At 35.9% G+C, this 126,875-nt stretch overlaps 2 protein-coding genes and 1 long non-coding RNA gene across 11 annotated transcripts; 1 reads left to right on the forward strand and 2 right to left on the reverse strand.

Moving 5' to 3' along the window:
* Positions 1-5,513: 5,513 nt before the first annotated feature.
* On the reverse strand, positions 5,514-51,536 carry MAX (MYC associated factor X). Of its 7 annotated transcripts, XR_012486511.1 has the most exons (6): positions 51,129-51,536; positions 50,358-50,384; positions 42,775-42,882; positions 8,374-8,497; positions 7,790-7,874; positions 5,514-7,165 (listed from the first exon to the last, which is right to left on the reverse strand). XR_012486511.1 is itself a non-coding variant. In XM_074290395.1 (5 exons), the coding sequence occupies exons 1-5, from the start codon at positions 51,162-51,164 to the stop codon at positions 6,978-6,980; spliced, it is 489 nt and encodes a 162-aa protein (XP_074146496.1). In that variant the 5' UTR covers positions 51,165-51,463; the 3' UTR covers positions 5,514-6,977. The 7 variants fall into 7 exon arrangements, 6 of the variants coding, with proteins under 6 accessions (XP_074146496.1, XP_074146497.1, XP_074146498.1 ...); XM_074290395.1 differs by lacking the exon at positions 7,790-7,874 and having other exon boundaries at positions 8,374-8,503; positions 51,129-51,463; XM_074290396.1 differs by lacking the exon at positions 7,790-7,874 and having other exon boundaries at positions 51,129-51,454.
* Positions 51,537-51,762: 226 nt separating this feature from the next.
* On the forward strand, positions 51,763-69,035 carry LOC141556374 (uncharacterized). Of its 2 annotated transcripts, none has more exons than XR_012486514.1 (3): positions 51,763-53,168; positions 54,054-54,150; positions 68,904-69,035. It is a non-coding gene; the product is annotated as an uncharacterized LOC141556374 (long non-coding RNA). The 2 variants fall into 2 exon arrangements; XR_012486512.1 differs by lacking the exon at positions 68,904-69,035 and adding an exon at positions 59,898-60,282.
* A 15,869-nt stretch (positions 69,036-84,904) lies between these two features.
* Positions 84,905-110,391, reverse strand: LOC141556376 (E3 ubiquitin-protein ligase TRIM15-like). 2 transcript variants are annotated; one of them, XM_074290402.1, is made up of 7 exons: positions 110,255-110,391; positions 109,255-109,409; positions 89,424-89,654; positions 88,415-88,437; positions 87,406-87,521; positions 86,657-86,689; positions 84,905-85,590 (listed from the first exon to the last, which is right to left on the reverse strand). In XM_074290402.1, exons 3-7 carry the CDS (start codon positions 89,463-89,465, stop codon positions 85,025-85,027), a joined length of 780 nt encoding a protein of 259 aa, XP_074146503.1. In that variant the 5' UTR covers positions 89,466-89,654; positions 109,255-109,409; positions 110,255-110,391; the 3' UTR covers positions 84,905-85,024. The 2 variants fall into 2 exon arrangements, with proteins under 2 accessions (XP_074146503.1, XP_074146502.1); XM_074290401.1 differs by having other exon boundaries at positions 109,314-109,409; positions 110,255-110,389.
* Between the last annotated feature and the right edge of the window lie 16,484 nt (positions 110,392-126,875).

Consider the following 126,875-nt stretch of genomic DNA (forward strand, 5'->3'; position numbering starts at 1 on the left):
GGAGCTTCTTGCTGTTGAAGGAAAAGTTTTAGAGGCTGTCATTCAATCCTCAATTTTTGCCTTGTCTGTATTAGAAAAAAGCAGTAGTTGAGAGTGTATTCAGTGTAATATTATCTTGCCCAAAGGGGCACTTGATTCCCTATCCCTGAAGTGAATATTCTTTAAAAATAATCTCAGACACAGATCTGACTGTAGTAGCCTGGATCGTAGCTCCTACTGGGTGGAGGCGAAAACAAGCTAGGCTGGTTAGAGTTGGGTCTTCCCCTGCCTTCCTCCGCAGATACCCACTCATCTGTGCTGGGTGAGAGTGTGGGTGCAAGCACAGGCAAGGCCAGTGACTCATCTGCCCTTGGAGGGCTCCGGAGCTCTGTCCCAGAAGCACACCCACCGAGCAGCTTCTGTTCCAGAAGTCAGAGGAGTAAGACAAGAGAAACAAGGGGCACTTTGAAAGAATGGAGAGGCAGTGCAAATGAAAGCCCACAGTTCCTCAGCATCTAATAGTGCTCTGTATATGTTGGCTTTTGTTTTTAAGAGAAGAAATGCCTTCATGGCACGTAAGTCCATTGAAAACAGGTTTAAGTTTAAGACCCTGTACCATCAGTTACTGATAATTTTATAACTACTTAAGAGTGTGTCTCTTATGTTCCTTTCTCCTGGGGACTTAAAGAGAATTTAACCATCATATATATATAGGGGAAGGAGAGGGAGTGAGACAAATGAGATTTATTAGCTCAACTTTTCATAGAAATCCATTTTGAAAAGTTGTCAGAATGCTATAATGACAGTCAAGAGCTGGAAATGAAGCTTCCTAATAAAACCACTTGACCTAGTTATTGGATTTGGAATGAAAAGATTCCCACGATTTTTTCTTAGTATTCTGACTCCACTTTATGTTTGTACAACATGTTTAGCATTTCCAGTGGTCCTCAAACTTTTTAAATAGGGAGCCAGTTCACTGTCCCTCAGACTGTTGGAGGGCCAGACTATAGTAAAAACAAAAATTCACACTCTGTCTCCGCTCCTCAGCCCATCACCCGGCAGGCCGTAAGCAGTCCGCATCTGGCCTGCGCCGTAGTTTGAGAACCCCTGATTTTATCAGTGGTATTTCTATTGTTGTTTTGGGGGAGGCTACTTTCATTCTTCCCAACCTCACAATAGAATACTGAAGTGGGCAAGAAGGAATGGTGTGTCCACAGTAACAAAGCAGTTCAGTGCAAATTTAAGACCTTGGACTCAAGAGCTCCATTTCACTGAGTGTAGTATTTATTGGCTATTTCTCTATCCTGAATGAAGAATGTTGTTAGTTGGTTTGAGCAAAAACTTGAACAACTTCCTTTGCCAGATTATGCTTTCTTATGACTACTCTAGACTATTGTAGTTAAATCTTGGCTAATCAGAATACTAAGGTAAGGGAGCAATGACAAGTAGACCAATAGAAAAAAAGGTGATAGAAAAGAATACTAATTCAACTCTGATTAAGACTAAGTTAGCACTTTTTGTGGCTACATCTAAAACATGAATGAAGTGAAAAAGCATGTGTCTAAGATCACATATGCTGAGGACTGTATTAAATATCAGGGATACACATAGAAAATCAAGACCGTCTCAAGAAAGTTATTTTCTAATTGTGGAAGACAATGCATAAAGGAGAGTTTGAACTTGTTGATACTAAATGGAAATGTCTTAGGCCGATAAAAGCAGAGGTAGAGAATTAGGAATCAGCACTGTTGACAGTGTTCCTGATGGGATCTTGGAAGTGGGGAAATAGGTTGAAGGGGAAGTGTAATATAATCTAAAATATAAGGAGGTTATTCTTCAGAGATTTAGGAGCTTATAATGCTTTGACCATAGGGAAAAGAAAAAGTAATAGTAAGGGATAAAGAATAGGGAAAGAAAATCATCATTTTAGACATGAATTTTTACAGAATAAGTTTTTCAAGAAATCAGGTTTAATGTGTACTAACCCTAGCTACATATTCTTAAAAAGTTTAAACGTATAAAAAAAGCACATTAGTTTATCATTTTAATTGAAAGTTATAGTTAGAAATTTAGTGCATGGTCCACAATGGGTCATAAGTTTTGTTGTTATAAGACAGAAATCTTTGTTCCTTTTGGCATGTACAGCTACTGTTTTCTAGTAAACAAACTTTTTAAGAGCTGTGTTGTCTCTTCATGGTGCAAACATTGCGTTCTTTCTACCAAGAATGCCAACATCTAATTCCCTAAGAAGCTGCATCCTAGTAACCAACTGGAGAGTACCAATTTTCATAGTAAGTGAGAGCCAGTCACATCTGATCCCAACAGTACATTGGCATCCTTGCTCTGCATAAAATCACTTGATACTTCCCCTTTCAGCTAGTATTTCAGAAAGAGATAAAGTTGGAAAAGTCTCCAGATTTCTTTCTCCCTTTATAGGCCTAACTCCCTTGGTGATTTGGTTGCACAGCTAAAGCTTTTTCTTTTCATTATTTCCTCATAAGCAGCATGAAAAAACAGTTCAAGGAATCTATATTTCATTCTTTCACCTCAGAAGTTAAGACTACTCAAAAACAAGGTTAAGCACAATTATATCTCCATTGCTCTCTGAAAGTTCTCCCATCAGCTGAGAGAATGTTTCTGCTACTAGGCTATTACTAGGACTAAGTCATCCTGTAAATAAATCCTGTTGAGTAGTAATGGATCTCAGACTGACACATCAAAGCACCAATGGGGGACACTGTGATAAATTTCAAAAAGGATTCTGCTGGTCATTACAAATTTGATTATTGTCCTAGTAATCTTTTTAATTCCAATGACTTATTACACAGTGTTCACTGCTAAAGATTAGGAAACACTTTACAGTTAAAAAAAATTTAATCTTCACACTCCTCTAAGGAAAATAAAAGACTGGAATGACTCTCCAATTTTAGAGAGTTTGGCCATGTGTTGAATACAGATAAAAAGTAGGTAGAGACTTCAACCTTCTTCATTCTTACTCCAGTTAGGGGTCTATCTCCTTGCATATCTTTCCATAGATTTCTTTCAGCTATTATTTTCCTTAATAGCTACAAGTGGGCAATTTCTGTTATTGCAGTTAATATATAATGAATGTTGTATATCCAGATCATTAAAAACTAGGCCACTTAAAAAATCTGCACTCCCAGAACCATTTATAGTGGGAGAAAATGTCAGGTTCTGCTTACCACTCACCATAGCAGGAAAGAACATGGCAAAAAGCCTCAGAACTCTGCACTGATTATAGTCAAGAAAAAGACAGAGGAGGCTTTTAATAAGGATCCTCAGTGAAGCCATCTGCTCATACTGGACAAGCAAACAAACAAGATGTTAGACTTTGTTAAGAAAATTATCATGAAAAATAATGCAAACAAGCCAAGTATTCTAATGTTATTACATAAAAGTTAAACTATCATCCACCCACTTCATCCTGTGGGAAGATATCCATTTGCTTTCCAGATATACAGAAGAGACTGAAGAGTATTTGGAGGGTATCTTTTTAACTCTGCAGCTGGGGCAGGCTATACTGCTTAATTTATCTCCATTCAGTCAGGCTTCATAGATCATAAACTTGCATGACCCAGTCTTTGACACATGGTTTAAGTGTTTAAATATTCACTGCCATGACATTTTTGCTTTGTTTTCCATTCAGCCTTATTACTATTTGTTCAGCAATCCCAAAGATTTCCTTTTTCATTTGTATTTTCACTTTCCAAGTCCATCTCTCAAAGAACTATACAGCCTAAAAGTTTAAATATTTTCCATGACAGACAACCTTCTATGGTAACTGTTATTTTTCAGTATCACCCAGTCAACCCTTTTTAAGCAAGAAACCTAAATCCCAGCTCAGTGTTAATAGGTTCCACCACTTTTCTTATCTCCAATAAGTCAAATATATGGTTACTAGCTCACCCTCAGCTCTCATACATCTCCTATTCCTCCAATGTGGCTTCTGTTCCAATAAGCCAAGACCTGGAGTGATTCTTGTTCATTTGAATTACTAGCATTGATTTAGTCTGTTAAACTGTTTGCTGTATCCCATTCTTAAATATAGCCACACCAGGATTTTAATTCATCAAATATCCAACTCTGGTTCTTGAGTGACTACTTCTGGAAGCTCTTTATTTCCCTCAGGGTGATTACCCTTTTTTCTTTTTCTTCAAACTTGACCAAATAATCTAACAAATAGAATCTGGAGAGAAAATCAGGAGAGGTTTTTTTCCCTAATTAACATGTTCCTTCACAACTCCCTTTCAGTTGATATAGTACGACTTCTGACAACAAATTCATGATGGTTGAATGAGCATTTCTTACCTTTTTATGCAATCTAAAGAGAAGTTTCTTTTTCTAGACCTAGAAATACCTGGAGCAATAATTTAAATGGGCAACAAATACCAGCCAAGCCTTTTTGTTTCCTAAGTCAGCAGTGATTTATTTGAGCTTGGGCAAATTCTCCCATTGAGCCAGTTTTTTTTTTTTTTTAACCATAAAATGGGGTGACTGGAATAGAACTTTAAGGTCTCTTTGCCAGCTTTAAATCTTATGATCTTACTCTGCGGTTAGATGAGTACAGTTTGGTGCTGGTTTCTTAACGCGGTTATATATGTATGACATCACTGCTGTCATTTCAGCTGCTGGCAAGTATCTGTACTCTCAATGCCTTAAGATCTTCTGGAAGTAGAAAGATACTGGAGAGGCTGGCTCACGATTAAGCTCTAGAAGTAACTTGTATAACTTGTACTTTCTCTGCAATCTTCTCTACAACATTCTTATTAAGCCGTCATCCAGGCTTCAGATTGAGGTAATGGCCCAGTTCACATCTGAATGGTTTTAATGGTTCAGAGTTTCCTTATGTCAATATCCAAAATATCCCTTTATATAATATCCAATATCTAGGGTGAAAAGCAGAATAAGTTGAATTTATCTTGCACATGATTGCCCTTCCAAATACGAAATAACAGCTAAGTTATCATGTCCTTACTAAGATCTCTTCTGCAGGCAAAAAGCAAATCTAGTTTCTTTAATTGATCCTTGTGGAACACGGTGTTACTATCCCTCACTGCTCTTCTGGGATGTGTATCAGCTCATCAACAGTCTTCTAAAATGAGTTCTATAGCACAATCCAGTATTCTGAGCCATCTTCCTTTAGAAAAGGAGACATTTAGGAGGATGGATGCCAAGTAATTTTGTCTGCAGTTCTATGTCATTCCTGATTGCCTCTCAGTGTTGGGTCAAGAAGTAAATTCTGAATGGATTCTTTGTCCAGTGGACAAGTGACAAAATACCTCATCTCAAACATATGACTGCCAACAGCTATCTGTTTAGAACTGGTGCCTAAGTTCAGTCCACAGAACAACAAACAGCATTTTAGCCTATGAATAATTTACTGATCATAGCATTACAACCATAAAGCTATGGAAGCAGATGAAATCTTTAAATATGCATCAGGAGACAGCAGCAAAAAGCTTTTATCCCCCAAACCACCTCGACTTCAAAATGGCAAGAAGACATCATCACACTAAGGATAAAATAAGTTTTTATTTATAGTCTTATAGTAAAGGGGGAAGCCTTAACTTGCAAGACAATTCTTAGGCAGTATGTACAACATACTTTTTATTTCCATGGAATGGAATTAAACATGGACAGAGACTACATAGTACACACTAGAGATCAGCAAACGCCAGAACAGGGTAGGGTAGAGACCACCCTCCCCCCCCCCAAAAAAAAAGAAAAAAAGGAAAAAAAAAAAAAAAAAAAAAAGAGGCTTAACACACAAACCCTTCACAGGAACCTATTGACCATAGCCAGAACCAGGGCCAGGTCATATATGGGAGAGAGGTTCCAAAACAGAAGGGAAAAAGAGAAACAGAAGGGGCCTGAACTAGTCTGTGGTTTTTAGTACCAGGTAAGATGCTCTTGGTATTTATATACAAAATCAGTTGGCTCTATTTCTTAGAAACACACACAAAGGAAGATTTGATCATTACTTTATGAATCTGTCGCTTTGCAATACCGACATCATCAGAATAGGAGAGTCCACTTGGATTCAAATTTCAGTAGCAGGAAATAAATATCAAAACATCATCACTGGCCCTTAATACAAAAAAATGCACTCCTCCCCCCAACCCTAACCCTCCCTTCTCTACTCCCTCTGTCCCTGCCTTCCCTCCCTCCCCCCCCAAAGAAAAATCAATCCCCTGGTGGCTGATATTTCCCTACTGCAGTCTCCAAATACATACCACATGGTGTCATATGACCCTCCTGAATGCCGGCAACTTGGGCAAAAAAAAAAAAAAAAAAAAAAAAAAAAGCTGGCTGAACTTCCCAACTCCATGTAGGGAGAACTGGGAGAAGCAGGAGTGAAATACACCCAAGACACCAGACTGCATAGATGTCTCCACTTACTTTCACCACCACAAACTCTCCACCAACCTAACCCTTCAGCAGGAGTGATAAATAAATTTTTTTTAGAAAAAAAATTTTTTCTTAAAAAAAAAAAAATTCTGGGTAATTCTGATTATTCCAAACAGGTCATCTTCTAAAAGTTGAGCAGTTCACAGATTCACAAAGTCTATCAAATGGGGGGGGGGGGTAGGGAGGGAGAGGAACGGGACGGGGGACAAAGACGTAGGGAAGAGGAAAGGGAGACCTGTGAGCAGAGAAATCACCTGGGCAATGATGCCCACAAGGTGGGAGGAGCTGGCTGGGGAGGTCAGGGGCAGCATGTGCTCAGAGGTGTGTCCGTCTGTCCTCCACAGAAAAAGCTGCCAAGTTGGGATGTTTTGGTTTAAAAATTCATGGTAAGGGAAGAAGGTTGCTGAAGGGAAAAGGCAGAAGATGAAAGCTGCAGTCCAAGAGCTTCTATTTTTTTAAAAAAGAAAAGAAAATAAAGAGTCTTTAAAACAGCTTGAAGGGGTCTAACGATGAACTGGGAGAGGAGACGATGGAGGAGACAGACAGTTCTTATTGCTGGCCTGCTCTGTTTAGCTGGCCTCCATCCGGAGTTTCTTTCTGCTTTGGGGCTCTTCAGGCTCTGACTCGGAGCTGGAATCAGAGCCCCCATCGAAGGCAGAGATGGTGCTGCCCTTGGCATTGGTATAGAGGCTGCTGTCTGAAGAAGAATAGTTGGTCTGCAGTTGGGCACTTGACCTCGCTTTCTCCAGTGCACGGACTGAAAGGCAAGACAAGGACTATGTTAAGCGCTCTACAGGCTAACCACAAGTGATGGCTCAGATTCAAGGTCCTTTGTGGTCTTCCTAAGGGTCTGCTAATCCCCGAGTCTATGGGTGGTTCAGAAGCAGTATTCCCTTCTAGAAGATGTCCCTCCCCTCCCAAACAATTCTAGAGAGAAGGCTTGCAGTGTTATCAGCCCTGTCACAGAAGCACACTGCAAAGACAGGAGTATGGAGCTCCTTGTGGAAACCAGCAATGGAAAGACAAAAGCAGCTGGGATCTCCACCAATGGCAGTCTTGACAGGGATGAGAAAGATTGTATCAGTTCTGATTATATCATCCACAACAGCAGCAAAGGATGACATGAGAGCCAAAAATTTTTTTGGCTAAGCCCCCTACCAGGAAAGACTCTTGTTATGAAAATCTGAGCCCTCAGAAGCATCTCACCACACATGGTGCCTGAGCCCTTTGACAGACCCCTCACATGCAGGCTGTCCAGCTTGGTGCCTCCCCACCAATACCCCCCACTTCCCAGGCCCCAGCTCAGCTTGTCTGAGTCTGGAATGCTAAGAACCCATTTTTTTTTTGATGTTGCATTTTTCTAACCCAAGTGGTTACTTGCATTTCCTTTTACTTGCATCTTCCATGAGGGAGGAAGAGAAGTGAATTCCCCAGGAACAAAGAACTTGATCAGCTCTCGCTTTCCCCTGTGGTTATAGGAAAAGGCGGTTGTGAGCATTTGACAACAGCAGGGACCTGGCCCATTTGCTGCCCTGATTGGACAATTATTTACACTGGAGTGGGCTCACTTGTTAACGAACACTTGTGAGGCTTTGGTACTTACAACATATATTTAAATCCAAGGACCTCAAAGTTGTTAACAGACAGCTGGTGCCTCTGATTGCTGACAGGGCAAATAAGGCACAGATTTGGGAAATGATTGGCTCCAGTTCAGAAAAGACAAAAACTTCTAATCCAGGGTCGAATTCCCTAGTCACCCCTGTCTCCTCACAGTCTTATAGATTTGGATAGGCAACACAAGTTCCTTTCTCAGGCTCTATATCCCAAATATATAGTTCTTTAGATCCAGGTATGAGGCTTATTAAATTTTCCACAACTGGTTTTGATCCCGGCGCAGATGAGATGGCCCTCAGCTAGCCATGGCAAAGGAAGAGGGCCAGCCGCCCCAGTGCCTGAGATGCTCACCTTGCTGCTCCAGTAGAGCGTTCTGCCGCTTGAGGTCATCAATATCCTGCTGGTGTGTGTGGTTTTTCCTTCTCATATACTGGATGTACTCTGTGGCTTTATCTAAGATTTGGGCCCGGGATGCCTGTTGCAATAGTGAGAAAAGCACAGGGGACAAAATAAAGACCTAGTCCATGGTAGTGATGAAACAAAATGTTTTTTATGTAGCAGAAGCAGTGGCTGCAGAGTCATGGAGAGGCTAAAAGTGCAGTTAAATAAAATGAACACAACAATCTGTGGTTCATTTAAGGGTGTCTCTATGTAATGGAGAAGCAATTCCCAAGGTCAGCTATATCCAGGGCTTTTAATGAATGATCATTTAGGATATTTGCTGTTGGAGCCTCGTCACTCTTTAATAAAACTGTGGCTCTCTCCCATAAAAAGGAAGCCAGACCCAGTATAGAGCTATTTGGGCTAAGAAAGCACATAAAATTGTTCTAATAAGTTCTCAGGGCTCAGCCAAATTTTTCAAAGGAAAATATGATTACTTGTATCCAAAATATATAAAATAAGCAATGTTCTTTTTTTTTTTTTTTTTTTTTTTTGGCATTGTGGTTTTTAATCAACATCATATCTAACCTCCCAGCCCCTCCCCCCCAAAAAAATCAATTCTGTGAAAATATAAAGTACCTGAAAAGGTGGTGATGATAATGGTGTGGGTAATGTAATAAATTACAGAACCAAGATTTTTGGGTGATCTGAGCACTGTCTTGCCAGAAGAATTAATTACTAGGCTAATGGTGTTCAATCTGGCTGGGAGGTTTCTTTTAGATTGCAAACATGCAGGAATTCTTCAAAGCTACCTTCTCCCAGGTTGTTTCACAGAATTTAATTTTAAGCTGGTAGCACAGCGTAAAAGCAAAGATCACTGCTCAATGGAGTACTTACTTGTAACAGTGGGAAGGAGGAATACTTCTTAGGACAATGAAATATTCTGGAAATCTAGCAACATAACTAGTTACTAAACATGTCTCAGGTTTTCAAAAACCAAATTTTCTTAGGAAATATTGACAAGGTCAGTTTATAAATCTTCAGGCTGGGTAACAAAAGGAAGTACAGGATATGGTAACCTATATGATGGCTTATAAGGTCCTGCAATTAGATCTGGCTTTCCTGCTTTATACCCCCAAAGCCATTCATTACTGAGTATCAAAAATTGAGAGTGTAATTTAAAGTGCACTTTAAGGCATTTAAAACAATATTAAAATCTTGTTCATTACCTCCTTGAGCACTAAAATTTATTTGGGAGAAACATGTATATGTGCAAATAAAATAGTCTTCCTAAGTTCCATTCCTGCATCACAAACTATCTCCAAATGGAGGTCAAAAACTCCACATTTTCAAAGCAGAATGGATTATTTCCCCTCCCCTTCACCAAACCCTTCTCTTTCCCCTTATTTCTCTATTTCTGGCTATGGGCACTCTTATCACCCAAATTTTTGAACTCCAAACTGACTTACCTCCTTTCCTCTCCCACCTCAAATCCATTCTGCTGCTAAGTCTACTTCCACAACATTTTTCTGATCTTAAGCTCTTCTCCCCATGGTCATGACCCCTTACCCCCAGGCTTCATTCACTATTGCTTAGATTAAAGCAATAAGTCTTCTTGCCTTAAGTCCATCTAAATATATTTTCTTCAAAGCAGTTAAATTGATATTACTAAAGCACAGATTTGACCATATCACCATTTCCTTCCTTAATTAAGAAGCTTTAGTAGCTCCTCTTGTCTCTTTTGTTTGGCACTTAAAACCCTTTATATTCTGGCTTCATCCCATCTTTCCAAGTTTATTATGTATTACTCTCCTTGTATTTTATATTCCAGCTAACCTGGCCTAAGTGACCTACTTCCATTTCTTTCTACACAGGCTGTTCACCATCTTTGGAATAAATCCTTTCCTCTCCTTTTTAAATACCTAATTTTCTTCACAATTCCATTCAAACACCACTTACTACAAAGAAGCCTAACTTGATCTTTTCTAAATTTCTGGGGCTGCCCAATGCCCTCTACTCCCAGAGGTCACTGCTTTGTATTTATTTTGTATCTACTTTTCTGTATACATCTTGTTTCCTTTGAATAGATTAATAGACTGTGCCTGGAAATTCATAGACATTTTAAATAAATGCTTGCTGGGTGAATGAATCATCATACAATATAAGAATAATAATCATATAACTAACATAACTAAATGTACTCCAAGTATCATGCTGAAATTATACAGATGTTCCACTACCATAATGAATGCCTAGCAGACTCCAAATGAAGGAGGAATCCCTTATACATGGTGAAATCCTTTAGATGTTTCTCTTTTTTGCTAACATTGTGCTGCCAAGCCTCCAAAATGAGATATATAATCAAGTAATCAGTTATCTAATTTTTTAACTTTCTGTAACTGCCTCTTATCTCTTGTTGGTTTAAGAAAAGATCTCCAATACATAATAATTCAAAAAAGTTTTTGACCTATCCACATAAGAAAAATCAAGTGGGTAAAAAATGTTGAAAAGACACAAATTTCTCCCTGAAGAGCAATTTTCTTCTCAAGATGTACAGTGTCAATTCATAAAATGCTACTGTTGAGAAAACCAGACAGGACACTGAAAAAGTCCTGAATCAGGAGCCAAGAAAATCCAAGTTTGATTCCAAACACCTTCAGCTGTGTGACCCTGGGCAAAGGCTCTGTCAGCCTATTTCCTCCTTTATAAAACAGAGATGATGACAATAATAGCACCTACCTAAGTTTTTTGGGAGGATCAAAAACGGTAATATTTGCAAAACACTTTGAATTGTTCCTGCCACAAAGTAGTGGCTTAATTCCTTTTCTTGTTTCCAAAGGATCATGGTAAACTTGGATAGCTACAATATACTACCAACCAAGAATTGCATAAAATAAAGTACATAAAGGATGCCATCAGAAAAAAATTTATGACTGTAAAGGAAGGTGGGCTAAAAACATCTTTGGACCTTAAGTTTCCTCACCCATAAAATGAGGGTAATAGAAATTGGAGGTTTCTTTTTTCTATAAATCTATGATCCCCTGATGCTTACTTAACATTAAAAGAACTAGAGGAAAGCCTCCAAAACACTAAGTAGATAGATATATTGTGGAAAATTTATGGAAAGACAAGAATAAAAGTTACACAGGATGAAAGGAAATGGCCCAACTATTATCTACAATAATAGCAGGAGTGCTCACATCAATGAGATAACTAGTCCATTGATGGCAGAAACAATAAAACTACAGAAATTCAGATTACTTCTTTTTCAGTTAATGAGAGAAGACTTCACTGTAGGAGGTGAACAAGAGTTGGATCATTAAAGGCACTAGGATATAACAACAGATAATTGGGAAGTGGGACAAAGAGATAACTGAGGTTCAGGATCCAGCAATGGAATCTCCGAAATTGCCAGTAACTGACCAATCTGGCTGGAGCAGAGAGAAGGTTCATAGTGGGAGAGGGAATAGGGTGAAATAAAAAAAATTTGCTTTGGTCCTGTGCATATAGCTTTTCAGATGTGGCTCTCCAATGTTAAAAGGAAATTTTTGATTAATAAATAATAAAATGAATCAGGGCAGCCAAATGAGTACAGGACTGGATCTGAAGTCAGCAAAGCTCATTTATCCAAATTCAAATCATATCTCAGATAGTTAGTTACTAACTGTGTGACCCTGGGCAAATTATTTAACCCTACTGGCCTCAGTTTCCTCATCTGGAGGAACTGGAGAAGGAAATGGCAAACCATTCCAGGATCTATCCAAATGGAGCCATGAAGAATCAGACATGACTGAAATAACTCAACAGCAACACAAAATTTAAGCTCAGTGAATACAGAATTACACAGAAACAGAGAGGAAAGGACCTCAGAACTCATCCATTCTCTACTAAACTCCAGATGTAATGCTAACCACTTCATGAAGAACATCATTCCATTTCTGGAAAGCTCTAGTTTGTAAGGTTTTTTTCCTAATATTAAGTTGAAATTTGCCTCTCTAGCTTGTACTCATTAACCCAAAGGTCCAGTCTAGTCCCTCTTGCTCATGACATACACTGAGTTATTGGAAGGTAGTTATCATTTTGAATCCTTGTCTCCAAGGCCTCATATAAAATCTTTGTACAGTAGAGATTAACCTCTTTATTATCCTTAATGTGCTTTGCTTTATGTGCTCTTCTACCTTGTTAATGTTCTTTCTAAAATGTGTTATCCCAAACTGCACAAACTTCAGATATATTCTTAGCAAGTAGTTGTCTGGCCATCAGAACTTATCTGTAGCCCAACTTCTAAATAGAAACCCCAACTGCATGTTAACCTGGCTCACTCTTTCTTCACAAACAGCATGTATTACGAATCTGCATAATCTTGGGACAGTATTAAGTCAGAAATTTAGGTTATGAATTAATGCAACTTCTTATTTTGTCAATGGTCCAGACTTGTCTTCCCTGAGTCATGCAGCCCCTTATCCAAATGCCCCATAAGCTCTTATAAGCTATCTACATAATGGCCATCTGTGTGATGTGATGAGCCTCTGGGCCTTGGAAATTCAGATAAAATTCTGCAACCCTCCAAAATAAGGCTAAGTCCACTGGAACAGACTCAATAAATTTATAAGCAGCTAGGTGGCACAGTGGTTGGAGTACAGGTCTTGAAGTTAGCAAAACTCATCTCCCTGGGTTCAAGTCTGCCTCAGACACTTATTAGATGTGTGACCCTTAGTTTTCTCATCTGTCAAATGAGCTGGAGAAAGAAATGAGACAACATTCTAGTATCTCTGTTTTGTGACCTTCAAATAGGTTACAAAGAGTCAGACACAAGTTAAAAACAAATGAACAACAAAACTTTCCCTATTCTTCAGTCAATTATAATGTTATCCCAAAGCATAGAAATAGGAATGGAAATAACAGGTAACACTTTCTGTCTTCACTAATCATTGCCCTAGAGTTCTAGAAAGTGAGGGAAACGATTTTGGCCAAGATAACAACTTGAATGGAGGTGACCAACCTAGCCCCTAAATACCTACAGTTACCTAAAAACCTAAAATAGCAACAAGACTAAATCCTACAATAATTCACTTCTATCCCAGACTGCATAGTCAGTTGGAAGTCCATAAACAATTTTAAAAAGCCTGCTAGAAAGGATAGAGACAGTAAGTAAGATGTAAGCTTCCCAAGCATGGCCAGAGACAGCAAAGGCTTTCATTTCCAAGGCAACAAGAGTGGAAGGTTCCTACAGGAATGCCCCAAGATGGTGAGGACATATTGGATCCTTGGAAGTGTGAATAGTTGTGCTCAGAACTGGACATCCCAAGCTCTAGTGTTATTTATCCTGAGTGTCTTGTACCTAAGAGCCCAGAAGATCCAGCACTTTTTTTTTTAAATTACTATTTTAAAAATTTGCTTTATGAATTATGTTAGGAGAGAAAAATCAGAACCAAAGGGAAAAACTATGGAAGAGAAAAAAAAAAAAAAAAGAAGTGAACATAGCATATACTAATTTACATTCAGGCTCCTTATTTCTTTTTCTGGAAATAGGTGGTTTCTATCTAAAATTTATTGGGATTTCCTTGGATCACTGAACTACTGAAAACCCAAGTCTTTCAGAGTTGATCATTGTATATTCTTCTGTTACTGTGTACAATGTATTTTCAGTTCTGCTTGATTCACTCAGCATCAGTTTGTGGAAGTTGTTCCAGGCCTTTCAAAAACCACCTTGTTCATAATTTTTTATAGAATAATAATAATCCATTACCTTTGTATACCACAATTTATTCAGCCATTCCTCAATTGATAGGCATCTACTCATTCTCCAATTCTTTGCCACCATAAAAAGCTGCTACACACATTTTCTGTACATGTGGATCTTTTCCCCTCCTTTATGATTTCCTTAGTGGCAATGTTGGGTCAAAGGGTATGTACAGCTTTATAGCTCTTTGGGTTATAAAAGATTAAGATGCAGCACTTTAAACCTTAAAGATCCAGGAAGGTCCAAAACCTACCATAGTATGGACACACCCTGGGTTAGTAGAGGAACCCATACAACCCAGGTCAAATTCAAGCACAACTGACTCACTTGACTGGAAGTACAATAGGAACTGCTAATACAAAAGCCCAGTTCAGAAACTAAGGCTAAAAGATCAATCAACAGAGGATACCAGTCACTATAAAGAATTACAGATCCAGAGTGGAACAGAACTATTATCTATCAGTGTTGCATAAGATGAGGATAAGCCATGTTTCTTTTCCTCCTTTCTTCCTGCTACAAGAATTTTCCCCCAAAAAAGGATGACCTACTGATCAGATGTGAGGTGAGGAAGGTTGGTTATCTCTTTCAAAGCTGAGGGTTAGTACCATTGTGTTCTTTTTACATATTCTTGCTGTGTGAAGATAAAGTAGAACTCCTTTTTGTTAATTGTTAAATAACTTACAAGCACTTCATTTACTCCCAAAATGGAACTTGAACTAAGAAAGTGCTGACATTAAGAGTTCCTCTAACAAAGAGACATCCCAAAATCCAATCTAGAAGAACTACATAACAGCAAACAGAAGCAAAGAGAAAAAATGGACTTTCCATAAGAATTCTATAAATACTTAAAAGATACAAAACAAGGTTTTAAAAATGAAATAAAAATTTGAAAAAATGAATTGTAAGGAAAATAAATAGGTTATAACAGAAAATAGAAAATCTCAACCAAGTAATGCCTCCTTGAAAATGAGAGTAGACCAAACAAAAATAATCACTCTGTTAAGACAGGAAATATTTGTACAAAATATAAAGGGTGAAAAAAAAAATAAAATAAAGATTCAGGAAAAGCCTAATCCTGGGTAGTGAAGGTAAATCAGCCCAGGAAGGTGTGGAAACAGGAAAAGGTTTGAAAGAATGAATTGTAAGGAAAATAAATAGCTTAGAAGAGGAAGACATAGGGGCAGAGCCAAGATGGTGGAGAAGATACATGCGAATTTCTAAGCTCCCTTCTTCCCTCAATACCAACTAGTTAAAATAGCTTCAAAAATAACGCTGGACTGATAAAAACAACGCTGGACTGACAAAAACAACAAGGATTAGAAGCACAACTTACCAGCCGAAGAGAATCTGGAATTTCGTCAGAAAAGGTCGGTTCCGAGGGGAGGAAAAAAAAAAGACCAACACAGACAGAGTTGGACTAGGTGCTAGCACACTGTGCCAAATGGGCTGGGGAGAACTCTGGGATCAGAGAAGCCACTGACATAGAGGAATCTGGCAAAGTCTTATAGCTCTACTCCGCTTATAAAACAGCAGATCAGAAGAGAAATCAAAGCCACTTTATAACAAAAAGCCAGAAAATATAATCACCCCAAACAGGAAGTGACCTAACACCTATCTGGGCACAGCTGTGCAGCTGCCTTCTGCTGTCCTGGGCTTTTCCTTGGGGCAGTTAAGAACCTGAACAGCGGGGGACACAGCCTGGGGCAGCCTCTAATGCACATAGTGGGGGGGGGGGGGGGCGCCTCAGCCTGAGGCAGTGAAATTCTCATATTAGCGAAACTCCCATAGCAGGGGAACCTCGGCAACAGGGACTGTGCTTTCCAGGCAGAGACTTCTGGTTTGAGCACAGGGGCTTTTTGTGTCAGCTGCTAATATCCATGGCACCACGGGAGGCTTTGGCTGGGGTTTGTGACGCTTTCACTGTTCAGCCCCTAGCTTCAGGGCAGTCGCTAGGTCACACAGTGGGGGTCCTTCACTGGGCACTCCTTGCAACATAGCCGTGCTAACCACCTCCAAGTCATTTCCAGGGAGGGGGAGGGGAACTCTCTCTCCCAGAGCTCTCTCTTAGCCCAGTCACAGGATTGCTGCATCCTATCCCTGGTCTGGGTGGAAGCCGGAAATTTCTTACCCAAGGGCAGACCCCCACAAAGGTTCTTTTGTTTTTGTTTTTTTTTCCTGAGGCTGGGGTTAAGTGACTTGCCCAAGGTCACACAGCTAGTAAGTGTTAAGTGTCTGAGACCAGATTTGAACTCAGGTCCTCCTGAATTCAGGGCTGGTACTCTATCCACTGTGCCACGTAGCTGCCCCCCCCCGCCCCCACAGAGTTTTAACAATGAGTAAGAAACAGAAGAAAACCATTGACACCTTCTATACAGAGAAAGAGCAGGTATCCAACCCCGAGGAGGCTAACAGCAGACAGTCTCCAGATAACATCCTAAAGGGGAATGATACCTGTCCCCCACCACATAACTCTCTCCTAGAAGAGACTATTAAAAAGTTAAGAGAGTTTGAAGAAAAATGGGGAAAGGAAAGAGAAGCTATGATAGAGAATAACAACGTCCTGAAATTTGAGTTGGAAAAAATAAAGAATTCAAAGGAGGTGCAGGGAAACAAAATTTGTGAACTGGAAAAGGTTAAAAAAAAAAAATCACAGGAAAGTAGGATATCTGAATTGGAAAAGATAAAAAATTCCCAAGTAGGATTTGTGATTTGGAAAAAGAAAATAACTCACTTAAAAAAACAAAAACAAAAACAAAACAAAACAAAACAAAACAAAACAAAAAAACACACACAAAAAAAACCAGTGAAATGGAAAAAAATTCAACAGAACAAAATAATCCATTTAAAAACTCAATTGGTCGCATACAAAAAGAACTAAAAAATGTGAATGAAGAGGACTGAAAAAATAAAAATGAATGATTCATTGAGAAACCAAGAATCAGTCAAACAAAAAAAAAAAAAAAAAAAAAAAAAATGAAATGCTGGAGAATAACGTCAAATATTTACTGGGAAAATCCATAGACCTGGAAAATAGATCTAGGAGAAATAATCTGAGGATCACTGGACTTCCCGAAAATTATGATGAAAAAAAGAGCCTAGATTCTATTTTACAGGAAATCATCAAAGAGAACTGTCCAGAGATAATAGAAACAGAAGGGAAAATAGGCGTTGAAAGAATTCATCGAACACCTTCTGAAAAAGACCCTAAAAAAGAACTCCACAGAACATTGCGACTAAACTGCAGAACTGTCAAACAAAGGAAAAAATATTGCAAGTAGCTAGGAAAAAACAATTCAAATATCAAGGTGCCACAATAAGGGTCACTCAAGATCTGGCTGCCTCCACATTAAAGGATCGAAGGGCCTGGGACCTGATATTCCGAAAGGCAAAAGAACTAGGATTGCAACCAAGAATAAACTACCCAGCTAAGTTTAACATTTTCTTCCATGGAAGAAGAAGGGCATTTAATAAAACAGAGGAATTCCATTTGTTTCTAAGAAAAAAACCAGGCTTGAACAAAAAATCTGATCTACATCCATAAGAATCAAGAGAAGCAGAAAAAGATAAAAAGAACTCTTGAGAACTGTATCTCTGTTGTGGATTTACAGAAAGTCCCCATGGATAATTTGATTTTACTGATTCAACATTAAAAAAAAAGAAAGGGTAGTAGTAAAGGGAAGGGGATAGTATCAGAAAAAGGGAAAGGAGAAATAAAAAGAGGGAAACTACATCCCAGGAAGAAGCATAGAAAATTTACCACATCTGAGGGAATTTAGAAAGGGGGAGAAACATTGTGTGAATCTTACTCTCATCAGAGTAGGCTCAAAGAGTAAATAATTGACATATTTGTTTTTCAGAGAATTCTCTCTCATCTCATTGTAAGGGGGAAGAGGAAAAAGGAAAAGAGGAATAAGGGAAGGGTACAAGAAAGGGGAAGAGATACTAAAAAGGGAGGGCTGCGCTTCACAAGTGGGATCCATAAATTCAATACTGGGGAAGGGGTTCAGGGGGGACAAGGGGAAAAAAAAGCATAATCAGGGGATAATATGATGGCAGGAAATACAGAATTAGTAATTTTAACTATAAATGTGAATGGGATGAACTCTCCCATTAAGCGGAGATGGATAGCAGACTGGATCAAAGTCAGAACCCTACAATATGTTGTTTACAGGAAACACATTTAAAGCAGGGAGATACAGAGTAAAGATAAAAGGTTGGAGAAGAATCTATTATGCTTCAGGTGAAGCCAAAAAAGCAGGGGTAGCCATCCTTATCTCAGATCAAGCAAAAGCAGAAATTGATCTAATTAAAAGAGATAAGGAAGGAAACTATATCCTACTAAAAGGTAGCATAGACAATGAAGCCAGATCAATACTAAACATATATGCACCACGTGGTATAGCATCTAACTTCCTAAAGGAGAAGTTAAGAGAGTTGCAAGAAGAAATAGACAGCAAAACTATAATAGTGGGAGATCTCAACCTTGCACTCTCAGAATTAAAATAAATCAAACCATAAAACAAATAAGAAAGAAATTAAAGAGGTAAATAGAACATTAGAAAAACTAGGTATGATCTTTGGAGAAAACTGAATGGTGACAGAAAGGAGTATACTTTTTTCTCAGCAGTTCATGGAACCTATACAAAAATTGACCATATATTGGGACATCAAGATCTCAAAATTAAATGCAGGAAGGCAGAAATAGTAAATGCCTTCTTCTCAGATCACAATGCAATAAAAACTACATTCAACAAGAAGTTAGGGGTAAATAGACCAAAAAGTATTTGGAAATTAAATAATCTCATCTTAAAGAATGACTGGGTGAAACAGCAAATTATAGAAACAATTAATAATTTCACCCAAGATAATGACAACGTGAGACATCATACCAAAATTTGTGGGATGCAGCTAAAGCGGTAATAAGGGGAAATCTTATATCTTTAGAGGCTTACTTGAATAAAATAGAGAAAGAGAAGATCAATGAATTGGGCCTGCAACTTAAAAAGCTAGAAAAAGACCAAATTAAAAACCCCCAACCAAAAACTAAACTTGAAATTCTAAAATTAAAAGGCAAAATCAATAATATTGAAAGTAAAAAAACTATTGAATCAATAAATAAAACTAAGAATTAGTTTTTTGAAAAAGCCAATAAAACAGATAAACCTTTGGTAAATCTGATCAGAAAAAGGAAAGAGGAAAATCAAATTGTTAGTCTTAAAAATGAAAAGGGGGGATCATTCCACCAATAAAGAGGAAATTAGAGAAATAATGAGTTACTTTGTCCAACTTTATGTCAATAAATTTGATAACTTAAGTGAAATGGATGACTACCTCCAAAAATATAGGCTTCCTAGATTAATAGAGGAGGAGGTAAACTGCTTAAATAGGCCCATTTCAGAAAAAGAAATAGAACAAGCTATAAATCAACTCCCCAGGAAAAAATCCCCAAGACCAGATGGATTTACATGTGAATCTACCAAACATTTAAAGAACAATTAACCCCAAATGTTATATAAACTATTTGAAAAAATAGGGGATGAAGGGGTCCTATCAAACTCCTTTTATGAGACAGACATGGTACTGATACCCTAAACCAGGTAGGTTGAAAACTGAGAAAGAAAACTATAGACCAATCTCCTTAATGAATATTGATGCTAAAATCTTAAATAAGATATTAGCAAAAAGACTTCATAAAATCACCCCCAGGATAATGCAGAAAAAGCATTTGATAAAATACAACATCCATTCCTACTAAAAAACACTTGAGAGTATAGGAATAAATGGACTATTCCTTAAAATAGTCAGAAGCATATATTTAAGACCATCAGAAAGCATAATAAGTAATGGAGATAAACTGGAATCTTTCCCAGTAAGATCAGAAGTGAAATAAAGTTGCCCACTATCACCATTACTATTCAATATTGTATTAGAAATGCTAGCCTGGGCAATAAGAGTCGAGAAAGAGATTAAATGAATAAGAGTAGGTAATGAGGAAATCAAACTGTCACTCTTTGCAGATGATATGATGGTATACTTAGAAAACCCCAGAGATTCTAATAAAAAGTTATTAGAAATAATTCACAACTTTAGCAAAGTTGCTGGATACAAAATAAATCCACATAAATCCTCAGCATTTTTATACACCAACAAAATGCAAAAGCAAGAGATACAAAGAGAAATTCCATTCAAAACAATTGTCAAGAGTATAAAATATTTGGGAATCCACCTACCAAAGAAAAGTCATGAATTACATGAGCAAAATTACAAAACATTTGCCACAAAAATAAAGTCAGATTTAAATAATTAGAAAGACATTCGGTGCTCTTGGATAGGCCGAGTGAATATAATAAAGACGACAATACTCCCCAAACTAATCTATTTATTTAGTGCTATACCAATCAGACTCCCAAGAAACTATTTTAATGACCTAGAAAAAATAACAACAAAATTCATATGGAAGAATAAAAGGTCGAGAATTTCAAGGGAATTAAATGAAAAAAAAAAAGTCAGATGAAAGTGGTCTAGCTGTACCTGATCTAAAGTTATATTATAAAGTAGCAGTCACCCAAACCATTTGGTATTGGTTAAGAAATAAACTAGTGGATCAGTGGAACAGATTATGTACACAGGACAAAATAGGGGACAACTACAGCAATCTAGTGTTTGACAAACCCAAAGATACCAACATTTGGGATAAGAATTCATTATTTGAAAAAAAAAAAAAAAAAACTGTTGGCAAAACTGGAAATTAGTATGGCAGAAATTAGATATGGACCCACACTTAACACCAAATACCAAGATAAGATCAAGATGGGTCCATGATTTAGGCATAAAGAATGAGATCATAAATAGTTTAGAGGAACATAGGATAGATAGTTTACCTCTCAGACTTGTGGAGGAGGCAGGAATTTATGACCAAAAGAGAACTACAGATCATTATTAATCATAAAATAGAGCATTTTGATTACATTAAATTAAAAAGCTTTTGTACAAACAAAACTAATGCAAACAAGATTAGAAGGGAAGTAACAAATTGGGAAAATATTTTTAGTTAAAGGTTCTGATAAAGGCCTCATTTCCAAAATATATAGAGAACTGACACTAATTTATAAGAAATCAAACCTTTTTCCAATTGATAAATGGTCAAAGGATATGAATAGACAATTTTCAGATGATGAAATTGAAACTATTTCCACTCATATGAAAGAAGATATATTCTGATCAATGATGGACAGAAACAGCTACACCCTGAGAAGGAACACTGGAAATTGAATGTAAACTGTTTGCACTACGTAAACTGTTTGCACTACTGTCTTTCTACCCAGGTTACTTATACACCTTCGGAATCCAATTCTGACCGGGCAACAAGAAAAATGGATTTACACACATATATTGTATCTAGGTTATACTGTAACACATTTAATATGTATGGGATTGCTTGTCATCTAGGGGAGGGAGTAGAGGGAGGGAGGGGAAAATTTGGAAAAATGAATACAAGGGATAATGTTGTTAAAAAAAAATTACTCTTGCATATGTACTGTCAAAAAAAATAATAATTATAAAATTAATAAAAAAATAAAAGAGAAAGACATAAACCTTACCCAAATAACAGATTTCCTAAAGACCATACTAGACGAAACATAAATTGACATGGGAACAGCAAGAAGTATCAGAACAAAATCAAAGGAGTGAAAAAAATTGGTAATGAAGATAGCTAAAATTTTAAAAATGTCTGGAAAGTGGGTCAAAATATCATTTAAGAATTGGAGGACTGGAAAAGGAACTGCCCAGAAATGATGGGTGAAAGGGTTGATAAAGCTGGAAACATTACCTGCATTTCCCCCCCCCTCCCCCGAGGCTGGGATTAAGTGACTTGCCCAGGGTCACACAGCTAGGAAGTATTAAGTGTCTGAGGACATATTTGAACTCGGGTCCTCCTGAATTCAAGGCTGATGCTCTATCCACTGCACCACCTAGCTGCCCCCACTACTTGCATTTTTATTTGATTGTGTATGCCATTAACAGAAAAATAATTTTAAAAAACTGTTAATGATACCAAGTTAGCTTCTCCTTTATAAAATACCACCTCTCCAATCTAAATTTGTTAAATATAGTTTGCAAATATGATTGTTTGCAAATGGGACTGCTTCCATCTGAACTATTGGTGCAAAGACCTGTGTTTGTGTGAAGAAAATGGATACTGTGAAATTTTGGAAAGATGCCTATGTTTATCTGGACAATACATATCAAGATGTTCTTCGAAAGATTACTATTTCTCAGATTTGGTGGGTTTGGTTTTAACAAAAGGAAAAAAAGACTCTAATTTTAAGAGAAGTATTTTTCCACTGGGACCAAGTACTCTAATCTGTTTTGGTACTCAACTCAAGTAATGGTAATTTGTCAGGTTACTAGGAAAAAAACATATATTTGTCATAAAGTAGTAAACTTAAAGTACTTGTGTTTTTTGTGGACAGTCTCAAAGTACTCACATTAAATCTGATGACGTACATATAGATTGAAGCATACCTTTATTATTTTATTTTTAATTAAGGGTTTTTTTTTTTGGGGGGGGGTCAATCTAAGTTTTCTTTCACAACATGACTATTATGGAAACTTTTTTATGACTACAATGTATTGCTTGCCTTCTTCCGTGAGGTGTGAGAAAGAAGTGACAGAATTTGAAATCCAAAGTTTTAACCACAACCAAGTTTTTATATATAATTGGAGAAAAATAAAATACCAAACCACTTCACACCTCTCAGATTGGCCAAGATGGGATGTGGGAAAACTAGAATACTAATGAATTGATCCAACTATTCTGGAAATTAATTTGGAAATATGACCAAAGGACTATCAAACTGTGTGTACTTTTTCATCCAGCAGTACCTCTACTGGTTGTGTATCCCAAAGAAATCAAAGAGGGGAAATACTTTTTAGCAGCTGTTTTTGTAGTAGCAAGGAACTGGAAATTGATGGATGTCCATTAGTAAAAATTAACCAAATAAGTTATGTTATATGAATGTAATGGAATATTGTTCTATAAGAAATGATGAGCAGACTTATGTCAGAAAAGCTTGGAAAGACTTACATGACCTGATATGAAGTGAACAGAATCAAGAGAACACTGTACACAGCAACAAGATGATTGTATGATAATCAACTGTGAAGAACTTGGCTCTTTTTGGCAATGAGGTGATTCAGGGCAATTCCCATAGATTTGTGATGAAAATTTTCAAGCCATCTCATTCGCATGAAATTGAATATGGATCAAAGCATATCATTTTCACCTTTTTTGGGGGGGGTAATGGTGTGCATTTGCTCTTTTTCCTTTTTTTCACCTTTTGATCTGATTTTTCTTGAGCAGCATGATGAATGTGGAAATATATTTGGAAGAATTGCAAATATTTAGCCTATAGTGGATTGCTTGTTGTCTAAGTGAAGGGGATGGGGGAAGGAGGGAGAAAAATTTGTAACACAAGATTTTGCAAAAATTAATATTGAAAAGCATCTTTGCATGTATTTAGAAAAAAAAAAGCTATTATTTTAAAAAATGCCAAAAAAATTTAATTTACAAAACACCTTGCACCTAAAAAATAAAATAGGAGTTGAAATTGAAATTTTGAAAATTCACATTAAAACACTAAGATTTGATATAAATATTTTCAACAGTCTAAAATGACAGAACCTGCAAAATGCAAACTACATATCTGATACATTACTTTTTTTTAAATACAAGAAAATAGCTTTTAGTAGCCTACACCTGTGTGTGTGTGTGTGTGTGTGTGTGTGTGTTGAGGCAATTGAGGTTAAATGACTTGTCACAGGGTTACACAGCCAGGATATGGTTAAGCGTCTGAGGTGAGATTTGAACTCAGACCTTCCTGATTCAGGGCTGGCACTCTATTATATCAACCAACTGTCCCCACCTAATCTTTTTACTCTCAGAAGTGAAATGAATTTGTGTGTAGGAAAAAAAAAAGGATTAATGGACTTCTTGAAAACTCATTAGTAATTAAAAAAAAAAAAAAAAAAAGACTGGACACAACTTCAAAAAAATAAAAGTGCCCAGATTTATTAGAACCAGAAGGCAAAGCAAAAATATAAGGAATACACCAATCATCTCTAAAAATAAATTCCGAAAGTAAAAAGTCCTATGAATGTCACCGTTAAATTTCAGAAATTCCAAGACAAAGGAAAAAATAAATATTGCAACCTGTCAGACAGAATCTTATAATATCTTCTGCCTCCTAATATAAACTGGAGAGATATGGGAATATAATATACCAAAGACAAAAGATTAAGACATAACCAAGTATAACATACCTTACAAAATCGAGCATAATCTTACATGGGGGGGAAAAAAGTTATACATGAATTGTAAATTTTTCTGGTAAAAAGCCAAACAGAGTCAAGAAAAACCTAGAAAAGGCATTTTTATCTGTGTAACTTGGAAAAGGCTATCTGATATGTCAGATATCCCAAGGTGTTGAGGGAGCTAAGACACAGGATATGAGTTAGATGACTTCCTTCTGAAGGTTTTAAGAGGGGGGAAAAAAAGGCCAAGTAAAAAGGAGAAAAAAGTGCGGAATTAAATGTTTCTCATAATCAGATGTGTGATGAGTGTGATGATAAGCATGGAAGAATGGTGAAGGGATTGGACATCACCAAAGCTTTTCTCATATCTGAACCAAAGAAAGTAGGGTCATACATATACTTCTGTGACTTTGGTATTTAAAGCATCAAAAAAGGAACTAGGCAGTAGGTAAGAAGATAACAGGAAGGAAACAGTTACAAGCAAAACAAACAAAAAAGGAGAAGGAAAAGGAACTGGAAATTGAAGAGAATGACTATACAAAATGACACAAAAATGATTGGAATAACAAAAGAAATAAATTTTTAAAAAATCTTGGGAAGACTTGAATGAATTGAAACTAAGAATAAAATGAGAACAACTTATAGATTATAAAGAAAAATATTTCTAAGAACTCTCATCAACTCCATCTCCAGAACAGCTATGATAAAGAACATTACTAACTTGACAAGAGATGATGAACACAGTGCAAATATATATATATATATATATAGAGAGAGAGAGAGAGAGAGAGATAGAGATAGATAGATAGACAGATATGGATATAGATATATTTATTTATATATAAAAACAAACATTTTTAGCCAACATGGAAAAGGCTGTATAAAAGAGAATAGGAGGAAGTTTAGAAGGAAACCTAGCTAAGCAGGTCATCTTTGATAAAGTTCTGGATTTTAACAGGAACATGTTGAATCTATTGTGTATTTTTAAAAAGTAGACAGCATGAAATAGACATTAAAAGTTTCATATACAATTCACTTTTTATGTTTTTTATATATAGAAAAGTATTTACTTTGGTATTCAAAATTTAAAAAAACAAAAAATCTTGTTGAATCATTATCAACTTACAGAAATGCAGTCTTCCTTGTATATATGAGGAAAAACTGAGAAAATGTTTTTATGTTGATATAATTCCCAAACTGATCTGGGATAATGGCATTCTATGAAGCAAAGATGATTGACATAAGATGTGAACTACAAATCTGAAGTAAAATAACAAGTCTGCAATGCCTGTTTTGGGCCTTTGTTCCTTTCATGCTGGAAAAATATCCTTCAATGAATCTTGACAGGATATGTAAATTTTTTGGTATGTTTTTATCTTTCATTTCTTTGGCATGGCTTCTGGCTAAAACCACCTATTTTGAGAGCATTTGTCACTAAATGTGGTGGAGGAAAATGGACAGACAGAAAGGATGATTGTGGACAGAAAGGACTGACCACCTCAAAACTAAGAATACATGGCAAAATATATTGGGAATATCTACATTGTTTAGTAAATTATGCTTTTGTTAATATAGCCCAGAAGTTCTAAACTTTTCTTGTGTCATGAATCTCTTTTGGCAGTCTGTTGATGCTTTAGAGACTGATATATAATACTATTAACTCATTTTGAACTTATAGGTCACTAAAATTCCAAATCCCTTTCTCATGAACTGCCACAGAGGCACTTTTGCAGTTGATTCTTTGAAGTCAAAACACAGTACTTTATAGTAAATGAATTAACTTTTTGATTACCTTAAATTAAAAAAAAAAAAAACAAAAAAACAAAAAACAAATCCATGCTGCAGCACTGTGATGAAATGTAATGAACACTCAATTGAGACCTAAATGCTAATCTTAAGATCTGCTTCTACCTAGTTATTTAATAATGAGCAAATTACTTACCTTCTCCAAACCTCAGCAGTATCTACAAGATAAAGGCTGAGTTTGATTTCTTTGGTCTCCTATTCTAAAATTATGTGATTCCTATTATCTGTATTGATAGTTTCCAAAGTGGAGGGCTATGGATGTGTGGGTGATCAATTAACTGGATGGTTTTTCTTCAGATATTTACTCTCATTCCTTAATGTTCTCCCAGACTATATGCTTTCTCCACTATCTATTACAATGTCTCCTCAAACCTACCCCTTTTTTTGTTAGGGACACTATTTTCTTTCCCATCATCGGGTTGTCTAAAATTTCTCACCTTCCTTCACTCCACATATCTAATCAGTTGGCAACTCTTGTTCTTTCTACAACCAGAACATCTTACATTTGTCTCCTTCCCTGTGCTTACAAATATCATCTTAATTCAGGCATTTATTACCTCTCATTGCAACTATGGTAGTCTTCTAATTATGTTTCTCCCCACTCTCCAACTCCAGCACAGCTATCAAAATTATTTTTTATCAAAGTGTAAGTCTGATCTTATTCAGTGGCTTCCTAATAACTTTAGGATCAAATATAATTTCATCTCTATCTCACTCTTTTCAAATTCCTATTGTTAAGTTTTACAATCATTACTTACTATTATAGTACCTGTAATAATTAATAAATTAGAAAATAAGGAGAGGGAGTGGAGATGATCAAAAAAGTTATCTGCAACATAAATGCATATTACCTATCTTTACATAGCACATGTAAAAATTCAAAGGAACATAAATTTGGGAACTAGAAGGGACTTCAGAGATCCATCTAGTCTGACCCCTCCCTCTCCCCCTCAGTTTACAGATAAAGCAATCAAGATCCAGAGAGGTTAAGTACACAATAAGGATTCAAACCCATGAATTTTATCTGTACCTCATAGGCTCCCCTTTCTGATTAATTACCTGGAAAGCAAGACCAAACTCTATTTAGTCTTCTACAGGGTACACAATGTTATGTAGCTGTCAGTTGTGGACATGTGATGATGAACATTTTTCAAAATGGCATTCTTTATTGTAACTCAGTATTTTCTGACAGTGGAACAAAATCATTAAAATCCAAGACCCCAAATGGAAAGCACAATCTTCCTTAGAGACAAAAGAATTTTTAGCAATTTTTGTTGTTTTCCAGTCCTGTCTATCTCTTTATATCCCCATTTGGAGTTCTCTTGTCAAAGACACCAGAGTGATTTGCCATTTTCTGCTCCAAATCATTTTACAAATAAGGAAACTGAGGCAAATGGGGTTAAGTAACTTGCCCAGAGTCACACATATACTAAAGGTCTGCGACCAGATAAAAACTCAGCAAGAATCTCCTGATTCCAGACTATGTGCTATATCCACTGTACTATCTGGCTGCCCCTTTTAGAAAAGAGCTGAATAAAAAGGAAGGAAGAATAAAGAGAGTATAAAGTTACTTTAGTTTTCTTTTCAGGCATGAATCTATATTTTAGTTCAATTCTTTATAAACAAAAGAATAATTCTGGAATCTGGCTTAGGCCCAAGTTTTAAAAAGCCCATAAAATTATTAGCATGACAATCTTTTTTACTGAAACTAGAAGTATATATCATGGTACATATCAGCATCCCACAATATATCAGAAATATATAAGTAAGAAATATCAGCATTAATTAATCCTTGTCTACTCCACCCCTCCTTGAGAGCATCTAAAGAAGGTTCAAATTCAAGAGGATGGGGGAAAAAACAAACAAAAAATCCTGCTATGATTCACTTAACTAAATAGGAAAGTAAAACTTGCCCAACTGCACAAGTATTATGGTCAAAATGGAGAAGGCAAAAGAGGAACCTAGCAAGTATCAGATTCATCTAAAGCTCAATCAGTCTGTTAGAACTATTAATAAAGATCCAGTTCAAAAAAGATTAAAAGCTATGCTGAATAAGAATCTGAATATCAGCTCCTAAATTCTTGTCTATTTATTAAACACCAGTATACTCACATCCAAGACTTCATTGTCTTACATAATTGCAAACCTTCTAGGCCAAAACTGTTGTCACTATCCTGTCTGACCACAAGCTCTTGTCCTTCCACCTCCACTTCTTCAGTACTACTGATCTTTATCATGGTTTCCTCAACCTCTAATCCTGATTATCTCAATCAATCTTCACTCTGATTTCATTTGCAACTCTGGACATGTTGGAATCTATGGCCAGACATAAAGTACTCCGCAATACTTTAAAACTCTTCAAATTAATTTCTACTCCCTAACTGTCAGAAAATCTCATCACCTACTTTCATTTGTGAACTAATAATTGCTGTAGAAAGTGGTAAGTGAAAAGCCTCCACTGACTAGGGACATACCCTAATCACTCTTTTTCTATTTTCAAGTCCAACCCTTCCAACTCTACTACTTTAGAGAAGACTCACAATTCAACTTCAGTGTCCTTGTCTCCTGTTCTCCAAGTCAAAACTGTTTTTACCTATATATTCTTCTTTTGTTCCTTGTCTCAGATAACATGGAAACATTAAATCCTCTGCCATGGCCCTATTATCTCATTTCCTCCAAAATTCATAACTTCAATTCCAAATATGCCCAATCTCAAACCTTTATCCTTTTATCTTTCCTTCTCTTTATTCTCTTCCATTTTGAACTTTACTTTTAAAAAAAATTGGCCACATTTTCTCCCAACCAACTCACTCTTTGATTTATGGCAATAAAACTTTGAATAGCAGCATACTGCCGAAACAGTTCTCTCCAAAGTTCCCAATGTCTAAATCATACTGTATCTATTGGACCTTTTTTCAGTCATCTTCCTTGATCTTTTAGCAGCATGACATTGATGACCATCCTTGACTTCCTTGGCTTCAGAGACACAATTCTCTTGGGTTTTCCTTCTGTCTCTTTAATGGTTTGTCTGTTCGAACCTCATCTTCTTCCCCATGCTGTAGGGTAGGTGTTTCCCAAGGCTGTTCTCAGCCCTTGTTTATTCCCCCTTGCCCAGCTAAATTATCAAGGCTTCAACTCTCACCTAAACACAAAAGTGTAGTTGTATCTCTAGTTATAACTTCTCTCTTTTCCACCTTCATTGTATTTCTCGCATCCTTACTTTCCTTCTATCCTTTTTAAGCCATCACCCTAGTAAAGGCCCTCCTTATGAGAGGCCTAGAATAATGGCATCAAGTTCAAATAGAAACAGGCAGCATACTGATTTAGAAAACAATTACGATTTGTAATATATTTTTATTTATTTTATTAGCTATTTTCCTCCATTACATTCACAATTAGGAGTAGTTCACACCTCTGGTTTAGATTATTTGAAAAATCTAGCAAGTAGTTTTCCAGAATTTAAGGGGCAGAGCCAAGATGGCAGAAAGTAAACAGAACATTGCCTAAATTCCTCCTGGCTTCTCTCACAAGCAACACTAGATCAAGCCTCTAAATGGATTTTTGGAGTGACAGAATCTACTAACATTTGAGTGTAATAATTTTCCAGCTTCAGATATTTTTGGAAGGACTACAGAAAATGTCTGTCTCAATTGGGCAGGGAGAATACAGCTCAGCACAGGTGTAGTGAAGCCCAATGTGGTGAGGCCTGGCAGTGAATCTAGCTGGAGATTCTTAGCCAAAACATAGCAGCATTAGTTATTCTTTCCTAGTTGAGAAGGCAAGATCAGCAAACCAACTGTGCAGACCTCCCATGCAATCACAAAAACCAAATTATAAGTGCTGAACTCCAGCTTAAGAAGCAGGACTTAGCCAGTACGCTCAGTGCAGTGGGGAAGCCTGCAGCATTGGCCCCAGCACAGTCAGTGAGGAGCTCCTTGGCCCTATAGTGGAAGCTCAGGACAATCTCCCCTGTACCCTAATAGCAGACTTCAATCTTTAAAAATGAGCAAAAAAGACCATAGAGAACTGCTATGGAGACAACAACAGAACAAAACCCAGAAGAAGGCAACAAATAAAAAATGTCTGCAGATATAGCTTTAAAGGGAATATGAATTGGTCTCCAGTTTAAAAGGCTCTCTGGGAAGAGTGCAAAAAGAATCTAAAGAGAGAGAGAAAAGAAAAATGGGGAAAAGAAATGAGAGTACTCAAAAGTTATTAAAGTTTGGACGGAAAAGCCAATACCCTAGGAAAAGGAAGCACAAAAACTGAGGGAAGAAAACAACTCCTTAAATAATAAATTTGAAGAAATGGAAAAATACTGAGAAGAAAACTTCTTAAAAAACAGAATTGGCAAAATGGGGGGAAAAAAAATTCCACTAAACAAAATAACTTTTAAAGAAGAATAATTTGCCAAATGCAAAAAATAAAAAAGCTAACTGAAGAAAATAATTCACTAAAAATTACAATTGGACAAATGAAAGTGAATGACTCAATGAGAAATCAAGAATCATTTTTTAAAAATTTAAAAAAAGAAAAGAAAATATAAAATACCTCATTAGAAAAACTGGCCTAGAAAATAGATCTAGGGGAGAATCTAAGAATTACTGAACTACTTGAAAGTTCAAGTAGTTCAAAAGTTCAAAAGTTCAAAAAAAAAACTACTACATGATTTAAAAAAAGACCCTAGACATTATCTTTCATGAAATCATCAAAGAAAACTACCTTGATATCCTAGAACAAGAGAGTAAAATAGTCATTAAAGGAATCTATGGATCATCTCTTAAAGAGACCCCAAAATGAAAACTCCAAAGAAATTAAAGTTAAGAATTAATTAAATAGAATTAAATAAGAAAACAAAATAAAGAATTATATTCCAGAATTATCAGATCAAGGAGAAAATACTGCAAGCAGCCAGAAAGAAACAATTCAAATAACGAGGAACCACAATCAAGATAACCCAAGTTAAGGTAGTTAATAGAATTTTGGAAAAATTAGGTATCATAGAACTTTGGAGAAAATTGAATAGGGATAGAAAGGAAGATACTTTTTCTCAGTGGTACACAGCACATACACAAAAACTGACCTTGTATTGGGGCATACAAATCTCACAATCAAAGGCAGAAAGGCAGAAATAGTAAATGCATCCGTTTCAGATGATAATGCAATAAAAATTATGTTTAATGAAGGACTATGGAAAAATAGAGCAAAAAGTAATTGGAAACGAAATAATCTAACCCTAAAGAATGAATGAGTCAAACAACACATCATAGAAACATCATCCAAGACAATGAAAATAATGACACAATATATCAAAACTTATGGGATGCAGCCAAAGCAGTTTTTAGGGGAAATTTTATATCACTAGATGTTTGCATGAATAAAATAGAGAAAGAAAAGATAAATGTATAGGGCATGCAACTAAAAAGCTAGAAAAAGAATAAATTAAAATCTCTCAATTAAACACCAAATTATAAATTCTGAAAATCAAAGGAGAGATTAGTAAAATTGAAAGAAAACTATTGAATTAAAAAACAAAACTAAGAGTTGGATTTATTAAAAAAAAAAAAAAAAAAAAAAAAAAAAGATAAACTTGCACCCGTTTCTATTAAAAACACTAGTAAGCATAGGGAACAAGTGGAATTTTCCTTAAAATGATAATATCAATCTAAAATCATTAGCAAGCATATGTAATAGAGATAAAGTAGTTTTCCTAATAAGATCAGAGGTGAAATTATCATCACTACTATTCAATATTGTACTAGAAATGTTAGTTTTAGCAATAAGAGAAGAAAAAGAAATTGAAGGAATTAGAGTAGATAATTTCACTCTTTACAGATGATATGATGGTATACTTAGAGAATCAAGTAAAAAGCTACTAGAAACAATAACTTTAGCAAAGTTATTATTAAAATATACCCACATAAATCATCAGCATTTCTATGTTACCAACAAAGTTCAGCAGCAAGACAGAAAGTAGAGATATTTAAAATAAACAGTAGATAAAATAAAATATTTGCAAGTCTACCTGCCAAGACAAAATCGGAAACTATATCAACACAATTACAAAATACTTTTCACACAGGGTTAGCTAGGTGGCGCAGTGGATAGAGCACCAGCCTTGAATTCAGGAGGACCCAAGTTCAAATCTGATCTCGGACATTTAACACTTCCTAGCTGTGTGACCCTGGGCAAGTCACTTAACCCCAGCCTCAAGGGGGGGGGGGAATACTTTTCACATAAATAAAGTTAGATCTAAACAATTAGAAAGATAACAAGTGCTCATGGGTAGGCTGAGCTATTATAATAAAAATTACAATTCTACCTAAATTAATCTACCTATTCAGTGCCATACCAATCAAACTGCCAAGAAATTACTTTATAGAGTTAGAAAAAAAAAAATAACAAAATCCATCTGGATTTTAGTAATCAGTAATTACTATTGATTAGAGAAATGCAAATCAAGATAATTTTGAGGTATTATTGCACACCTCTCAAGGCTATGATGACATTAAAAGATAATGACAAATGTTGGAAAACTAGAACACTAATGCACTGTTGGTGGAGTTATGAACTGATCCAATCTTTGGAGAGCAACTTGGAACTATGTCCAAAGGTCTATCAAATTGCGCATCATTTGATCCAGCAGTATGCCTAATGGATCTGTATTCCAAAGAGATCATAAAAAAGGGAAAAGTATCCACATGTTAAAAAATGTTTGTAGTAGCCCTCTTTATAGTGACAAGGAACTGGAAATTGAGTGGATGCCCATCAGTTGGGGAATGGCTATTATGTTATGGTATGTATATATAAAGGAATATTGTTCTATAAGAAATGATGAGCAGGCTGATGTCAGAAAAGCCTGCAAAAACCTGTATAAACTGATCTGAGTGAAGTGAGCAGAATTAAGAGAACATTGCACACTGTAAGAAGATTATGTGAAGACCTACTGTGATGAATGAACTCTTTCAGGCAGTGAGTGATTCAGGGCAATTCTAAGACTTGAGATAGAGCCATCTGCATTTAGAGAACACTATGGAGACTAAATAGGGATTAAAGCATAGTATTTTCACTTTTTTCCCCCTATTTTTTTTGTTTTGTTGTTTACTTTTTGATCTGATTTTTCTTGTGCAGGATACAAAAATATGTTTGGAAGGATAAAAAAAAGTTAGCAGGCTAAGCCTTCCACAATCAAAAGAAACTAACTTTTTATCCTTTTCTCTCATGCTTTGTCTTTCACAAATCCTATTTTGATCTTCTTAAATTGGTAATAAATTTCTCTTCCCCAGAGACCTCACATATTTTCCGGCAGCTTTTAAAAAAGTGTGTATTATAGCAAAGTGTGTATCACCCCTCTCCACCCCTCATGAATTCCCCTCTCCTGCCCCGGGTTCTATGACAATAGATATTTTACCTCATCTACAATGTATTATCCTTTGCACAGTGATCTGTACAGAACAGGTTATTAATATTTCTTGAAATGAACTGAATGTCTTCTTCCTTGGGAGACCAACTGAACTATGATTCAAGTCAAAAAGAGTAGTAACCTATTTAATAGTACCATAACTTGAACTAATATTTTGGGGCAAGTGATAAATTACTACTCAAAGTAACAAGACTCTAAAACATAATGAAGAGGGTTACTCAAATCAATGGCAATTTTAAAATTTTCCCATAGAAATTTAACTACAAAGAAAACTATGATCCTATTTAAATATAATATAGGTGGTCCAAGGAAATGGTGTCATAATAGGAGAGTAATAGGCAGTAAAATCACTCAACTCAAATTTCTTTACTATAAAACCCACAAAACAAACTAAAGGCCTCAGAGATCTCTTCTACCTTGAAATCAATGAAACTAATGAACTTTTTAACTATGATTCTGTAGCTACAAAGTTTTTATTTTTAATTTGGTTTTCTAAATAGGCTTTCAGCAAACTAATTGCCTTGGCATTCATATTATTCATTATAGATTTTTAAATGTGAACCCTTAATTGAAATAGAGACGGATTTACGTAAATCCAAGTTATAGTGGCATTTCTCATTTAACATCTGAAAATTGATAGTTTGGTTTCTAAGTCCTCTAAATTTGGTTAGTGTAAATGAACTATAGAGACAGCTGGTGGCTCAGCAGTTTAGAATATTAGGTGTAGAGTCAGGAAACCCCGAGTTCAAATCCAGTTTTGTGACCCTAGGCCAAGTCACTTAATCTCTATTTGTCTTTATTTCCTCCACTGTAAAGCAGAAGCTATTATTAGCATCTATCTCACAGAGTTGTCATGAGCATCAAATGTGATAACTATAAAAACAGTTATCACAGTGCTTAGCACATTGTAGGTGTTATATAAGTATCTATTCCCTTCCCCAGAGCTTGGATCATTTCTACGTAGACTAAATTTCTGACCTGAAGAGTTAAGAATCAGATACTCAACCTTAAGTAACCACCTCCAGATATATATATATATATATATATGTATATATATATATATATATATATCTGGGAGGGTACTGAATTTCAAGCTTGGACTAGAGGATATGTGACTGTGCTTTCAGATTCTATTTTGTAAAAAATATTTTGGTCAAATTGGCTTAATCAATATAATATAATACAATACAATACAATATAATGTAATATAATCAATCAATATAACCTGTTATAGAATAGGTGTGTCAGAGGAGGCATAGCTCATATGAAAAGATCTAGAATTCTTAGTCAATTTCAAATGCAAAACCAACTAACAGTAAGATGTGGCAACTATAAAATCTTTTTTTTTCCCCCTGAGGCTGGGGTTAAGTGACTTGCCCAGGGTCACACAGCTAGGAAGTGTTAAGTGTCTGAGACCAGATTTGAACTGGGGTCCTCCTGAATTCAGGGCTGGTGCTGTATCCACTGTGCCACCTAGCTGCCATGCAACTATAAAATCTAATGTGATCTTTACACTATATTAAAAGATGGTTAATGTCCAAGATAATGGAAGTTAGTAGTTCTGTTATACTCTGACTTAGACTAATTTAGTATTCCCAAATCATCTTCTGCTAGCTAAATAAACATCTTGTAGCCAAGAAAGGCACAAGTATCTGTATCTGAGGGGGGCAGAAGTGGTATCCTGCCTTTCATTCAAAGGGCTCAACCCTTTTCCAAAGGCCCTCTTGAAATGGTTTGTGCCTTACATAAAATCTAGGATTCATCATACTATAGATATGGCAGAGATGAAAACTAAACAATTTCACACAAGGATAAGATAAAATCAATGTTACACTCGGGATTGAAAAGACTTAGCTGTGTAACCATGGTCAAATAAAGCTCTAAGCCTCAGTTTCCTCATCTGTAAAAATGAGATGATATCATTCATAGTACCCATTTCACTTGGAAGTTGTGAAGCTCAAATTAGAAATGTTCAAAGTGCTTCATAAACCTTAAAAAACCATAGAAAAATCAATGTTATTCTAAACCAATCAGTACCTATTGTAGAGTACAGCTAACGGATGATGGAATGGTTTCCGTAAGAATTATTCTGCTCTTATTCTCTGAGTTGAAGCCTAGAGTTCAGGGTCATGTGCCTCTGGAACCCTTAGGGAAGGGCCTTATTTCAATCATGTGGATGATCTGATCTGGTTTAATCTTTATAAAGACCTGCCACTTTATTGCAGATATCACATACATTTTTTTTTTTTTTTTTTTTAAGCACGTGGCATATAAACAGTGACAGTCTGATCCAGAAAAATCTTGAAATCTAACTGGAGATACAGGACAGATACGTACTTAAGAACAAAAATATATGTCAAACAGCTAAATGATCAATAGATTTATCATTTGAGAGGATAAGGTAGTTATGAGGCCAGAACAAATTCATATAAGGCAGAATCTTAAACTTTATAAAACCAGAGGAAATGTTTATGTGTGTACATAGAGATATGGATAATACGACATCACAAATACAATGAGATGAACTGTTTGGCCAGAACAACAAGGTTTACATCGAAAAAGGGGGAAGAAAAAAAATATATAAAAATAAGATGTCCAACTATGGAAGGCCTTGAATACCAATCTGATTTTCATGTAATGGTTAGCAAAAAAAAAAAAAAAGTTTTTGAGCAGTGGGCTATCATGCCAGTACAGTATCAAATAGCATTTTGGGTTTATATTTATGTCACAAAATAGGAATGGATAAATATGGACAGAAAAACAAAGCATAAACATTAGTCTGGAAACTATGATAGGTCTAGGCTAATAGCAATGGGAATCGAAAGAAAAGAGCAGAATCAAAGAACATTACAAAAGGACTGAGAAATGATTGAATTATAGTTGTGTAGGGGGATGGATGGAAGTAAGAAAGAAGTCAAAGATGATTCTAAAATCTAGGGTTGAGTGATTATGAGAATGATTACCTAGGGAGTCCTCAAGATGAAGCTAATTTTAAGACTAAATTCAGTTTAAAATATCTCAATGTTTAAAGAGATACAATTGAGGATATCAGGAAGTAATTTAGAGATTCTGTCCTGAAGTTAAGGAAATGGGTCAGAGCTAGAGACATAGGTACAAACAGCACTTTTCATATTCGTTATAATATTTAAAATCCTCAACAATCTGGTGCCAATTGACCTTTCCATGCTGATTACATGTTATTAAAACATCAATTATATTATTATTCCACTTTATATACTTTAACCAAACTGACATTCTAGAATTCTAGAATCTATAGCTTCCTTAAGAATTGACTGTCACTCCTCTTCAAAGAAAAACCCTTCCTGACATACTCTTTAAATTACCTGGTTTTTTTTTTGTTTTTTTTTTTTGGTGTGTGTGTGTGTGTATAGTATATTCCTAATAGAACAAGTTCTTTGAAGGGTAGAATTATTTTGATTTTGTCTTTATTCAGCCCCATTATTTAAAACATACTTAGTAAGCATCTAACAAATGTGTGTTGAACCTAACTGAATTTCATCTCCATAAAAACCCTGACAGATAAACAGTGCAAATATTATCCTTAAGTTAGACTTTAACCTGGTCACCACAAGTCACATGAAAGGGCAATAAGAATTTTAGTGAGGTGAAATGGGCAGGGCTTTGGTTTTGTGTTAATCCAGAACACAATCTTTTTAGTGTCTCATTGAGATACAAGGAAACAATGTAGTTGGATGAAATGTACCAAGTCCATGGTAATCCTTTCCCCTTGGTAGTACTAAACTACTTCTGGAAATGTAGCTAAGTATCACTGAGTTTTTGATTAATCTTGCTTGTCTGAAGCTGAGAGTTTGGTTTGATTAATATTCCTTTCCTTCCCTTTTAAGGAAATCAGGCTTTAATAGAATATAAAAATAAACTAGACACAAAACTATACCACTCATCTGGCACATATGCTACCACAACTGTTATTTATCTTTTTACACATAGACATAAAATATACCTGCATGATATACATACTCATACCCTTCTCGGATTATAAATCCCCTAAAGAATGAAGCCATATGATACCAAAAAACTTTCTAAATGATCCTAGACTTATAAACCTAATGACTCATGTCTTAAATCTTTTTGTCCCCAAACCCCATTACAGACGCCTACTTCCAATAGTATATACTCAAAGGTTTGTTGATGACTATTTAAAATTTTTATTTTTTTTGTTCTTTAAAAATTTAATTGAATTTTATTTTTTTATACCACTCTTCCTTCACTAAAGCCTTTCCTTGTAACAAAAAATAATAGACTATATTTGACACATGTGACACTTCACATCTATAATCCCTAATTCACTACCAAAAGGAGATTTTCATCATCTGTTCCTCTGGACCAAGTCTAAATAATAAGTACAATATTATATACAGCTTCAAGAGTGTTTTTGTGGGAAGCTTGCAGAACTAATAATGTGCCTTTTCTTATCTCAATCTCATAAGAAAGTTGGAATTTGCTTAGCCTGGACAAAGCCCCATATTGCAACATGACTGGAGCCAGGAGTAGTGATACCTGCCTGTCATACCTGACTGACTTTAGGGAAGGCTGACGCTGGTAGATCCTTTGAGTTGGGGAGTTCTGAGCTTCAAAAGAGCTAACGCTGTATTTGCCCTATGTCTATTGCTAAAATCTAGTGTTTGCCCTATGTCTATTGCTATTATAGTGATTCCTTAGGAGAGGAGGACCAGGCTGCTTTAAGAGGAAAAACCAGCCTCCTTTCTAAACAACAACAACAACAACAACAAAAACAGAATAAGGTAAAGCTTCCATATTGGTCAACATTGGTATTAGGTCCATGAATGATTGCTGTACTTCAAGCCCAAACAAGACAAGAAGGCCTAGTCTCTGCTTCTCTTCCCCCCTCCCTCCCCATGGAATAATTAACATAGCAGTATGATGAGAATGAATTTGGGCATGGATAACTGAAGCCTTTATTTGTATGAATGGGATTGTTGAATGTAGCTCTTTAGTTCCATAACCAACCACAATGGCAAAAAGTAGTCCCTTTAAATCCAGGAACTAAGAACTAACTTATGGTATAGCAGAAATTTGCTTCTACTTAAAAGACACATATGACCACTCAGATTCTCACCAAATAAGTAGGATGTATTTTTAATGCTTTCGCCTTATTGCCAATGAACACTAGCATTTTTGAGGCAAATACTATTTCTTTGGTCAGCAACATATCAGAGTAAAATTCCTTAAAGACTAGTTAATATTGAGGGCCAAAATTCATTTGAGTTTGCTTTTATTACTATTGATACTGGATATCTACCCCCAAATTTGCAAGAAATACAATACACATAAACTATAGTGAATAGGACTAAAGAATTAACTTCATATGAAAAAGACTTTGCAAGGGATCAAAACTTATGCTTACTTATGCTTTCCAAGTACAATATGGTCCAAACTAGCTATCAATAGGAATTAATCTTCCAGCAGCCATATAAAACTTCCCAGAATAAAACAGTTGCATATTCATCTTTATTAATGCAGTTATATGGGGCCAGAAAGCTTTTTGAATGACCCCAGACTGTACAAACATAATGACTACCACCTACTAAGTAACTACTAACTACAGGTAGAGTATTTTATCAGTAGCACAAAAATGCCACACAGCCTAGAAAGTATAGAATAATCTTTATCTAACTGAAGATGTCAAGCATATAAAATATAACCATTCAAGTAGTAATTTCCTCAGCAGACATAAGGATCACTTCATTTTTCTTAGGCAAAAAGTGATCATTTTCAATGAGAACAGACACTCTTAAACAGCCCTTGCCCAATTCAATGTTAATATTCATGTTACTAGAAAGAAGTTTAGAGAAAAATTGGGTTGAAGTCCTAAAACTTAATAGTGTTATAATCGGGTAAATGTTTAAATTTAAATCAGGTAAATGTTCAACACTGATAAATGGTTAACAATTGGCTCTATGGTAACTGTATCCATGATATACTTTTAAAGTTTTATCTGCATTACTAACATTTTTCCCATTGATTACTTTAAAATCTAGTAAAAATCAACAAAACAATAAAATAAGCCCTGATTTGTACAATTTGCTGGTTTCGTGAGGTATAAATACAAATAATGAAAATTCAGTTAGAGCTGGGCTCTAGCACAAATATCAAATATATATATATAAGTTACTATTAGTATAATCTTAATTTCATATCAAAGAACCACCTGTAGTTGCTCATACACTGAATGAAATAATTTAGCTGTGATAATCTAACCTAGAAGGAAACTGTCCCAAACTGTCTTCTAATACTAAAAGATGGTGAATCACAAAGCAATTTAAGTGGGAATTATTAAAATTAATTTGCCTCATTAAATCAACTGAACTAGGAATATTCAAAGTTAGGAAAAACTCAAGGACATCTGGCCTAAAACATTGGAGCTTTGTTGCCCGAAGTCTAAATGGAAAAGACCTTTGATTACTGATTTGTCACTATCCAAATTACCACAACCCAGATCAAGAACAAGCTACTTTCCTTTGATTTAAATATGCTTTTTTTAAAAAATTGCATCAAGAGTTTGGAAGCTGGATAAATCTATTTGGATCACTGGATTCACTGCACATAAGGAACAATACTAGAAAAGGAATAATGAAGTACATAACTCTGAATTTGCAATTTTTTTTTTTTTTTAAACCAAGTAAGACTAAAGAGTTGAGTTGCTGGTACCAACTTTCTTTAATCACTTTTGCTGGGAAAATGCTGTTGTTAGATTCAATAACTTCAGAACTAGGATTTCTAGACTAGGTATAATTAATGGCAAATTATTTCAGTCTTCCAGAAACTAGTAGTTACAGAATCAGATTCTTTATATCTAATTTAATATAATAGAGACATTATCCCATATCAGTTTGGGAATTATATCAACATAAAAAATGTTTTCCCAGCTTTTCTTCATATATACAAGGAAGGTTACATTTCTGTAAGTTGATAATGATTCACCAGGATGTTTTGCTTTTTTAAATTATGAATACCAAAGTAAATACTTCTCTATATATAAAAAACATAAAAAGAGAATTGTATATGAAACTTTTAATGTCTATTTCATGATAGATTCAACATGTTACTATTATAATGTGTGTGTGTGTGTGTGTGTGTGTGTGTGTGTGTGTGTGTGTGTGTAAAATGCATACAGAAGGACTAAAGATCAAAATTTTAAAAATGTGTGTGCGTGTGTGTGTGTAAAATGCATATAGGAGGACTAAAGATCAAAATCAAAATCAGGATGATTTTTTTTTATGTATAAAAAATGAGACAAAAAATTTTTTAATCTTCCTTTGTGGCTCTCTATAAGGTTACTAAAATTGTTACCTTTTTTGATATACCAAACTAATGCTAGAAACATTATAAGAATCCTCAGAAGCTCTCTTATATAATACTTTAAAATTTACAAAGTTTAAATTTAAACTTTAAAGTTTACAGATATACAATGGAAAGATGCACAAATCAGCTACTCAGATAGCCCTTTGTACACATGCACTTTGACTGAGAGGGTGGTTCTGTGGCCAGCTGTTCAGATTCTTTGGTCTGTGACTATGCTAAACCTAGAAGTGCTGTTGCTCCAAGATAAATACCCTTACTTTAGAGTCATTAAATGAAGTCTATAATAGGTGAAAACTCTGATTTCACTATAGCAGGTATTCGCATGGCCTATTTATTTATTGTTCTGATAAAGCTAAGCCCTAACCTATGATTTAGTGCTATGAAAGACTGACCACACCTTAGGGCACACTTCCAGCATTTTGACTCACTTTAGTGCCAGTGTGAATGTAAAAAAAAAAAAGTCACATCAGTTTCAAATACATCCGAGCCATTCAAATATAATCTTGACCTTAGCTAAGTGCAAAACATCACCAGACTTCTACACCTAAAGAAAGCTATTCAAATTATTCCTATAAGCAAAGATTTTCTTGAATGCTTATCTTAGGACTTTTGGACCACAAAGATACAAGTCTTCTATGATCACTCACTCTACTGAACAACAGTTCAAAATGAGCCATTTAACTACTTCTATTCTATTTTAAGGATCAAACTATCTGTGAAAACAGATGTACCACCTCAGAATTCCAAGAACTGACCCTTGCCCACAACTTCTTGCTTTGCTTTTAAATATGGAAACAGCTGGTGATTGCCTCTCCAGAGAGATACTAATTTTTGGAAGGCCAATCCAGTTTATGAGGATACATGTTTATGAGTGTCTCTCCACAAAATTTAGCAGACTGTTCACACTCTGGAAACTATGTCTGGGGGAAAAAAAGTTACTAGAATTTAGTTCACAGATGGTTCTGAAAATTTTCATCTGTAAGCATTATTTACTATTTTCTCTGGACAAAGAATGTTCACCAACCAATAGCACAATTGATTTTTGCTGTTTTGGGCCCATAAGTGTGAAAGAAGAGTAAGAATTTGTGTTCATTAATATGTGCAAGTATGTATGTATAAATATACTCAAAGCAAGACAGAGGCTCATTTTATGTAATATTTTTATAATATAATTTTTCTCATTTTGTTTTGGCTATCCATAATTACTGGCATTTAATAAAGAATCACCCAACTGAGTAGTTCATAAACAGGACTATTATTTCTTATATAGTTTGGTAGTGGCAAATGGGAAAAAGTAGGTTAGGGAGTCCATGTGATTTTTGTTTCAAGTGAAGCAAGAATCAAAAAATGTTTAAGAATTATTACTCTGCTTCCCTTCTCAGGGAGATGATGGGAGAGGATGAAGGGAGAGAATTTGAAACTCAAAATTTTAAAAAACAAATGTTAAAAATTGTTTTTACATGTAATTAAAAAATAAAATATATAAAAAAATATTTTAAGTGATAAACAGGGCAACTGTATTATGTTTAAAAGGCACCAAAGACAATAAAATAATAAGAGTTCTTAATATATTTGCACCAAAAAAGGGAGAGGAGAAGAGGGAAAAAGAATTATGATAGGGATTAGATTACCTCTGGATGCTTTCTTTTCCCATGCAGATCAGATTCATTATCTCTGAAAGGGATTAGGGGTAGCCTATTAGCTTTCTCAATAAACTCACCTTCTCTCCTTGGAGTGATGGGACAGAGTCCCGCAAACTGTGAAAGCTATCTTTGATGTGGTCCCTGCGCTTTCGCTCCAGTGCATTATGATGAGCTCGTTTGTCAGCCTGAAAGAGAAAATGAGAAAGAGTACATCAGAACCAACATTCCCAATACATAGCACCAAAGGATCCAGGTTTCATTCCAGAGGTGTATGCAGTCAGTGATGTCCCTGGCAACTGGACTAGGAAGCACTGAATTGAAGGGGATAATTGAGTGGGGAGGAATCTCCAGAATTAGGCCCTGTTAAAGGCAGAAAGAAAGATGAGTAGCAGCAAGGTCTGCGACAGGTACATCCAAGGCAGTTCGACACATCTGGCTCATGCACAAGTAAAAAAGTTATTCATGGAAGCAAAACGTGATTCTCTTGAAACAATTTCTTTCCCCAAACTTCCTGATGTGATACAACAGCCAGTGATCAGTGACAAAATTCCAGGTAGACACATTATTAAAGTGTAATCATCTCCACTAAGGGAAGCTTCCTGTAATATATATGTCCAAGGAAGGAATAAATTACACATACTGTGCTATTTTCTCAAAGAAGTCCAAACAGTGATTCTGTGTTCCCAACATGACAATATCCCCATTTGTGACCCTGGCAGTTTGTACAAAAGAGAACTCTGAGAGAACTCCATATGCATAAATCTGTGACTAGTTGGGAAAATAATACAAAACAAAAAGACAAAGATTCCAACTCTATTTAAACTTCCTAATTCTTAACATCCATGCCAAACATTTCTCCTTCAATCAAGTTTGTGCCAGAGGGACACAGTTCTTAGATGGCAAAGCTTTCCACTTTCACACACTCAAAATAAATCTCCCTTAGTCACCTGTTGAAAACACATTCACTTGGCAGGGCCCAAATATCCACAAACCAGAGTCTCTTTGTCTTTAAAACACTTTAAATCATAAACAAGAACAATCAGCTGAAGAGACATAGAGGCTGTCAATGTGCTAGGCTTCAAAAGGGGAATGGCTTACTATCTCAATTCAAGTGAAAAGGATAAATTAATCTTTATGATACAATGCAAATGCTACTATTGCTTTAAAGTAAGGATTTAAACCACATCTGGGTTATAAAGAGTTATGGGAAAGAGTTTAGACTGAGAAATTACTCCTAGTATACCAATGATGTCATCATTTATATAGCTCTACTTCTGGTGATCTAAAGAATAAATTTATGTGCAAAAGGAAATGGCAAGCAACTTAAACTTACATAGAGAGCATCAAGAACTTTTAAAGTAGGGCTAAACACAGTAATTCAGTTTGGTATTGGAATGATGCACAACACTATTAAGTCCTAAAAGATATAATTTGCTGTAATCAGTAAGCCCTTGTTCTTTACTGTGATGTGAAAACACAATTTTAAACAGGAGATGTAACAGGATTTTAACCACAGTTGACCATTAAACAGAAAGGGGAGACTAGCATAGAGAAGGAAGGCAGCTGTTACAACTTTAGTTACATCCTGATTCCGAAATACAGTATTCTATCTATTCCTCTAACTTAACACATGGTTCCCATCATAATTATGGACAGAGAACTGCCAGAAAACACAACTTTTCTTTTTCCAAGGCATATGACTGAGCAGTTTCTAAAAAAATCATTTACCTTGTTCACCAAGTAATGAGTGCACTATCCTGAACCAAAGCCATACCATAAAACTGAGGAAAACCATTAGATACAACCTTGGTTGCCAAACAAATTTAAGTCAATGAATTCTCATCTATTATTACACCACCTGAATATAGTTTAGTCTGTAACTACTTTCTAATTGTATAAATTAGTGGGATGAAATAATATGTAGCATACAAATTTAAGAATCTAGTTCTGTTCTCTCCCTCTACTACTGCTTATCTTTTTTTTAGGACAAAGCTGCAAAGCTTGGAAGAACACACTAACATCTCATATCTAAAGTGGCCAATATACTGACCATGCAAAATGTTCTCTCCAATGTCCTCTATTCCACTGACATTATTATCTGCAATACATCTCCAATAGGGACCCATCCAGCAGCCCAAGATTTTGCTGCTTTTTAAGCTCTTAACTCTGGGTTCATCCTCTAGATCTCAATGCTATTCAATTCAGAGGGCTGTACACAAAAGCAACTTCATGAAACTACAATTATAATCCATCCTGATCCTCCCTCTCTACTCCTTAGCAAAAGATTTTCCCCTCTTTTTTTTGGGGGGGAGAGGAGGGAGCCTTTCAAATATGTTAGAAATCAAGATGGACCTGGTTTCAGTAGGTCCTAAATTAGTAAGGTGGAGCTAAGCACAATTTAAGACCAAAATCACCCCCACAAAGCACTACTCCCTTCCCATTCACTGAGCCCTGAAAAGACTGAAACGGACAACAAGCCTTTTGGTTGGAGAACTGTAAGTGAACTTGGCTTTCAACCATTAGCAGAAATCTTGGCTTGTCATTTGGGGAGGAAGCCAAGTTTGAGAAGTTGGCTCAACAATGCAGGCAGCACAGTTTGCTGCCTGGTAGAAAGCCTGGGCTGGAGACTGTTGTTCTCAAAGCAGTGGATGGAATTACAAGAACGGTTCCAGGTTCAATTTAACTAGCAGAAGAGAGGAAACAAAAAACAATCCCTGCTGCCATGTCTACCCCTAAGTTGCCACACCTATCAATGGCCAATCTGTGAAGCTCTTAGGGATGAATAAGGCAAGGAAAATGGACTCTACTAACCCTACCTACAATGTTCATCTAGCTTATGCTGGCAACACCCAGAACTAACTAACTAACCCAATTTAAGCTACAACCAAGGCAAATCTGTACTTGAGCTCTCATCTATATTTCTAGCGGCTTTGGAGCATATACAAACCCTTTAGGCTAAGCTGACAATTGTGCTTGGGCACAGATACATTCAATATCAACTCAGGGCATTCTGACAACACTATCCACCATTCATCAGAATAGCCAATTGCCAGGATACTACTGTTCATCAATAATTTGTGCCTTCATATACAGGCATTTCCTTTACTAAGTAGTAAATCTCACTTTGGTTAATGTTTACTGCCAGCATGTAGTAGATAGGCTCTTCCCACAGGCACATACAAAATATGTAAAGGCATTATGCTGTGTACAAAGGAAGTTAAAATAGAATGAGCCTGCTCTGTCCTGAATTGGGAAAGATCTTTTATAATAAGGGTAAAGTGGCAATGAAGGTACCTTTCCAAAATCAGTCACACAAATATCTAGAAGATGACAGGAAAATTCCTAGAGTGGCCAGTAAGCCAGGGAAAAACTTACCAACATGCACCATAGAGATAGCAGCTGCAGATCCTGCCTTTTCTCAAGTAAACTGGATTCATGGTGCCTGCCAAAGTAGCATTCCTTCAGGCCATCCCAGGCTTACAAAAATACTATGGGATACTGAAGAGTGGCCCGCAGATGCTCAACAGGAACTCAGGCACAAAAGAGCTTCCAGCTTTGACTTCTCTGCCAAGGTCTTTATTCTTCCATTCAGTTCTCCTTCCACTGAACTTCCCACAGATGCAGTCAGAATAAAAATCTTCTTCTACAATTTGTTCATCCATCCCTGACACTAACAAGTACATATTAAGTTGTTAAATGTTGAAAAGCAAATGCCACCTTTTTTAGCCAAAGTGCTTAACTTAAAGAAGAATTCATATAGTTTGATGGATTCTGCTTAAAAATGGAGGAAACCTATTATACTATTTCCTTCTAACTTTCTGAGGATACATCATTCAATGTTTTCTGTTAGTCAGCATCCTTTTTCCTGAAAACATCAAGTAGGTAGAAGATAGTACAGAGAAATATCTCATGAGACTGGCTCCAAATACCTAAGGAATTCTGTGGGCATAATTCTTTCAAAACTAATGCAGATATACCTATATCTATACATCACATCCAAAAACAGGGGAATTGATAATTAATTTGCGTGACACAGGGTAGCAATCTACCACAACTCATTGATTTTTAAGAAATTCTGATTTTGAAATTTTGGTATTTTATTACCATAATCATTAAAATAGTTTTTACTTTTTTTTAATCTACATCTCTGATTTTATCCATATACTTATTACACCATTGACATGTGTCACATAGTTAAGTTTGTGTTAGATATGAGTCTTCCTAACTCTCAATCAGCTTTTTTCCTTCATGTTTACTGTTTCTTTCACAAAGCCTTTACTTATGGCCTGGATCTGAGACTTCAGTAGGGCAGAGAATTACCCTTGAGGCAATTTCCCCTAACTATGTATTAGCTATAATTGTTCTGCAACTTACAGCATTAGAGACTCTAGGAAGAGAGGTTAAGTGACTTGCAGAGGGTCACATAGGTAGCATGTAAATAACAGGTGGGGCAACCCACCCTATCCAGATTCCAAGGTTAGTTCTCTATCCTATACCACCCCGTTCCAGATAATAATAATGAATACATCAGGGCTCAAAACTCAAGTGATCCACAAGAAATCATTACTTAGGGAAGTTACAACTGATAAAGTATTCAAAAATTGAGTATTATTCTGAAGCCACTTAAAAGATTCAGTCTGATCAACAGAAAATCCCAACCACCAATGATATAAATGTACCAAAGACGATAGAACAACAAAAAAATTTAATTCAAGTTTCTCACAAGTTTATTTGATGAAATAACTTTTAAACTGAGTCAGAACATCAAGGTTAGAACATACAACTGCCTGAAGCTAACTACTCGTTGAGCAAATTTCCAGCTTTCTTTTGAAGATTACTCCTTGGAGTTGAGGAATAAGACTAACAAAATATGGCATCACATTATACTTCATTTACTAGAGGAAACATATTTTGAACCTAGTGAACTTCTGGCCAGAAACTCTGGATTCCTATCCAAACTGATCAATTAGTCCAACAGTGCAGCCATCTTATAGAAAATCACTTTTAAACAGGATTCTTAACGGCAAGGCACAGCTAATTTGTTAATAGTAATAAAGCTCTATTCAGGAACCAAAGATGTTGGAATTTCAGCATTGTGGCTAATTACTTTGAAAGAGGTAGAGTACCTATCACCTGTGCCATAAAATTAATTCTTGCTACTAAAATAATGTACTTTGCTATTCAAGTTCAAATCTGAAATACAGGATTTGTTCTCCTTCCTTTCTGAATACATTACAATTCTGAAAAGCAAGTATCTTGGAGAGGCTAACACTTCACATCAGAAATGGAATTGCACAAACCTGTTTTAAAACTTCTAGAAGATATGCTGCAGTTGCAGTATGCTGAGCTAGCATGAAGAACAATTTCTTAGAAATAGTCTCAGGTCTCACATACTTGTATTCAAAGCTTAAACCCCTTCCTGCAGAATGCCACCAAAACAGAAAGCATAAAAACATTATGTGCAAAGGAATTTATCTTTTTAAAGTTCACACAATAAATTCTTCCATTACTTTTTAAAGAGTTCAAAGAATTAAAGTAAAAAGACAATCGCATCAGTTGGGATTCTTGCAACATGTTAATTTTTGTCATAGAAAATACTGCTGAAATATTCTCCAAATCATTCTTCTAGGTTACTTACTGACTGTTTTGTTCTAGTCAAGATTATTTTTTCTCCTACCAATTTAAGTCTTTATCTTTTACATGGTTCCCATAGAATATTAAATTCAGTTTCATTTTCTTTAACAATCAGCTTTATTTCCTACTTTGTCAGTCTCTTATGTCTCATGACACAGGATTTTTACACCTGTAAAAAAAACATTTTCTAAGTAATTTTTAAACCGATTACAATAATGATCCAAATTATTCAATATTTTTTTCCTTTTACTTCAAAGCTTGATTTTTCCTTTAGAAGTCAAGGCCTAAAAATGGCTCTTCCATAACTAGAATTTTTTCATTTAGGAAAAAAAAAAATGCCCAGGCCTTGGGTTTTGGAGTACAAATTTGATCATTCACCCTACGAAGAGGAATTTTTGGGATACTGAAAAATATGCTTGTAACACATCTTCTTTTTTTTTCATGCGGTTGTGATCACCTTGTGCAAGATGTTTGAAAATCTCTTCGAGCCAAATTAAAAAGAAAACCCCCTGCCCTTGAAAAAAATCAAAGAGATAAATTATCTAGATACCTTAACACTTAATCATAAACTTTTAGACAAAGTCCTGAGTTTAAATATTAATGTGCAGAAAAATACATTTTAATCATTTTGTGGCCTTTTAAAGTCAATGCATCAACCAAAAAGAGTTTGAAAGAGCTAATTATCTCTCAACAACAATAACAAAAAAAAAACCCAACTGGTTTTTTGCTGAAAGTCCATGACTAATTGTTCCCCCAAAAAGTCCAGAAAAATAGCTCTTCAAGGACTTTCTCCTTTCCTACCTTCATTTGGGGCTACTTTCAGATCACAGAATCAAAGGAAGTCAGGAGAAAAGTGAATTAAGAAAAAAAAATTTTTTGTTTGTTTAAAAAAAGTAGTGTGTTAAAGTGAATATACTATTAAGGAGATTTAAAACAAAAAATCCAAAATAAAGACTTCAAAAGTTAAATGAAATTTTGGCAAAATCTACTCATTAAAATGATGGGATTTTTTTGTTTTATTTTTAAAAAACAAACGACAACTAGAAGCTGTTTTCAGGTCTAATAAAGGAATTACATCCTGGGATTTCTCTTAACATTATTTAAATTCTTTTAAAGTCCCTAGTCTCTGAATCACAGCTTGCTCTGTTATCAAATCTAACTCAGCAAGGTTTTCTCAGTTTAAATTATTATTCTTTACTACTTCCAAATGCAAACTATAAAGAACTTTGTCGTGCTTCACCCCCTTCTTCCCCACTCAATCTCCCTTTGTTTTGTGCCTCCAACAAAATCTGTTCCCCCCATCCCCATTCAAATTCACTAAACACTTCCAGGTTCCCATCAATTTTAGATTCATATCTACATCCACTGAGCCAAGAATTGAGTGCATTAATACAGAAAACCAAAGAAATGATCCAACACATTTTCTGTCTTCCCCTCTCGAGGAAACTATCTACTCCCGATCCTCTCTTCCACATCAACTCCAAAGCTTTTTCTCTTTAGTTTCAAAATCTACTTCAACCCATGGGCCTAAAGCACAATCTGCTACTGTTCCTGTATGTGCAACTTGCGGCTTTAATTTCTGCATTACATTCTTATGTAATACTGCTAGGCTCTTGAAGGAATACAGTGCTCATACTGCTCTCTGTGCCTCCGGAGTAACATATCCTCAGCTGCTCTGCCTTCAAGTATTGACAACGACTCACTTCAGAACTTCTTCCCTTCCTGAATCCAAATAGTAGTTATAGAGCCCTTGATTTGATCCCTCAAGAATCAGATCCTTTCCTAAGGACAAAGCTCCTCCCACTCGCCTAGACTCAATGGAATCTAGCACCTGAGAATCTAGAATGGTTAAGTTTGCAACCCTTCTCCCCACATCTAGAATCCCAGGCGTAGGCCCCCACCTCACCTCCAGCATTTCACAGTGCAGTTTACCATCATAACATTGAAAGTAACAGAACTCTCTCTGACCCCGAAAAGGATTAGAACTGAACGGAAATGAAAATGAAATGGAGAGAAGGAGACGTACCGCAGATTGAAACCTCGGTTGCTCTTCCTGGAATAAGAGAGAGAAAAATAGAAAATATAGAAGTTATTTTTACGCTTCACATTCAAAAATAAGAAAGAAAATGCCGGCGGTGAAGGAAGCAGGGATGGGGAGTAAGCCCGACCCTCCTCCCTTCCCCCCAGCCGGGATCCCAGTGCTGGGCTGGGGGGCGTGTGGGTCTTGTGCGCCGCCCCTTCTTCCGGGATCCAGCCCAGCCAGAGGGGACGCGCTGGGGGGGAAGGGGTCCTCAATGCTCCCGCTCGTCAGCCCATGCCAAGGGCATTCTGGGCACCCCAACCCCCCAGACAGAGAAAGGAAGCGGGACCTTGGACGGGGCGGGGGTGGGGAAGGGTCCTGAACACAGCCCCTTTCGCTAGATATGGACAATGGACTAGGGAGCGTACCCCCATCCCGGCACCGAGGGGTCAGGGAGGGGAGTAGACTGGCCCCGGTGACGCTGCCCTCCCCCGCGGGGTGTGTGAGGAGAGAATTGGGGGGGGGGGGGAGGAAGGGTTCCCCGTGGCCATTTCTCCCTATTCGGACTCCAGAGGCCGCAGTGGCCGGGCGGGTGAGGGAAGTGCCCGGACCGAAGCAGCGACGGCGGACCCGTCTAGGGAGAGGAAGGGCGAGGAGGAAGCGGCCCGGCCTCCGCACGCCTCCCCCGCCCCCCCCACCCCGTCCAGTTCCGTCTCTGGCCCCTGGCTCCGACCCCCAAACAGACACGCACGGGAAGGAAGAAACCCCGGGACTCACGTCGCTCTCCACCTCGATGTCATCGTTATCGCTCATTTCCTACGGCCCAGGGAGCGGCCACTGCAGCGGCGGCTGGGAAAGGGGGAGGGGTAGAGGGGAGGGGGAAGTCAGGGACAACAACAAGCCGGGCCGCACACGCTCGCTCGCTCGCTCCCTCACTCACTCCCTCACTCACTCCCTCACTCACACATACACTCACACACACATACACACATACACACACACACTCACTCACTCACTCACTCACACACACAACAAGGCTAGAACCACCTCCTCACTGCAGCACCGGATCAACGGCGGCACGCACGCCCGGCCCCCCGCCCACGTGACCGGACTCCGCCGCGCAAGGGCCGCTGAGACTTGGAGTCCACTCTCCTTCAATCGCCCAAGGGCTGAAGATCCAGGAAGAACTACAAATCCCGTTAGGCACGACCAACACTCAGAGCCACTCCGGCTTGTTGACGAGAACCAGAGCGCCTGCGTGTCCCGCGAAGGAGGGAGGGAGACGGGAGAGCGTGGCGCCTTCTGGGAGTTGTAGTACTCGGCGTGGTGGGGGAGTGTGGAGAGAGTTGTCAGGAGGTTTTTCTCCCCGGGCAGCCGTAGAGGCTGCTGGGTAGGGAGAGGACACGTGGAGGCTGCTGAAGCTCCGGGAGTGGAGTGGGGTGTCTAGGCACGCACTCTTTGCTGGGCAATAGGCCTGGGGGAGAGGGTGGGGAAGTCTCTCACGCGTACGGCACGGCGCAAGAGCGTCCTAATTATCTTACGTGGATGTGGTTTTATAATTTGCCTTCCCCACTGACTGGCCAAGCACGCTTTTCCGCGGCTACCTCGGGGCTGCAGGGAGGAACTGCACGGAAAGGAAAGCCTTCTTGTCCAGCGGGAGACTCGGTGTATAGTCTCTGGTGTTTTAATGTAGGCAAAAGCTTTGGGCAGCCTAGGTGTGAACTGCGGGCCGGAAGTGTGAATCTTCCAGTCAGTCTCGGAATGTTTTTGGTTTTTTTTCTGGGGTTTCAGGCTGTGCGCATCCTTACGCTTTCTAGTGTGTCAGAGGAAATCCAAAAATGTATCAATCCCTGTGTATCAATGTTTAAAAAAACTATCGGAAGGAAGTTGCCATCTTTAAAATGTTTAGCATATTTAAAGTGACAAATGGCAAAGGAAGGTGAGAAGTGGAAGCTGATAATAGGTTGCTTGGAAAGACCCGGTGCCAACTTGTTCAAGGCCTTTCTTGAATGTATTTGTTGCTAGGCTGCCCCCTTATCCCATCCCCCAGCCCATTATTTTGTAAATGCTTCAGATGCTAAACCCTTTGAATATCCCCGGTGGTATGTAAATTTCTTGAGTTCAGGAAAGACTTAATTTTTTCTTAAACTCCCCAGCAAACCCTAGAACCCAATAGGTGTCCTTGAGGGATCAGAGTTGGAACCCTGAATAGGATACATAATCTGGAACAGGCTTAAATAATAATTAAGTGAATATTTTTTATGAAATTATTTGTAACATGAGAATTAACTTATGGATCATGGTGTAGCGGAAAGAGTGCAGATGATGATTCCTTAAATGAAAAATGGAGGAATTGGACTAGGTAACATCTAGCTCTAAATATATAATACCATGATCTATGTCAGTGGTCCTCAAATTTTTTAAATAGGGGCCAGTTCACTGTCCCTCAGACCGTTGGAGGGCCGGACTATAGTAAAAACAAAAGCTCACACTCTGTCTCCGCCCCTCAGCCCATTTGCCATAACCTGGCAGGCCTCATAAACGTCCTAGCCCGCCAGGGCTGTAGTTTGGGAACCCCTGCTCTGTGGTTTCCAAAGGACTCACTTGAGCCCAGTCTATGATTCCAAATTCAGTACCTTTGCCACCATAATATGATGTGTTTGCCACAATTCAACAAATGTTTTATTAAATCTCTCGTGCGTTCAGTTGCTTTTCAGTCACGTGTAATTCTATGGCCCCATTTGGAGTTTTCTTGCAAAGCTACTGAACTGGTTCATCATTTCTTCCTCCAGCGCATTTTACAGATGATGAATTGAGGTAAATAAGGCTGAGTGACTTCGCCAGAGTAAGTGTCAGACCAGATCTGAGTTTATGAAGATGAGTTTTCTTGACTCCAGGCCAGGTGCCTCTATCCCCTGTGTCACCTAGCTGCCCTGATTAAATATTACCTCCTACAAAAGCTAAGCAGTCCTGACCTTGAAGCTCACATAGTTCTTCCAGATGCAGCTATTTTAATAATAATAGGCAACATTTTCACTTTTATGAGGAAACAGACTGGGAAAGTTTGTGTCTTAACCAGAATCACACAGTCGTACACCAGGCCACTTAGCCTCCCAAATACATAAAGTACTTTTAAATACATGGTTAATCTACCGCCAGTACCCTCTCCCAAGCGGTGATTGTTCTCTCCATTTTATAGCTGACTTCTGCCCAGTTTTCATGTGTATCTAAACCTTTCTCCAAATCTTTCAACACCTTTAAATTTTAGCATTTGGTCTCACCACTAAATAGAAAACTAGAGAAACAAAAATAATTCTGAGCATAAGAACACAACATTATTTGAGGAATGGCAGTCTAAGTAGTCAGAACTAGATATATTTTTAGTTTTTCTTTTTAAATAGTAGTAGAACTTTTGAAATAGGTGGGAAGAGTGAATGGGAATGTAATTTTAGACTAAACCTGGCTTTATCTTAAGGTAGAATGTGAACCTCCCACAAAACACTTCTCTGATGTTTCATTCTGGTGGGAAGTGGTACTGAATTCTCAAAGTTATGCCAATCTAGTGTAAGGTCCAGTCGTATCAATTTGGAAAAGTTTCAGTTACAGGATTGGTGGTTTATTTTATAAAGACTAGATTAGTTTGGACTTTTGGAGAAGCTTGTCACCAAATGGTTGACTTAATATTGATTTTCTTGGCCACAGGAATCCATTAAGCCACTTAACTCATAAAGGAATATTGATCTTCACTAGTAAGAGGAGTACTGCCATGACTGAAATCACAACTCCCAGAAATTTTGAAGTAAGTAAACAATGAATGATAACTGTTATCAATCAAATTTACAAATAATATGTAAATAACACTTTTAAGATTTCAAAAATGCTTCCACATCATGTCATTTGATCCTCAGTCACAACAGCCCTTTGAAATACATTGTGCAAATAATTTTCTCCAGTTTACAGAAGAGGGAACTAAAACTTAGGTTAAATGATTTAGTGTCTCACAGATAATAAGTATCAGAGGCAGAATTTGAGCCTATAACTTTTTTACTTCACATCTTGTTCTCTGCTATACCATACTGCCATTCCAAAGCATGCCAGGCTTCCAGACTGATTATACATTTTGCTGTATACTTATGCTTTGTTATATTTATTTTTGGCCAACAAACCATTATTCATCAGGACAATATCTATACTTTTATAATTGCCTTTTGAACGAGATGGTTCTTCTCTTGTGTCCAAGTGATAAATCACCGATGCCATAATTGATTGACAAAGGCTACCTGTTTCTTTTAAGCCTGTTATGTTTCAAAGGCCTCATGGACAAGGCCAATATGGGATATTATATATTTCCTGAGGTGCTTCATTTCCTCCCAGCTAGAGCTTTTTTATCTGATTTATGGCTCACCTGGTTGATGTGGAATTAACATTCAGGTGCAAATGAGATATATCTCCTCCAGAAACCCAAGAGATTGTTTTCTTAGCACAGTGATATTATGGCATGATTCTTGATAGTGGTGCAGATTCTTATTAATACCTTTTTTGTGAAAACTGGGTTTTGGCATTCATGTCTGAGAATTTTTAGGTCAGCACAAGAGAATAGCTTCAAGTCCTTGTTTGCTCTTTATCTGATTTGAAGTAATTAAAATTATTTATTTGGCTCTTAAGTTAAAAATCATTTGTTTTGTGACAACACTTACCTTGAAAGATTATTATGAGGATCAAATGAGATAAATTTGTAAAACTTATCTTAGTGCCTGGCATATATAAGTACTATATAAATGTTAACTATTATTATTATTAATAATAGCAGTAAGTAGTAATAGTAATAGTAAAAATGTTCTGCACAATGCCAGCTACGTAGTAGGAACTATTTAAATGCTTATTCCCTATTCTTTCTCATTACCTTCATTATACTATGACTTGTTAGCCATTTCCTAACTTATGGGCATCCTCTTAGTTTCTAGTTATTCACTACAGAAAAAATTATTACTACAAATATTTCTGTATATCTTTGATCTTTTAGAGGAATGAGCCTAGTTGTAGAATCACTGAGTCAAAGGATGTGCACAGTTTAAGGATTTTTGGGAATAGTTCCAAAGTGTCTTTTAGAATAGCTGACCAATTATAAAGCTCTACCAACAGCATTTGTGTGCCTTACTTCTCACATCACTTCTAACAATTGTCACTTCCCCTTTTTGTCATCTTTGCCAATCTTCTAAGTATAAATCAGACATCAGAATTATTTTAGTTTGCATTTTTCTTCTTAGAGATTTGTAGCATTTTTTCATATGATTGATGATAGTTTGAATTTCTTCCCTTGAAAACTACCTGATCATAACCAATGGTTATCAATTAGGCAATGGTCCTTGTTTTCATGTATTAGATCAGTTCTTTGAATTTCAACCTTTTATCACAGAAATATTGAAAAGATTTTTTCCTACTCAACTATTTCTCTTCTAATTTTAACTGCGTTGCTTTTGTTTGTAAAAAATCTTTTCAATTTCATGTCATTTGAACTGACCATTTTATGCTCTGTAATATTCCTTGTTTGATCAAAGATTCTTCCCCTGACAATAGTTTAAAAAAGTATTTCCTTTCTTGTTTCTCTATTTTGTTTATGATATGATTTTTCATATTTTGAATCATGTATCCATTTGAAGTTTATTGTGATAAGAGATGTGAGAATATTGGTCTAATCTAAATATCTTAAGCGATTCTAGTTTTTCTAGTAGTTTTTAATTAAAGAGTGAAAACTTTTCTCTGTAGTTCTAGTTTTTGGATTTTTCAAATAGTGTGTTAGTTTCTGAATTATATGTATCTATTTTGTTCCATTAACCGATTTTTCTATTTCTTTCCAACCAGTATCAAATAATTGTGGTGCTTTGCATTATTATTTAAGATCTGGTAATTGGAAGTCTGTTACTTCTTTACATTCCCCTCTCCCTGTTGTTTTCCTTTTCTTTTATTCTTTTAGGTGAATTTTATTATTTTTTTCTGCTTCTATCAAAGCAATATTTTAGTAGCTTTGTGTATATAACGTGGCATGCTTATCCATGAAAAAGTAATGTCTCTCCAACCATGTAGCTCTACTTTTGTTTTTAGCTTTCCCTCCCTCCCTCTTCCTTTTCCCTCCCTCCTTCTCTTTCTCCTTTCTTTCCTGCCTCCCTTTCTCTTTTTCTTCCTTCCTTCCTTCCTTCCTTCCTTCCTTCCTTCCTTCCTTCCTTCCTTCCTTCCTTCCTTCCTTCCTTCCTTCCTTCCTTCCTTCCTTCCTTCCTTCCTTCCTTCCTTCCTTCCTTCCTTCCTTCCTTCCTTCCTTCCTTCCTTCCTTCCTTCCTTCCTTCCTTCCTTCCTTCCTTCCTTCCTTCCTTCTCTCCCCCCTTCCTCCCTTTTCCCCTCCCTCCCTTCTTTCTCTCCTTCCTTCCTTCCTTGTTCAAATCTCACCTCAGATACTTACTAGCTATGTGACCCGGGACAAGTCACTTAATCCTGTATGCCTCAGTTTCCTCATCTCTAAAATGAGTTGGAGCAAAAAATGGGAAACCACTCTAGTATCTTTGCCAAGAAAACCCCAAATAGGGTCACAAAGGTTGGATACAACTGAAAATGACTAAACAATAGCAAATCTCCATTCTATCTGCAAACTAAACCCCACTCTTGTCCCTCCCTATTTCTTTCTCTTTTTCTGTAGTTTCATATTATTTCTACACTAAATTATGTATATACATATATGTGTATATGTTCAATCTGCTTTTGTTCAGATGAAAGTAAGGTTTTCTTTCCCTTTTTTCTATGTTTGTATAATTTCCCACACTAGAATTATATGAGATGATAGTAAATTCTGCCTTTTACCCCCAAGATACTTCTTATTTTCTTTTCCTATTTATTTTAAGATTATCTAAGAAAGAATAAAGTTATCCATAGGCTTTCTGTTTGCCTTTTAAAACTCTATGATTCTTAAAAACATTAGGATTCTGCAGGAACACATTTCTTCATCTCTATATAAAATACATTCAATTTAACATGATAGTAACAAAACTTTTAACTTAATTTTGCTCTTTTAAAAAATATATTTTAAAAAATTTCCTTTCTATTTTTTGCATCACTATCAATAAGCACCAACTCCTCCCTTCAAATAAACATTAAAGTCATATATCCATTGAAACTAGTAAATATTGTTAAGCAAAACAAACATTGACTCTATAAATAAAAGTATGCTCTAAACAAGATAAGTTAGAGTCATACTACTTCATCTATTTAATGAAAGTCATGGCTTGTCACTATACTGATTAGAATATTAAAATCTTTAAAAGTGATTTTCCTTTACATTATTATGATTTCAAATAAGTTGTTTTCCTTTTCCTCTTTACCTTATTATGCATCATTTTATACACCTTTTTCTAGGTTTCTCTGAATTCATCATTTTAGTTTATTTAATTTCTTATGACACACATTTTTAAATTTGCATTATTATGAGCAACCATCTAAAGATATGACTATTTTAATCTACAAATATAATTGAATCTGTATTACACAGCCTTAAAAATGTATATATTAAATTTAACACAACAGTATCAACACTGTTGATCTTTATTCCCTTCTGAACTTCCTTAGATTCTCTTTTACATGCTTTTAAATGTTTTATTGCTTGTTTTTTCTTTTCTGCATCACTCTCAATACTCAAACTTTCCCCTCTTAAGCAAATAATTTCAATACATTGCCCATGCCTGAAAATGAGTATCTCATTTTGTTCCACTAGTCCATTCCTTCTTTGCTGAGTGATGAGACACTATCAACTTTTTGGAGTCATTAGTTATTTCATTGATCAGAGCTCTTAATCCATTCACAGGTGTTTTTATTTACATTCTAAAACAAATTCAAAAAACAAAATAGTCCCTGCCCTGAAGGAGTTAACATTCTATTGGGGGAAAATTACATGTGGGTAGAAAATTAAATATTAAATATTTGAGTTGTTTTATAGACTATATTAATGTTATGTTAATTATTACTTATATTATTTACTGGAGACATCAAGACAGGTGTTTCTCTAGGAAATAGCACTTGACTTGAAGTCAGTGTCACTTGAAGGAAGCCAGAATCCACCAAGAAATACAGGAAAAGAGATTTCGTGTAGCAAGAGAAAAGGATAACATATAGAACCTGCTTATTTCATTGGTGTAATGTTAAAAGATCTGGAGGAATGATCCAGGCACATTGAGTGAACTCTCTGAAGAAGCCATGGATAGAAGTCTCAAGGGGTGTGTGGATGGATTGTGATCGGCTTAATTGAAAGATGGACTGACAACAAAGTCTTCATGCTCAAGTAAATAAAGTTAATCCCCATGATTACTATTTCTTAGAAATAGCTTTTGCATTCTCATTTCTAATACTCTGGTTCAAGCTATCATCTTATACCTTGTCAGCCACTGTTTTCATTTATCTCTTTGCCCTGAATTTTTCTTCCTCCACTCATTCTGCATCATTCCACTAGACTTTCATCACTTTCATCATCCGTGTAATCATTCCTCTGAATATCAATAGGATAAAGTTTATATTCCCTAGCCTGGGATTCAGGACTCTCTAAATCTGGTACCAACTCCCCTTTCCACTCTATTTTCTATTCTTCCTAAAGTATTGCATTCAAGCCAAACAAATTAATTCCTACAAGGAGGTAATGTGCTTTTTTCCTTTCTAATTATATATTTCTCTTCTTCATATAGTCAGTTTCAGCCTATCCTTCAAAGTTCATCTCAAATACCTCTTATTCCATGAAGGTGTCTGCCAAATCTCTTTTCTTGTCTCTCTCTCTCTCTTCATAGCATTCATTTGAATGTCAATTTGTACTTAATGGATTTAAGGATGTTCAGGCCAAGCCCTTCTCAGGGCTCTTTTTCACCTTTGGTGTCCACCTGTCATCTAACTCTCACCTGTGGCTCCAAGAAGCTATAGCATGCACTGCGGCCACACCCTGGTAAAACCATCTCAAATAGGTGAGCTAAGCCAGCTTGAGGGTAACTGACAGGATTCAAACCTGTCAGTGAATAAGGGAGATATCTACCCCAAACATGTGAAAACTTGCCTTTGTGGAATGAGTGGATGTGAACAGTGGTTCCCCTGGTCAATGATTCATGAAGGTGGCAAAAGCAGGCTTTGTGGAGCACTGAGAGCTTGATCAGAAAGTAAAGATCTCAAGGTCACCACTGCATCCTGAGCCATCACTAGCCATCACTTGTCTTGCCACTGGACTTCAATGACTCTACAAGACAAAGTGAGGAATACAACTTTGTGCATCTATGCCTCACTTAAATCCAATTTATGTGCAAGTCCAAAGACATCGCCTATACCATTTTACCATTTTTACCTACCTCAAAGCCTGTAACAACAGGCAAGTGATGAAGGAACAGGTGAAGGGACAATGAGAGTTGTAGTCACAACCCTACACAAAGGCAGCCTCAGACTATAAGGTTATCTTCTCACTAGATTGAAGCAGTGGTGGTATTCAGCAGCCTTGTTGGTGTCTGAGCAACCTTTTTTTTTTTTTTTTTAAAGGACCACACATTCACCTCCTGTTGTGAGGAAGAGGCTAGAAAATGTGCCCTAAAATTTGTCGCTTGAACCAGGAGAACATTATACACTATAACAGCAAGATTATGTGATGGTAAACAGTGATAGACTTGGCTCTACTCAGCAATTTGTGATTCAAGACAATTCCAAAAGACTTGGGATGGAAAATGGCCATTCACATCTAGAGAGGGAACTATGGAGACTGAATGTGGATTGAGGCATAGTATTTTCACCTTTTTTGCTTTTTTGCCTTTTTCATGATTTTTTTTCCCCTTTCAGTCTGAATTTTTTTGTACAACATGACAACTATGAAAATGTGTTTAAAAGGATTGTACAGGTGTAACATATATTGATTGCTTATTATCTTGGGGAGGGGAAAGTCAGGAAGGGAGGGTGAAAAATTTGGAATACAAAATCTTATAAAAATGAATTATTGGAAACTAATTTTATGTTTAATTGGAAAAAATAAAATACTATTTTTTTTTCCCTGAGGCTGGGGTTAAGTGACTTGCCCAGGGTCACTCAGCTAGGAAGTCTTAAGTGTCTGAGACCAGATTTGAACTCAGGTCCTCCTGAATTCAAGGCTGGTACTCTATCCACTGCACCACCTAGCTGCCCCTAAAATACTATTTATGAAAAGAAAATTGTCTGCTCCAAGTTTGGCCTTCTTACTGTGACAGATGAAGATTCTATATTGCAAAACAAACAAAAGAAACGTTCAAAAATTTTTACAAAGATAATTCCACTCACCATTGGTATGGGGAATATGTACACACTTATGGACAGCATGAAATCCAGTAGATCTGAAAGAAGAGACATCTCTTGTTTCAAGAGAATTTCAAACAGTAGCCCCGAGTGAAACAAGACTGGCAAATAAAGGTCAGTTTACCAAAGTTGGAGCTGGATACACATTTTTTCTGGAGTGGAGAGGAGACCCTGAATTTTGCAATCAAAACTAATCTAGTCGGAAAGCTTATATGCCTTCAAAAATGAATGAAAGACCGCCTCTTGACAATGTGGTTGTCACTTGCAGGAAAGTGACACACCATCATCAGTGGATATGTTCCCACCATGACAAATTCAGATGAGATCAAAGAAAAATTTTATGAAGACCTGAAGACCCTCATTATGAGTAGGCCAAAAGAGGACAAGCTTGTAATTATAGGTGACTTTAGACACCTGTGATTATAGGCACAGGCTATCAAGACATGTTGGGGAATCCTTGACAGGAATGGAGTTGAAATGAAAACAACAATAGCAGTGGTCACTTACTACCACAGACTTGTGTGTCTCATGACTTTCTTATCACTAATATTGTCTTCTGTTTACCTAAATGCAATAAAACTTCATGTTTGCACTCTTACAGTAAATTTTGGCATTTAATAGTCTATGTCATTGTAAGAAGAGGCAGAAAGGTTTCATTCCATTTTCAACCTTTGTGCTGGCTGGAGGCTTTGGATTCAGAGGGAGCTAGAGGCTGAAGCTGGAAGAGACAAAGGACTAGCAGCAAGAACTCTCAGGGAATCAAGGAGAGAGGAAGGCCTCCAGAAAACTAGCCGAGCCCCAAGTGAAGGAGATAAGATTTGGAAAGAGACAGTAAAGGACTTTAACTCCTGGCTGCATTTTGAGATTATTGAACTGAACTGAAACTAAGCCTGCCTCCAGAAACTTCCCAAGAAATCTGCTCCAAGAGAATGATTATATTTTAGAGAAACAGAACATCACACAGTGCGATGAAGATATGTAGTACAGACTGCTGGGCTGATCATAGACTTATATTCCCCTAATTAAACATTCACATTCAGTAAAAATGATGGCCCCAAGATAAGACTATCAGAAAACTTAACCGATTCGAGTGAATCTGAATCTGAACAATTCCTTGCTAACTTGGACAGAAAACTGAGCCAACAAATAGTTGGCAATAGTAGAGCAGAAAAGGAGTAGACAACTTTTAGAGATTTGGTATACAACACTACATTTACTCATCTGGGCCAAAACATTTGCAAATATCAAGATTGATTTGACAAAAATAATGGGGAAATTCAGAAACTCTAAATGAAAAATAAGAACTCAATAGCAGGATAGTTCATCTGTCTTTAAAAAGATAGCATTTAATTCCATACAAAGTAAAATGTAAGTGAAGATGTAGGATTCTTAGCTTAGTAAGAAGGTGGATAAAATTCAGTCTTACAGTGTTACTAACAACTCACAGAACTTTTATGATGGCTATTTATGTTCAGAAAGCCTATGGTGCATCTCAACTAGTCAGCACTGATGCAGATCTTATTGCTTAGTGATAAAGGCATGATCCTAGAAACATGAGCTGAACACTTTAAAAGTGTTCTCAACAGATTGTTGCCGATCAACACTGAAGACATTGACCATTTACCTCTAATTAAACTTCCATTTAAAAAAGAGGTTTTGAATGTTATTAGGAGGTTCTTATGTGGCAAAGTATCTGGTGCTCATTCCACTCCAGCAGAGCAGGAGGGAGATGGGACTGGGAATGGAACTTTTCATATGAAAGCTAATTGAAATCTTCTGGGTTATATGGCAAGAGTTCAAAGATGCCTCCATTGTCCATCTCTATAAAGGAAAAGGAAATGATTTGTCCTGTGACAATCACATCTTAGTCATTGCAGACAAGATCCTTGGCAGAGTCCTCTTTAATAAACTAGTTCTTAACCTGGATGGTAATCATCTATCTGAAAACTAGTGTGGTTTTAGAAAAGGCCAAAGAATAGTTGATACAGTGTTTGCTGCCTGAAAACTCTAGAAGAAATGTCAGGAACAGAACATAGATCTGTACACAATGTACATTGATCTGACTAAGGTCTTTGATGCTTTCGATAGGGCTTTGTGGAAGGATTAATGGAAGATCATGGCAAAATTTGGTTGCCCAAATAAGTTTATCAGTATTGTACCTCAATTTCATGATGGCATGCTTTCACAGGTTTTGGATGATGGATAATACTCTCATGCTTTGCCATCCACCAGTGGAGTGAAACAGGGCTGTGTGCTTACTTTTATGCTTTATAACATGATGTTTTTAGAGATATTGTACCATTAGCTACTGTACTGATGGTAAATTGAAAAGACAACAAGCAAAGATTAAATTGGAGGGAGTGGTAGTGCAGGACTTTTTGTTTACAGATTATTATGCACACAGTGCAGCCTCTGGGGCAGCAAAGTATGGATTAATTCTCTAAGGCTTGTGCTAATTCTGACCTAACAAGACCAAGAAAGTACATGTTCTCCACCATCCATATGTGAAACCATCAGTTACAGCAAATGGAGAAATTTTTAATACTGTAAATAAATTCACTTACCACAGTATATTTTCCAGGGATGTATACATAGATGATGAAAATGATGAACATATTGCCAGAGCTAGCTGTGTTTGGGAGACTCTGAAGAAAGTAGGGGAGAAAAGAAATATTAAATTGCGTACCAAGCTGAAGGCCTACAGAGTTGTTGTGCTGACTTCATTGTTGTATATCGGTGAAAGCTGGACAGTTTAACAGCGTCATACCAAGAAATTGAATAGCTTCCATTTGAATCGTCTTAGGAAGATTCTGAAGATAGCCTGGCAAGAGAAGATATTGGACAGTGAGGTTCTTTTTTGAGCTGAACTGCCAAGTCTTCAAAATCTAGTACAAAGAATGCAACTCGGGGTGCAGCTAGGTGGCACAGTGAATAGAGCACCAGCCCTGAAATCAGGAGGACCTGAATTCAAATTTGACTTCAGACACTTAACACTTCCTAGCTGTGTGATCCTAGGCAAGTCACTTAATCCCAATTGCCTCAGCTAAATAAATAAATAAAATAGAATGCAACTCTGACGAACTGGCTATGTTGTTCAAATGCCAAATATACATTTGCCTAAAAGAATACTTTATGGAAAACTCACATAAGGCAAGAGCTTACATTATGATCTTTGTGAAGAACTTTAGAATCAATTGGGAGACATGTGAGACATTAGCACAGAACTGCCCAGCATTGCATGCCCATATCAAAGTAGATGTTGCATAAGCAAAATAGAAGGGCAGTATCTCAAAAGAAACATGAGATATGCACATTTAGAGACATCTCCACTCCAATGTTTGTGCTGGACTTGTGATAAAACTTTATGAGATTTTATTGGTCTGATCAGTCACAGTTAGACATACTGCACCTTGCCCTCAATATAATGATGTCATTTTGGCCATCTTCAAGCTCCAAGGACAACAATCAATCAAATAACATCATTTAACTATATGAGGCACTGAGACAGCTTTTAGGTTAGTTACTGTCATTATTATCATTAAATTCTTACATTTCTAGTTTTTCTTGAGTTTAATCTTTGTTTTCCTTTGAGAACAGGGGCTATAATTAGTATTTGTATTTTCCATGCAGCCCACATCACAATGCCTCAAAAATGGTTTTTTGATTGATTTTGTAATGAAGTCAAGAAAATAACAACTTGCAGACAAGTCACAGATCTTTATTGAGGATTTATGCACCTAAATAGGGCAATAACTTAAAGATTTTGACATTTTTCCAAATATAAATTTGACTCCAAAAGACAATCAGAAATCTTGATAGCTAAGAGAGGGAGATGAGTAGTAGATAACTAAATCCCAATTTCAGTTCTTGTTTTAATACTTAAACATGTGTATATTTTATGCCTATGCTGAAAGTTGTTTTTTTTTTTTTTGTTTTTTTTTTTATATTGGAAGCAGAATGCTATGGGAAACTTGGCAGTTAAAGAAATTGCTCTATGGAAAAACTGACCAAATATTGCACACATACCCCTTTTTCATGGACAAGATTTAAGAATGATAAAAGGAAAGGATCGGGATGCCTATGGATCTAGGGAGCATCAATCTCTTTTGGGGGGGTTTGTTTTTATTTTTATTATGACTTCAGGAAACTATTAGCTTATGACTTTTAAAGAGAAAATGAGAAGCAAAGTTAATTGTAAGGATTAAAATCTGATAGCATCTCATCAAATTACAGCATAAAAAGCATTGGATAGGAAGTCAGGGAAACGGAATTCTCATCCTAACTGTGACATTAGCTCTCAGAACTTAAATCATTACAATTTGCCCTTGTTTTCTCTGTTTCTTTATTAGCAAAAATGGGAATAGCAATATTTCACTTGTTTCACATAAGGATAAGTGAAGTTGAAATAAAATTCTATGTATAAGAATGTTTTTTTTAAAATAAAAAGTCCTATACAAATTTGAGGTAATGATGTTATTGTATTAACATTTATAGCTGTATTACTTAGTGTACAGTATAAGATTTGGTTGGCCATGTATACAGCATAGCAAATATTAAGTTCAGAGGGCTTTGGGAGTGTGGGTGAAATGGGATGGATGGATTTAGAAGATACAGGAAAACATAATGAAAAACCTAGTTAAATTTCTTTCAATTTCCAGAATTTTAAGATCTAGGCAGTTGATTGACTAAATTGTCCCAATAGAACTAGCTGAGAATTGTGTAAGAACTGTAGGACAGTGGTGTCAAATTATAAAAATGGGAGAATTCCTATGGGATGACTGCTGACTCAGAAAACCACACATTAATATTATGTACTAGTATATATTTATTTTGTTAAATATTTCTCAATTACATTTTAATAAGGTTTAGCTGATTGGGGATTGTTGCATGGTGCATTGCTGCTGAAGTATCACATTTAATCCTTTTGTTTTAAGATATTAGACTGCAGTTCCTTGTTCTTCTAGCTGGACATGGAAAATAACTAAAGAGCATATGGAAGGTATTGCAGGCTTTCTGCCAAATAGCAGTGAGTCCACCTATTCCTTTATTCTTTATTACTTCATATAAAAATGTGGTTGTGCTGATGATATCTGAGCCACTTAACTCTGACTGTGACTTCCTTAAAACACAATGAAAGGGGACTTCCTGTTAAGATGGTAACATGAAAAATCCAAGGTCATGATTCCCAGATTCCCTGATGAATATCCCAACAAAGATTTGAAAGGGCACCAGATGAAATAATGATCAATAGTACCAAATGGATACAGGAGTAAGCATCTCCATCAATTATTGACTACTCAAGAAGACAGAAGGCTCCAGGCAATCTGAGCAGGAATAAACTAGAAGGGCCTGAAACCAGCCAAATCTTTGGTAAATGATCTAAAACCAGAAGCATAGCTAGAGTTACAGTGGGAGAAAGAGCCAGCTTCAGTAGATTATTACACATGGAATTGGCCAGAAAGTGCACCCATGAATTGGTGTCCTCCAAGAGGATGAAGTTATTGCTGCTATTAGATCCACAACGGAAGACAGAGTCAGCTCCTGATGTATTTCAGTTCCTGGGAAGTCCATGTTAAGGTAATCTACAGCAACTGGCACAATTCCTGATTTTCCAGCCAAAGCCTGTCAGGGCTAAAACAGGGAATGAATCCAATGCCTTACAGGTAATTGTACAAAGAGATGGGGTCACTAGAAGACATGAATTAAGGCAAAGTCTAGGACAGGGGTTCTCAAACTACGGCCCATGGGCCAGATGCGGCCGCTGAGGATGTTTACACAGCCCACCGGGTTATGGCAAAATCAGCCTGGAAGTGATGTTCGACCTAAACTCACATTAGCAATACACACTTCCGGCACTGGGCTGAGGCGGCAGAGACAATGTGAGGCGCTCCAACAGTCTGAGGGGAGGGACAGCGAACTGGTCCCCTATTTAAAAAGTTTGAGGATCACTGGTCCACTATTTGTTCCCAGCCACCCTACACAGAGCAACTATGATAGCAGAGTCCAGATTGCTGAGGGAACAGTACAAGGAAGATCATCCTGCCTATACCATCTAAGAGCATAGGAGGGGGTAGATTCAAGTCTGTAATCAAAATCCCAATTGATATTTAGACTGGAGAGTAAATAAAAGAAAACTAAATACAACCAAAAACCTCTTCTGGGTGGAGAGAAACCCAGGAGGTATACTAAGAAGAGAAAACAACAGCTACAAATGACTACAAAAAAATGACTTGGGACACAGAGAATCTAGGAATAGATGAAAGAAATGAAATTTTAAAAAATAATTTAAGATATTGAGGAAAAAAATAGTCTAAGCCTTAGAGAATAGAAAACAACTCATGTGGTAGGTTTTTTGAAAAAAAGAATGAAACAAAAGATGCAGATATTCATTGGGGCAATAAGAAACTTTAGAGTAAGATTGAAAGGTTGAAAAATCAGGAGAAAATATGAAATATTTACCATTAAAAATAAGTGAACCAGAAAATAAGTTCAGGAGAGATCACTTAAAATCACTAGACTCCATTTAAATCACAATTAATAGAACAAAAGGTTTGGCAAGTGTCAATGTTGTAAAATTACCCATGCATATATCTGGTAAATAAAAACTATTAAAATATAAAAAAATAAAATAAAATCACAATTAAAAACTGGATGACATATTTTAGGAAAGTACTCTTATTAATTCTATTAATTATTAACACTAGAGGCCACAGAATTCACCTGTCACTTCCTGAAAAAATTCCAAGTTAAAAATATCCAGGAATGGAGCAGCTAGGTAATATAATAGAGCACTGGCTCCACCCTGGAGTCAGGAGGACCTGAATTCAAATCCAGCCTCAGATGCATACTAGCTGTGTGATTCCAGGAATAGTTTACTTCAAAAAAAAAAAAAAAAAAAAAAAAAAAAAGAAAGAAAAACAGCCAAGAATGGTATAGTCAAAATTCATAGTTTTTTTAGTTCAAAGAAGAAATACTATAACCAATCAGAAAAATCTCAAGTACTAAGGAACTACTATCAAGAACTCACAAGATTTTGTTGCAACTAATTTAACACAAAGGAAATACTGGAAGATCATAATCCAAATGGCAAAAGAAAGAGGCCTTACAACTGAGACTATTATCCTGCAAAACAGCATAATTCAATAGGGAAAAAAAAGGAGCCTTTAATAAAATAAAAGACATCAAAGCATTTCTGATGAAAGAGGCAAAAATAGCTCTGTGAAATGCAAATATAGGAGATAAGGGAAGTCTAGAAAGGTAAATGGTAATAAATAATAATTAGCATTGATGTAACACCTACTATGTGATAGGCACTTTACAAATACTATCTCATTTGATCCTCACAATAATGCTAGATGATAGGTTGAAAGAGCTAAATGATGATGAAATGCTTACACTTATACAGTTGTATTTGTACAGCTGTTTTAAGTATAAAGTATGATTTGTAAGTGACATGGATAAAAAAGAGGAGAGCAGGAGAAGGCTGTGCTGATGTCACATTATGGGGAAGGATACCTAAAATCCAGGATTGCTGAGGCTATTCAGTCTTTCAGTTTCTAAGGCTATTAGGCTAAAAATATTGGCTAACTCTCAAACATTCCTAGTCTAGGACTATGGTGTTTGTCAGTTCACAGGGAAAGCTACTTTCCTCATTGTTCTTAAGGTGGAAAAAGAAGCCTTAGTTTACATTTGCCAGTTTAGCTTCTTCCTACCAAGACAATCACACATCACAAATAAAAATGAACGTATTAAGTGAAGCAACAAACGAAAATTGGGGAAGTTCTATATATTAGGATATCAGAGAATATGCAAAGTAAATGAGTTTTTCATCTGGGTCGAAGAAATGGTCTCAGCTTAAATAAGGAGTGAATGATCTCACCTGGGGAGATCCTTTCTCAACAGTCTCTAGAGTTATAAATTCTAGTAGACAGAAAACATGATGAGGCTATTGCTGCTAGGGTTGAGTCCACCATTCAAAAATTTCTGCCTTGGCTGCCTTTTTGTAGTTTATTTCTCTGCTTCTCTTTGGAGTCTCTTTCCCTGAAGTCTGTCTAACAGACTGAAGGAAGTACCTTTTTCTTATACTCGGGGCTTAGCATTTTCTTAGCCAATGAGGAATCCAGTTATTCCTCCACAAAACTACTCCCCAGCCTTTGGCAGAAACAGGATTAAGAGTTCTGAGAAAGAAGGTTCAGAAATCCTTTCAGAATTCTTGCTTTTTTTTAGATTCAAGAGAACATTGTCGAGCAACAAGATTATGTGGTGATCTACTGTGATGGACTTGGCTCTTTTCAACAACGGTGTGATTCAAGGCAATTCTGATAGACTTGTGATGGAAAGAGCCACCACATCCAGAGAGAAAACTATAGAGACTGTGAATTAAAGCATAGTAAACTTTTCTTAGTTGTGGTAGACTTGTTGTTTTTTTTTTCTTTCTTGTGTTTTTTTCCCCTTTTGATTTGATTTTTTTTCTTGCATCGCATGACAAATATGGAAATATGCTTAGAAGAGAATTGCACATGTTTAACCTGTAAGGGGGAGGGGAGAGTAAAGGGGAAGAACAGAGGGAGAAAAATTTGGAACACTAGGTTTTGCAAAGAATATTGAAATCTATTTTTACATGTATTTGGAAAAATAATAAGCTATTATTACAAAAAAGAAATTGTATCTGTAAAGTATTTAGCACAATGCCATGGCTTAGCACATATAAAATGCTGTCTCATATAAAATGCTAAATAAGATTTAGTCATTAAAAAAAAAAAAGAAATTCTTTCTTCAGATGTCACAGAGTAAAGAAAGATAAAGTCTCAGAATTATTTGATTGGTTTTAAGTGGGGGAGAAAGGAAGGAAGAAAGAAATACATTAAGAAACTTAGTATTTCTTATAATTGAGGTAGGTCAAAAGAATAGGGAGGAAGGGATGGAGGGAGCCTAGAATCTAAAGAGCTCCAGTCTTCTGAACAAGACGGACAGTAGTGCAACACAAAAATATGTATGCATAAAAATAGGCACGAACAGGAAGTGAGGGTTTAAGAAGTAAGATAGATTCAAGAGAGTGTCATGCTCTGGGCCTGTCTTAGCCAGTTCCCTGATAGCTTGTCTGAAATGGAAATGAAACATTTGAAACCCATTTGATCATTAAATAATTAAGATTTACTCAGCCATAGCAAGACAAAGAGTTTCAGATAAGAGAAGGGAAGTTTATTTTTTTTTTAAAAAAAGCATTAAGTTGATCATAGTTTTCCAGTGTGGCTCATGCTGGTCTATCCTTTCAAGCCAGAAGCAAGAGCTTCAGACTGTTGTGTCCTGGCTGTTTTATATGCAAGTGACCAGGAAACTATATCTATGGCTTGAGCCTTAAGTCCTCTGAGCCAATTAAATCTTTAGGATGGTTTCTTTAAGGAAAAAATTAGCTTAACTTGCAGAAAGGAGGTGGGAAAAGTGTGTTTACTACTGCCAAAGAGGGAGTAATTAGAGACAAAACAAAATTTAACTTTGAGGGATAAATCATAAAAGGAGGCTTACAAGGAAAAAAGTGTAAGAACTAGTAATTAGGGTAATTTCATTTTAAAAAATGACAATAATATACTAACAGTTTTGAGGATATAACTAACTGAAACAATCAGGAAAATTAATATCTAAATATTTTCATCAACAAAACTGAGGAAGAGCAGATCAATGAAATAATCATCTAATGAAAACAAAACTAGAAATGCAACAAATCCCAAACCCCAAACTTAACACCTAGTAAAAATTGTGAAAGAAAGAAATAAAATAGAAACAAACAAACAAAAAATATTGTTGAATTGATAAATAGAACTAGGTGGGAGGTGTTTATATATATATATATGTACATACTAATAGAAGCCAGCTACTTTGATAAAAATTTGAAAGCATAAAACTGGTCAAAATTAAAATAGAGAATATACAACAGATCAGAGAAAAAAGTATATACCAACATAAATAATTATGCCATTTATATGCCAATAAAACTGAGAAATAAGTGAATACTTAAAGCAATACTTAAAAAAAAAAATTAAAGCAATAAGAATCAGAAAAGCAGCAAAAGTAGGTTTATTTAGAGAACCCTAAAACTACAACTAAAAGTGAATTCAATAATTTGTAACTAATAAAATAGCAGTATTTAAAACAAAACCATACAAAATTATCTGTCTTTATGTGCCAATAAAACACAGAAGGAAAAGATAGAAAAAGGAAATTCCATTCAAGATAACTAAATCTAAATAATTTCTAGAAGTCCAACTATCAGTCTGGTGTTCAGTAAACTCAAATACATCAATTACTAGGTCAAGGACTTTCTATTTGGTGGAATTGTTAAAAAAAAACAAAAACTGGTATTATTAGAAATTAGATTTAGACTGACATCTCCTGCTTTTTACCACAATAAGCTACAAATGGATCCAAGACATATATATAAATAAAATTATAACATAAACAAATTAGTGAAGGGAAAGAGATACTATTAAAATTGAATGGAGTAGACTTCTTTACCAAATAAGGACTAGACATGATCACAAAAGGTAATATGGACAATGTTTATTATCTAAAATGGAAAAGATTTTGCTGAAACAAAATTAATGAATTTATGATTATAAGGGAAACAGTTAAAAGGGAAAAATATTAGTAGTAAATTTCTCTGATAAGGTTTTCAGTAATAAATCAATAAGAATTTATTCAGTACTCATTATGTGCTAAGAATTATGTTGTACATTAAAAATACAAATGTAAAGAATAAAACAATCCCTACTCTCAAAGATCTTACATTCTAGGAGAGACAAGTATATATATATATATATATATATACACATATATATATACACATATATATTTATGTATATGTATATACATTGTATATACATACATATATAGAATAAACATAAAGATTATATATGTATAAATAAACACAAAGTACTTAAATATGAGATTGTTAAGGAAGAAAGGCACTTTTGGGGAAAGGGAAAGTAACGCTTGCTCTATTTCTTATGGGAAAAGAAGGATTCCATGAAACAGAGATGAGAAAGGAATGCATTCAAAGGAGGAAGGACAGCCAATGCAAAGTCACAGAAATGGGAAATGGAGTGCTCTATGTACTGCAGAATGCAAGAAGGGGAGGAGATATAATAAAGCTGGAAAGACAGATTAGGTACAGGTTGTAAAGGGCTTTAAAAGCTTTAAAAGCAGCTTTCATTTTAGAGACAACAGGAGCCACTGGAGTTTATTGAATAGGGGAGTAACAAGGTTAGATCTGACTAATGTATGGAGAATGTATTAAAGTGAAGAGAAGCATGAGTCAGGGAAGCCAATTAGGAAGTCACTGCAATAATTTAGGGGAGAGATGATGAGGGTTTTTTTTTTTATTAATTTTATAATTATAACATTTTTGGACAGTACATATGCATGGGTAATTTTTTACAACATTATCCCTTGTACTCCCTTCTGTTCCAAATTTTTCCCCTCCTTCCCTCCACCAGGCATTCCCGTACATATTAATTATGTTATAGTATATCCTAGGTACAATATATATGTGCAGAACCGAATTTTGTTGTTGTTGTTGTTGTTATTGCAAAGGAAGAATTTGATTCGGAAGATAAAAATAGCCTGGGGAGAAAAACAAAAAAATGCTAACAGTTTACACTCATTTCCCAGTGTTCCTTCTCTGGGTATAGCTGATTCTGTCCAGATGATGAGGGTTTTGATTAAGGTAGTGAGATGTGGAAGTAGAAACAGCAGGATTGGGCATGTGTACAGTTGAGGAAGAGTAAGGGGTTAAGAACACTAAAGTTAAGAACCTAGAAGACTATAAGAATGGTGATGCCCTTGATGAAATAGAGAAATTTGAAAAAGCCATAGATTTGTAATAAAAGATATTGTTTTGAACACATTGAGTTTAAAATGGATATTGAGCTTGAAATGTCCAATAGGCAACTGTTGATGAGGGACTGAAATTCAGGAGAGGGACTAGAAATGGTTCTCTCTTTTAATCTGTCTCTCTTCTTTTCCTGCCTTACCCTTTCTTTCTGTTTATTTTTGTTCTAATTCAGTTATTTTTTCAATTGTGTTTGACCCTTTACCACCCCATTTGGGGTTTTCTTGGTAGAGTTGCCATTTCCTTCTCTAGTTCATTTTATAGATGAGGAAACTGAGGTAAAGAGGATAAAGTGACTTGCCCAGCAATAGACAACTAGTCTATATAACTAGATTTGAACTCAGGAAGATGTTTCCTGACTCCAAGCCTGACACATTATCCACTGTGCCATCTAGCTGACCTTCTCTTTATATACATAAACACATATAACACATATCTATCTATCTATCTATCTATCTATGTGCTTCTCTATTGATCTATATGATACGCTGAGGTATATGATCAGCATAATGATGATAATGAGCTGAGGGACCATAGTTTTTGTAGTTCCAGACATTGCATAATCTTTAATAAAGACCAATTTAATAGTCCATAACTCTTACACCTGTGACCTTAAGATCACATTTTGTCTGTTTTGAATAAATAAAAGCTTTTTCTTTGTCCTCCTTTGAACCACCAAACTATTTACATACAAAAGAGATACTGTCCCAAATTATTTATAAGGTGACACAGGCTCACAGTTTATTTTCCATTTATTTTTCAACCAAATTGTTTACAAGCTACCTGAAAGCTGTTTCTTCATGCACAGGTTTTGCCAATTTTTATTATGTTCTTTTAAAAAATTATATTTTTCTTACTCCTCTCAGGCATCAAACTTCATTTTTGAAAGAAAGTATTTCCTTATTTCCTTTACCAATTGATTTAACTATTTTTCTTTATTAAAAAGTACTTCTTATGCCCATGTCAGCATTATCCTCTTCCATATGAAATGCCAGTTCAACAGACAACACTTTTTATATAACAGAAATTCAGTTTCATATACGGTCCTCTTATATATTATTTGCAAGTCATAATTGAAAAGGAAATTTAAATAAAAAAAGGAAAAAATTGTTGAGAATCAGTGATAGACTGAAAGAGCTATTTCTTCTCCCTGACAGTAAAGAAGCTTTCTTATCACAGCATTCCTAGGGGATATTGGGTAGGGTATTAAGTAATCTTCAACATAATGGAAGACCAGTTTTAGTGAATATGTGCTTGTTGGGGGGCTATTGAGATGAGATGTCTGGAAGAGAGCACTGGGAAATAATGTTCTAAGGATAATAAGTTCAACAGAGTACAAACTTGACTAACAGATTCTGGAAAGTTCTAAAAAAAAACAAAAGAAGCACATAGATAGATAGTTATGTGTATATATGTTTATGTATATAAAGAAAGGGTCAGCTTCTCCTTCTCTATTATCATATGCAATGCATCTTACTTTTCTCATTGATCTCCAACTGTATGGGGAAGAGTTCTACTATTTTTACTCAATTATTTACTAAATGTTTTACTGATTAGTAAAGATATGGAGATTTAGATAAAATGACCTCTTTGCAGTTCTATATTCCTAAATAAAGAGCATCTTATAGAAAATCACAACCAAAAGACAGATAGAGCTTGATTTTCATAAATAACTAGTTCTCTAAAATATTTCTAAGTAGAATTGAGAAGTCTATGAAAACATAAGATAATTGATTAGACAAGTCCATTTCTATTAGGAATCAGAATCTTTAATAGGCAAGAATAGCTTGTGCAAGTACTATAAACAACTCTTTTTAGTTCCCAGGAACATACTTGCTGCTATATTCTGTGCCACCTACCCCCTAGGCTTTTTAAAGACTTATGATGGTATCCTTCTACCTTAACCTTCACTTTAATCTTTAAGGTAGCTGAGTGGCACAGTTGATAGAGCCCTGGACCTGGGAGTCGGGAATACAAAAATCCAACTATGTGATCCTGAGCAGTGGGGAAGAGACCATATGTGCAAAAATGTTTGTAGCAATTCTTTTTGTGGAAGCAAAGAACTGGAAAATGAGTAGATGGTCACCAACTGGGGAGTGCCTGAACAGGTCATGATATATGAAGGTAATGGAATATTGCTCTTTAAAAAATTATGAAGAGGAGGCAGCTAGGTGATGCAGTGGTTAGAGCACCAGCCCTGAAGTCAGAAATACCTGAGTTCAAATCTGGTCTCAGACAATTGACGCTTCCTGGCTGTGTGACTCAATTGCCTTAGCCAAAAAACAAACCAAAAAAAAAAAAAAGGAACAAAATGATTTTAGAAAGGCCTGGAAAGATTTACTGAACTGATTTTGAGTGAAACAAGCAGAATCAGGAATACAGTGTACACTGTAACAAGAATGTGTGATGATCAACTATGAAAATTTAGTTCTCAGTGGTTCCAAAGAAAGCCCAATAAACTTTGGATAGAGAATGCCATCTGCATCCAGAAAAAGAACTATGAATATTGAATATAAATCAATACATGTTATGTTCACTTCTTTTTTCTATTTTTTTCTCTCCCATGGTTTTCCCCTTTTATTCTGATTTTTCTCTCCCAACATGATTCATAAATCAATGTATATTTAAAAAATAAAATGAGATCCTGAGCAAATCATTTTATTATCTGTCTGCCTCACTTATTTCATCTATCTCCCAGGGTTGTTGAGAGGGTAAAATAATATTTTTTAAGTATTTTGTAAACCTTAAAGCAATCTATACATACTAGTTATCATTAAATCATGATTTGTCGGTTACATATCTTTTAAACCCTTTGTGTATGCACATTTGGAAATAGTCATTCACTTATCACCATATGGGAGTAAAGAAGAGGAAAGGAGAAAGAAAGTGGTATAACAGGAAACAATAGAATGAGATCTTTTTGTTCATTGTAACTAAGTGGATATAACAGAACACATGCCAAGTGCCATCTGTTTTTGGCAGGAGGGCACCATTGTGTCATGGTTGCCATCTCAAATCCAACTGCCTTTCCAACTGTCAATATGGATCCTGCTGCCAGAATTCTGAGCTACACTTGGTTAAATAAAAATCTTTAGTTAGCTGTTTTGTGTCCAGCACATTCTGTTCACTCACAGGATAGCTAAAGACACTATAATTTCCAATCCCATACCCCATTCCAACTCCATGTTACTCTACAAGTATTTACTTTTTTTTTTAAGTTTAAAATATTTATTTTGAATTCTTTTCTTTTTTAATTTTGAGTTCCAAATTCTCTCCTTCCCACCCCTTTCCAATACCCATTGAGGAGGCAAGCAATATGATGTCAATTATGTGAAATCATGCAAAACACATTTCCATATTAGCCGTATTAAAACAAAAGCAAGAAAAAAGGTGAGAAAATTATACTTCAATTTGTGTCCAGAATTCATTACTCAGAAGCCAATAACATTTTTTCATCTTGAGTTCTTTGGAATTGTTTTGAATCATTGTATTGATCAGAGTATTCAAGGTCTTTCACAGTTGATCATTATAATATTCCTGTTACTTGGCACAATGATCTGATTCTTCTCACTTCATTTTGCTTCAATGTATAAAGTTCTTGCCATGTTTCATCTCCCTTGTCATGTCTTATAACATATATAAGTACTCCATTCACAATCATATATCACAACTTGTTCAACCATTCCCCAATTGATGAGCATTCCGTCAATCCACTTTTTTGTTACCACAAAAGTGGCAGCTCTTTTTGTAGTGGCAAGAAACTGAAACTGAGCGGATGTCCATCAGTTGGAGAATGGCTGAATGAATTATATGAATATTATGGAATATTATTGTTCTGTAAGAAATGACCAACAGGATGATTTCAGAGAAGCCTGGAGAGACTGACATGAACTGATACTGAGTGAAATGATCAGATCAAGGAGATCATTGTACATGGCAACAACAAAATTATGTGACGATCAATTCTGATGGACTTGGCTCTTTTCAACAATGAGATGATTCAGGCAAGTTCCAATGATCTTATGAAGAAAGCCATCTACATCCAGAGAGAGGAGTGTGGGGACTGAGTGTGGATCACAACATAGTATTTTCACTCTTTTTATTGTTTGCTTGCATTTTATTTTCTTGGTTCTTTTTCCTTTTTGATCTGATTTTTCTTGTGTAGCAAGATAATTGTATAAATCATATATGCATATATTGGATGTAACAGATTTTTACTATGTTTAATATATAATGGATTACTTGTCATCTAGGAGAAGGTATGGAGAGAAAGGGAAAAATTGGAATGCAAGATTTTCCAAAGGCCAGTGTTGAAAAATTATCCATGCATATGTTTTGAAAATAAAAAGCTTTAATAAAAAAGTAGTTACTATAAATATTTTTGTACATATGAGTTCTTTCTCTTTGTTCTCTTTAGGAGACAGATCTAGTAATGGTACTCCCAGGTCAAAGGGTATACACAGTTTTATAACCCTTTGGGCTTAATTCCAAATTGTTTTATGAAATTGTTGGATTAGTTCATTAATCTATCAGTCGTTCATTATCTATGACTATTTTCTGTAGCCACAGACAAGTCATATCTCAAGATCAGTCAGGCAATATATATTACAGATATATTGATCCAGAGGACAAAGAGCATATTTATGTTGATGTTTCCATCAGTTTTGTATTTTGTAATTATGGTTTTCCTAATATTCCTCTAGTTCATTTATAGACCAAATGCTGCACTAACAATAAAAGAAGAATGAGAGAGAAAGAGACATGGCTTTGAAATAGGCATAGAAAATGAAATGTCTGGTTTGGGAACTTGTACAAAGAACACAATGTCCTTTGTCCACTAGACAACTGTCTAAGGAAGTTCCCGTTGTAAGTCAGTTTGCTCCTCTGTGGAGAAGTATCTCTTGGTCAGAAGAACCAGCCAACAATACTTATTGAACAGAAATGATTCACATTTTAAAAACACTTTTTTTTTAGCTGCTATCTTGTGAGGTCATTGATACAACTGTTATTCATATTTTGATGTTGAGAAAGCTAAGGATCAGAGAGAGAGCTGTCTGACTACAGGCTAGGAAGGTGAGACATAGGGAGATGAGGCAGTTTGCCTAGAATTTCAGAGACAAACTTATTAAGTCTGGCATCTCTCAGCTCCAAATCTAAGCTTACTAAATGTATATCTTTTTAATAGATGCTTTAAGGAATTATAAAGGAAACAGGAGATATTCATCCCCAACTCCTCCCCAACTTTCCATTCCCCAATGATGCTAAGGAACTTAACTATCCAGGGTAGTACAAAAAATAAATAAGGCATCTGTATACTTTTGTTGTTGTTCCATCGTTTCTGATTATGTGGGTCCCAGTTTGGGGTTTTCTTGGCAAAGATATTAGAGTGGTTTGCCATTTTCTTCTTCAGCTTGTTTTATTAATGAAGAACTGAGGCAATGGGGTTAAGTGACTTGCCTGGGGTCACACAGCTAATACTGTCTGAGGTCAGATTTGAACTCAGGAGGATGGGTTCTCCTAATTCCAGGCCCAACTTTCTCTCTGCTATAGCACTTAGCTGCCCCTAATTAAAATATAGCCATCTACAACGTCAAGCCATGATTTCCAATTCTGACATCTGAAGTCAGGCAGAGCAAAACTAATCTCTCCTCCCCTTCCACATGACAGCACTTCAAATATTTGAAGGCATTTACTATATATTCCTAAAGTATTGTCCAGGTTAAAAGTCTTCAGTTACTCCAAGAAGAAGGGCAATTAAAGGACTGAGAGTGAATGAACTTTAGGCTCAAGGTTAATCATTTAAATTTGATACAGATAGTTGTCTTCATTTCTATAACAGTGGCTTGTCATATTTATATAGTTCTTGTGTGAATATTGGTGGATAGAGACTAATGTTTAGGCTAGCTTTCTTGGAGATCCTTCAGACAGGACTTGGTCTCAACAGGATAGTCATCACAAGGATAATCAGGAATAGAGTCTAAAGTCTTTATTCTTGAGTGTAGAATCTGAGATAGAGCTAGAGCTCACTCACTCAATCTAAAGTCTTTATTCTGGCCCAGTCTTGATATTAGGGGAGGAGTGTAGGAGGCAGGACAGCCACCAGGAGGCTGGTTAAAGATGGAATGTCTCATTTCCAGTCCTTCTCAGCCCTTAAATACCTTGATATAATTACATCATTACAGCATACTATGTATGTGTGAACTAGAGAATCATTACATTACCATACTAAGTACTAAGTATATATGTGAACTAGAGAACCACCATCTCATCAATTCCACTGAGTTAACACCTTGTTGTAAGTATCCTAGTTTCAAGTGTACTTCTCCAGAGTTCCGCCCTCTACATCTCCCACTTTCTTTTGTTTTAGAACACAGGTGGTCACACCTTCCCTGACTTCTCAGGAAGGGAGATGAAAACCCAAACCAGATATTGTTAGCAGGTTTCCTGCTTACTGCATGTGTCAGAAAATCCAATGATTTCTGCAGGTTTTGAAGTCCTGCAGCAGTCTTAACACTTTTTGATGTTCACTGTCATGCTTTTTCCTTGGCACTTGTAGTCAGAGATGGAACAATCAGATGTTTCTTGGGTGTTCTCCTTTTCTCTCCAATGGGCAAGGCAAATATGGCTTGTTATCACCCATCTGATTCCTTCTCCATCTGTAGAGACACAAGCAAACCCTCTCCCCCAAGCAATTAACTTATCTGATCCCTTGCATTCACCACTTTCTGGATCTCTCCACATCACCTGGAAATTATCTAAAGATAGTGGAGCTGCTCACACTGGACATTGCCCTTCTGGTGGGTTATAAAACCTGTCTGCTGGAGCCAGTGAATCTTTATCAAAAATCAAAGAATAGTATAAAGGGCTAAATTTAAAAGTTCTCTAGGGTTACTCGTGGCTCCCCTTATGTTTTTGGAAGAGTGACGATGTCTCTGTTTCTCCTCTCTACTATTGCCTATCCTTGAGGATTAAAAGGTATGCCAGTGGTGTGTAAAATCTTATACTGTGCACAAAAGTGTGCAGAATGTTTAGAAGGATATGTAGGTCTATTATTTGTTTTTATTGCTTGTGGCACACTCATAATTGCAAAAGCTTGTTTAAGGAATTCAGTGACCACTTGGGCTGTCTCTTTTGCTGCTAGTATTGCAAAAGTAAATCCTGAAAAGGTGTCTATTACAACATGGATAAAAGATAGATGACCAAAAGATTTATAATGGGTCACATCCATTTGCCAAATTTCATTGGGTCTCAAACCATGAAGGCAAACTGCACAGGCTTTTACTATGCACCTAGCTTCCTCTTTTGTTATCCCAAATTGCAAATATAAAGCTTGAGCAGCCTGATGATATTTAGAATGAAATTCTTGGGCTGCCTGAAATAAAGGAGTATTGGCTAACATGGTTAAAAGGCTATCTGCCTTTGAATTTCCAGAAAAAAATGTGGGAAAAATAGTGAAGTCCACAATGAGAATGGACATACAAGATATAAATCTTATCTGGATGCTTTCTCATTTGCTCTTGAAGTTTCTTAAAGAGTTGATATATATTGGAAGTACAAATTTTATTTGGGCTGTGGCAATTCTTTGTACCACACCTACTGAATAGGCCGAATCAGATATTATTATATTTATATCTCCTGGATAATAAGAGCTAGAATGGTTGCATACAGTCTATTCTGCTGAGTGGACTGAAAAGGAGTTCTGACTACTCTCTTTATAGTTAAGTCATGAGAGTATATAGCACAAATGTTATGTTTGGATGCATCTGTAAAGATAGTTGTTCCTTTAAGAGGAACTTTAGAAACCTTCTTCAAAAAATCCATTGCCAATTATGTAATAGCTCTCTTTAATGGAGACCCATGTGTAAAATTTGGAGCTGTGGCCAATAAAATTTACCACTCTGGGATGGTTTCACAGCATACATTAATTTGTGCATTGGTATAAAAGGTGTATATCTTGTCAGGTCTTATCCCAGATAATTGCACTACTAGCTTAATGGCCTTTAATAAAATTCTAGTCACAAGCACTAGGTAAGGAGTAAAGCTTTGTTTTGGTTGTGCTGAGAGGGTCATGTGCGCTAGAGTAGGGTTTTTGAATAACTCTTTCAACCACATTGGACAAAGCCAGATCAACTTCTCTCAAAGCCTCTTAAGCTTCTTTTGTAAGCTGGTGTGGTGAATTTAAAGCAGTGTCTCCTCTTAAAATGTCATCTAATGGTTGCAGTTGATAGGTAGTTAAGCCTAACACTGGATGCATCCATTGGATATCTTCTATCAATTTTTGAAAGTCATTTAAGATGTTCAACTTCTCTGTTCTTAAAGAAAGCTTTTGTACTGTAAGCACCTTAGGATATACTTCATATTCTAAATATTGAAAAGGAGCATGCCATTGAGTTTTTCCTGGAGCTATATGCAATTTGTAGTTCTTTAGTGTTTCTATGGTCTTTTGTAGACATGTTTCTAACATTTGCTCCTCATATGCACACCCCAAGATATCATCCATGTAATGTAATAACATTACTTTTGGAAATGCTTTTCTTACTGGAGAGTAAGAGCAGCAGCCACATACATTTGACACATAGTAGGGCTATTTTTCATTCCTTGTGGCAAAACTGTCCATTCATATCTTTTATAAAGCTCAGCTAAATTAACGCTGGGCTCAATTAAATTAATATTAACTGAAAAGGCAAATCTTTTCATATCCTCCTTATCTAGAGGGATAGAATAAAAACAATCCTTAATGTTTATAACCCAAAGAAGCCATTCTCTAGGCAACTGAATAGGAGATGGAAGTCCAGGCTGAAGAGTTCCCATAGTTTCCATCTGTTTATTTACTTTTCTTAAATCAGTCAACATCCTCCATTTTCCAGATTTCTTTTTTATAACAAATACTGGGGAAGTCCAAGGACTTAGAGAAGGTTGCAAATGTCCTTGGTCAAGTTGCTCCTGTACTATGTCTAATAAGGCCTGAATTTTATCACTACCTAAGGGCCACTGTTCTATCCACACTGGTGTATCAGCTTTCCATTGGATAGGAACAAGACTATTTTCAGATGAAGAAATTAAAACAAATTCTAGCCATATGAAAAAATGCTCTAAATCATTCTGGGTCAGACAAATGCAAATTAAGACAACTCTGAGATACCACTACGTACCTCTCAAATTGGCTAAGATGACAGGAAAAGATAATGATGAATATTAGAGGGGATGTGGAAAAACTGGGACACATACATTGTTGATGGAATTACAAACGGATCCAACTATTCTGGAGAGTGATATGGAGCTATGCTCAAAGGACTATCAAACTGTTTATACTCTTTGGTCTACTGGGCTTGTATCCCAAAGAGATCATAAAAAAGGAAAAAAGGCCCAAGAAAATACTAAAAAAGGGAAAGGGACCTGTATGTGCCAAAATGTTTGTGGCAGCCCTTTTCATAGTGGCTAGAAACTGGAAAATGAATGGATGTCTATCAATTGGAGAATGGTTGGGTAAATTATGGTATATGAATGTTATGGAATATTATTGTTCTGTAAGAAATGAACAACAGGAGGAATACAGAGAGGCTTGGAGAGACTTACATCAACTGATGCTGAGTGAAACGAGCAGAACTAGGGGATCATTATACACTTCCACACTGATACTGTATGAGGATGTATTCTGATGAAAGTGGATATCTTCAACATAGAGAAGAGCTAATCCAATTCCAATTGATCAATGATGGACAGAATCAGCTACATCCAGAAAAGGAACACTGGGAAATGAGTGTAAACTGTGAGCATTGTTTTGTTTTGTTTTGTTTTGTTTCTCTTCCCAGATTATTTTTACCTTCCAAATACAATTCTTCCTTTGCAACAACAACAACAAAATTCGGTTCTGCACATATATATTGTACCTAGGATATACTATAAGATATTTAATATGTATGGGAATGCCTGCCATCTAGGGGAGAGGGTAGAGGGAAGGAGGGGAAAAACTCGGAACAGAAGGGAGTACAAGGGATAATGTTGTAAAAAAAAAATTTACCTATGCATATGTACTGTCAAAGAAAATGTTAAATTATAAAAATTAATAAAAAAATAAAAAGAAAAATAAAAAGCATTTCCAGAAGAAAAAAAAAGCAAAAAAGGACCCATATGTACAAATGTTTTTGTAGTGGTAAGGAACTGGAAGCTGAGTGGATGCCCATCAGTTGGAGAATGACTGAGTAAGTTATGTATATGAATGTTTTGGAATATTCTATAAGAAAAGATCAGCAGGATTATTTCAGAGAGATCTGGAAAGACTTACATGAACGAATGCTTAGTGAAGTGAGTAGAACCAGGAGATCATTGTACATAGCAACAAGATTATGTGATGATCAATTTTGATGGACTTGACTCTTTACAACAATGAGGTAATTCAGGGCACTTCCAATGATCTTGTGATGGAGAGAGGCATCTATACCCAGAGAGAGGACTGTGGGGATTGAGTGTGGATTACAACATAGCACTTTCACTTTTTTGTTGTTTGTTTGCATTTTGTTTTCTTATTTTTTTTTCCCTTTTGATCTGACTTTTCTTGTGCAGCACAATGATTGTGGAAATATATATAGAAGAATTGCACATGTTTAACATAAATTGGATTGCTTGCTATCTAGGGGAGAGGATAGGAGGAAAGGAGGGAGAAAAAAATTGAAACACAAAGTTTTACAAGGGTCAATGTTGAAAACTATGCATATATTTTGAAAATAAAAAAACTTAAAAAAAATAAATAAAATTGAGGCCCATAGAGGTATAAACAAAGTTACTCAGGAAGTAAATAGCCAAGGTAGGATTTAAACCTAGGTCTTCTGTTGCTAGTTGTATCATTTATACTGCTCTCCCACATTGTCCCTTCCTCACACATATGAAGAATATTTCTTTTTGAACTGGATTTGTGATTTCTCTAAGGTAGGGAACTCTTAGAGAGAAAGCTTCTTCAGCTAGTGCAGATTGGGGCCTGCTCTTCAACCTAGTTTTAGAAAACTTCCTGGGGCACTGATAAATTAAATGACTTGCCTAGGGTCACCCAGCCAGTATGTGTATAGTAGGGTGGGAACTGAATCGAAGCCTCAACTCTTAAGGCCAGCTTACCATCCACCTTGATATACCATCCCTCTCTGATGAATACTTCTCAGAACTCATGGAAGGAAATTGTAAGATTTCCCCCAAAGGATAGATTCCTAGTGAATGGAGAGGTTTTGATTGAAGCATGTGAAAGGAGAGATCTTCTATCCTTATGATTCTATAATTTATAGACAACTGAACAAGTCCAAAAGAGACTGAAGTATTAAGTATGAATATTAGTACTTACTGGGGTCACAAGACAAAGAAGGAAGTGTGGTTGATGATATAAAAATATTACCAATACATATAATACTGATAACTGTCTTGTAGTATAAAGTACAGATGTATGAACATAATGTTTATGGAGTCTTGAATGAGAAAGAGACAGGTCACTTTTAGCCAAGGGAATCAGAAGGTGGTGGAGGAAGTAACATTGAAAATAGGTCTTCAAGGTATGGAATGCTCTCATCTCCTACTCTACCTTCTTTGAAGTGTGTTGAAATTCTGATCATCCTTCAATACCTATTTTCAATGCATTTGCTCATAGTTCAATTTAGCTTTTGAGAAAAAGGAAATCTGAAAAAAAATCTGGAAAGCATTTAAGCGATTTTTAGAGTATTTTCTACTTAGGAGTAACTTAAAATAACCCAAAATATCCATTTTGAGTTATTTAGTTGTAGCAAAGACCATAATACCATATTAAGACAGGGAACTGGACACCAGGTTACTTCTCAATTCTGTGACTTTTGCAGTGTGGATGCATGACTGTCAGAGTGGAACTGGGCATAATTTCTCTATATATTTAGACTGAATTAATATATCTGACTCATATTGATGACTTTGGTCTACAAAGATATCCTTCCATTTTTTTTCTCAATAGTTAATAATTATTTTTGTTGTTAAGTTGTCTCAGTCGTTTCTGACTCTTCATGCCCCCATTTTGGATTTTCTTGGCAAAGATACTATATTTACCGATTTCATTTTAATTTGGTTTCTTCAGCATGAGATTGTTGTGGGCCCTGTGTTTGACACTTCTCTGTTCTCATCTGGATCATTAGTGAAAGCTGCTCCATAAGTTCAGAGATTTTTACTTCTTTGGAGGAGGTTTCTCACAGCCGGGGACTTTTAGGGAGATGGGTTTTGTTTGATGAGAGGAAAGTGAATTGCAAATAAAGTTGGATGGATGAAGTGGAAGAAAAAAATAAGAGTTCAGAAAATATTACTTGACTAACGAACACATTAAAACAGGAAAAGGCTCTAAGTGTTCATGGGTGGTGAGTTTCATTTACACAACATTTAAACCCCCAACAAGGAATAGAAATCTGAATTCCGTCATGCAGTCATGAAGATGGCAATGACAGTAACTCTTAGGTATTTGTCATGTTGTAAATTTCTCACAGAGGAAGAAATGTTCAGGGAAGCATGACTCCCTACTGGGACAGAGTGTTAAATAAGACCCTTTTGAGGGCAGCCAGAAAAAGGGGAAGAGTTTCTCAGAGAAAGTAGCAGAAAAAGTGAAGATGTGATTCATAGTCTCAGAATTGTAGAATGATATCAAGCCCTCTTCATAATCCAAGACAACTTTGATCTTCTTGGGTTTCTCTTTCAACATAATACTAGTGCAGGGGGAGGTAAGAGCTTGGTACTGATTTTGATACAGCCCGACAGCCCAGATTCCTTCTTCAGGTCTTAGCTTAAACCACTGTTTCCTATTCACTGATTCTTTCACAACTCCCAGTCCCCAATAACCTCCATGAGTAACCTCTGTATCCCAGTAGTGCTTGCCTGAGTTGAAACCTTGAGACCCCAGGACACAGGAAAAATAGGAAAATCGCTTTGGGTTTTTGGACACATCCTGTTTGATCCCTATGTTTTTCACATGCTGGTGATCCTCCGCCACCATAAGAAAAGCATTGGCAGTTTCTGGGTCCAAAGTCATAAAATCTGTGGAGAAAAAAGCAGAGAGAACTAATTTTTGGAGAGAATGATCACAGTGGGGATGCAGAGCTTGGTTATGTGGGTATGAGTTAGTCTGGGGGAGGGAGTGGGAAAGGGCTCTGGCTAGATAACTGCTGGGATTGATTCTTCCTTCTTTTACTCTATTTTCTCCGCAAGAAGATCCTTTTCCTTCCAAATCCAGAGATATTTCTATTGAACTATGTCAGACATAAGATGATTTCTCAGCACCTCTTTCCACAGCAGGAAAGACCTGAGGATCACTGGAATCTGACTTAGTTTCTATTGGCCATGAGTGATCATTTCTAAGAGTCCTGAGCCTTCCCTGAAATTTAAAAAAAAAAAAAAAAAAAAAAAAAAAAAAAAAAAAAAAGCTGAGTTTTGTTTGTAGAAAGTGGAGCTGTCTGTGGTATAAACAGAAGAACCAATTTTTTTTCCAGTCAATTTTATAGCCTTATTATCTGTTTAACTGCTCACTTTCCTTGGTTTCAGATTTCATTACCTTCAGACGTCCTTCCTCTATTTTGAATAACATCAATTTGTATTGTCCTCCTATGTTTTATGAAACTATAAATGCAATTTGAAAGCAGGCCCTGTCAGGCAAATGCAGAATTTGCACCGGAGTAAATATGATAGTGAATATGAAAATGATAGCCTGATCACTGTCATCGCTTCTGCTCCATCCCTTCTAGTCCTCAAATCTCCAGATTATGGGAAGGAGTATGCTTTCTTTGTTTTTCTTTAAAAAAAGAAAATAACAGTTTATAGTGAGCAAACATCATCCCAGAGGACTAATGTATTAGAATGCTTCTCACCACAGATTTGAGAGGGAGGTGGTAGACACAAAGTTTTGAACATGGCCAATATGCAAATTTGTTTTGTTCCATTATGCATATTTCTTACTAGAATTTTGTTTTGTTTTGTTTTGTTTTTCATTATGTACATGGAGAAGATGGGAAAGAAAAATAAATACTTAAAATAGTTTTGAAAAAAAAAATGACAGGTGATATCCATACAGCTAGCCTTACCAGACTTGTTATTTTCAGCAATTTACCTCTTATTTCCACCAGGGGAGATGGCAGATTTTCTAGAGGGGAAAAAAAGTTAAAATATTTTGAGGCACTAAAGTGATATGTATTTTAAATTGTCACTAAAAAAGAACAGTTAGTTATGTGTCACATCAAAGACACAATTATCATCTTTTAGGTTAATAGTTGTCAAACTTTTTTGCTCTTAAAACTTCTTTCCACACAAAAATTATTGAAGACCCCAAAGAGCTTTAGTTTATGTGGAATATACTTATGTGTATATACTTGATACATATACACACATTTATTTATATTAGAAATTAAAATAGATAAAATTTTAATTATTAATTCATTAAAATAAGTCTATTTCATGTTAACATAAATGTAATATTTATAGGAAAAATGCAATGTTTTCAAAAACAAAAAAATTAGTAAGAAGAATGGCATTGATTTGTATGTATTGGCAAATCTCTTTAATATCTGACTTACTAGAAGACAGATGGATTCTCATCTGCTTCTGCGTGCATTCTGTTGTGATATATTATTCTGTTTGAACTATATGAACAAAATATGGCATCAATATATAGTTAGGAAAGGAGTACTTTAATAAGGAAATTATATTGTAGTATTATGAAAATAGTTTTAATCTTCTGAATTCCCTGAAAGAATCTCAAGTATTTCAAGGGGTCCTTGAGCCCCTTTTTGAGAAGGGTTAGTCTAAATGGCCATGGATCAATACCAAAAATTTCATATGAAAACAATTATAACCCATTACCTTTGAACTGTTGTAAACAATAGCTGAGATACTGATGTTTCTGGGAGAAAATCTTGATTCTTTTGTCCAGGTCAGGGAACTTGGAAATTGGCATAGGAGGCTTAGTATTATCATGCCTAAGGATAGACATGGAATTTTGAAAATCAAGTGAGGATTTTCTATTTCTTATGTGAAAGTGAATTGTATATTGCTGGTTTGGTTTCCCCAGTATCTAGCACAGAGTAGTAGGTGCTTAATAAATAGCTTTATAAATACTTGTAAATTGATTGATTGAATTGAAAGGATCAAGAGGAATAATACCTTTTTCACTAGAAATTACATTTCCAGAACAGTAAGGCTTATTTAATACTTTCTCCTAATTTCTTCACTATTCTTCCCCTTCATGGAGGTTCTGAAATCTCTCAGAAAGACTACTCAGAATTCAATGCTGTAACACCACCAATCCATAAAAGACTCAGCTGAAAACCCTTATTCTCCCCATAATGGTAGCCAAGCAGCAAGATACTATTAGCATTGTTTTGGGTTGGAGGCAACGACAAAAATAAAAATGACTAATATACTAACATTTTACCTGCTGCCTTCCTTTAATGGCAAAAGTTAAAATACTTTTAATAAGGTTATAAATTTAAATTTAAAAAAAAAGAAGCTTACTTTTTTTTTTTTTTTTTTTTTTTTTTTGGACACCTAGTCCAAACTTCTCATTTTACAGAGAAACTTAACTGGAAGAAGTTTCTACAGGAAAGTTAGGACTCAAACCCAGGTCTTTTGACTCCAAAATGGTGTCCTTTCTACTTTTCTTAATCTTTCCCTCCAATTTTTCTAGGTTCCAGGCAAAAGAGCTACAGGGCAAGATAAGTGGGTTATTATTCATTGTTTTGCTAATTTAGAATCTACATGTGTCCCCTAATGTGACCACTACTAATGTTGCATCATCAGATAGATTCCAAGACTTTTTCAAGGGACTAGGTTGGCAATAGCCCCTTAGAATTCTGTCTGTCCAGGTACATACCTGCGTAAGATGGTCCTGACATCCTATAAGGAAAACAAAGAAGATGAAGGTTCTTATCTGCATGCCCTGAATTTCCTCATTTCTCAAAACATACCACAAGCCTATTAGATTAGCATTTATCTAGCATGATTGTTTACAATTTTAAAAATTAGCTTCTCACACCATAGGTACCTTTTGTAGGAATACAGATATGCATTCACTCCTACTTTCCTGGCCTTTTCACACATATGTTTTAAGTTGTTATTTGGCAAGAAGACTCAGTAAGTAAGTAAGACATAATCATCTAACAAAGCCATGTTGCTCAGTAAAGTCTCTATTAGATATTTAACTAAGATGGTGGTAGTGGAACGGTGCATATACTGGCATACAGAATTGCTTTGTTAGTTGGGTTTTGCTTAATTTTCCATTGTCACAAGTAATTTATCAGTGTGCGTGTGTGCATGTGTGTGTGAAGGGGAATATAGATTGGGAAATGATTCTCTTGAATATGGTATAAGTTAGTAAGGGGGGGGTGAAGTTTATCATGTTCTTTAAATTTATTACCAGTCATTCAGATAAATTTTGGACCTGTTTCTTGCCAGTCTTTACATCATTTCTGTATGCTAGTCAGAAATGGGTACCATATCAAGTTAATAAAACCCAGAAAGGAGAAATCCAAAGTAAACTAACTATAGTCAGAATTAGGCTGACATTTCAAATCTAACTCCCAACTTGATGCCTCATGTACTGGACTAGCAGTCTCCTGAAGATGGAATGAGTGTTTTGAGAAAGCTAATTAATTATATAAATAACTTCTACTTCAAACTGAGTCACTGAATTGTCCTTTTTGCTTGGACAATACATTTCCACTTTTGGAGATGGGGAGTGCTTTGCTAGGGTTTCTTTATATGTCTTCTCTTCAGGGAGATTAAGTGATCTGTCTTGGGGTTGCCTAGTTTTGGCTGATAGTATAGAATATGCCCCTTTTATTTCTAGCCTTCCTCTCTGATTCACAATTCTAACAGCCAACCTCTAAGAATTCATTTTCAGGCTTTTGATGGTTCTTTTCCATTTCTTTTAAAAGGTTGCTGAGAAGGGTCCTCTCTTCCAAGAGCCTATTAATATTCTCATCCTGTGTTTTTAAAATAGCCTTGTCTATCTCTTTCAGCTGGGCCAGGAAGTCTTGTTCTTTCTGCACTAAGAATTGGTGGAGTTTTTCAAATTCAGATGTTATCTTCTGCCTCTCAGTTTCTGTTTGTCTCTGAAATATACAAAGATAAATGGGAAAATGAAAGCTATTTTTAAAAAATCTCCACTCAATACGAAATTTTCATTATCACACATAAATAATATCACATTGTAAGTCTTTTTTTCCTCTAATACTACAATACCATTTTTACATAAGATAGGACTTTCTGAGATCAAACATTTGATCCTTTTAAAAATATGTGAACTTCAAGCATATAAACATTAGTTGATGTCTTCCTGTAGCAGTGATGCCTAACCCTGATTTTATAACATTCCTAGAATGTCTCTAGTTATTTATGAAAGCAAAATTAATTTTAGTTCTCTTTGATTTTTAGGAATTTATTTATTATTCATTTATTGATTAATTCATTTATTAGGGGCCTATTATATGCAAAAACATTATGTTAGACACTGAAGACACAAAGACAGAAACCAGTCCCTGCTCTTATCTCTGTCTTATATTCTACTGGGAGAACTATAATGTTTCACAGAGAAGCATGAGGTGGGGTCTGAAATATGTTTCATCCTTGTGGGATTCAGAGGGACTTGCAGCAGGAAAAACTGAATTGGGAGGGCATTGGAAGCAGGACTCTGCATTCTCAGGACAGGGATAAAGTCATAGGAGAGTCTGGGAGATGGGGTGAGAATTTGCATGCAATTATTCAATTTTACCTCTCCCCCTTCCCATTGCTGATCCACCATTCCATCCAATCTGATCACTGAGAGTGGGAACAGAATGGGCAAATGGGAAGCTGCCTACAACAGTGGCTGTTCCTGACCACTTAAAATGCTGAAAGTTGCTGTTGCTTCAATTTAATTTAAGTTTTTCAAAGGAAAATCTACAATAGATCTCCTGATCTGTAATTGGCTAAAGTGAGGATCCTGGGGAAGACTCAGGATAAAGGTGTTGTGATGGCAAGAAAAAGCAATGGGTGAGCCAACGCTGAGATGGAGCAGGACTGAACCAGCAAAGACAAGAAGCATGAGCTCATGCTAAGAGATAGTTTAAAACCCCTGTTTTCAACAGTTGTTCAAAGAGCAGATCCTAGTGAGTTCCAAGTGAGCAACCTTTTCCCTAAATTTTTTTCCACAATCTACCAACTGGAATGAAGTTTGGGGAAAATAATTGAGATTGATAACTATTTTTTAAAATAGTTTTTACCTCATTTTAACAAAACATATTGTCACTGAAAAGTCTTTTGAAGTATATGAGTCTCATGTCGGCAGTTGGTTAAACATAGAGAAAATTTCCAAATAAATCATGATGGGCACTAGAGTCACATCGAGACTTCCATGATTTTGATATTTTGGACATTTTCTTTTCATACCTCTACATCGTATTGAGTTGGGAACTGTGTACTTTCCCAACATAAGCATTGGGAAATCAGGGTGATGAAAAGGGGTAAGTAGTCCAAGAGTTCCTAGGCTTGATTGAGCACACTCAGGTAAGTGGTGGGGATACTGTAACCTCTGTGAGAAGGCCTTGCTGGTGCTGCCCTGGACCCATTTATATAAAACTATGCGGTTGGTGTCTTGAATGCCACCTGCTGGTCATTGTTTATACCATATCCTCTTGCTTGGTGACAGCTTGCTTTCTGTCTGTAGATGATTCAGACACACAGCCACTCCACATTATCACAAGTACATATAGTTTAATTTGAAGTGAGAAAGGACACTAACAACTTAAAGAACCCGAAAAAGTTGCCCATAGAAGCTTATGAGAAAAAAAAGTATATTCCAGATATGAAGGATGGACTGCAAGGTGGGAAAAGGATTGCTGAGCTGGAAAAACAGCACATAGACCAGGTTAGCTGGAAAGTGGAGTTCATGAAGGGGAGTGATGGGAAAGAAACTTGAGAGGGAGGTTGAAGTCAGACTGAACGGCTTTAAGTGCCAAGCTAAAGAGTTTGTGTTGCACTCTAAGGGCAGTAGGTATTGCCCGAAGACTTTTTGAGCAAGAGGATATCATGGTTACACTTGTGTTTTACAAATACTGTTTTGGCAGCTGTGTGTCTAGGAAAGATTTGAAAACAGAAGCACATGTTATTATAGATGTTATTGTAGCCATGGTCAATTTGATGAACTAAGTCTGAAACAAGGTGGTGGCTGTGGGACTAGAGAGGGTCTGAGAGAAATGCAAAACTGACAAGTCAGGGGTGAAGGAAGATAAAGAATCAAGGATGCCTCCAAGATTATTATCCAGGGTGAATAGCAAAATGGTAGTGCCTTCAGTAAAACACAGCGAAGCCTAGCAGAAGAACAATTTTTTTGTTATTGTTTTGAGGTTTCTTTTTCAGTTGGGAAGAAAAATGGGTTTTGTCTTAGAACTATTAAGTTTAAAATGTTTATGCAACATGCAGGTAGAGATGTCCAACAGGCTGTTCAATATATAAGATATAAGAAGACCTGAATTCTAACCCTGCTTTAGATGCTTAGTATTTATGTGACCCTGACTTCTGAATCTTAGTCCCCTCATGTGTAAAATGGGGATAATAGTATAGTATCGCTTGATAAATAGGTTGTGAAAAGCAAAAGAGATAACATGTATAAAGTGCTTTGCAATCCTTAAAGCAGCATCTTTAAAGTGCTATCTAGTATTACTATTTTTATAGGGGTGATAATTGAATTTATGCGACATGATAATGTTACTAATCAATCAAACATTTAGTAATATCCTATGTGCCAGCATATGCCAGGTGCGCTAGGGACAAAAATATAATTAATGAAACCATCTCTACTCTCAAAGGAACTCTTCCCCCATTCTATTGGCGAAAACAAGTTCATATGCAAGAATTTGTAAAATCAGAGCAAAATAAATACAACAGTAGTTATAAAAAAGGACATTGGAAAATCAGGAAGATCAGAAAAGATATGTTTTGAAGGAAGGGAGTTATTCTGTGAAACAGAGTTAAAGAGGGAGTTAATTCCAGGCAAGGGGACAGGGCACACAAATGTGTGAGGAATAGAGACAAAATCAGTTGGCTGGATTGTAGAGTAATGTATTATGAAGCTGGAAAGATAGGTTAGATATATAGTCCTCCAAATATAAATAAACATTATGGTCAGACTTGGGCTTAAGGAAAAATACTTTGTCAACTGTATGGAGAAGGGATTAAGGTAGGGAGAAACTTGAAGTAGGTCCAATTAGGCAAGAGTATAGAGAACAGAAGACAAGAAAAGGAAGAGAATAGAAGGGAAGAGAGGGAAGAGAGGAAAGGAAGGGAAGGAAAGAGAAGGGAAGGGAAGGGAAGGGAAGAAGAGAGAGGCAGAATTTTGGGGGAATGCTCATCTAGTTCTATGAAGATAAGGCAACTGCTTAGCAGTGTCTGCAACATAGTAGACAATTAATAAATCCTTCCTTCCTTGCTGTATTATATTTAGTTTATAAATGTGTGAATGGAAGCCAAGAGAATCTGTGACTTTTTCAAGTAACTGGGCAATCTAGAGAATAAGCCAGCAATAAGACCTAAGTATCTTAATTTTCAATATTATGAATTAAATCAATCATCAAGCATTTTCTGAGATCCTTTTTCTGAACTTAGCAATATATTAGGTTGTCCAGGGTCACACTTCTAGTAAATTTATAAGATTGAATTTGAATTCAGATCTTTCTAACCTAAGGGCCCAGTTCTCTATCAATTGTACCATCTATCCTTTGCTGAATCTTTACCTAAATCATACTAACTATGGGTGTTCCCCTCAAGGGTTTATACTGAATCTTCTTCTCTTCTTCATTGATGCTATCTCATCAGCTAAATTGACATCTCTATGCAGATTACACTCAGATCTTCATGTCCATCCCTAACCTAGTTGCTCCTTTTGGCATTTAGTAGCTACTTAATAAATATTAATTGACTAACTGATCTTCTCATACTGTTTTATGCTTCTCCAAGGTTTTTTTTTAATTTTTAAAATTTATTTTATGTAAAAAACAGAATAAGAAAAAAGAAAAAAACAGAAAAGGAATATAAAACAAAATGAAACAAAACAAAAGAGAACATTGTTATGTGCCCAGCAAAACATCAGGAAGGTTTCAAGATATATAACAACAAATACCAGTTCAAGAAAGCATATATATATAAAAACATACATATAAGTAGAAGAAATTATATTCTTGAGTTCTGTCTTTTTTTTACTTCCTTGTAAATTATTCTTTTGTTCTCTGCTGCACACATTTTAAATTTTATTCGTTTTTTCCCCTTTTATCCTCCCCCCCCCTTCAGCAGGCTATAATTAAGAAAGGATATATTTATATATACATATGTAGATATATGTACACACATACATACTGCCCACACACACAGACATATATATACTTTCCTATCTGCTGACTCTTTGCTTTAATTCTGCTCCTTAACCTTCCCTGCTATTATTTAACCTCCCCCCACCCATAGATCCCTCTCTTGTCTTCTTCCCTCACCCTTTGCTTCCCTGTCTGTCCATCCCTCCCCCTCATTTCTTTATAGATTTTGGAGGGTTCTATATCCATCACGGTATATATGTAGTGTTGCCTATTTAATCTATTCCTGATGTTAGGTTTTCAAAACTATGAGCCCTCTTCCTCTCTGCCCCAATGCCTCTTCTGTGTCTGTTTTTTCCTCTGTACCTCATTTGTATAACAATTTTTACCTTAACTCTGCTCCAATCTTTCTTTTGATCTGCCCTATTGTAGATGTCAATCTTTTTTTATTATTATTATAGCTTTTTGTTTACAAGATATATGCATGGGTAATTTTTCAGCACTTACAATTGCAAAACCTTTTGTTACAATTTTTCCCCTCCTTCCCCCCACCCCTTCCTCTAGATGGCAGGTTGACCAATACATGTTATATATGTTAAATACAATATGTGTACACATGTCCAAATAGTTGTTTTGCTGTACAAAAAGAATCAGACTTTGAAATAGTGTACAATTAACCTGTGAAGGAAATCAAAAATGCAGGGGGACAAAAATAGAGGGATTGGGAACTCCATGTAGTGGTTCATCCTTATTTCCCAGAGTTCTTTCGCTGGGTGTACCTGGTTCAATTCATTACTATATTAATTAATCATTCAGTACTTTAAGTATAATAAGTAGCTTATTCCTCATATACAAGCAAACAGAACATAAGCTCTATGTGTAAGATAAATGAGCACAAAATGAAGATTAATGTTACCTTAACTTAACAGAGAGAAAAATGTTTAAGCCATTGGGATAATCTCCCACCTTGACCTCCAACATGAGTTAGACCCACTCTTCACTAGAACTTTACATTATAAGAAAACATATTTAAATGATTACACATGTATAACCTATATCAGATTGCTTTCTGTCTTGGGGAGGTGGGAAAGAGAACTAAAAAATCTTATAAAAAGATAAATGTTGAGAACCATATTTACATGTAATTGGAAACATACTATTTACAAAAAAAAAGTATAGTTAAGCAATGGCAAACTGACACATTGTCCCATGTCTGACTCCATTTGTCTCCTTCTATACTTATAGTTCAAGACTTATCTACCTAAGAGAGGTTTTGTCAATGTGATCTGATTTCTCATATCTTTTAGTGAAATTTTCCTTTATGTTATTGTCATCATATATGCTACTCTTTTGGTTCTATTTGTTTTCTTCTACAATTCCCAGAAGTCTTCCCAAATTTCATAGAAATCTTCATATTGCCCACAAGTCAATAAGCATTTATTAATCACTTAAGACATGCTAGTCTAACAAGGGGAGACACAACATGAAAATAACCATGTACAAACAAGGTATATACAGAATGCAATGCAGTTAATCTCACAGGGAATTCAGTAGCACTAAGGAGGGTCAAAAGCAGCTTTTTGTACAAGGTAAGATTTTATCTAGGACTTATAACAAGTTAAGAAACCCAGGAGGCAGTGAGGAAGGTGAGAATTCCAGGCCTGGATGAGGGGTTGGAGATGGGGGTAGTGGAGGAGTAAAGGAAGCAATGAATGAAAATGCCTGAAATAAAGAGATGCAGTGACTATTAGAGGGACAGAAAGGAGGCCAGTGCCATTATCTCAGACAGTAACACATGGCAGTGAATAAGGTATAAGAGGATTGGAAAGATAGGAAGGGGGAAAAATTATGAAGGTCTTTGAATATGAAACAGAGAATTTTATTTTTCACTTTGGAGTTGATAGGGATCCATTGGAGTTTACTGAATGGGTGGGGTAGGGTGACATGGTCAGATTTGTAAGTAGGAAGAAAAATAAGAAATGATATATTTGTTGTTTCTTAACAGCACAATAATACTTTATTACTTTGTTATACTAAAATTTGTTCATCTATTCCCCAATTGAAAGACACCAATTTTGTTTCAGGGAGGGGGGTTGTTTTTATAGAAAGAAGTGCTGCTTTGAATATGTTATTATATATGAAAACTTTTTATCATCAGTTCTTTGGGAAATATGCTTGAAAGAGGTGGTCCTGGAGCAAAGGGCATATTAATTTCCTCACATAGTTCCAAATTATTTTCCAGAACAGTTAGGCCAATTAGACCAACAGCTCTACCAACAGACTCTATCCAAATGAGTCTATCTTTTCAGGAACCTCTCTACACTGACTTCGTCTGTTTTGGATTTTTAGGTTTGTTTGTTTGTTTTTGTCATCTTAGTTTGCTGGATTCTAAGGCGAAGGCTTAGAGTTATTTAAATTTTCATTTCTATTATTAGTGACTTAGTCATTAACAATTTTATATAATTGTCAATTAATTGAATTTTTGAAATTATTTTATTTTAATTGTGTGGGTTTTAATTCACCTTACATCTCCAGCAAATTAGTAAAGATGGACCAAAATGACATCACTACGTTAAGAATCGTTAGTGTTGTCTAACTGTAGCTGATCAGACAAATAAATACAAGTTCAGAATGCTCTGCCCCAGGTTGGAAACAAATAGTCTCAATGAACATTTGAGATGGATTTGTGTTTTGCTTTGTTTATAGAGCACAGCATCTTTTCTCATATCATACAATCATTCCTAAAGTTTTTAATAGATGTTTTAATCACTTAAGAGTGATCTTTGTATCAAATTTTCTGACCACCTTGTGAGCGTTTGCCCTGTGCGAGTTCTCCATAAAATAGTCTTTTTGGTAAGCATATCCTTGGCATTCTAACAATGTGACCAATCTAACAGAGTTATGTTCTCTGCAGGAGATTTTGAATGCTTGCAGGACCTTTATTTTAAGTGTTATTCTCACAAGGAAGTTATTGGGGTTTCGTGTTCTTATGTTCCATAGATACTGATAAAACTTTCAGCCTTTCTACATCTGATTCTTTGTTCTTATTACAAAACCAGCCCCACCTTCTTCTCTGATCATAAATTTTCTCAATGATGTTGCTGTATGATTCCCCTGATTCTATTTCAGCAGACTAGTTTATTCAAGTCTCTTTAAATACCAAATGATAAATTATGAAAGGGTTTCTCAGGAAAAAAAAAAGTATTAATCATTCAGTACTTTAAGTATAATAAGTAGTTTCTTCCTCATATACGAGCAAACAGAACATAAGCTCAATGTGTAAGATAAATGAATACAAAATGAAGATTAATGTTATCCTAACTTCACAGAGAGAAAAATGTTTAAATCATTGGGATAATCTCCCACCTTGACCTCCAACACTTCCCTTGAAAGTCAACAATCTTGTTCCTAGAAATTGATTGTACCACTAAGCTAAGACCCACGCTGTACATTTCTGGCCATCTTCCTGATAATATCTTGAAGTATTGGCCCACTCAGAGCATAAAAGACTTAGCTAATTAATATCATGATCCTTCATATTTGGTGAATATCCCAAACACCATAAGAATCATCACATTCTGCCCTAATGATTAGATATTTTCCATATAGAGATAAAGAAGAGTTATTTCTAACCAAGCTAAATACTGGAGTATTCTTGTTGAATATCTTTTATGGCTAAGTAAATTCCTTGTTAAATGCCAAATAGTAACTCATTTCATCCTTAAATCAGACCTAAACTAAACAGAAGATCAGCCTGAGTTAGGCCCACTCCTAACAACCATTTATATTAATAAAAACATTAATTTTTAAATAAAGAATGAACATATGACAATATCATAGTTCAACTGTTGTCATAATTTTAGGCTATTATGTGAAAAAAAAGCATCATCTCCTTTCTACAAAGGAAATGAGCCCAGGAAGGATGGAAAGTTCATGAGAATAAAATCTTTTGGAGATTGTGGTATTCCAAGATTTGTAGGCATTTGGCATTTCTGAAGTACATCTGTGTTTAAAAGATTGGCCTTTAAAAATTAACTAATCAAAAGACAAATCTTTGTACCACAGAATAGTTTGGTTTTGTTAAAAGCACTGCAATTTTAAGAAATAAACTCAGCTTATTTTATTTTCTTTTCACTTCTGGGCCCAGTGTCTGCCCAGAATATGTCCCACATCAGTGAATTGAATCAATTGTTTTCATTATTTATACAAAAATTATTTTTTATCTATTTAGATTTTCCTGTATGAAAAACCAACTTCTTTTGAGTAATCATGAATTTCAATAAGAATTCAATAATTTTCAGAAGTGTCATGAATTCTTGATATTATCCACATAAAGAAACATCTAAAAGGACAACCTTCAAAGGTTAAATGTTGTATAGAGGAACATCCTCCCTGACAGTGGTGAATACCTCCATATGCGCAAATCTCCATGCTTATCTGAATAAGCAGAAACTTATTAGAAAAATATCTCTGTAATTTTTATGTTCTTAATATACTCTTCCTTATTCAAAAAGTCAGTCAATAGCTACAAGTTATTAAGTATATTATATGTCAGGCATTATGCTAAATGATAGGGTTACAAAGAAAGGCAAAATCAGTCATTTTAAAGTTGCCTTTCACTCTGTAAAATAGGGATAAAACTACTTCATAAAGTCACCAATTTATAAATCTTTAATCTGTATATAAATGTGAATTATAATTGTTGAGAGTTTTGTTTGGTTTTGATCCAGACCTAATTTCTCTCATCTATCTATGCTTCCTCCATTTTAACTTATGAAGTTTATTCTTTGTACCCAAGTGCAAAATTTTACATTTATCCCTTTTAAATTTCATATTGTTAGATTCAGTCCAATAATCTAACCTGTTAAGCCCCTTTTGGATCCTGACTCTGTCATCCACTATGTTCCCAGATTTATTTCATCTGTAAATTTGATGAACATACTATTCTTCCTTTATTTTTACCACTGGCAAAAACAAAAACAAAAACAAAAACAAAAACAAAAACAAAAACAAAAACAAAAACAAAAACAAAAACAAAAACAAAAACAAATAAACAAAGACAATAGCAGTGTAAAGCCAATCACAGATCCCTTAGGGAATGCTGCCAGAAACCCATCACATTGATTTTGAACCATTAACAACTCCTCTAAATCTGGCAGATCTTTTATGTATATGATTGTATTATTGTTTAATTCATTTCTCTCCATATTTTCCATGAACAGTATAAGATAATTGATTTAAAACTTTCCTAAAATTTAGGTAAACTATATCCACATTACTTCCATCATGTACTAATTAAGTTCATATGTAAGCGATTGTCTAGGAATATGGTATTTCTAAGTCTTGGATTATTTGTAAGTTATCCGTTGATTAGATATATTAATGAAGGTTAAAAAAAAAAAGATTCTTTAATGAAATAATCAGTGATCTCTTTTGAGGTCTCCTTTATATCATCAGAGAATATAACAAAATCTTTTGGTGTCCAGGGCAATTGATCACACAGAATCACTTTTGTTTTTCCACTTAATTTTCCTTTCTTATCTATGCCTCTATAACAAATTTGTTTGGAATGAAGTAAAAATCAGCTTATCTTTATATGAAGATACAACCTATTATGAAAGGATGGAGCATTTAAAAAGACCATAAACCTTAGATGAGGATTATGATGGCAGGGGAGTGTGGAGGAAGGAGAGAAAAGAGAAACAGGCACATTCAGGCAAACAGCAAATTCTATGTGGGAGGGTCAATCATTAATCATTTGGTTAAGTGCCTACTATGTGTCACACAATGTTTTAAAGTTTCAATTTGTTTTAAAAGGGTCTTTCTATTATATCCTTCACTACATTATATTCTTTGTTGCTGGCAATAGAAATCTGCTACCAACTAATTCCTTCTACTTGTGAACAATGTAGATCACCAAATCAAACAAGGCTCTTCTGGTTCATAAGCATATTTGATACTTTTGCCCATCCAGGTAGCCTCTCCTATTCTTGCTATTCATTTCTACTATGTATACATCTGTAGGCTTCTAGACCTAGAGTCTCTCTACAGGGAGGACCCTGTGGAGCTCCAGGCTTTCATATTTTCTAACATTTGAGGAAAGGCATAAATCCCAGCATCCCTGCTGGAAAGAGCTGAAACTCTGAGTTGATGCACTAAGGTCAGACAACCAAGTGCTTAAGGCTAATTACCGATTGGACAATACTCTATTAGAATATGCTTGGAAAATGGCCCTTCCCACTATTCTGTGCTGGCCCAATCATTTGTTGTATACAGAGAATTGTAGAAAAGATTAGGGGTTGGAGTAAGACAAGCCAGAATCACTTTGATGATAGAAGAGAAGAGCAGAGGTGCAGAGATCCTGTGCCTATTCCCTTCACTTCTACCCCTAAAGACCAAGAATAAAGACCAAGGACTTTTGCTTATCTGACTCCGCTGATTCTAAGGTATCCAGGGTGCTAACTCAGTCTTCAAATCCTGCTGCCAATATGAGATTATATTTCAATTTAAAATGTGTTAAATATGTTATATTAATATACATTAAATATATTGTATTAAATCTATAAAATATATTTATATGACCAACCTCTTAAGTTTTGGAACCAGGTCATATCTCTCTCTATAGTTCCAGCCTTTAGCATAATGTTTTACATATAATAGGCACTCAATAGATTTTAGTCATAGAATTTTAAATACATATAAACATATTTAAATATATATAAATACATATACATATGTATATGCATACCTGATATGTATATAGGGCTTATTATATGCCAGGTACTAGCCTTAGCACTTTACGTATGTCATCTCATGTGATCCTCAAAACAAATCTAGGAGAGAGGAGCTATTATTTATCCCTATTTTACAGATGAGAAAACTGAGGTAGAGATAAAATGACTTGCTCAGGGTCACACATCTAGTAAGCATCTGATGCTAGATTTGCACCTATATCTATTTGATTCAGTTTAACTTCCTTATTTGTCAAATATAGAAACTAAGACAAAAGTTTTTTTGTTCTAAATTATACAGTTAATGGCAAAATTGGGAGTAGTTTCCAGATCTCTTAATTCCTAGCCAATTCATCTAATCATTTGACTGTGATATTATTGAGAGCAATGACTAGTTTTGCCTTTTTTGAGGATCCTCCAGATTTAACATAGTGCCTGATATATAATAGTTAATGAATATGTGTTGATCTACTAAATATTAGGGATGCAAAAATAAAACAGATGTGAAAAAGAAATGCCTTCATGGAAATAGCAAAGACCAACTTCCCTGTCATGTAAGGTTAGGTGAAGGTTAGGTGTTTAGATTGGAAAAGAACATCCTCAGGAGTGGCCTAAGTCACCATCAGGGAAGACGGCTATGTTCAAGTATTGGAAGGGTTGTCATTCATCTCTGTAAGAGGAATTAGACTTGTTCTTCTTGGCCCCAGAGGGAAGAATCAGTAGCTGTGTTTTACAGGTTATAAGAGGGACATGTAGGCTGCATATCAGGAAAAACTCTAGTTTTTAAGTGCAGTTCAAAACTGGAATTGGCTGCTTCAGGAACGAACGGCTTCCATCTTCCTGAGAGAGTACAATATTATATAAACCTCAAAAGGTAGGCATTGGGCAAAGGTCCATTTGATTCAGCAGTGTTACTACTGGGCTTATATCCCAAAGAGATACTAAAGAAGGGAAAGGGACATGTATGTGCAAGAATGTTTGTGGCAGCTCTTTTTGTAGTGGCTAGAAACTGGAACTGAGTAGATGCCCATCAATTGGAGAATGACTGAATAAATTGTAGTATATGAATCTTATGGAATATTATTGTTCTGTAAGAAATGACCAACAGGATGATTTCAGAAAGGCCTGGAGAGGCTTACATGAACTGATGCTGAGTGAAATGAGCAGGACCAGGAGATCATTGTACATGGCAACAACAATACTATGTGAGGATCAATTCTGATGGAAGTGGGTATCTTCAACAATGAAAGAATCCAAATCAGTTCCAATTGATTAGTAATGAACAGAACCAGCTACACCCAGAGAAAGAACACCAGGAAATGAGTGTGGACCACAACATAGCATTTCCACTCTTTCTGTTATTGTTTGCTTGCATTTTGTTTTTCTTCCCAGGCTATTTTTACCTTCTTTTTAAATCCTATTTTTCTCATATAGCAAGACAACTGTATAAATATGAATACATATATCATATTTAACATATACTTTAACATATTTAACATGTATGGGACTACCTGCCATCTAGGGAGGGGGTATAGGGAAGGAGGGGAAAAGTTGGAACATAAGTTTTTGCAAGGGTCAGTGTTGAAAAATTACCCATGCATATATTTTGTCAAAAAATAAAAGTTATAATAATTTTTTAAAAAGGTAGACATTGGGCTTTGAGATATCAAACTGAGTTAGGATCTTGTATTTTACCTTGTAAGTAACCAGGAAGTCCTGAAAATTCTTGAGTGCAGAAGTAACAAGATCAACTTTGTGCTTTAAGAAGAATTGAGATGGAGGAAATTCAATTTTGTGGAGGATATATTGGAAAGGACATATTGTGGAAGCCAGATGTCCAGTTAAGAAACTGTAGCAGTAGCCTAAAACAGAGGTACCAAATATACTGCCATGGGCAGTGCACAATACCCCCTAGTGTGGTTGAACCCGATTAAAGTGTAGTTGGGAAATATTTAACTTAATAAAAATTGAACAAAACATGCATAATACTACATTTTAAGGCTAAGTCAACATGGTGCCTCCCCCCCTTGTATAGTGTAAGTAGCCCCAGTTTTTCTTTGAGTTTTGGCAAGAAAGAGGTGATATAGACCTGAAATAAGGTGGTGGAAGGGAAGAGGAGAAAATACATGAGATATATGTTGTGGATGTAAAATTGACAAGATTTGATTTTACATTGATGATGGTGGGAATGAGGAATAAGAAAGGGTCCGGAATGGCTCCAAATTTGCTATCTTGGATAACTAAAACGATGAAAGTACTTTGGTCCAGTGACATTTCCACTATTATCACTCTATGATTATTTAGTAGAGTATTGATTGATTGATTGATTTTTTTTTAGTGGAATATTTAGAAAGAGATTTTAGAACTTATTCTAAAATCTCAACTCCTTAAGGTGATAAGCATCCCTGTGTCTGAATGAGACTTCAAAATATGAATTTGAGTATATATTTGGTTTTTTTTTTAAAATATACTCTTCTGTCAATATTTCTTCTGTAGGAATTTTGTGTACATTTATACCAAATCAGATACTTAGATCCAGTTTTGTGCCTGCCTAACAATGAAATCAGATATATTGAGCAAAGTTAATATTAACTAAATAACAAATAAAGTAACAATAATTTCTCATTTTTTTCATCTAATCTCAGCATTTATACATATAGTAGTATATATCTTCATAAGTGTATGCTTCCTCTATGCACATGTACCCCACTCCTCCCACTCCACCCCTCACAACACTACATCTTATGTTTTTCAATACATTGTGTTCCTAGAAGCCACACTGTAGGTCAGATTTTCCTTATTCCATATGTAATCTGGAGTTGCCCTTTTTTGACACTAGGTGGTGTTTCTATATCAGTAAAAGGTAAAAAGTGGGCTTTGTATAAGTGGGAGCTAGTGGAAGCTGATGAAAGACTCAAAATGATGAATGATCATAAGACTATGAAAATATAGATCAAAGGTTTTCTAAGACAAAGATGAGTACCAAGAGATGAGCAGAAAAGTGAAATATAAAGTGGTCAAATGCCCTGACTACTTTTATTTCCATACTGCTTGTATTGGATTGCACTTACTTAAACATGTCTTTAAATTTTCTTTCAGGTATAGTCCTGTCTTCTTCATTAGACTGCAAGCTCATTCTAGTCATGGATAGTCTTCTCATTATTCTTTCTTTTTGTCAACAAAGAACAAGCTCTTAATAAACATCACTGGTCACTAGGGAGGAATATGGCAGTAGAATATTTATGTAGTCTTTGAGGGAGAATCTACTATGTTGTTTATTTGTTTTGTTTTTGCACTACAACACTTATCACAGTTCCTTGAACATAGAATGAGCTTTATTTAATTCAGGAAGCATTCAATGTCTTTTACGTGTAAGGCACTGGACATTAGACATATGAAAACAAAACGAAAATGATCTCTGCCATCAAGGGTCTTACATCTTTTTTGGGGAATTATCATGTATGAAGACCTCTGAGCTCTACTTTAAATCAAAAATGGCTTTCTTTGAGACAGAGATGTAGAGGAAGAGCATTCTTAGCTTTTGAATAGTCTGGACATGAAAAGAGGAGATGATACTCTACGTACAAGAAAAGGTCATTTTGGCTGTAATGTAGAAGGGTGTAAGGGAAAAACTAATATATGTCTTTGAATAGAAAAGGAATTTGTATTTTTCTCTAGAGACCATAAGCTTTTGGAACAGGGAAGTCTTGGTTAGAATTGTACTTTAGGAATATCTATTTGACACCTGTGTGGAGAATGATTTAGAGAGAGAAGAGACTAGAAGCAGGAAGTTATTGCAAAAAAACCCTTTAGATGAGGAAATAGGAGGGCCTGAACTAGAGTTTTAACTCTATGAGTAGAAAATGAAGGGGACATAAAGGAGAGATGTTATAGATGCAGAATTAATTCTTAGAACTTAGCAATTATTGGATATGAAGAATGAGGAAGCATAAAAAATAAAAGATGGTTCAGAGATTGTGAAACTGAGTACCTGGAGAAATAGTAATACCATGAATAGAAGTAAAAATAAAAATTAGAAAAAAGATGGGGAGAAAAGAAAAAGTTAAATATTTTGGACATACTGAACTTTAGATGCTTATGGGACATCCAGGTAGAGATTAGCTATCATAGCAATGATGGAGATTTGAACAAAGGAAAAAGAGTAAAGATAAACATATAAATTTGGTTCAACATTAAAAAACTATAAACATAATATGATTATAGTAATAACAAAAAATTACAACCACTTGACTATGTCAACAGATGTAAAAATTAAAGATTTTGACAAAATATGATGTTTATGTTAGAAACCTTAGAAAGCATAGGAATAAATGGATCTTTCCTTTTTATAGTAAACTATTTATTAAAAAACAAAAACTAGAATTATCTGCAATGGAAAAACACTAGTGGTCAAGGATAAAGTAAGGATATCCATAGTTACCACTGTAATTTAATATAGTTCTAGGAATGATAATTAGAGCTGTAATCCCCTAAAAAAAAAAGAAATTGATATAATCAATGTTGGTAATGAGGAAACAAAATCACTGCTATTTGCAGATAATAGGATTATTTATTTAGAGAATCCTAGAGAGTCAACCAAAAATTAATTGAAACAATAACTTGGATATAAAATAAACTGAAAAAAAATTGTTAAAATTCCTGTATATCTAACAAAACCCAGCAGTAAGAGATAGAAAAAAGAAAATCCATTCTAAATAGTACTCAAGACTTAAATATGCTCAACTAAAAATATTCTTTACAGAAATAAAAAGATAAATAATTGGAGAAATATTAATTCTTTTTGTGTATACCATGCAAATCAAAATATAGAAAAGTTGATGAGTAGAACAGATAAAATTCAGAAATAACTGAAAATAACATTGTTCAACAAATCCAAGAATACCAACTATGGGGGCCTATGCCTTCATATTAAGAAAAAAACACAATATTTGATTATTTATTTAAAATTATTGATTATTTTAATTTAAAAAGCTTTAGTACAACCAAAACAAATGCATTTATAAATAAAAGAGGAACGAGAAAAAAAACAACAGATTTCTCTTATAAAGGTCTAATATTCAACTTATATAAAAAGATATGAGAATAAGATCCATGAAAAATACTTCAGAGATCACTAATGATTAGAGAAATGCAAATTAAAACAATTCTGAGGTTTGCACCCATCAGTTTGGCAAAGATAATGAGAGGACAATTGTTGGAAGGGATATAAGAGAAAAATCATTCTAATGTACTTCGGATAAGTCACTAAATTGTCCTTGATCTTCAACCCAGTGATGTTATTCTATTAGCCATATATTCCAAGGATAAAAATAAAGAACAAGAATTTTTTCAGCAGCTCTTTTTGTAATAATGAAGACCTGAAAACAAAATAAGTTCTAAACAATTGGGGAAAGGCTGAACCAGATATAGTGCAGGTAATGAGTACCATAAGATATAAAAAATGTGATAGACTCAGAAAAATGTGGGAAAATTTTTAACAAACTGATATAGAATGACATGAGCAAGGATCATTTTATTATTATTATTATTTTTTAATTTTATAATTATAAATTTTTTGACAGTATATATGTATGAGTAATTTTTTATAACATTATCCCTTGTATTCATTTTTCCAAATTTTCCCCTCCCTCCCTCTACTTCTTCCCTAGATGACAGGCAATCCCATACATTTTACATGTGTTACAGTATAACCTAGATACAATATATGTGTGCAAATCCAATTTTCTTGTTGCACTTTAAGTATTAGATTCCGAAGGTATAAGTAACCTGGGTAGATAGACAGTAGTGCTAACAATTTACATTAATATCCCAGTGTTCCTTCTCTGGGTGTAGTTGTTTCTGTCCATCATTGATCAACTGGAAGCGGGTTAGATCTTCTTTATGTTGAAGATATCCACTTCCATCAGAATACATCTTCATACAGCATTGTTGTTGAAGTGTACAGTGATCTTCTGGTTCTGGTCATTTCACTCAGCATCAGTTCATGTAAGTCTCCCCAAACCTTTCTGAATTCATCCTGCTGGTTATTTCTTACAGAGCAATAATATTCCATAACCTTCATACACCTCAATTTATCCAACCATTCTCCAACTGATGGACATCCACTCATCTTGCAGTTTCTAGCCACTATGAAAAGGGCTGCCACAAACATCCTGGCACATACAGGTCCCTTTCCCCTCTTTAGTATTTCTTTGGGATATAAGCCCAATAGCAGCAATGCTGGATCAAAGGGTATGCACAGTTTGATAACTTTTTGGGCATAGTTCCAAATTGCTCTCCAGAATGGCCGGATTCTTTCACAGCTCCACCAACAATGCATCAGTGTCCCAGTTTTCCCACGTCCCCTCCTCATTGTTATTTGTTCCTGTCATCTTAGCCAATCTGACAGGTGTGTAGTGGTATCTCAGAGTTGTCTTAATTTGCATTTTTCTGATCAGTAGTGATTTGGAACACTTTCATATGAGTGGATATAATTTCAATTTCATCATCTGAGAATTGTCTGTTCATATCCTTTGACCATTTATCAATTGGAGAATGGTTTGATTTCTTATAAATTAGGGTCAGTTCTCTACATATTTTGGAAATGAGACCTTTATCAGAACCTTTAACTGTAAAAATATTTTCCCAATTTGTTACTTCCCTTCTAATCTTGTTTGCATTAGTATTGTTTGTACAGAAACTTTTTAGTTTTATGTAATCAAAATCTTCTATTTTGTGATCAATAATAATCTCTAGTTCTCCTCTGGTCATAAATTCCGTCCTCCTCCACAGGTCTGAGAGGTAGATTATCCTCTGTTCCTCTAATCTATTTATTATCTCATTCTTTATGCCTAAATCATGGACCCATTTTGATCTTATCTTGGTATATGGTGTTAAGTGTGGATCCATATCTAATTTCTTCCATACTAATTTCCAGTTTTCCTAATAGTTTTTTTCAAATAATGAATTTTTATCCCAAATGTTGGTATCTTTGGGTTTGTCAAACACTAGATTGCTATAGTTGTCCCCTATTTTGTCCTGTGTATCTAATCTGTTCCACTGATCGACTGGTCTATTTCTTAGCCAATACCAAATGGTTTTGGTGACTGTTGCTATATAATATAGCTTTAGATCAGGTATACCTAGACCACCTTCATCTGACTTTTTTTTCATTAGTTCCTTTGAAATTATCGACTTTTTATTCTTCCATATAAATTTTGTTGTTATTTTTTATAGGTTATTAAAATAGTTTCTTGGGAGTCTGATTGGTATAGCACTAAATAAATAGATTAGTTTGGGGAGTATTGTCATCTTTATTATATTTGCTTGGCCTATCCAAGAGCACTGAATGTCTTTCCAATTATTTAAATCTGACTTTATTTTTGTGGCAAGTGTTTCATAATTTTGCTCATATAAGTCAGGAATTACCTGACTTTTCTTTGGTAGATGGATTCCCAAATATTTTATACTCTCAACATCTGTCCATTTATTCCTATACTCTCAAGCGTTTTTTAGTAGGAATGGGTGTTGGATTTTATCAAATGCTTTTTGAGCAGGGATCATTTATAAACAGAACAGTTTATGTGATGATAAAAATAATTTGAAAAACTTCAGAATTTTGATCAAAGCAGCAAACAGTAATTAGTTCATGAAGAAATATGGTTCTCACCTCTTAAGAAATGGATTTGAGATTCAGAATAATAACATATAATATATAAATAATTAATTATATATTAAATGTGTGTGTGTGTGTATATATATATATATATATATATATATATATATATATATATATATATATATATGAAGAAAATGGCAAATTACTCTAGTATTTGCCGAGAAAAACTCAAATGGTGTCACAAAAAGTAAGACATGACTGAAACAACTGAACAACAACAACAAATATATGCATATAATGTTTTAATATGACTTATAATCCCCTGTTCTCAGATATGGACAATTTATTGATTTCTTTTGCTGAACAGTACATAATTTATTTAAAAAAGAAGACTTCTATCTGGGGAAGTGAATGGAAGCAGAAGATAGTCAATACATACAAAAATCAATAAAACATTTTTAAATGCACATAAGAAAACAAAACAAGGGGCAGCTAGGTGGTGCAGTGGATAGAGTACCAACCCTGAATTCAGGAGGACCAGAGTTCAAATATGATCTCAGACACTTAACACCTTCCTAGCTGTGTGACCCTGGGCACTTAACCCCAGCCTCAGGGGGAAAAAAAAAGTATGGAAGGGATATAGATAAATGGATGCATTTTAGTACTGCCATATGTGTGTGGGTGTATGTATATTCATACCCATACCCCCATATACATGTACATGCATGTGTATACATATGTATATATATGTGCATGTGTGTATTATGTACACATGTTGTGCAAGCATACTTATAGACACAGATAAAGTTTAAAAACAAGCTTTAAATGCTCGATCATGATTTCTTTATGTAAGCCTCTTATTTTATTCTGGATGTTGAATTTTTTAATTTACTAAGGCTGTTAAGCTCACAAAAGAATTTTAATGTAAAAAGACATGTAGATTTCATAGAAATTTGTTCAATTGAATATAACAACTTTTTACCAAGCATAAAACTTCTCTTTCTGGAGATCACATGCTACTCACTATTGTACTAATGGTGAGTGTCTGAGAAAACCAGCTGAGGAGCCATGCCCTCTTCCTACCAGTAGTTCCTGGCTCTTCCTTACTCCTCTGATTTCAAGTTCCAAAACAGTATCCCTTTTTTTCTTCACCATTTCCAAAGGGTTTTCATTTTTTTCCTAAAGAAACAAAGATGGATTAGGAATCTCTTTTCAGCTTTGGAAATCTCTAAAAACCAGAATGCTCACTAGCCTCAACTTAAACTTAATTTAAAGTGAGTATATTCTCATATATAATCATTGATCTGGGAGGAACTTTAGAGATTATTTAATCTATACCCCTCATTCTACAAATGATGAAACTGAGTCCCATCTAGATGAAATGACTTGACTAAAAGTTACACAACTGAATGGAAGAACTGAAACTATTGTTCTCTGGCTTCCTAGGCCAGTGATCTTTTCACTCTTCTATATTGCCACTTTAAAGAGTAGCTATTAGGAAATGAGATGTTCTGAGACTAAAGGTCTAGAGAACATTTTTGAATTCCCTGATGAAACTAAAATTTGGATTATCAATAACCCCTCTCACAAGAATGATATGTCATTGTGATAATTCTATTGGGAGGATAACCAGAACAATTTGTGATTTAAGTAGAAGATATCTCTTTCCCATTCCCCTTTTTGATTGGCTCAAGGAATACAATGCCCCATCCTATTTCTTATCTCACATAGCTTTTTATTGTAACACACTCATCTATTGATTCATACCTAAGATCAGCCTTCCTTGGAAGAATGCACAATCTTTCCTAATCCCTTTCCCCTCATTCAGAATTGACTTGTCCTACCTCTCATTCTCAGAGATACCAGATAATATTTATAATTAGTTTTAAAAGTTTAACACATCTTCTGAGCACCCATTTTGCATTTTTAACAGATAATTTTCCAGACAAGTAATTACTGGTAGGAATTTTAGTAGCAAAGAAATTTGGGAGCAGGATAGAACTTTAAGTAATTTTAAAACATACCATTTTAGCTGTACATAAGAGGAACCAGCCATGTATCACTGGCGATGTCTCCACGCCCTCCCCAGGTGAACTGCAGTAGAGTGTATCCTTATAAAGGAAAGGGGTCCTGAATCAGTATATGTCACTCCATGTCTGGTATATGTAGCACTATGTCTAAGTCCTGAGACCACAAAAATGGCATTGTGACCTCTGCAGCCTTCTACCCACTAGGAGCAGGACTAAGGAAGTTGTGCTGGGCAAATTTCATTTCTATGGTGTTTCAGTCCTAATGTAGTTCAGTGGAGTTGGGCTAAGTTGTAGAAAGGCTCCAAGCTACCAATAGGGTATTTCACATTAACCTTACTGACTTTCAAGTGTTTTGCAGATCCCTGTTCTGATGGAAACAAAGAGAATTTACCACAAGAGAAAAGAAGGTAAAGTTAACATCCTATAGTCATAGAACATATCAAATTGTGATAGAGAGAAAGTATCTATCTGATCCCTTAACGGGTTTTGTGCTCTATCCATGGAAATCTCTGTTGATGCTGATCAGGCATAAAGGGATAAAGTTTCTACTGGAAAAATACATAACTAGTACAGTCATGCTGTAAAACAAACATCCTTTCCTCAGAAATTTTACAGGATGGGCTTTTGCAACTCTGTAACCAGATTGGACTACAATCTGAACTACCAATTGGTGACAAGCATTCTAGGAACCCATTCTACAATGGTTCACATGCTTGATTGATGAAACTATTTTTGTTGTTGTTCTTTTTTACAAATGATTTTTACAGTGATTTGAATAAACTGCCTAGAAGGTGCTGAGATGGCCTGTGAGACAAATTTCGATTGAAGATGTCTTCCACCTTTCTTTCTCTTTTATTCCCTCAATACTATCCCTCAAAAATGAAAGGATAGTTTTCTATCTTAATCTGAATATTTATTCTTAGCTTACAGGAAACCTCATAACTAGACAGCAAATGTATAATGTAGTTTCAGTGTCTTCAAATGAGTTTTGGAAATCATTATGGTGAAGAGTTCTACCCACTCTAAAGACTGTACCTGCTTGACAATTTTTGAAGCTCCCAAGCTGGAAGAACTGCCTACATTGGGGGCACAAGACGTTAGTGAAACCTCTCTTTCCTCACAACAAACCCAGTAGAGGTTTGTGGCAATAGTCTTTGATCACTGGATGTTGGGAGAATTCAAGTCAGATGGGATAAAGGGACTCGTTTGAGGGGTGCAGCTGGATATGAGGTTGCTACTGCTATAAAGGAAAAGGGAATAATCGTCCTGGGAAAGTTTTACTTTAGTCAGCTCAGAATATAAACTATCAGCTGGTTGGTCTCAACTTGTTGCCAAGTGAAATTTGAACTGCTTATTTTAGGGAGAAGCTGTTCAGGACCTTTCTAGTCATTAAATCAAAGTCAAAGGATAAACATTCTTTCCTGCCAGTTTCTATGGCTTTTATTTTGCAGTGACTTGTTCCCTTTGGGTCTGAGGAAAAGAAGCCTGTCTACAAATAAAACTGCATCAGCTTTTGAAAACTGGGGAGAGAAAGACTGTAGTGGATGTGATTGCAAATGCAAAAAATCTTTTCTTTTTTCAGATCATGATGAAGCTTTGTAAATTGGGGAAAGAATCATAGATTTAAAGCTTGAAGAGATAATTTTTCATCCTCCTACTTTATACATGAGAAAATTTGAAGTCAAGGGAAGTGCAGATTCAGGACACAAGGAGTGTTATGTAGGTTTTGAACCCAGTTCTCTGACTATAGGGCAGAGCTCTGTCCATGGTACCAGAAAGGGGTGTTTTTTTGAGAAACTGCAATGTTGGAAAGAAACTTTTGGGCTATAAGATCCAACTTCATGCATATGGTGTTAGCTTCCTATAAAGATATACTATTACAGATCCCTATAGTGGTAGCTTTTATTTTTATAGAGTGGTCAGAGTGACCTTTTTTTTTTTTTTTTTTCTATAGGATCATAGGCTTTGAGACTGAGACTAGAAAGAGGGAGATAATTTCTTTGGGAGCTCTATAGGATACCTGTAGAGAACATGAGGCAGATAAACTTGCTCTGCTATTGTCTAAAGTGGGCTTTCAATTTGACAGAAAAAGATACATTTGATATATGACTAAAGAGATGAGATCTGTTTTGTGGTAGAAAGGATTGATTGAATCATTTTAACCATTAAGTCAGTATCTCAAAATTCTGGGTTAGAGAAAGTATAAGCACTCATTGACTCATAATGATTCTGGCAGGGTTCACAAGATTCAGGTGGTTCTCTAAATGTAAGGAGAAGAGAAAGAAAATAAATTCATCTAGAACCTAGACTAACCACATTTCCCTTGAAAATGGTGATGTTTAAAAGGTAGATAAATAGATATGCCATTGAGTGGAAGATCCCATCAACTACTTTTCTTAAATAGGAGACCTTGAAGATCAATTTTGTAAGTAGGGTCTCCAGGTCAGAACTTCACAATTTCTTTAGATCAAGAATCATTAAGAAGAAGAGATTACCTGCTTAGGACCAGAAAAAATGGTAAAACAAAAAGAGTGATGGCAGTAAACAAGCAAAACATTAGACATTTATATAGGAAATGCTTTTTTCATATCCAGAAATGGTTTTTAATGAATATAATGTCTCTTTTTTGACAGGAACATAAACACAAATGGTATTATTCAGGAGTACAAGTGTAGGCTACTAGCACAAAGGACTTTAATAAGCCTTCCTTGTAAAAGAGAAGAAGCTCAGCCCACTGAATTGTTCCTTCTGGCTCAGAACTTTGTTCCTGCTCGGTAAAGGGATCTTTGGGTTTTAATAACTTTTGGCCACATCAATATCTCATCTCTGTGAACACTTAAGAGAAGAAAAGAATCAGATCTCTCCTCCTCCCTTAAACTTAATAGACAATTTCCCTTAATTATTTTCCCCCAAAAGTGAGGATATAAAGACCTCCTGATTTTATAGTAAAGTCTTCCCTCTCCCACCACTAACCTTTCTACACAATGAGATGGAAGTCTTTCATAAAAAAAAAGAAATAGAAGAAAAAAAAAGCAATGAGGTAACCTTGGCTATAAAAATGGAAGAGGACCCAAATTTTAGTCAGACTATTCTACCTACCCCTGTGACCTACAGTGGGAAAGTATGCCTTGTTCTAAGAAGGTAATTGCTTTCAAAGTCTGATCTGTGACTTGTTAGTGATCCACAAGGACCTTCAGGTGGTTTCTCTTCTAATCATATAAAAATATACATTATCTATTTTAAAAAGTGTTCCCCTTAAATTCAATTCCAGATTTACAATTCCCTGAATGAACATTAAAAAAAAAATCAATCAAACAAACAAACAAACCAGAATCTCACTAATGGTTATTTATCTGGACAAAAATTCTCCAATAAATAACTTTTTTATTTGAAGTGACAAGAGGAAGCGGGTACTATATTGGTGAGCTATAGAGTCTGATGCTCTACCAAAATGGCCTGCAGTTAAAAAATACTGAGGAATGGAATTTAGAAAGACTGGGTTCTACTACCAGCTCCACCTTGTTTGAAGGATCAGAGAGTTCATTTCCTCCATAACTCATTTTTATTGTCCTCAGAAAAGAGATCCTCAATTCTTCCCTGTTTTCCTCACTGCAGAACTATGAAGATCAGTATTTTGGCATCTGTTAAAGGATTTTGGCGAGATATGAAGGCTAAAGATAGGTTGGTTCATTGATTGGAAAGGACCTACCAGAAGACATAAACATAGATCTTAAAGACCTTTCTCAGATAAAACAGATATTTGGAGTTGGAGATAGGTGGGTGGTAAGAGAAGAGAAGAATCAGTAATTTGGGCTCCAGGAAGAGATATTACTGAATCTGGAGGGAAAACTGTTTAGCAGGTTTAGCCACCCACAGAGGCTCCACACCCTAGAGATAAAGATCAAATAACTAAGTATAACCAAATTTTTTTTTTTTTTTTTGGTTTGAACTAAGGTATCTTGGAATTTGAGCCCACCCTCATAATAGAATTTATGATTTTCTCAGGGCATACTGTAATTGGGCTTTGTTCTACTCAGTTTTTGATTAAAGTTTTTATTTTCAAAACACATGCATAGATAATTTTCAACATTCACCCCTGCAAAACCTTGTGTTTCAAATTTTTTTTCTTCCTTCCCCTTACCCAGTCTTCTAGATGACAAATAATCCAATATATGTTAAACATGTGTGGTTCTTCTATATGTAGTTCCATAATTACCTTGCTGCACAAGAAAAGTCAGATCAAAAAGAAACAAAATGAGAAAGAAAACAAAATGCAAGCAAACAACAATAAAAAGTGAAAATATTGTTGTGATCCATACTCAGTCCCATAGTCCTCTCTCTGGGTGCATATACCTCTTTCTATTATAAGTCCACTGGAATTAGCCTGAATCACCTCACTGTTGAAAAGAACCACGTCCATCAGAATTGACCATTGTATATTGTTGTTGCTGCATATAGTGTTCTCCTGGTTCTACTCACTTCACTCAGCATCAGTCTCTTCAGGCCTCTCTGAAATCATCCTGTTGATCATTTCTTATAGAACAATAATATTCCATAATATTCATATACCACAGCTTATTCAGCCATTCCCCAACTGATGGGCATCCACTCAGTTTCCAGTTTCTTGCCACTATAAAAAGGGCTGCCACAAACATTTTTGCACATATAGGACCTTTTTAATGATCTCTTTGAGATATAAGCCTAGTAGGAATACTGGACCAAAGAGTATAAATGCATAGTTTGATAACCCTTTGGCCATAATTTTGAATTGCTCTTTAGAATGGTTAGATCAGTTCACAGTTCTACCAATAGTAGTGTCCCAATTTTCCCACATTCCCTCCAACATTTATCATTATATTTTTCTGTCACTTTGCCCAATATGAAAAGTATGTACTGTTACTTCAGAGTTGTCTTAATTTGAATTTCTCTGATCAATAATTATTTAGATAATTTTCTCATTTAACTAGAAATGGTTTAAACTTCTTCATCTGAAAATTCAGATGATTTTTTTTTTCTGTTGGAAATTTTGATGTTTTAAGGGTTTTCATATCAAGAGTCTGAGCTGTCACTGGTGTCCTTCATACTTGGGAATATAGGGTGGCCTTGGGGAAAATTGAGATCAAGGTATTTATTCTCCTTATATCATAAAATTCTGGATTCTTCAAGAGATCAAGAGGAGCTCCATTGCTGTGGTATGGAAATCTTCAGCAGAACAGGTTTATGAGATCCTCTATGGGTAATAGATAGAGGAGATTTGGATGGAAGGAAGCAAGAGAAATGCAGTCAACTCTGTATCCTTTGTTTCATGGGCCAGTGATAATACTAGTCATATTTGAAGAGTAGGAGTGAAAGGAAAACAAAATGGATCTTTGGCTAAAGCAGGCTAAAGACAGAAGACTGGGTAGGAAACTGGCAATCTTTGGTCCCAGTCTTCTTTGTACATCTCTCAAGAGGTGCTGATGTATTCCTTCTCATGGGAGAAGCCCATCTAAGATGGACTAGCTATGGCACTCAAGTGGTCAGCTGGTGTGTCAAGGAAGTACAGCAAGGGGAAAAAAAGCAGAACCTTTTCTAGGCTAGCTTTTCTAGACTAATAGACTCTACTTGTCAGGAGAGGAGAAAGATGAGAAAATTCATTCATTCTAGAAGCACAGGTACTATTTTCTTGTTAGTTTGAAACTGATTCCCATTGCTGTCCTCTGAGCATCAATGAAAGGCACAGCAGAGTGAGCATGTTCCCTATCTGTCAGGGGTCTTGTGAAAGGGAGACTCCCCATGTGTCCAGCATCTTTCTTGCTCCTTGATATTGCCCAGTCCTTGGTTCAAAATGTGCATGGGTAAATGCTTTCAGAACTTGTTTGAATGTTTACCTACAATGTTAAAATAGAACTATTTTGGCCTTATTTTTCAAAGAGAAGAATCTATACTTCTTGCTTCAGAAATTAAGAATGTCCTATTTTACTAACAAAGGGTCCTCTCTAAATCATGTAACATCCCATTTGCTGGAACTCATTCTGCTGAAAGGAGAAGCATTTGTAAGTGCTGTATTTTCCTAAACATGGCTACAAATGGGAAAGCAACCTTACCCATGTTAACGGAGTCTTCCATACTCTTGACATGTATGTTTTTCCTCCATTATTCTAACCCATTCCTTCAACATGTAGGATCAGCCTTTTGAGTGTCTGGATCACTTAGCTCCATGGGAATTAGGCAAAAAACAAACAAACAAATAAAAAAACTTATTATATTGTTTACTATACTGTAAATACTGTGGCCAAGGAATAGTTTTATAATCTTCAAAGAAAAAAGAAAAGGCACCAGCAGTGAATAGCTAATGCCTTTTTTGGTGGAAGTAATGATGTGACAATGGGAGGTGGGGCAGGCTTTCCTGTGGCTCTCATTTGAGACATTGTGGAGGGCCCCCCTCACCTATTTCTCTTTTTTCCTTCCTCTTCCTTTTATCCAGTTCATGGATAGCAGTGTGAATTAATTAGGCGAGATTCTTTTCTTTTTAATAGGATAGTGTTAGGTTCCCACCTCATTCTCCTTATTGGAAATTTGTAACGATGTAATTGTTATCAGCAGGGGGCACTGCAGGACAGGTAATGCTTCCTTGGTCCCCACAGTGGTGATAGTTACATCTTCCTGGCTTTGAAAAAAATAAGGAAAGCTAGTCTAAATTAGTGAAAAGGCGATTGATCAAGTTAGGAAAAATGATAGTTCTATTCATATCAAGCCCATGAGTAACTGAAGGCAGCTGCAATTTTTATTGTGGTTGTTGTTTTTGTTATTATCCAACTTAGTAAAAGACAAACAGAAATCCAGTCCAATTTTTATGACTATATACTAATTTGTAATCATTATACTAATTGTTTGCTAATGATTCCTACTAAAGTGTCTGGAAACTATTTGTTGGTTAAACATTTTCCTGGAATTCTTGTTTACACTATTAATTTGCTTAATGAACTCATTCTTCATAGATAAGTTTAAGTATTTAAACTTCAGCTCAGACCTGACCCATGTGAACATGATTCAAGATCTTCAATTCTTCTTTAAGTGAAAATACTAGCTCATTTAGCCAAGCCAGCTTGATGAATACACCCTAGAAAGAGCCAGGGATTTATTCAACAAGATTTCATACTCAGAATATTCCGTTTTTCAGGAGAGAATTAAAATGACTTAATAAAGTCAGTCTTATTGGATGATTGTCTTATGCTTATATCCTAAGATATCCACCTCACTGAATAGGAATGAAACTAGTGAAGTACGAGTGAAGAACTCCCACATGCTGAGGTTTGGAGAAGAGTAGATGGAGCAATATTTGGTTTCTTAAGTTTAGTCTCAAGGTGGTCACTCTGCAGTTTTTTCATTGACAATTAGATCCTGCAGAAAAAGGCATAGACCAGTACCTAACATGCCAAGATAAGGTTGAAAGGGGTTCATGATTTAAAGATAAAGGGCAATACTATAAGCAAATAAAGAGAACAAGGGATAGTCTTACCTCTCAGATCTGTACAGAAGGAAGGAATTTATAGCCAAAGAAGAACTGGAGAACATTATAAAATGCAAAATGGATGATTTTGATTAATTTGAAAAGTTTTTGTATAAACAAAACTAATACAGTCAAGATTGGAAGGGGCACAGAAAACTAAGGGAAAATTTTTATATCCAAAGTTCTAATAAAAGCTTCATTTCTAAAATGTATGGATAATTGATTCAAATTTATAAGAATATAAACCATTCTCCAGTTGATAAACAGTCAAAAGATATTAACAGATAAGTTTCAGACTAAGAAATTAAAGCCATTTCTAGCCATATGAAAAATGCTCTAAATCACTATTGATTAGAGAAATGCAAATTAAGACAACTCTGAAGTGCCACTACACACCTTTCAAATTGGCTAAGATGACAGGAAAAGACAAGGACGAACATTGGAGAAGATGTGGGAAAACTGGGACACTGATGCATTGTTGGTGGAACTGTGAACAGATCCAGCCATTCTGGAGAGCAATTTGGAACTATACCCAAAGGGCTATCAAACTTACCCTTTGATCCAGCAGTGTCTCTAGTAGATCTGTATGCAAAAGAGATCATAAAAAAGAGAAAAAGATCCACATGTTGCAAAAATGTTTATAGCAACCCTTTTTTGTAGTGGCAAGGAAATGGAAATTGAGTGGATGCTCATCAATTGGGGAATGGCTAAATAAATTATGGCATATGAATGTTATGAAATATTATTATTCTATAAGAAATGATCAGCAGGATGATTTCAGAAACTTCTAGAACAACTTACATGAACTGATGCTGAGTGAAGTGAGTAGAACCAAGAGAACTTGTACACAGCAGCAAGATTATGTGATGATTAACTGTGATGAATGCAGCTCTTCAACCATGACGTGATTCAAATCACTTCCAAATAGTTTTATGATGGAGAGAGCCATCTGCTTTCAGAAAGAGGGCCATGGTTGATTGAATGTGAATCACAACATAGTATTTTCACCTTTTTTGTTGTTTGCTTGCTTTTTTTCTTATTTTTTTCCTTTTCTATCTGATTTTTTCTTGTGCAGCATGATAAATGTGGCAATATGTTTTGAAGAATTGTACATGTTTAACCTATATTGGATTATTTGCTCTCTAAGAGAAGAGGGAGGTGGGGGGAGAGGGAGAAAATTTTGGAACACAAGGTTTTTGTAAGGGTGAATATTGAAAACTATCTTTGCAGGTATTTTGAAAATGAAAAGCTATTATTAAAATAAAAAAAAGAAATTGGTTTGTACAAACAATGGATTTCAATGCATATTTTGTGCATGTATTTTCTATTGTATAAAATTAAGCTTTGAATTTACTTTATTTAGCTATTAGGGGACACAGAAATTTATTATCAACAACATTGCTCAAAATTAAATTTGGTTTGTTCTAACTATTCTCAATGGAGTTTTTATCACCTATAAACTGAATTTGTATTTTCTGTAATTTCCCTAATAACACATTCTTCATTAAAAAAACAAATAAAAAATTGGGCTCTGGTTACAAATAACTTAGTCATAGGCCAAAGAGCACCATTCAAATCTTGCCAGCTTAAAATTTTTCTATTCTCCTTTAGCAAAAGACATTTTGTTTCCTGAGGCTCTGTCTTCACAACAATCTACATAACCACCATATGCACTGTCCATGGATGTGAGAGACAATCAGTTTAAACTAGGACTCAATTTCCTAAACCTATCCTTTTGAGATTTGTCCTGACAAAAATTAATGAGTTTTTATTTTCTAATAATCTGGTCATTCTGTCAGAGCATCCATAAAGTCACTGATATCATCCAGTCTTGTTTTTACTGATTGATCCCAAGAATTTTCATCATTTCTTAGAAATGACCATTTATTTTAGTGTTGGCTCAGAGCAACATTAATAGACAATTGCTATACAGAGATAATACAGGAAGAAAAATCACTAAAAATATACAGTGAATCACAGAAAATTACATCTTTTAAAGCCCACAGTGCATTCCTATTGCCATAGCAACACCAACTGGTAAAGACAGAGTTGATTTATTGCATGCTTTCCTGGTGCTGAAATCTGTGGAAAACTCCTAGAGTCTCTGGTGTGAGTCCCAGCCAGAAGAGTGATGGAGACATCTAAAATAGCAAGCTTTCTCTTTCTCTTCATTCTTCCAGTGATGGTTTAGTGGTCAGGCAGCTCAGCTTTTTTCCTCTTACCTTTTTTTAGCCTAAGATGACTGCATTATTTAAAATGCAATAATAATAGCATTATAGCTCCAGTATACTAGGTAGTTCCTCTGAGAAGAATTTAAGGGAAATATTCTTAAGAAAGATAGCTCATAGATCTAGCTCTATAGAACTGAATTTTAATTCTTAGTATTTGGCAAATTTGAAATGGGACTAGATGAATACTTATGCTCTCTTATTTTGCATTTTTTAAATACCTGGTACAAAGCTGCAACTGGAGTAGAATGCTCAGGGCTTGACCTATAGCACCAAAATTTAAAAGGTAGAAATCTATAAAATAATTATTTTAAAATTTTGTGGTTTTAACAGTCATTACAATTTAATAGAAGTTTCATTCCTTTTGGCAGTACAGAGAATACTGACTTTAGTACCTTGGGACATAATGTAATTGAATTGTCCTAAAGAAGCCATGATAACCTATGCAGATATTATTCCTAATTCCAGATGACCACATGAAAACCTTGATGTCTCCTCTTGATAGCCCAGCTCGGGGAGAACTTGGCCTTTTGGTATGATGTGAAAATCCTGAATAATCAGTCCCTTAGTGTTTTTCCAACCTATGTCAAGGGCAGATATTGAAAGAAGAAATAAATTTTGCCTCTGCTTTGCTTCTCCAGTATAGTGAGGGAGTTTGTACTGTCTTTAGGCTCATTGTCACAAGTTGAAGAAATAATGGTGCTCATCTCCTCAACTCTACTCATCAGTACAATCATTCCTACTTGGATCATGGGTTCAAGCAGGAGACTTGGCACTTGGACTCTTTGGTAGTTTTTTTGTTTGTTTGTTTGTTTTTACTTTGTATTCCTTTTCCTAAGGAGATGTCCTTCAAAGACAATAGTTACCTCCTAGTCTAGGTATATACATGACAAGAATGATTTTGAGAAGCCTAGTAGCCTTAGTCCTACCAGGCTAGACTTGATTGATGGCAAGAAAAGCTTCCACATTAGAGAGGATGGCCAATAATAAGAGAAGTGGTCTAAGGGCTGGGCATATTAACAATAAACTTGTCCTGGGACTTCTTTAGACCTTGCAGAAGTGAGATCAGATGTAAAATATTTAATTACCAGTCTTATAGTCTTCTTTATGTTCTGAAAACCTCTCAGCATATTGTAACAGTACTTATAAGTTTTATATATATATATACACATATGTATGTGTATATATATATAAGCTTATTATAATTATAAGTAATTATAAATTGTTACTGAATCATATTTGTCATTATTTTAATAAGGTATGTATTTTATATTAATTATATATTTTGTTATATAAGCAAATACTGTGCTAAGTGCTTTAGAAATACTATCTCATTTGGTCCTCATGATAAAATGGGAAGAAAATCTTATCCCCATCTTATAGTTGAGGGAACTGAGGCAAAGACTAAGTGACTTGTCCAGGATCACACAGCTAGTATCTGAGTCCAGATCTAGCACAGTATCCACTGGGCCATCCTGTTGCCTGATACATTCTGTGGATCTTTTACTAAACTATACATAACAAAAATACTTAAACATAGACAAAAAAGGTAGTAATAAACTATCTCTTTCCACACCTGATTCATATTGTACATTGAGCAGCCAATCTTAGTCTCTCTTTTTGAGGGGGAAGCTCTAGAAGTGAACCATAACATAAACTATATGTAAAATTATCAATAGATTAGAAAAAGATAGTTAGCAGAAGAATACCAAGAGTAGAGTAACCACACCAGAGGCCTGGGAACAGAACAGGGAGGGGCCCAGTACCCCAGCTCCTGAAGGCTTGCAGTCATTCTTCAATATTAGACTAGGAGCATAGAAACAGAAAGACACTCAGGCATAATCTAGTACAATCCCCTTATTTTATCTTACTTTATGAAGGCCTGGAGAGATTAAGAAATTAGTCCAAAGTTATTGAAACCTGGTCCCCTGACTCCAAATTCAATACCTTTTACACTCTACTACAAGGCCTCTTTAATTAGCAAGAATAATTAGCTAAATTACAAAAGTTGGCGTGCTCTTCCTCTCCCTCCCTCCCATCATCCCTAGCAATTGCTGACCAAATATGCCCTTTTCTGGCCTACTCTTGCCTTGCTTCCCTTAGAGCAATAGCCTCAGCAGCAGCACCAAAGTGTCCTAGATTATCTCCCTAAAGGAGTCAATAAGCATTTATTAAGTGCTTACTAGAGACTTAACACTTAGTTCAATCCAGGGAATACAAGTGCTAAAAGAATGATAAGATGACTATCTTTATGACTAAAGGAATTTACAGAGAGAATAGAATAGAGAAAGTCAATGAACAAAAAAAAAAAAAAAAAACTAAAAAGAGAAGAGGAAGAAGTGGTTGTCCTTGGTATTGATAGAGAGAATCAAGAATATGCAGCCCTGGAGAATTATGAAGAATAAAGAGGGTGAATGTTCCTAGGTATGTGTTCTACACCTCCTTCCCTCCCCTCCAACATTCAACAACACCTATCTAGGGGTCAGTGTTCTGCAGTGTTCTGCAGGACTTTTGCAAAGATATGAGTTTAAAATTGTCTTTTTATAAGAAATCTGAGATTGGGGTTTCAATTGAATGAGATTCCTTTAATGTTGTCACTGCCCCCAGGTCTAGATCCTCAGCTGAATGAGACCACTTAAGTTTGAGGCTAAGTAGGAGGGGTCTTGGGCTAATCTTAATGAAGTGGTGGATCTCTGTCAGAGGAGAGTTTCAGAGTCCCCAGAAGTCAAGGAAAACAGTTTTAGGTTCACCCCCATCAGTCTGACACTTTAAATGCCATGCCAGATCATTGCACCTACCTTCACAAGAGAAGAGAATCCTTATTTGATGGGGGCACGGTATGCTTATCTTTTTTTTTTCAGAACAGTGGACAATTCTTCCACAGTAGCCCTTGCAAAACCCTGTGTTCCAATTTCCATTCCCCTCCCCCAACACTTTCCCCTAGATGGCAAGTAGTCCAATATATGGTAAACATGGTAGAAATATATGTTAAATCCAATATATGCATACATATTTATACCATTATTGTGCCACAAAAGAAAAAAAAAAGAGAATTAAAATAAAATGCAAGCAAACAACAAAAAGAGTGAGAATGTTATATTGTGGTCCACACTCAATTCCCACAGGCCTCTCTCTGGGTATAGATGGCTCTCATCATCACAAGATCATTGGAACTGGTTCATTGAAAAGAGTCATATCCATCAGAATTTATCATCTTATAATCTTGTTATTGCTGTGTATAATGATCTCCTGGTCCTGCTCATTTCACTCAGCATCAGTTCATGTAAGTCTCTCCAGGCCTTTCTGAAATCATCCTGTTGATCATTTCTTACAGGACAATAATATTCCATAATATTCATATACCACAATTTATTCAGCCATTCTCCAACTGATGGGCATCCACTTAGTTTCCAGTTTCTGGCCACTACAAAGAGGGCTGCCACAAACATTCTTGCACATGTAGGTCCCTTTCCCTTCTTTAAGATCTATTTGGGATATAAGCCCAGTAGTAACACTGCTGGATCAAAGGGTATGCACATTTTGATAACTTTTTGGGCATAGTTCCAGATTTTCTCCAGACTGGCTGGATTCTTTCACAACTCCACCAACAATGCATCAGTGTCATGGTATTGTCTAATGGGAGTAGGACTAAGATGATGGTGAAAGGTGGGAAAAGGATGATGGTGGGTGGTGAAACACATCCAAAAAGATGCATCTTCCAGCTTAGTGATAGAACAGACCAAAAACAAATTCAGGATAACACTGACCCTAGAGATCAGGCTAAGAAAGACAAAATGGTATTAGTTATATGTACTTTTTTTCTCAAGCTGATGGTATGCATATGGATCTGCAATTAGAACTGAGCTTATTTTAAGAATTTTTTTCCCCCCTGAGGCTGGGATTAAGTGACTTGCCCAGGGTCACACAGCAAGGAAGTGTTAAGTGTCTAAGGCCAGATTTGAACTCCTGAATTCAAGGCTGGTGCTCTATCCACTGCGCCACCTAGCTGCCCCTATTTTAAGAATTATAAAATCAAAAACCACAAGTGGGGATGATTATGTTGTGACCCAATCAGGGTCACATGGTTCTTTAGGATCAATTTCCATTCCATAGAAGGTAGCCATTTCACAGAAATCATGAGACACATTGGGGCACCTGGAACAAGGAAGTGAGTCAGGATGAAAAGTCTTCTAAAATCTCAGGACCAGGATGTTTGTGCAAGAGTTCTGTTCATTAGGAGCTGGTATGAGCCAATTCAACAGTTGGTTGCACAGCAGAGAAGTTTCCGGTTCACATAATGGACATTACAAAGGATCTCTGGTATGTCAACCTTGAGAAATATTTAATCTGTCTCCTGATTGGGTGATTAAAATTCCCAGATGAGTCCAATCTCTTCTTTATTTTTTTTTCCTGAGGATTTGGGGTTAAGTGACTTGCCCAGGGTCACACAGCTAGGAAGTTCTGAGGTCAGATTTGAACTCAGGTCCTCCTGACCTCAGGGCTGGTGCTCTATCCACTGCGCCACCTAGCTGCCTATCTCTTCTTTATAATAAAGGAACAAATCAAGGTGGCTAGTAAAATCATAACTGTCTCAGTTTCATGATGACGTTAGATGTTAAAGTGCTCAAGTTATTTTACTAAATGAAATAAGAGACTCTCTTAGTTTCTCATTTTAGGATTAAAAATAAATGGAAAGCCTTAACCCAGGTGGAAGATACCATGTCATTTATTCATTGCAGAACAAGGTCAGAGCTTGTTAAATGTGGGAAAATAGTATTAGGAAGAGTACTGAATTCTCCCCTCTCCCTTACTCTGGTTCCCAATTTCTCTTCTTCCCTTCTATTATTCAAACTCCACTATTACCCAGCTGAGGTTTCCTTGCTGATTGTGGGAAACTTCGTGAAAGGACAGTTTCCTTCAAGAACAAGATTTCTATCCTGCAAGAGTTGCTTCTTTCGATTCTATGAAATAAACCAATCTGGAAAATACAAAACCTTTTGGCTTCAGAAGACAAGGAGAAATGCAGATCACACAATGTTCTTTGTTGGGTTTTTTTTTTTTCCCCTCAAGGGACTTGGTACCTGGCAATTTGAACCACAGTACTTACCTCAGATGCCCATAGAGTACTGATTTGCATGAAAAGACACTAAAGGAGAAACCTGCCTTGTGCTTCTTTAAAATTCATTCTCTCTCTTCCTTAATAGCAATTTGCTTTAATTCACTCATCTTAGTATCATGAGCTGCAGCAGAGCAGAGCTGCTATTTATAAATGATCCTGATCAGATGAAATGATGTCTTGAATCCTTCTGGTGGTCTGATCACAATAATAAGGGAAAGGTCCAAATGATAGGAACTCGGGAGTGGAGGATGAGGAATGCTAGGAAGGGGATGAGTTAGCATCTGTTTAAGTGACTGATTTAGCTTTTGTGTTTTTTTTAATTTAAGTAAGGCAAGGAGAGAAGTGGATAAAATAAAGGAATTTTCCATACTAAAAGATTGGTGTTTATCTCAATCCACCACGGGTAGCTAAAAATGAAGAACATAAGTCATACAGTCATAGGACTGCAAACAGTATCATATAAAGGAAATTTAAGTAATCAAAAACTGGTCAGTTTCCAAATTTTTCAGGGAAAGAAAATAGAAATTTTAGCTCTTTTAAATGAGGTGCTAGTCTATCTGTTTAATCCTATCTTGTTGGAGGAAGTTCCAAGAGGATAATTCACTGAACCCAAGGTTATACCTCAATTCTTTTTAACTTAATCAAAGAATTAACATGCACTTATTAAACGCCTACTATGGGCTTACTATGTATCAGGCACCCTGTTGGGTGATGAGAAGACAAATTAAATGAATAAGCAGTCCTTACTTGGAAAGAACAAGCATTCTGTCCAGGAAGACAAATAACCATAAACAGTTATATAAGCAGAACATTTATTAAGTGCTTATCTGATGCCAGGCACTTTTCTAGGTGATGTGGCTGATTAGACACCAGATGATGGCAGGCAGCAAAAGTTGGGGTTTGGTCATATGAAGAATTCATAATGGCCATTCTCTTTGGCAAAAAGTAGATTTATTTAGGGGGAATAGGTTAAAGACAAAATGAAGGGATACAATAAATACTGGGAATGGTAGATATGAAATAGAATTGGGAGAGCCCAGAAAAGGGTTTAAAATTGATGAAAAGGGAAAGTTTCCTAGTGGAACTTGGCATTCACCAGGAGAAGGGAAATCCCCATGAGTTTGGGGCCCTTAGCTGGCAGGTTAAGGCTAATAAAGGAGGGCAGTGGCCATGGAATAGGTCTTAAGTAAATTAATAGGGAGAATTTAACCTTAGGGACATGGCTGATATTTCTGATAGGAATGGCACATGGCAAGTGAGGCTGACCAAGGCCCCACAGAGGCTGGGTCTCAGGGGGTTACCATAACTTGGATTTCAGACTGGACAACTTCCCCAGAGGGCGGGACCATGGAGCTAAACTGATCTCCATTAGGGCCTTCTCCCTGTCTGCCTCAGGATCAGTTCTTCTGTGTCTCTCTGCCCAACACAGCCACCATTCATTCAGACCTCATGACCAGGTATACAAATAAAAGAATGCGAGATGATCCCTGCCCTCAAGGAGCTTGTATTCTAATGGGGAAGGCAACACTTAAAGGGTTGCTGGAAAGAGGGCTAAAGGATATCTGTACAGGGGAATGTGTGATGAGATGTGTAAGAAATTGTAGAGAGACCAGGGCCCCCAGCTAGATAGGGCAAAGCTCACCACTCACAGCTGAAGGATGCAGAGTTGAAAGTCCAAGATTCTGGTAGGGAGTGGTGGTGGTGGTGAGGTTTTGGTCCTGGCAACACAAGGCTTGTCTTTGTCACAGAGGCTAGCTAAGAAGCATGTGGATCGAA

This window comes from Sminthopsis crassicaudata, chromosome 2, assembly GCF_048593235.1.
Source record: "Sminthopsis crassicaudata isolate SCR6 chromosome 2, ASM4859323v1, whole genome shotgun sequence".
In the NCBI taxonomy this organism is placed as follows: domain Eukaryota; kingdom Metazoa; phylum Chordata; class Mammalia; order Dasyuromorphia; family Dasyuridae; genus Sminthopsis; species Sminthopsis crassicaudata.

What these genes read in the sequence shown, in the direction of transcription:
- MAX (XM_074290395.1), bottom strand. Translation starts at nt 51,164, where the DNA reads ATGAGCGATAACGATGACATCGAGGTGGAGAGCGAC. An exon ending in AACCGAGGTTTCAATCTGCG is followed by an intron (nt 42,883 to 50,357) that starts GTACGTCTCCTT and finishes TTTCTCTTTCAG; the next exon opens with GCTGACAAACGAGCTCATCA. An exon ending in CATCACTCCAAGGAGAGAAG is followed by an intron (nt 8,504 to 42,774) that starts GTGAGTTTATTG and finishes TTCTCACTATTG; the next exon opens with CAACAGGCATCCCGGGCCCA.
- LOC141556376 (XM_074290401.1), bottom strand. An exon ending in GGAAGAGCCAGGAACTACTG is followed by an intron (nt 89,655 to 109,313) that starts GTAGGAAGAGGG and finishes TGTATATTTCAG; the next exon opens with AGACAAACAGAAACTGAGAG. An exon ending in TCCCCTGGTGGAAATAAGAG is followed by an intron (nt 85,591 to 86,656) that starts GTAAATTGCTGA and finishes TTTTCTCCACAG; the next exon opens with ATTTTATGACTTTGGACCCA.